This window comes from Amblyomma mixtum, chromosome 2, assembly GCF_055824585.1.
Source record: "Amblyomma mixtum isolate Tamu chromosome 2, ASM5582458v1, whole genome shotgun sequence".
NCBI classification, from domain to species: domain Eukaryota; kingdom Metazoa; phylum Arthropoda; class Arachnida; order Ixodida; family Ixodidae; genus Amblyomma; species Amblyomma mixtum.
The window spans coordinates 204482079-204626257 of NC_143013.1; the positions used below are offsets into that span (position 1 = coordinate 204482079).

The 144179-nt window shown below is 47.5% G+C and overlaps 2 protein-coding genes across 2 annotated transcripts; one reads left to right on the forward strand and one right to left on the reverse strand.

Moving 5' to 3' along the window:
• Nucleotides 1–40298: 40298 nt before the first annotated feature.
• LOC149362303 (uncharacterized) lies at nt 40299–112316 on the reverse strand. The gene is made up of 19 exons (XM_089569689.1): nt 112286–112316; nt 109973–109985; nt 107322–107458; nt 103188–103313; nt 100659–100772; nt 96037–96129; nt 93654–93752; nt 85944–85982; nt 73055–73153; nt 70284–70382; nt 68700–68756; nt 62371–62442; nt 59795–59827; nt 58451–58477; nt 57233–57283; nt 54430–54528; nt 48313–48351; nt 42930–43478; nt 40299–40447 (listed from the first exon to the last, which is right to left on the reverse strand). Exons 1-19 carry the CDS (start codon nt 112314–112316, stop codon nt 40299–40301), a joined length of 1926 nt encoding a protein of 641 aa, XP_089425815.1.
• LOC149362304 (uncharacterized) lies at nt 49616–50545 on the forward strand. Its single transcript, XM_089567479.1, has one exon. The coding sequence runs from the start codon at nt 49616–49618 to the stop codon at nt 50543–50545; it is 930 nt and encodes a 309-aa protein (XP_089423605.1).
• Nucleotides 112317–144179: the final 31863 nt, after the last annotated feature.

The window sequence follows — 144179 nt, forward strand, 5'->3', positions numbered from 1 at the left end:
GTGGTCAGTTGCCGCATGAAGTAGAGTGGCCGCGGTGGCGACGCTGCGTTTGTTCCTCGAACCTTGCTTTGGAAAATGCTGCAGGTGGCGATAAAAACGCGCTTGACCGCCGCTTTCGTTAATTTTGTCAGCAGAACATTTGAACGCATAGCGATGCACGCGATTTAATTAACGTCTTCAGACAGTATTTACATTTCTTGCCACCTCATTTTGCTGTTTCAGTATTCGCTGTATTCATCTAGACATTCGCTATAGACGTGTCACACACAGCGTTTGTTGCCTTTATTTTTTCTTTCATAGCCCTTGATCAAAACCGGCCATGCGATTGTTTTTTTCTTATTCACGTAAACACATACATGTATTCACGACGTGCTCGGCGGGTCACCAGCAGGAAAGGTGAGCGATTCGAGCGAGCTATGCCGTTTTTCTAAATGGAGATGTGACAAATGCTTGTGTTCAGTACAAAATGAGAAAAGGAGAAGCCAATCGGGGAGCTTTTGAATACGCCTAATTAGGGTTTAGGGGGTTTTAATTTCGTGACGAATAGTTTTATTTTGATTATTGATACACTAATTACTTTTTTATATAGGTTAATATAATCTTCTGCCAGGGCGTCTCCCGCACGACTCACTTTCGCTTTTTTCGTAGTACGAGTCTGAACAGGTTGACTGATTGGTAAACACTAGATGGCCTTTTTTATCCAAAACAACGGACAAAATGTGGGTGATATCCCGGCATAAATGGCATGTGGCTGTTACTGGAATACCATGTATACTCAACGACCAGTGAGCAACAAAACGTTGGAAATTATTCCACATTTCGACAGTTTTATAGCCTCGCTTTCTCATTCCGTGTAATAGAGAAAGCATTATCGCTAGTATCGCTCGAGACATCAGGAGTGAATACGTGCATCAAGCTAACATTGTGGATTCCTGAATATAACAATAAATCTTAGCACACTTGTTCCCTTACAACCTTGCACCGGGCAGAAATCGCTGCAAAGAAGGCTTGACGACGCAGCACGAAGGCAAATCCGATTGCCTTCTTTTTAACAATTTAAGGGACTGCCTCAAAGCGGAGAGCCGCGTAAAAGGCATATAATACAGTTCAGTACTTGAAAATTTGCCATTTGTCATTGTCCACCGATCAACAGGGACAGTACGGCTAAATGTACTGAACAGCACTTCTTCAGCTGCATCTCGTGAACAGCTTCTACGCAATGTCTTGGCTACTTTTTCTCTTCTAGAAAACGGAAAATCCGGGACGCTCTGCTTCGCACAGTTGTCGGAGCTCACGACACTCCTCAGGTGAACGCACTTGTCCCGCAAATACAGCATTCACGCAAAGAAACACCGTGTGGAGACGCAAACAGGGCTGCTTCTCGCGCGTGCGCCACGCACCGCGCTGACCCGGCCGTCGGCCGGAGTACCACAACTCCCAGAGTGCATCGCGGCGGCGGTGGCGTAGCGCAACTGCTTGTGAAATCGGTCTATTTTGTCTCGGACATCGGCGGGGCTTTGAAGTGAAAACTCTAATCCTATCGCATTAATACGACCCAGCTTACATGTATCTCGAAGCAAGAAACTGCAAGAGAATACGGTAGAGGTGAAGACAAGACTACGCCCCAAAGGTGTACGCTCTTTAAGCCTGCTAAGTACAGCTCAGCGGTACCACATCGCCTGGGAAATCGCCTGGGCAAAACTTAATATTTGTCCCATTCATTGCACACTCGTATCCTAAGCATTACAGAGTATGCGCGCGAAATTTTAATATCTGGCGGTACACATATTCCGAAAGCCTTTTCTGCATTCCTTCGGTAAGAGCTGAGTTGAATTATTGCGTAAGGAGAGGGCATGAGCTTGTCCTGGGATAGGGTAGGTCTTGATTCGTGCTCACCATGGAGCGCCGAGGTACGAGATAGCGCTTGGGCCGTTTACCCTCAGACTCGAAAATTGCGTCCCGACTGGTTTAACATATCGCAGAGCACCGCGGATGCTATTTTCAGGCGGCTGCCGGTGCCGGTTTCCTGGCGTCTCTTGTTTTTTCGGCAAGGTTTTCTGGCTGCTTAAATTTTGCCCTCTTCTTTCGGCGTCTAAAAACCAGACAGCGCTCGTGGGAAACGATAAGCGGTTCTTCAGCCATGCACGTTACACTTGTTTCCGTTTTGTTTCTCTTTTCGGGGCTCAACCTCTCCCCTCTCCTCCCGTCTCCTCACTCTCCTCCTCAGCGCTGCTTATCTGCTCGGCTACGGGTCAGCGACTTCGCAACGTCCAGCTTTTGGACGTGCCTGCCTCGCGTCGCCATAGAAGCCATGCCTGTTTGAGGCCGTTGCCCGTGGTTGTTGCGTGGAAATAAATATGCTGCAAGTACGGCAGCAAAGGCGTAAATGTAAATGCATCATTGCAGCACCGGGATAAATGTTGATGTCTCCGCCGATGCGTTCATATCGGTCCTGCCATTATCATTTATCGCAAAGCTGGATTTGACGCGCACGCTCGCACAAGTGATTTATTAATTCTATTTAATTTAAAAAGCGCCCGTAATTTTATTTCTATAAAGAGGTACAGCCGTGAACTTAAAGTATACATCAGAAAAACTACATTCTACAGCCTACTTCACAACAAGGTGAGCATGACGAGGCGACTAACGTTTTCAGACCACCGGAAAGTCCAGTATTCACGATTTTAGTTCAGCTGTTCTGGCTAATGCGCAGCGCCACTCCGCGAGCTTAAGCGGTGTAACAATACGTAATTCTCTGACAACAGCGTCAGTAAGCAAGGTTCTTTGTAATCTAACCGACGTTAAGCACGCAAGATTCTTCGATCTTAACCCTTGACCTTTTCCACAAGAAACAGGCGTTTGGACCAATATATCTTTAATGCCCTAATAACGGTGGTTACGGGCCTGTTGCAGCGATTGCCCTAGTCACCATAGTGTGTCACAATGTGTACTGTGTTAATTGTGGATACGAATCTTTTACCGTTTCCACGAGTTTCGCCTTTATTCCGTTTGTTGTACAAACGCTAGAATTGTATAGCACGAGCAGTAGGCTTTTGTTAGAACGGTTGAGCTGAAGTGAATCGAATATTTTTTAAATGTGTTGCCCCTTGAAGATGCACGCTTCCTGTCAGTACCTAAGCTATGACCTTCTGACATGGTGGGCGAGGGGGGACAAGTTTCAGTGCAGCTTATTGTCGGACAGCGCTCTATTCGGACAACCAAAAACAACTTCTACGAATTCAGTGCATATCAAGAAGGGGTCGCATTGTCACATTCCGTCGAAGTGCAGAATCATTATCTGTTGTGAATATCTTTCTGGTGAGTTCTGGCAGACCCTATCCCTGGCGCTGCGATTTAATTATTGTTCACACCTTGCCAGAAGCGGTCGTGGGCCCATACAGCACAGGTGTTACGGCTTCGTAAGCGTTGTGTCTAATATTCTTTTCGCGCAAGTCATGAGGACGTTTATAGACTGAATGGCTATAGAATCTTTCGAGGGCCATTAGACGCGCCGCTGCTACAAGGTGAACTTTGTAAGTAGTTAAGGAATGTGTATGCGATCACAAAGATGGCGCTAGACCTACCAAACAAGACAGTTGCATTCAGGGAAAACAGTTGGAGTAAAGCAGCAAGTAAACAAAGCGGCGCATATTGGCGAATGCAGGGACTCCGGAACCAGGGGGGAGGGCGGGCAGGGGGGGCGCCCTCCAGCCAATTTTTTTTCAGGGGGGGGGGGGGGGGGGGGGGGGGCAGTGCCTTCCCTGGATCTTTTCCGATAGCTGATGCGGTTCGCCCGATCGGTGGTGCTCGCCGCTTCGGTCTAAGCACATAGACGTACCAACCGTAGACTTATACCGGTTGTTACATGGGGCTCGTCTGCGACATCCCACTGCTGTCGCACGCTAGCCCCAAGGGTAGCGTTCACCTGGCGGTCCGGTGTCCCGCGGAGAGCATTGGCAGGTTCCGGCAAAGGACGATGGCATCGTCTAACAAGAACAAGGTTTAATACTGCATCTCGTACGAACGGCAAGAGAAGCTGGCCCCAGAGAGAAATCTGACGCCCACACAGCAGGTGTCTCGACGGCGACCTAGCGGCGGGAGCATCCTTCAGAGAGAAAAGAGGAAGGTTCCGAAGATGTCGGACCAGCGGTCATGTTCATGGCAAGCGTCGCTGACTCAGAACCGGCGGCGCCGTGATCCGGATCCATCTGGCCCGGGGCGAACACTCTCTCCCCGAGCGCCGTGTTCTCACAAGCGTTTGCACACACGCACGCACACGACGCACGTGGCAAGTGGATCTTTCTGGTCATGATTCCCGAGACGGCTCTGGGCGGCAGTCGGCCAAGCGAATTGTCCGTCGCTCGGAATGATACTCCTGTGTCCACTGCAGCCGCGTTGATCTCGTACGGCGGGGGCGAAACGTAACACGATCTACTTGCACGTCTCTGATCTCTTGAGTGTATTTTTTAATAACTGCAGATTTACAATGTCGTTGCCTCGGAAGATATCTGAGTCTCAAAAGAAGATCAACAACAGATCAAAGATCTACAACAGGGGAAGTCTGCAGACGTGCGTATTATGATGGACCAGGTTGTCCGGTATCTGCAACTCGTGCTTTCTGTGCCTGCGTCAGCTGCTTCAGGAGAGCGATCTTTCAGTGCTCTGATGAGAGTAAAAACATTTCTTCGCAATCGAATGACGCAGAGGAGGCTGACACACTTTCTCCTCCCCCACGTGCACAAGAAGAGAGTTGTGGACCTGCATTTGGATGCCGTTATGAAAGAGTTCGTATCTAGAACGGCGGAACGAACAGCAACCTTCGGCCTCCTTTTTAAACCTCTCTTGCCCAACGTCCTCTTGTCATGCTAGCCTTGACGCTCGCCAGTCTGCGATACTGTAGCTTTGTACCTAGTGCCTACTTTCATGTCCACTTGCATGATTATATTGTCATGTGTGTTATTTTCCACTTAACGTCATCTTCAACGAGCGGGGAGCCGATCGCCGGCAAAGAGGAAGAGGCTCGGGGGGAAAATCGCTCGTGAGCCCGGCCGCGACCGCTTGGACTGTACCTGGCGCCTGCTCTTCTGTGGTCTCCAGTGTCCCCACGACCCGCGTCGTTTGAACGACCCGTGACATTCTGGTGGAGGTGCGGGGCATTTGCTCGCATTTGCTTCAGTGCGAGCGCGAATTCAGAAATATTAAAAATGTTTTTTTTTTTCGCAGCTTTCGAATCCGTTTGCTTACTTGCGCGGTCTGCGCAGGTTTCAGTAATTATGCAATTTCCAACCATCTTTAAAGTGCATATACCAATGTAGAATGAGCGAGGATGCAATTATGCAAAATTGAAACGGCTAAAATGGAATAAAACATTAATAAATAATAAGAAAAAAGAAGTTTGCGAGAGTCAAGTGGATGCGCTAGCACAGGACCGGCTTAATTGGAGGAATATGGGAGCGGCATTTGCCCTGCAGTGGGTCTAGTCCGGCTGATGATGATGATGATGAAGCAAAGACAATACTTGCCCTCCCACTCCCAAAAACATTCCGAAGTCCATGGGCGAATGTGCTATTTTTAGTTTACTGTTGTTCAGTAGAAAGCCTATTACAATATACCACGGGTAATCTGAAAGATATGGAGACTCCTAACCAATTCTTATGATGTGCAAATGCGAGAGCACTGCTTGTCACTGAGTCATTGTCGGGGCATGAGGGGTGAACGCTGTTTCTCTGCAGCCGCTCGCTTCACACGTTTCGCTGCGTTGCGATGGTTGCGTACTTCATCGGCAGTGAGCTGCTGTCTCCGGCCACGCTTTGCTGTCTCGTCTGATGGTGTAGATAAGAGTGATTCAACTTTAACGATGAAGACTCCATAAAACCGTAACTTCGCTACTGAAGGCGGCAGCGAGGACTTTCCCTTTGTGTATTTTGTGTAATCCGTAGCCGCGTTTACATGACGACTATTACGGCGCATCGTGTTTCCTAGCTATCTCTCGGAGGCGTCGTACCACTGTTTACACGTACCACATCAAGTCAGGCGTGTAAGCGGCATCTCGATCAGTGTATGCGACGGAGGGGGCCAGCCGCTCCCACCTTGAGCCTAGTCTCCTTTGTAATCCGAGTGAGGGGGTATTGTATAGCGACCGCAGAGAAGAGGAGGATGGATTTGTGGAAGATAGCAGCGCCCCAAATTGTCCGCGTCATATGAAACACTAACGAAGGAGCCGAAGTAGAGGCAGGAAAAGGAGATTATTCTATCTAGTAAAGACAAGAAAGTAGCGCATTTTATTTACTTCTCAAAAAGTGGAAAGTACGCTGCGTGCAAGAGTTAAAGACCCCTCGTGTACTTCTTCAGCAGCTAGGATTTCGGCCTTTTTTTGTTTGGGCGGTTATTACCCTTACGTTCGAGTTGATGCTGATTGCAGACTCAGTAAAAGATACTTGCAGAAGAGAAAAAGCATGTCTTCATGTGCTCCATGCTTTTACAAAACGTGAACTTAGCCGCATATGCCTCAAAATTTACACGAATCCTGGCATTGGCATTTTGTGTTTGCGGCGCTAGGTGACCCTACGGGAATTTTTTTGCCCAATCGGAATACCCATACATTGCCCGACAGACCCTACAGAGCAGTACTGTTTCACAGCTGCAATCTGTGCGGGTACTTGCACTCAGCAAGTTCATGTCCATATGCGTGTCACAAACGCCTATTTTTTTTTTTTTAGGTAGCCCTCTCGCCTGCTTTTTGATTTTACATGAAAATAAAATGCATGGTACGACAGCAAAGTACGCTCAAAACCTGTTGTTTTCCGGACAGGGAATCATTCCTCAAGTTGACACTGGTAGAAGAGGCAGCGAATTAACGGAACGGGGCCATTTCCGTATTATCTTTCAGCTACCCTTTAACATGTGAGTGCAGATGAGAGGGAAGCGATGTGCTCTGTAGACTGCTCCCGCAGCAGAAAATAAGGCAATGCGAAAGGAATAAAAGTGTAACCGCTCTACCGACCGCTGAAGGTACACCTGTCGCAACCTTGCTCTACTTATCGAAGACATTAAAACTTCAAGTTGGTGTTCGGTAGCTTTAAGAGGCAGGTATTATCCTGCCTGATGAAACAAATAACCCATTCCGTTCCCTTAACTCATCAAAACCAACAATAGAACCATTAGAGGTTTTATTCTATTATTCTATTTAATGTATTCACGGTTACGGGTCCAGCTTGCCTTCGTTACAATCCGGACTAGCACTTTTGCACAGAGGTGACCGGAATAAAATAGATGCGAATAAACAGAGCTGTTACCTTATGTTCCGCACTATTGTCTGCGGACTATACATATCTAAAGGTGATATTTCGCGTGGTGCGGACTGCTTTTCGGGGCGGACTATAGGGCAATAAATTTTTTACATCGTTGGTCATATCCGAATATGGCTAGTCTGGCTGCCCAAGTTGAAACAGTGGGTACCTGACTGCGGCAAAGATTTGGCCTTGCTAAACCACCTAGCTAAATCAGCACCGAAATGCAAGCAAATGCTGCTAGCGGTGCTTAGAGTGGCCGGATTTCAGTGCTTGAATTTGTGACCGCATGCAAAACCGTGGAGGTTACCAGATTACCACGCCTCCGGCGTGGTAATCTGGTAACCTCCACGGTTCAAGATTACCACGCCTCCGGCGTGGTAACCTTGAAGAACGGTAGTGATGGCTATAAAGAAATCAAAAGCCTTGCCGGTAGCATTCGAGCTCATGGTGGTGGAACGTGCGCAAGCAGTTAATTCGAACACAGCGGGAAAGAAAGAGCCTGGCGTCGACGAAAAATGTCCACGGATGTGAGCAGCTTACTTTAAAGATATAAAGTAAACGTGGGCACCATTTTTAAAATATCCGTGAACAATTTAAAAACACATTTTCAGTGAAATTCGTCCCCACGGATTACACACCGCGTGCAGACTACCTAAGCCAAAACCGTTTAATTTAGACCAAAATTTTCCCCTGCCCAATATACATCTGATGAGAACGAGGTATATTATTCTCGGTCTTCCTAGTACACAATTGTGTATATAACCGTAGAAAACAAGCAGTGAATGTTTCTCTTTCCAGAACAAATCAGATAGCTTTCTTTCAACCTCCATCTGAAAATAACGCTTTCGTTTTTGTCACGGGAGTGATGAGCGGTCCTTGAAAGAGTTGAAACCTTTGATTTTCATGAGAAAAGAACATTACTTCAAATTATCCGCTCGTGCTAATTACGCAAATTTGCATTAGAAAGGCTCATCTTTATGTTCATTCTTCTTTGTCTTCTGGTCGCTGTCGCAGTAATCTCGAAGAGGATCACTCTGCATCGTGTCACGTGTCACGCGCCCTTGTGCGTTCTGCGCGAACATTCTGCTGCGTAATATACAAGCTTTGCGAAGGCTGCCCCGTGGCCACTGCCTACTTCGTCACTGGTGCCTGAAGTCGGCCAAGCTCAAGAGGTCCGCCGCCCTCGAGAACATTCTGTGTGCAGAGCGGATGAGAGGAGACATCGAGTGGGATTCAAGGAGCCAGAGATGTACGGCGGAGCAGCGAGCCCAAAGCAGCTTCTGGGTACAGCACACGCCGCCAGGCAAGGCGGCCAGCACGCTCAAGGATCGTCGCCAGACCGTCCAGCTGGCCCAACGCCTGGCAACGACGGGGACAGGTATGACGAGCATTTGGTCCCCGCGGCCCAGAGGTTCAAATCGAGACGACGCGCAGGCAGCGGCGACAGTCCGTGGAGCTCAATCATTCCGCCGTACAAGCGCCGGTCCCAGCGCAACTTCTGCACTTGCGTCACATTCATGTCGTGCGCTTTTTGCTTGGTGGGAGTCGCCACCCTTGCCCTGCACGTATTTCTCTTACTGTCTCCGTTTATCAACACAGTTACACCTGCCTCCACGGCGAAGCATGCCGCCTCGGCGTCTACCAGCACATCGCCCACAACGCCTCTCTCTTCTCCTCCGCAAACTACGTTGACAACTACAACATCATCGAAGCCTGTTACAAGTTACAAGCCTGTTACAACCACCGAGGAGGTGAAAACCACCCAGTCGGAATGTATGAAGCAAAGCCCTGATGTACCCGGCTCCAACAACTTGTCTGGCGTGCTTCATTGGCCACATCCAGACCGCCTGAACGCTCCGGCCGGAGGACCACAACCCGTGTACTGCCTCTACAACGTGACGCGATTCAGGCGTCCCGGGGGCTACGGCTTCCTGCCACTCGACATCCCGCTTTCCTTGTGCCCGGGCGTCGTGTACTGGTCATGGAAGCTATCCGGTGGCAGGCTGACCAGCAGGGCGAGGGAGTTCGATGAACGCTACGGGCTGGCTGAGATGCAGAATGTTGCACGGGACCAACGCGTCGATGTCGCCGTGATTTTAACCTTGGGCGGCTACCGCGAAGACAGCACGGACTTCCACCTACTCGAGAGGGACGGCACGCTGCGCCAGATGCTGATCCAGGACGTGTACACCGCTTACCAACGCTACAGCTTAGCCGGAATCAACCTACACTGGGTGCGCAATGACGAAGTATGTGAGGACGCGTTCGGTGGCTACGCTCCACGCTTGACCGAATTCGTCCGCAGGCTAAGGTGGCTCGTAGCGCTCAATGCACCCAGCAGCCCGTTCATTGTTTCTGCAATCGTGGATCCTGAGGACATCTTCCAGATGGAGTTTTTCCGATCGCTAAGGAACGACCTGAACCTCACCTTCTTCAGGACTCACCATTTGGGGCCGCTCTGGAGTTTCGAAGAGTATTGTAAAAACTCTGCGTTCGCTTTGCAGGCGCAGCTGGATATCATCAAGCCTTTCTTTCCACCACCACCGCTGCCTTCTAGAGTGCCTGCCACGAATACCGGCCAATACAAAGGGCTCTGCATTACCTTGTCGTTGGCCCTGCACTCCCGCCTTGGCTACCGCCTTGAGACGCCCGCTCCGCCTCGGCCCACATCGGCAACGCCCGGATATATCGCACTCTTCGAGGTGTGCGATACGAAGCTGGTCTTCGAAAACTGGAGGATTCCGATACCGGGCTGCGTGGTGAGGAGAAGTCGAGGCCTCCTCCTGAACGTCACGTACGCCGTCGAGGGTGCCAACATCCTGGCCGATAAGATGTCCATGCTGGGGAAGTCGGAAAACATGTGCGTCCTCTTGTACGATGTGGACTTCGACAATTACATGAGGCCATGCACTGGCAGCGGGCGGCGGTATTTGATGTTCCAACATTTCTACAGCGTCAGAACGCACGACTCCAAGTTTGCTCTCGAAGACCATCTACCTTAGATTGAAGTGCAGGACAGTTTTAATACCCATTTACTGACTCGCATCATATGAGCGGTTCGCGGTATATAGTTCCATCGGGGTTTCTTTACAGCTTCTTAATTTTTTTTTCGCGATTACCGCTTTTCGCCTTTTCTTTAAGACATCTTGCGCTTCGCTGCGTGCATGGTACTATATAAAATGTTTGGAACTGAAAATTTTGTTTCCGCTCCACCTGAGAGAAACGTCAACACATATCCTCACCCCTCTTAGACTTAAGTGGGCCGGCAGCCTGATAGCGATGCCAGAAAGTTCTCGAAAGACCGGCTACTACAATAGAGTATTGTAGTAGCCTGTCTTTCGAGAACTGGCAGGGGAAGCTGGCAGTGCGCTGAAAGCTCCGTATACAGAGTGTATACGGAGCTATCAGGGCACTGCCAGCTTTTCCTCCAAAGTCTTCAGCCTATTAACGTTTCACAAGCAGTTAACAAGGAACTCTATCCTAGGTGCCTGTCATAACGACTTTCGAAGGATAAAATCTTTGCACAAGCGCAATCCCTGCTTCTGGCTGAAAGTACGAAACTATGTCCGTATAATCTTTCCTCAGTTTCTATTCATTGAAACGTGCCACGCAGGTTACTCTATTTCATACAGCATCAGCATGACTTACAGCACTGCCTGCAGTAGCCGCAGGTGCGGCGAGATGACAGCACCCATCATGCATGTACATTCTCTCCATTTAATGCCAAGATACCATCTATGCTGTCTTTATTCTTGCCCACTGAATAAAATGCACGTTCTCGGCCGGTGGCCGCAGCGATCGTCTTCTCTGAACGCGTGCCTGGACCTGTACCTAAGGTCATCTAGCCTGCGTTGTGGACTGTGAACATCGCCGTTCAAAAGTTCTTACTTCCGTACTACACGCTCCTGGTTTTTAACTCACCTCTTTTCTTCTTCCCTTTCATGTCTACCAACCATTTTCCCCAAGTGCGGGTTAGCAAACGAATGCGTCACTTCCACGGCACGCACGGCGACACCATCCAAGCTCGCCAGACCCAAACCCAGCAAGTCACCCGTCTAATCCAGCACGCAGGTCTGCGAGAGCGGAACACTCTCCGCCTCACCCAAGCCTACATCACGAGCCGAACGGCGTACTCATTCCCCTACCTCCCCCTAAAACAGAAAGAGTGGGACGGCATCAACGCGCTCCTCAGGAGCTGCACGAAGGTCGCCCTCCGCCTACCCCCCGCACCTCTACTGTCCGGCAACTCAACCTCGGTACCCACGGCACGTTTGAGGAGCTGGCAGAAGGCACTCTAACACCACAGTTGACTCGCCTGTCGGGTACCGCGACAGTCCGCACTCTGCTCTGTCAGCTAGGCATCGCTCCGATCATCCATCCTACCAAGGAGGCCCCCCTCACTCCAGACCTACGCTCCCATCTCATCATCCATCCCATCCCTAAGAACACGCACCCGGAGCACGACGGAGAACGCAGGGCAGCCCGCGCCAAAGCCCTGCACAAGCTTTACAGCGAAAATTCTGAGGGAGCCTATGTGGACGTGGCAGCGTACTCGTCGGGCTCCTGCATGGTCCTCGCCGTCGCTAACAATCAGGCGTGATTACTTGCATCAGGCTCCATCACCACAGACTCATCAGAAATTGCAGAGGAAGCAGCCATTGCGCTCGCTCTGATCTCCACATCTGCCGCCAAAATTCTCTCCGACTCAAAATCCGCCCTGTCCAATTTCGCCAAAGGCCTGATATCAGGCACCGCGGCTCGGCTTCTACGCTTCTGGCACCCCACCCGCCCTGTGACCTTTATCTGGACCCCCACACACGCAGGCCTCCCCGGTAGCCAGGAGGTCCACTCCCTCGCCCGAGGTCTCACTTTCCGGGCTGGAGCTGGACCCCCTCAGCCATCCCGGGGCGTCTGCTTACCTTCAGAGATATCCTTACCCACTACCGAGATACCCGGCGCGTTTACGCACCATCGGCTCCGTCTACAACCCTAACCCAGGCCTCCCACTGGCGCCGACTCTATACTCGTACTGCTCCCTACCCCATTCTTTTTCATGCCCGCTACCCCCATCAGTTCCTTTCCTTCTGTAAGCTCTGCGGGAAACCGGGAGACTTTATTCATATCCTTCTCACATGCCCTACCTTCCCACACCCTCCATCCCTAACCACGGCGGAGTCATACTGGGAGACTCTCCTGGCCAGCTCCGCTGCTGCTGAATAGCGCCGGATAATTACCGACACCTTGAAGCGGATAGCCCTCCAAGGACTGTCCTTTGCCCTTTAAGGGCAACCCCCTTAGGGTTGCCTCGTGCCATGTAAGGAGAGGCAGGGTTTTCCCCCTCTGCATTGCTTGGCAATAAATGTTTCCACCACCATTCTCCTGGTTAACGTTCTTTCCTTTCCTCCCACCTTTGTGTCTCTGTCGCAAGGGTGAAGCAAACCATAAATCGATCTTTTTTTTTTCCTGGTGCAAAGACGAGTGGCATGTCGCATTTGCGAAAAACTGTAGATAGGGGTAAGTTCCTAAAAACTGAATGGAACACGAATAGGGTAGCTGGAAGCTGGATCGACTACAAATCGAACATTCCTACAAAAGAAATGTTTGTACCAAGGAACTTATAGCTGCCGAAAGATTCAATACTGATATTGTTGTATCCGGAGAGCGATGTCAACCTGTCTTATGGCCCTAAGTGCTTCGCCCAAGGCTGCAGTAAACAGCTCCCGTACAGCAGATTCACTCCAGCCTACGTTTCGTGGCTTAATGGCTTCTGCGCGATCCCGACCGGGAAGAGAGACTGAGCAGTGAGCGACGGCCGCACAAGAACCGTGAACAAGAACTGTTCGCGCCACGGCCGAGAAGTGACTCCGGGACCATCCTCGCAGCGGCGGAAAGGTCGCGACCCACGCCGCGGTCTGTTCTCAGAAGCTCGGATTCAACCTCCGACGAGCCGTGCCGCTTGCTTGGCTCATAAACATCAGGCTGCCTTTCGACCCCATGGGCGGTCATCCTGACCCTCACAAACGGCTACGTAATGTGACATGAAAACATAGGGACAATGTGTGGGGACCTGGAGAACTTTTACTCTACTTATAGAGAGCACTACCATGTATCAGCTTTCTCTTGTCAACAACCCGCAATATGTAACATTTTGTATCAAGCTCTTCGTATTCCCGCAACTTCGCATCTCTGTTGAATCAGACCCGACACCACGACGGAGGCGCCGATGTCGCTGACCAAGTCCCAACAATCTCAAGCTGGAGGAGTGCCAGAACGAAATCAGAAGCACCCCGTCACTGTCATCCCATACGCATAGGAATATTACTCTTTGCTACTGATGACGACAGCTAATAAACTAACGCCAACATCTCAGCCGATGAGAGGTGCGAGACCTATCAGCCACGGCCTCGGAGATTTGGCATCACGGAAAGCTTTACAAAAGCCTTTCGGCTTCGCCCGGTCTTGGAGGCCATGTGCAAACATCCTGATGCCGTGACAGAAATGAACGGCTTCGTGGCGCGAGTCATTCGTGTCAAGCAGTCTGATTGCGGAAGTATGCTGTGTTGCGTCGGAATTAGCCCTGTTATTTAAACAGCCGTCCAAAAAGTCTAGTCTGCCTTATTAGAAGATGTTGGAAAACATGTGACCACATCAGTGTAGTTAAAATCGTAGCTTTTTCTCTCTGCCTGCCACATCCGTTGTGATGGAAATTAAGCGCATTCTTGTTCTTCCTCTTCCTTTTCTTCTTACTCTTCTTGTTCTTCTTCTTATTATTATTGTTATTATTTTTATTATTATTACTTTTAGTGTGAAAGCATTAATCCGGAGGTTCAGAGCCTAGTAAATTCTCTAGCCTTTGTCCGAGAGCAACCTGGACGGCACAAACTCCACAAATGGCAGCTCCTGCCATCTCACGGCAGTGGCGCCATTGAGCCAGCAGTGGCATGAGGATTGCCAGGGATCTATGAATGTCAAGCAGAGGAAGACCAATTCTTCATATTTGGATACGCCGTGCTTTCGCACTGTACACGAATGTTGCAAAGTTTCATTTTCGTTTTGATTGTTATTATTATTATACTCCATTAGTGTCCAATGGTTTTGCACATTCACTACTTATTACGTTCAGCGAATGTAATGGGTATTCGAAGATTTCCAATAACCGTACGCCCCCAGCAGAAAGGCTCTGGGTGGAAAATGCACAGTAGTACAAATTCAAAAATTTTACGTAAGTGCATTGACGAAAACCACTTCACTTTCTTTTACGAGTAGTTTGACTGAGTCATTAAACAATGGACGACTTGGAACTGCCGCCGAGAAAGATGTGAGGCGGAAGGACCTACACGGCTGTAAAATTGTTTCTCATCAAGCAATGGCATACTCTCCGCTGTGTGAGCAGTGCGGTTGCGATGGAACGATCGGGCAGCTGCTCTGTGACTGCCCTCGCTTTGAGCGGGAGCGCGCCTTCCTGGCTGCTACTCTCCGCCGCTTGGACTCTCGTCCTCTACCAGAGTCCAAGACTCTATGACCTTGGACAAAACCTTCCTCACAAAGGAAAGCGGTGAAAACACTCCTGAGATTCTTAAGGGACTCGTGGTTGTGTTCCCGTCTCTAAAATGTAAGCTTTAAAGGTGCACTGAAGAGGAATCTGAACTTGTCTTTTTGTCGCGGGAGCTCGATCTACACGTTCCGAGCATTCTTAGAAACTTCGATTTATTGCCCTGTGTGGCCGATTTCCCTAATTAAATCGAATTAACGTCCGGCTCCCGCCTTTTTTTTAATTCTCCGTCGTACGGTGGGCGGAGTCGACCAACGTGTGGAGTGCCTTTCACCCAGTCCCGTGGCGGCTTGCCGCTCTGCCATCGGCGGAGTAATACGTAGTAGTCCGTAGTAGCAAATAGTCCGCGCGTATTTTTATTTCTGCGGGCTTATTTTGCGGCTATATTATCTGCGAATAAAACTATTTATTCATGGAAACCTAAAAAACAAAATAAAGCGAAAGCAAAGCCTCCACGGAGCTGGCTGAAAGGCACTTCACGCGTTGGTCGACTGCGCCCACCGTACGAGGAGAATTCAAAAAATAAAGGCGGGAGCCGGACGTTAATTCGATTTAATTAGGGAAATCGGCCACACAGGGCAATAAGTCGCAGTTTCTAAGAATGCTCAGAACGTGTAGATCGAGTTCCCACGGCAGAAAGACAAGTTCAGATTCCTCTTCAGGGCCCCTTTAAGTGTGCGCCCTGTGTCTCCTTGCCATAGTGGTCTATGGACACTTGAAAACTCATTTCATTGCCGCTCTGTATCCTTTTATTTTCCCTTTGTTGCCCTCCCCACATGTAGGGTAGCCTGTTCGGCACTACCTGGTTAACCTCCCTGCCTTTCCGTTTTTCTGTTTCTCTCTCTCCCATGAAGCACAACGCGCGTCGAGCCATTTTGCGCACTTTAGCAATGCTGAATAATGGTTTCGTGGGTTTCTAGTTATCACTGATGCTAAATTATTACCTAGACCAAGAGTTTTCTCGTAGACGTCTCGTCTAGCCGATCGGTTAACTTTCGTGTTTCAGCGAAGCTTGCAGCACGCATAGGCTGCTTGCGCTGTTCTCGTCACAAGAACAATGCAGTAACTATTGGAGTAAACAAGCGCACAAAATATTGTAAGAAACGCATTCTAATACAGCCGTGAGCTCATATCGGCATCGCCAAGCCCGTTCCGTTCGAAGTCCTGGGCACACCCTGAACCAGAGTGGCGCATTGCGTATCTTCTCGTATCAGTGGTTCGTTGGAGCACTACCAACGCTGCGATGAGTGCACATGCGACGGTAGGACGATGCACAATGTTATGCCAGTATAACATAGGCATTTGCGCGTACGGTATAGCTTGCTTTGAGTTTCGCATGTGCCAAACGCAATTTGAAATTAAGCCTTAAAGTGCACACTCGTTAAGTACCCTATTTCCCGAGCTTAGTGTGCGCGAATCTTTGGTACGCTGAAATAGGTTTTCCATCATGGCGGCGCACTTCGAAACAAGACCCCTAGCTTCGGTGTGAATTCGTCATTCCTGCGAGGCTATTCAGTGCGTTCCCCGGTCTTAAATGGCGTACCGGCCTTTCGTTTTGGCTCATCTCACCTACAGAAAGATACATTAGCGATAAATTTGCTTTATTCTTATTTTGATTGTCGATACTGGCGCTATTGAGCCTAAAGAAGAATGTCGGTTTGTTGAAAAACAATGTTTCCGTTATAAAAACCACATGGCGCCTGTAGGCCGAAGTTATCATTGGGTATCTTCTTGGACATGCGGCAAACAGCGCAACGTCCCGCAAAATACGTGCGTTCAGCCTACGTAAGCTTGATGAGCCATTCTATAACTGCCTAGCATTTTTTCAGTGTTCGGGACTCAGATAGCATCTATTAATACCCTTTTCCAACCATATCTGCATATGCCGCGTGCATAAGAAGGGGCGCAGAGGAACACTTTCAGCTCACTGTCGACATTGGCTTAGGAGGTCTCCAGCTTCCATAGCGCTGCAAGGACTTTTTAGAAGGAGTACAGCCGGCCAAAACTTTAGCTGGCGGGCGTGACGGCAGTTTTTTCTGTGCTCCTGTAGCTTATGGCGGAGCAAACTTGAGAAAATATCAAATTTAAGCACAGGCCCACTAAGCCCGTGCTTAATATTGAGCTTTCCGCAAGTTTGCTTCGTACCAAAGCGCAGGAGTACAGAAAAAGCGGCCGTAACGCACGCCAGCTAAAGATTTGGCCGGCTGTACGTGTAGCGTGCGCAAGTACTGAGTGCACCTTTGGAATTTATGCTTTTATAGCCGGGGTGCGATAAAACTTTATTATATTGGATTCCCTCTTTAGCAACTTATGACAGACAGTGCCTTCAGTTCTCTCAGTAGGTGCTTTCTTTGCTGTTTTTCTATGTATTTCACGGCTTTCCAACCTTATCCTTGCATTTCAACCCGCCATACTCCTCTCAGCGTTTGACTACCAGTGAACAGCGCTAAAAAAAGGTATTCACCATTGTAACTGAATTTATTTTTAGTTTCAACCGACTGAAAGGAATTGGCAATGTCTAGCAGCGGCTACGAGGAGCTGTTTTTTGCTAAAAATTAGGATGGCATAGTGGGAAACACTACTTTTAAGCCTTGCGCAATAACACTGCAGTATACCTAGAGAGAACATGCGACTTGGCCGTATAACACAAATGCTGAAATCGTCAACCACACAGGCATAAACGCATAAAAATGCGCCGCTGTGAGACCACACATATGCGACTTCCGGTCAACCGCTGTAGCTAAGTGTGCTAACGTAACACGACTACAATTGCACAGTCAGTTGTATGCATAAGTGGGATGTAGAAGAAACATTATAGCAAAAGGATATATTTGGGAGTTGAAAATTTCTTTAGCGGTAACAATATCACTTCAATAAATTCATTTACATGGGAACATGAAATCGCTTCTTCGAAGAATTTAACCAGTATGTAGCACCACACGTTGTCTTGTGGCCTTGCCCTGTGTTAGCATGATTTGTTGCCAGTGACGACCACGATATGTCTCGGTGATGATGATGAAAAGCATTTAATAATATTTTCCGAGAGGTTGACAGGGAAGCAGCCTCTAGTGGGCCTCCCCTTACAATACAAGCTGGAGTGCCTTATTCAGGGTTCCTTATTCAGGAGAGTCCCTTAACCAGGGCTTTGCGGGCTGCTAGGCCAAGGCAGCCGAGCAGGGCCGCCTCCCAGTCCTCTCGAGTAGGGGAATGGATTAGGGGTGGAACAGAAGGATTTTGCTGGCATGCCCAGACCATGTGGAAGGTGTCAGCCACCTCCCCACAAAAAGAGCAGAAGCAAGAGAACGAAAGAAGGATCGAAATATTTCAGTACTGCCGGGCTCAGTAGAGTGCGAGTATACAGTCTAAGAAGTATTCTTTCGCCCGCTTTTCCTAGCCTCTAGAGAGAAGCCGGGTACTTACGGTGCGAGTCCCTGTAATGGGCAGATACATCTTTGAATGTTGCAAGGGGACAGGTGTCCTGATTCAGATCGCGAGGGTCTACGTTAGGGGCCCGGTTAGTGAGTGCGCGGGCGGCCGAGTTGGCGGCATCTTTCACCGGTAAACCCTGGTAACCTGGAGTCAAAATGAGAAATCGGATCATGGGGTCCTGATCGCGAGCTGCTCTGCGAAGTATTATTTGCGCTGTAGGCGTTATCTAGCCCAACTCATAATTTCGACAGACCCCTTGCGAGTCGGATAGATGAATTTAGATTGAGGGTGGGAGGCAGCCAGCGCGATTGCTACCACCTCCTCATGGGTTGCGTTAGGGGCCTTAAAAGTGAGGCCGTCCACCTGTCTTTCCTCGTGAATGACTGTGGCCGTGCATGCTCCTCTGGAATGGTGTGGGCCCCGAACATCTACGTAGGAAACGCCGTGTTTAGAGCCGTAATGGCGGTGCAGGGCATTCGTCCGCGCCTGACGCCGTCCATTGTGGTCTTCTGTGTCCATGTTAGTAGGAAGGGGTTGAACACGGAGGCAGTCTCTCGAGTTCGGGGACGCGTACCTTTTCCTCAATGTGATGGTCGTGTTGTATGTATAGCCGGTCCAGAAGACGACGACTGGACACAGTCTGGGCAAGATGTGTGTATTGATTAGTGAGGTGCGCCTGGCGCAGCTCCTGATAGGTGTTCACCACCCCCCGTGCAAGTAGCCTCGCATTGGAGGTAGAGATCGGGAGGTTTCTTTAATAATAAAAAAAGAAGTGCGCTTCAAAACCTTCAAGGTTTCTTCATAAAGGTGTGACTGCGGGCGAGTTGCAGCTTGGCTTTTATTGCTGCCTACCGCGTGGTCACTGCACTTGAACCGTTATGACATAAAAGTGAAGGAAACACGTCGAATTGAAAACCTCCAACTGAACGATAACTCCACCGAAGCAACCATACAGTTTACCGTTGAACGTGATCAGCTGGGAAGCCGCCCTATTACCGGTGTTCTACTAAAAAGGCACGAAAAAGGCTTGCCGGTCCAATCAACATGGGACGGTATCTCCAATTCGATTCTAACCACACGACTACCAACGAGAAATATGTCATTACATCTTTTTGAAGAAAATGGACGCCATTGCTTCTCACAAGAAAGAAAAAAAAACAAAAAGGACAGAGTAATCGCTGAACACCAAATCAATTGATACCTGAGCTCCTGATTGAACACATTTTCCAAAACCACGAAGAAAAAACAAAAACAATTCTGCTGCTGGCCCAAGGTGGCCTACCGGCAGAAACCCGTATGAATTCCATACGTAAAAGGCGTCAGTGAAACCATGGCCCGTATTCTCGAAAATGAAGAGATGCGAGTAATACACAAGGCGACTACCACCATCGGACGCTTCCTCCCCCGCCCAAATAACCGCCATCGTGAAGAAAAGCCCCATGCGTTTAGCAAAACATCCCCCTGCTCTGAGCGCCCGGCGTCGTACGTTGGGGAAACAAAGAATTTTACGGAAAGGACGAAGCAGCACAATACTGAGGTCAGTAAAAACTACAGAGAATGTTTACTACATCCGACTCGGAGCGAAAGCACGGATTTGTGCTACGTAGAAGACGACGGTGAGCAGGCAGTGCCGCGGGACGGAGCAGATGGAAGTTGATGAAGACGACGCTCTCCAATGCACAGCGCGACAGTGTGGTGCAGTTTAATACGAGGCTTGCTGGCTGCAGCTGTAGCCTTTAGGGGTCTCGCTGAGCGGCCTTTAAAGGAGGTCTGCTCGCACAGCTGTGGATTCGACTACCACTCATGGATATTGATTCAGTTTCTTTTTCTCTTTTTCACGGTTTAACTTCTAACTCGGCTGAAGGTCACATTAGCACGGTACGCGATTGAAGCCCGAGGTACCGTAGTGAAGCTTTCGCTTCGAAAAGGAGCGATGAGTGAAGCGCGGTCGCTGAACTCTGCTGGGCGCGTGACCACAGGATTGACGATGACGTAACTATTGAGCTAGTGACCGAGCCAAACCTGCGCAGAAGGCTGGTGCTTGAGTCATTTCATATTCAGCAAAAACGGGGAAATTTTGAATGGTATATGCTTGGGCTTGTTGGTTCATATTTGCAAGGTAAAAAGATAGCGCAAAGAAACAAGGACACAGAAAGACAGACAACACAGGTCAGGTCAGGTTTGAAATTTTATTTGCTTCCTCCAAACCCTTCTCCCTCCTTACACCTGCGGTTGCAGTTCAGTGACCCAGCGCTCGCTGAGCTCGTCCTCGTCCGCTGTCACACCTTGGCGAAGAAACGTAGGAGGTTTCAAAACGTTGCGTCTTCTTAAAGGAACTTGGATGCCTCATTTTTATGGAAGGACAGCGCAAAAATGAGACGAAACACTTGAAGGCACTCAGGACGAGAGACTAGGAGGTGAGCGCTCGTCGTGTGTGCCTGCAAGGCGCCCTGAAATGATTTCGACGGGCATATTCTAGTGCAACATATCAGAGGTAGTCTTTGTGGGTATTCGCCTCAGGTTTGAAAAGTCTGCGTGGACCCTATAATTTAGATGTAATTTCTAAACATCCCGTCTCGCGGTAGCTCACAACCAGTTAAGGCTTTGTCTCGCACCTGTCTGGTCACCAACGTCATCGGCGTAGGGGACGGGCGGTTGGTGAGCTCCACCAAAAACGCTTCCCGCCGTAGCTCGCCTTAATCGGTGGCGAGCTACGGCGGGAAGCGTTTTTTAAAACTTATTTCTAAATTTTACGGTCCACGCAGAGCTTTCAAATTTGACTGCAATCTGCTGCTCTAGAATATACCCATCGAAATCATTTCAGGGTCCCTTTCTTGATCTTTCCTACCATCAAAATGAACCAATACCAACATGCCGAACTTTTCGCGGAACTTGGCTGGAAAATCAGCGCTCCTGACCAAACATACCTGTTTCAGTTTTTTTAGTGTATTGGAGACCGTAACCACGGATGTACACATGCAGGCTCATGCCCCAGACTTGCAGACGAGAGCCTGCATCGGCATCTCAATCCCGTAGCAATCAGTGAAGGTCGTTTCCTCTGCAAAAAGTCCCTCTCTCCTCAGCGCTCCCCTTGGCAACTTACCTATTGCCTCTAGCCCTGGGTTGTTGTGTGAGTACGTATGATGGGCGATCTAACATCATTAGAGCGTTATTCAGGCTGTGCTTTTATCGTGCGGCCTGTACGCTGCAAGAACCGAGCCAAGTATGGCTCCATGTGGCGGCCAGAACAAGGCCCGCTTATGTGCGCTGCCAATACCGGCTGGAACAAAACGCGAGCGCCAGCCAGAAAACGAAGCGCATTTATCCTGCGAGTCAGCTCGAACGCTGCCAGGCGCGGTGTCATACGCTAGGAAAGAGCGCGTCTGGAGGCCTTGCCTGGGTTCTCTTCTTACACGCTTGCGCCTGGGCCTGCGGTGTATGTCCGCGGAAGCAGCTGGAGGATCTGCGGCCCGTCAAGGGCATGTCGCCGTGTGCTCAGCCGTTCGTCGCGGCCGCAGCTGTCAGGGGCGGCGCGAAATATTGACACTCGCCCGTAAAGGGCGCAATATGCTGCCGTCTCCTTACTACCGCCGGTTGCAGGGTTACTGCCTGCGGCGCTCTACCGAGCGCGAGTCTGTTCAAGCTGCCTTGAGCGAGGAAATATTGCAGTTCATTCTGCAGTTCAGCATTCTTGAGTTCCGCATTCTGCATTTGCAATTCATTCTGTGGACAGGCTTCTACTCTGCCACTATTAGCCGTCGCGGTGGCTCGGTGGTTATGGTGCTCAGCTTCTGACCCGAAAGACGCAGGTTCGATGCCAGCCGCGAAGGTCGAATTTCGATAGAGGCGAAATGATAGAGGCCTGTGTACTGTGCGATGTCAATGCATGTTGAGGAACCCCAGATGGTCGAAATTACCCGAGCCCTTTACTACGGCGTCCCCGATAGCCTGAGTCGCTTTGCGACGTTAAACCCTATGAACCAAACCAAGCCAAACCAGTCCGCCACTGTCGGAAGTGGTACGTCGATTGGCGACCTCCAAATTGTATTCGAACTTTCTCAGCCTTTTAAATGAGAAGTGGCATACGAAGAGTTGGAATCAACATTCAAATGACTAGGCGGGGCCTTCTACGAGAGCGATTGTATGATCGCCGCAGGAGACGGGCGTTTTATATTCGTGACCTCACCATGTCCCTTCTCTTGTAAATACAGCACGAGAGAAGCGATGATGTCGACGTCGCTCAAAGTGCAAGAGCAACGCATGAACACGGGAGCGCCTTGAAGAAGAGTAGTTCGAGCAGCGCCAAGGCTGTGTTGTGCAATGAAGTGGCTGTACGCGTGAACCATGGCAAGGGCGGCAGCGCACGACTTCAAACATTTTTTTTCTTTTCTGCTTAGACAAAAAAGACCTTCTTAAAATTCCTGAGCAAAATTAAAATAAAACGGGTTTTTGGATAAACTGAATGTAGCATTGTTTGCAACGAGTATCTCAGTATAGAATTTTCGGCCGAAAACGCAGCGCAACGAACCTCTTTGAGCATTTGAATTTTTTTCCCTAACGTTATGCATTTAAAATTTGGTTTAAACATTTTTCTAAGTAGTGCATGTTCTAGAGAGCCGAATAAAATTTTATAATTTTAGTGGAGTGTTTTTTGAGTGGAGAATTTTGAGTGGAGTGTTTAAAAATGTTCAGAAACGATACATCTCGAGCTGAGAAATGAATAAAGAAACCCCAAAACCTCCGTACTACCAATTTCTTGATGCACGATACACGATTACTACTAGTATAAAATGTTCATAAAAGATTTTCAGCGCCGAGAAACGGTAAACCATTTCTGCAATTTTTGTACCGAGGGCTTCTCTTGCAGCAGGCTGCAAAATTCAAAGCGCTGTCAAATGACGGAAAAATTCTTTTCCAGACAAATATTAAGAAAAATTGCTTATGACAGTCTCAATCAAAAGCGAAAAAAAAATTTCAGACAAATCGCCAAGGGTCGAGGCAAACTTTGGTGTGTTCGGCATGGAATGAGCCGTTTGGGCCTCCATAATCTTGCGCAGAGTCAGAAGCCCAAACACATGTTGGAAACATCGGAGCTTTTGTTGTGTATGCGTAAGCTTGACTAAGTGCGATTCCCGCGTGTTTGAATCACGGCTCTCTGGAGGTCTCGGGACCATGCAGTCGGTTCCACAGCAAGCCACCTTGCTCCCCTCCCCCGAAATCAAGTGGGCCAGGGGCCGTACATAAAAATAAAACGTAGAGAGCAGGTGGGCTTCGTCGAGAGAACGTCTAGATTGCTCCTGAAAAGGAATAGTTTTGCCACCTCGCTGCGAGGTCATGTGCATTTTCGCTAAACGCAGTCGAGGACGACGCAGCATCCACCGTGTCAACATGGCAACCAGGAGGCCCTCAGCGGCAAGGAAAACACACACCAGGGAGTGCGCGTTCGCGAGAAGGTGCCATCACTGCATGGTCAAACGATGCAGTTGGATCCGAGAGTAGACGCTTTAGGGGAAGTGCCGGCGGGTATACGAACCCCGTAATGGCGATTGCGATGATGATTCGGTTTGAGTGGCTCAAAGCATTTTGGTCAAAACGCTCTCATAACATGCTACTTTAAAACTAGGAGGAAAAATGCATCTCGCGGTGAGTAGCATATTCGTCAGTTTGCTGTTCCCAGTAAGCGGTCCAATATACCTTTCCTATGAACGTGGGTCATTATACCACCCCCCCCCCCCTACAACACACACACTTTTTGTATAAGGCAGTTAAGAGTTCTCTAGTATCTAATAAATGATGAAATGAAATCAAAACCATTTTGTTTGCAATCTTATTGGAAACATATTTACGGCTGCAATAAAAGCGGCCCTGGGCAGCTTGTCTTCTACAGTCCTTTCGCTCAGCAGCAATACAGCACGCAGAACTGTCGGTTTTAGAACAAACAAACTAAGAGGAAATGATAGGAAACGCCAAAATACACCTGACAATTGACTCAACCATCTTCTTGAGGTACACCCTGCAAGGTTCGTGATGATAACAGAAAAAGCAAATCGAAATTCACTGCTCTATAGCTGCGCATAAGATACGGAAGGTTGTACCAAAGAGATTTTTTTCAAATATTAAATCGAGGTCTCACTACCGCCCACTCCACGACAAGTCATTCAAAATGTATCTTCGCTATTTTCGCATCAGGTCTGTTAAGTGGCCTAGGTTAATTATACTGTTCCTAATTCCTGATTTAAACACAGCACTGAAACGTAAAACGTGCAATGCTGTGCACAAACATCTACAGCAGACCTCTTCTCTTCTATGCCTAGCTCATCTAAACTCTCTGCTTCCGCCGACAATCATCAGATCGCCTTCCTTGAGATTAGCCTGCCTTAATTTCGGAACAGTGACTACATTCCCCCTGTTTTGTAAATTCCAAAGCGCCACAAATCTATATATCGGTCTCGTTTGCTCTGGGCAGGAGTGTGTCACGCTATGTATTAATATGATGAAGCGTCCTCCTCTCTTGAATGTAGCAGAAACTGCAGGTATGGCCTATAGCGTTAAATGTTTGCCATTGGCGACCTTAGCAGTATCCGCTTCGTATCGCAGCAGTGGAAGTTGCCACCTAGCTAATATCTCATAAGAAGCCTTCTTTTAGTCCATTATGCCGATTGAATTTTCTTCCTAGCTAAACTGCTCCCTCACTCATTTGCATCAATTCTATCATCTGGTATTACTTATTACTGCCTACTAAATATTCACAGCTCTCTGGCTCATCTAAAAGCCCAAAACATTTCGAGTACCTCTTGTCACTATGGGTACTGGGAACTTGAGAACGTGTTCTCTGCCCTCTGTTCTTTCCCTTGGCTTTCTTGCTGAGATCAGCAGCAACTATCGTTATGGCGTAAGAACTTACCCGCTGACATTTCCTGGTGAAAAATAGAATCATTTCGTGGAAATTTGTCAAAAATTGCTTTTTAACCGTTCTTCATAGTGTAACGTAGATTTAACTAACATTTCCTATCACCTATGCATGTTTGCTTAATTTGCTGCTCTATATCCAAAGTTGCCCTATAGTGTAACGTAGCTTTAGCTAACAATTCCTTTCACCTATGAATGCTTGCTGAATTTTCTCCCTGTACTCAAAGTTGTTCTATAGTGTAACGTAGCTTTAACTAACATTTCCTTTCACCTATGAAAGTTTCCTGAATTTGCTGCTCTATATTCCAAGTTGCCCTATAGTGTAACGTAGCTTTAACTAACATTTCCTTCCACCTACGAATGTTGCCTGAATTTGCTGCACTATGTTCAAAGTTGCCCTATAGTGTAACGTAGCTTTAAGTAACATTTCCTTTAACTTATGAATGTTTCCTGAATTTGCTGCTCTATATTCAAAGTTGCCCTATAGTGTAACGTAGCTTTAACTAACGTTTCCTTTCACCTATGCATGTTTCCTGAATTTTCTGCCCTGTATTCATAGTTACCCTATAGTGTAACGTAGCTTTAACTAACATTTCCTTTCACCTATGAATGTTTCCTGAATTTGCTGCCCTGTATTCAAAGTTGCCCTATAGTGTAACATAGCTTTAAGTAACATTTCCTTTCACCTATGAATGTTTCCTGAATTTGTTGCTTGATATTCAACGTTGCCCTATAATGTAACGTAGCTTTAACTAACATTTTCTTTCACCTAAGAATGTTTCCTGAATTTGCTGCTCTATATTCAAAGTTGCCCTATTGTGCAACATAGCTTTAACTAACATTTCCCCTCAGCTATGAATGTTTCCTGAATTTGCTGCTCTATATGCGAAGTTGCCCTATAGTGTAACATAGCTTTAACTAATATCTCCTTTCACCTATGAATGTTTGCTGAATTTGCTGCTCTATATTTCAAGTTGCCCTTTTATCTTTCCTTCCTTTGTCATTGTTATTAAGTAGCGAGCCATAAAGTTGCTCTCCTCGATGCAACATCGAAACTAAACCTTTGAGTGCTTGGGATTTTTCACAACCGTCATTTCTTCCCAATTTACATCTAGTAATTTTGATAGCAACCTTGCCTTTCAACTTACGTACCTCGCGCACTTCAGGTCGATCAAACTTGCTGATCCCTTGTTCTTTATTTCACAGGCCCTGTTATTTACTTTTTATGAATTAATGAAAATAAAATTTCTTTTTCATTCGAGGGTAGCAACACTGTTTGCAATTGTCAAGCCCACCACCCGCGCTGTTTTCTTCATTCCACGAACCAACACATATGTCGACTAAATATCCCACAACGCTAGGCTTGAGAGTCGCTTTATGTACGTTTTTTTCTGCAGTGTCACTGCGAGAGCCCTTATTGGAAGCCTCTCTGAACCGTCAATGAAGCCTAATCCGTACGGAGAGGTGCTACGGCTGTTTGCATTACCAAATTGCAGTTTTTAAAATCTAGAATTTAAATTTTTTTGCAGAAATATTTTTCTTTTCGCATTGGACGTTAAACCCTTTCCTTTAAAGATATTGGAGTGTAGGAAACAGCCGCTTCTCTTCTTGCGCTCACCCCGTTCATGGGCAGAGCAGGCAGCGCACACGAGTCAGTAGACGGGAGAGTTTTGCCGAAAAAAAATTATGGTTAAACTGACTGGTGAATTTTGCAAATTGTTATTTATGACCATGTAGTGCTCTCGTCCAATGTTTTAACTAAACCTTTGCCTCAGTTAATTCGTTTAGTCAGTTTTTCCTTTTACTTCCTCGCTGTACCTCTCAATTGTTTAGTCATTTTCTCCTTTTTTCGTCCTCTCTGTACCTCTCATAAGCCACTCGCGTGATTTATCCACTCGCCGCGGTACTACTTTGTATAGGCGCCCGAATTTCATATATACAGCTACAAATTTTGTACTGTAGCTGAGCGCGATTAATCGTAATAAAACATTCAGTGCAGTTACATATGCACTCTTCCCCTCCCCCAGTTTGTATGCATGTATCCGACAAATCTGCCAGGCCGTCGCGTTTCTTAGAAGACCGATAATCTCCGGTAGCTATGGGCCTTAGCCGGCGATCCGTGTCTACCTGCTGGACCTACTCGCCAACTCGAGAGGTTAAATCGCAGATCACTGTTATGAATTTCCTTTGCGTTGACGCGATGCTGACCATTAAGAGTAGAAACCACGGGCGTATTGCGTGAGTCCATTTCAACTTGTACAGTCCCTGTTGTGTGTAAGGCAAAATTTTACAGGATGGCGGTGCGTGAAGGAAAATAAATTTTGAAACCAGAGGATAGAGAGTTGGGCGAGGTGGCGTTTGCGAAACAAAACGGTTCAGGAATGATGGGACAACAGTCGCTACCCACACAGTTCCAGCTGGTGAAGCATACGCGCCTGCTCATGCTCCCAGCATTTTCAGCGAAGTGGTTTACATGACCAGGGTGTGTTGCTGGGCATGTTGGTTTGACATCCTGAACATGCAGCGCTGGCAGACGAGGGACAAAGGAGAAACGATACACACAGGGCGCTGAACTAACAACTTTTATTTCGAAGGAGGGCGATCCGCACGTTTTATATCGTACCCAAAAACCCGTGATTGTAAGGCACATTGTAAGGCACATTGTGATTGTAAGCGCAAGTCAAGGCAACTAACCATATAACCAAAGAAAACCAAGGAAACCAAAGAAAGAAACCAAAGAAAACCGAATATAACCATAGAAAACCGCGTGGATCATTAGTTGCGCAAGTCAAGGCAACTAACAATATAACCAAAGAAAACCAAACAAAGAAACCAAAGAAAACGAAATATAACCAAAGAAAACAGCGCGGATCATTACTTTCAGCAAGCGCGTCGGAATTGATCGCTGTGTCTTTCACACACTTGGGACGCATAGCGCCCTCCAGCGATAGGATTTCTAAGTTCTAGAACTGCAAGGAACGTTGCACAGATGGCGCTCCCCTCCACTAGGGCTTAAAGCCCCTCTAGAACATACAGGCATAGAGTTTCTTACTATTACCTAGAGGGAAAGCTGGCGGCGCTGCACTTCAGCCACCATGGACGCCCAAAGCATCATGGGGCGGTGAGCTACTTGTTGCGAGACAGTCGTAGTTTTTGTGGAGCATTGAGTGGCACTACTAAGACGTTTTATTCCGAAAACGCGGTTCGTTTGTGCGCACACGACTTTCGCGCGAACACAGTGTGCAAAACCCATAGTAGTGAAAACGCGACGACACACAACGCCAATAAAAGGTTTCACTTTTCCGGAATGCCATTAAAAAACCTCTTATAGTATTTAAGCAACAACATCTTTTTTGAAAACGTATTTACTTTTAAAAGTGCGCCCATTAATTACGAAATATTAGTTTTTATTGTGTTCATTACTTGGCCAATAGGAGAGCGAGTCGTCTCTTATTTTGGGCAAACTTTGCACTTAAAGGCTTTTCTGCTCGTTTGTTGCAATCATTAGACAAGATATTGAATGTTAGGACGTTTGTAGTTATCAAACAGCTTTATTTTTCTATTATTTTTTGGCCAAAAGTTGCAGTTCCGCAACAAGTAGCTCACCGCCCCATGATGCTTTGAGCGCCCATGTTGGCTGAAGTGTTCTCGAGGGGTCGCCATGCAAACTCCCATAGACGGGCTGCCAGCTTTCCCTCTAGGTAATAGTAAGAAACTCTATGCATACAGGGGCCTTACTACTAGTGCACCCGCAGCAGAGGTTTGTACAAACGGAGTGTATAGCGTTCCGTCCAGACGGAACATTTTCTGCTGCTGCAGTTCCGTCCAGACGGAATATTTACTGCAGCTAGAGTTCCGTCCATACAATAGACAGTTTTAGTTTCACGTACGTGGAAGCTTCACATAAGTAGAGCTCTTACGGGACACCAGTACGCATGCGCAGAACGTGAAGTGTCTGCGAGGGTCGCACGGACGTACGTGAGATTCGGATCTTTGCGTTGCGGTCTTCACGTTGCTTGCGTACGCGGCGTTGGCAAGATGGCGGCGCCCTGCCCACCCGCTTCACAACGATACCAGCTTCGTTGGTAATCCCTCGACGTGGTATCGTGCTGTAAACTGCTGTATTTGCCTTCAGTTGGTCTATTCTTGCTCTCGCATGAAGGTTTAGGTGAAAACTAGCTTTTGTTTTCAAGATAGAAATCCGTTTCAGCAGCTCCTAAGCCTGACGGAGAAGCGTTTGTGGTCGTCATAGCAACGAGTGGGCCGACGGTCTCGCGACACCACGCGAAGCTCAAAACCTCGCGGGATATCGCGAGACCCTCGGCACAGTCAGCGGGAAAAGCTAAACGGTGTACGTTTTGGCTCCATACGCACACGTCGTCAACATGAGTGGGACACCAGCGCGCCTTCGCTTCTCGGAAAGCGCTGATTTAAATACGCTGCCGGGCGTGAAGGAATGTAATCCCTTTGAAGATGACATGCAGCATGCAGTTCAGTGGAATGAAATGGCTCAACGCTTGTCAGAAGAAAGGGGGACGTATTTACCGGCCGCACTGTAGCTTGGCCTGGCTCCGCTCCAAGCAGCTCGACTAAACAAAATTAGTGTTCGTTATCTGTACTAGATGGCGCGGCACAACATGCTAGCGCATTTTTTAGGTTCTATGGCAGATCTACACAGTTTGCGTCCCGTACGTGTAGCTAAAACTGTACGAAGCGACACAAGCGTACGCTACGTAGACTGCTAACGTTTACGTGCGTGCAGGTTTTACGTACGTAAAACTGAAACTGTCTAATGTCCGTACTGTCCATACTATACAAAATGGGCGATTTCTACCCACGTAAAGCATTTCCTTGCCTCTGGAATAACCAGTTGACAAAGCTGTATCCAGGTGTTCTCTCTACGCACGTATGCGGCACCAAAATAGAGAGATTTAGTATAGCGTACGTAGACATACGCAAAGGCATAGCGTACGCTATAAAATAGCGTCAGTCGTACTGCGCATGCGCCAAACGCTATTTCTAACCGATGGCTTACGTACGTTCGCGTTACGTACGCTATTTTTCGAATTTAGCGTGCGTGCTCTTGCGTACGCCAAGAAAAATAGCGTTGTCAACATGGCGGCACCCACGTCGCCCGCTTCGGAGAAAGATGTCATGTTATTGGGTTTTTCGGCACATTCGTTGCCCTTAAATGGAACGTGTGATATTCGCTATGCCTCCTCTCGCCGACAGCAGAACGAATAAGGGATAAACTTGCCCTATTTTGGATTCTGTGTAACGATTCCGCCGTTCCTAACCCTATCAAAACACCGCCGACTGTGGATTGGCTTGATTTGGATTTTTATGCCAAAATAGTCATAGCCTTGCCAAAAGTAGCCGTTTCGGCTGTAGGGCAGTAGGGGTCCGAGAGAATAGTAGTACATACCATGACGTTCTTAAAAAAACCTTGCTCGGTTCGATTACCTAAAAAAATTTAAAAAAAAGCTAGGCCCTGCCTCGACTGCGCAGTGCGCGACTCATCGGGGACGCCATGCAACCGGCTATCTACGTGATACGACTTGGATCAGCTTGGCCAATGCGTTGGCTAACCGCGAAAAATACGACACAAAATGTTTTCACATTATCACACCAGATGGCGCCACTGTGGCCTTGGCTATCGTTGCGTTCGTGCGGTTCTACGGTAAACTAAAAGTGTTCTTGCGACTTCCACAGTAACCTCCCGCTAAATGCTTGCGTATAGCGTTCGTAAGCGCTCATACGCTATACTAAAACTCTCTAATATCTGTCCGCGTACTGCGTTTAGTTACATCCTCGAAGGTATAACTTCCGTGCATGCATGCAGGATCGGGGAAATGACACTGTTAGAAACAGAGTGCAGAAACTCTTCGAGAAGTGATGTGAAGCCCTGTCGCTGTTTGTGCTGCAAGATGACGTAGCGCGAAAAAGACTAAGACGTACACACACGGTCAACAGGCATTATGCAAACGCACCAACAAACCCAAGGCAAAACTCGTTCTTTTGCCATTTCTCACTGACTACTTGGAAAATAAAATGATGCAGCAGAATATCCTGTCGCACATTAGGCGGAGCAGGATTGCCACTTTTTTAAATGGACATGCCAAAGTCTGCAAGCAAACTGGTTTCCCAATCCCTAACGCCAGCTTTAATTCCGTCTTGACATAACTCTTGTGGCAGATAATTGCTGGACGGAACTGTATGGTGTCAGATACAGTTCCGTCTGGACGGAACCCCATCGCTACATGCAGTTCCGTCTGGACGGAACTCTAGCGAAAATTGTAGTAGTTCCGTCTGGACGGAACTCTAGCGCAAATTGTAGTTCCGTCTGGACGGAACTCTAGCCACAGCCTTGTACAAAAAGGTTACAAAATTTGTGGCAACTTTTCAGGCGACCGCTTTCCATTTCTCTTAAAAAAGTCATTTTTCTGACTAAATAGCTTATGCGGGCCTCTGCACAACGATGGGTTTTCAGCGGAAAACAGCAATCGCAATTGTTTTACGGCCACCTACAAAATTTCGTGGATAGGGAAACAGTAGTTTGCTTTTGCAGCATCTGAAACAACAGGGTTGTTGTAATGGAACCTCGAAAGGGGTCAGTGGATCCATATATTTTATTTCAAAGATGCTCATGAAGAACGAGATACAGAAAACAAATAATATTACTCGTGACATAAGCAGTCTGCGTGCAAATCGAGGAAGACGCGCCTGCCGCGCTCACCGTTTTGAGAACCGCGCTGACCGCGCTCAGTGTAATTGCCGCGCTCACCATAGCTGAACCCACTTAGAACGAACCCGACGGTCCGGCGACCCCATTCGCAGTAGCCGAGGTGCGTAGTAGGTGGACTCCTGCTATTACAGCGAGAGAAAAAAATCTTAAGCCAGGCTAAAGTGGCGTTTCTTTCATGAAAAGGTTCGTGATGTAGGTATGCTTCCTTAAGTTGGCCCTGTTACAGCGCTTTCCAACCACCCAGGCGTGTTCCTGTGCTTCTCGCCTAAATTATTTCTGCTACCGAGCTGCTTTAGGCACATAGTAATACTAATTGCGGTATGAGCGTTCGTGGCAACTAGTAGCAGGTCGGCCTGTGTGTCTCCGACCCTCGACAAACATATGCCAATAATGTGATGAAGCTGTGCTAGGGAACATACTAATTGCACTGCCTGTTGTATGCACGCGTTTTTTGCCCGGAAGCAGCGCAAAAAGTTGAGTGCCGGCTGGGCCAGAAAAATTTATGCTCAAATTTTGCTGCTATGTGCATTGTTGCGGACGTTTCTGTGAATGCCTATTTATGATTAATATTTTGTGATTTCTATTTTATTTTAGTGCAATATTTTTAACCTTATAACAATGCTTTGTACTTACTCCCCCCCCCCATGTAATACCCTCAAATGAGGGCCTTTGGGGGTATTTTGAATAAATAAATACCATTTGAGTGGCAGTCAAAGTTTTCGGAGAGCTGCTATTGCTTGTTTACAAGCCGTGTGCACTTTTTGGGCACTTTCAACGCTGCAACTGTTTTGCACTCACCACGCTTCAGCTTCCACTGCAGACCAACCGGCACATGTGCATGCACCGACTGACCCTGCAACGCTTGGTCAGTCGATGGTTTCAATGGTCAGGGTTTTCAATACAGGCCTGTTTTTTTTTCTTCTAGGTGGTCGGAGGTGTCATGGTAGCAGGGAAATGCTTTTCGGTCTGTTCGGTGGCGGGAAGCGAGTGTTTTTCCACACTGGGCCGGACTTACGGCGCCTCCTAGTTCGCTCTAATCGAGACGAGCTGTATTGATGGTTCGTTGTGTGTAAGATGAGTATCATTGCTGTAATACATATCTTGATGGTAGCACCACCCTTGTTTGCAATAAGACATCATTCGTTGTAACTACGGCCGTCTTAAGTGGGCTCGACTGATTATATTGTTGCGGGAAAGAATATATTTACAGATATTTACAAATAGACAAGAACAGCTGCGAGCGGCACCGAGAACACAGTCCGAACTTCGTTGTCGTCTTCTACTCTTCCCACTCGTGCCATCGCTCTTTGTCGTCGTCGTCTACCCGCATCAGGACCCCCGGCTGCTGAAACGCCGTCTCGGCGTTAGGGCGGCGACGTATGAGCGTCGTGATAAGGTTTAAGGCGACAGACGTGGACGATGTCGGTGGTGGCGCCAGAGGACGATGGCGAGGTTTCAAGGGGAGCAATTTCATAGTTCACGTCGGTAACACGGCGCACGACACGGTAAGGGCCACGGTAGTGCGAAAGGAGCTTCTCGGAGAGACCGACGCTGCGAGAGGGCGTCCAGAGAAGGACGAGTGATCCTGGGGTAAATTCGACGGCCTGGTGACGGCGGTCGTAGGCTGACTTCTGGGAATCTTGAGAGGCTTGGAGCCTACTACGTGCTATTTGGCGCGCCAGCGTGGCCTGGGAGATGGCGTCCCGAGCGTAAGCAGTGGTGGGGGCTGAAGAAGGCGGCAAGAGTGTTGTCCAAAGGCAAGGTGGGATGCCTACTAAACAAAAGGTAGAAAGGAGAATAGCCTGTTCTGTCATGAAGGGAAGAGTTATATGCAAATGTCACATAAGGCAAGGCTGCGTCCCAATCTGGGTGGTGTGGCGATACGTACATGGCTAACATGTCGGTGAGCGTGCGGTTGAACCTTTCCGTAAGCCCATTGGTTTGTGGGTGGTAAGCTGTCGCGAGCTGGTGCTGCGTGTCACACGAACGAAGAATGTCGTGAACTACTCTGGATAGAAAATAACGACCGCGGTCGGTGAGCAGTTGACGAGGGGCGCCGTGGTGAAGGATGACGTCTTGCAGAAGAAAATCGGCAACATCGGTAGCGCAGCTGGACGGCAAAGCACGCGTGATGGCGTACCGAGTCGTATAATCAGTTGCGACAGCGATCCACTTGTTGCCGGAGAGGGACGTCGGAAAAGGGCCAAGAAGGTCAAGGCCAACACGGTGAAAAGGTTCCGGAGGTATGTCGATGGGTTGCAGAAGACCGGCAGGCAAAGTGGAGGGCCTTTTCCGACGTTGACACAGGTCGCAAGCGGCCACGTAACGCTTGACGGAACGATAGAGACCAGGCCAAAAGAAGCGATGCCGCAGCCGAGCGTACGTGCGGGACACGCCAAGGTGACCGGCTGTCGGCAGATCGTGCAGTTCCTCAAAGACAGAAGAGCGTAGACGTTGGGGTATCACGAGCAGGAGCGGAGGGCCATCGGAGCGTAGGTTTCGGCGATACAAAATGCCGTTCTGGAGCACATAAAGGTTCCGAGACGGAGATCGGTTTGCAGAACGGATGCCATCAAAGATAGGACGTAAAGATGAGTCGTGGCGCTGTTCGTTGGCAATATCGGCAAGATCGGAGATAGCTAAGAGGCAGGGCAGGGTCTCAGCGTCCTCTAAGTTAGGTGGTTCCACAGGGTATCGGGATAAACAGTCAGCGTCCTGGTGATGGCGCCCTGACTTGTACACGACGGAGTATGAGTATTCTTGGAGGCGCAATGCCCAGCGACCAAGGCGACCGGTGGGATCTTTTAGTGAAGACAGCCAACAGAGAGCGTGGTGATCAGTGACAACAGCGAATGAACGGCCGAACATGTAGGGTCTGAATTTAGCTACTGCCCAGACAAGGGCAAGACACTCGCGCTCAGTAATGGTGTAATTTTGCTCTGCGGCTGAAAGTAGGCGGCTGGCATAAGCGATGACTCGATCTTGAACCTGTTGACGTTGGGCTAGGACGGCGCCGATGCCATATCCGGAGGCGTCCGTGCGAACCTCTGTGGGAGACGACGGGTCAAAATGGGCTAAGATGGGCGGAGTGGTCAGCAAATGGACGAGGGATGAAAATGAGTTCTCTTGAGCAGGGCCCCAGGTAAAGGGGGTGTCGTTCTTCAGAAGATCGGTGAGGGGACGAGCGATGCCGGCGAAATCTTTGATAAAATGGCGAAAATACGAGCACAAGCCGACAAAGCTGCGCACATCTTTCGACGACCTTGGAAGAGGAAAGTCCTTCACAGCTTGAATTTTGATGGGATCTGGGCGTACACCAGAAGCGTCAACGAGGTGTCCGAGAATAGTGAGTTGGCGACGACCGAACTTGCATTTCGATGAGTTCAGCTGAAGTCCGGCGTTACGAAACACTGTCAGAATATTGGAGAGGCGCTCGAGGTGCGTGGCAAAAGTAGGCGAGAAAACCACAACATCATCTAGGTAACAGAGGCAAGTGGACCATTTAAAGCCACGAAGAAGGGAGTCCATCATTCGTTCGAAGGTAGCCGGGGCGTTACAGAGGCCGAACGGCATGACTTTAAACTGGTATAAGCCATCAGGCGTCACGAAGGCGGTCTTCTCGCGGTCCTTTTCATCAACGGCAATTTGCCAGTACCCCGATCGAAGATCAATTGAAGAGAAATATTTGGCGCCGTTGAGGTAATCTAATGCATCATCGATCCTTGGGAGTGGATATACGTCTTTTATTGTGATGCGGTTGAGGTGCCTACAATCAACGCAGAAGCGCCAGCTGCCGTCCTTCTTTTTCACCAGGACGACTGGTGAAGCCCAAGGACTTGACGAGGGCTCGATGATGTCTTTTGCGAGCATCTTGTCCACCCCTTGATTTATGACGGTGCGTTCGGCGCTGGACACTCGGTACGGACGTCTGCGGAGAGGAGCGGAATCACCGGTGTTTATGTGATGCGTCACCACAGAGGTCAGAGCCAAAACACGGCTATCAAAGTCGAAGATGTCGCGGAAAGATGATAAGAGGCACCTAAGATCGCGAGCTTGCATCGGCGGTAGGTCAGAAGCGATCATGTCGGCGTAGTCGTCCGTTGGGTTCACTGTTGATGGGGCCGCAGGCAGCCGGCATTGCTGAGTGGAAGGTAAGCAGCTGTCCACCACTGATATCACACATTCGGCAGCAGGGCACAGCGTGGCGAGTGAGATGCCTTGCGGGAGCGGTTGGATGGATGAACCAAAGTTCAGGACCGGAAGGTACGCTCGGTTGGCCGACATTGTAAATACAATGTGTGGAAGCGCAATGCTGCGCGTCAGGGCGACGTCAAGTTCCGGAGTGACTACGTAGTGACAATCAGGTACAGGTAGAGATGTAAAATTTCAGGAAAATTTGAATGGAGTGAAAAAAACCGTTTTTTTTCAGGGTTTTTTTCATGAAAAATTGGAAATTTTGCAAAACATGACAAAAACAGATCTATTTGCAATAGCACAACAATCAATAATAATACTCCGAAGTTCAGTCGAATATGCAGTTATAGACGTCATATTGTGAAACGAACTTCTGGTTCTATTGCACCGAGAAGATAAATAATGATTTTCACTTCATGCGAATATGGAGGTATAAATATCATATTTGTGGAACGAACTTCTGGTTCTATTGCACCGAGTAAGGGAGCATGAAAACTGATCTATAAGTCACTCCATATGGGACTCAGAATCACTGTCGCTGGATGTGGCACTACGCGCAGCAGCATGGATTGAAGCTGCGTCCACAGCTAGGTTCGACTGCCCATACACAAGCTTTCGAACGCGTTCCCCTGAAATCCTGTTGCGAATCCTTGTATGAACATTCCCGAAACGTGACCAGTTTGTCCGCAGCTGGCGGATGATGGTGGTATCTGCAGCAGTCGGCAAGCCAGACGAGTTAGCGACTGGTTGGGGTAAAGGCCTTGCCACCAGGTAGATAGGGTCACGTGCTTCGCTGAAGACCCCTGTCCTATACCAAATTCCTGCGAATGTTCTGTACTCTGCTATGTTGGAAATCAAGAAGCTAGGCTTGTATTTGGCTAAAACCGCTTACATGCACAGCAGCCTATGTTATTTATGCCGTGTGTGTAGCGCTGTAGAATTTGCAGCCGTTTTGTTCTACTTCAGCCGTGAGTTCAAGTATTAGTGTGTTTTTAAGTCAAGCCTGGATCTTATATGTGACCTGGCCTTCAACCCGCGTACTCGTAGCACGAACGTTTTAAAAAGCACTACCTGGCACCGGCGATGACGACTGCCGTCGAATCGTTCAAAGATGCACGCTGTAATTGTTTTCAACGCAAAAACAAAACCCTAAACTAAAAGCAAGCAATCGTAAAACCTTGAAATTGCGTTGTGAAATTTTCAATGTTTTTTTCCATTTTCCCTCGTCTGAAAAAAACGAAAAAACCGTTTTTTTTTCCAAAATTGCAGTGTTTTTTTCAGGCCTTCACATCTTTAGGTACAGGGGGAACAGATGAGAAAGAAATGTAAGTTGCGGCCTGAGGCGGTAGACGGACAAAGTCGACAGCATAAAGACGGTGTATAACTGGGGACGGCGACTCAGCAGAAAGAGGACGGTCAAGCTGAACAACATTAGTGGCGCAGTCAATGAGGGCTGAATGCTCAGACAGGAAGTCGAGGCCAAGAACGACTTCATGAGGGCACTGGTCCAGAGCAGAGAACAGAACGGATGTAACGGATGTATGGCGGCCGGATATGGTCACACGGGCTGTGCATAGTCCAACAACATGAGGCGTTCCGCCGTCGGCAACGCGGAGAACGGCTTTGGGTGCAGGGGTCAGTACTTTTCGGAGGCGGCGTCGTAGGGCTGAACTCATGACGGATACGTGCGCGCCCGTATCGATCAGGGCTCGCACAGGCACTCCATCGACATGAATGGCGAGCAAATTATGGTGTGCGCGAAGGGCTAATCGAGGAGTTTGGGACTGGGGCTGTACTGCAGCATCACCTTCAGACACTGCAGCGTCTAGTTTTCCGCTTGCGAGCGTCCGTAGGGGCCAGGAGAGGAGCGACGGCGTTGGGGCGAACGAGACTGTCGACGCAGGGGGGACGGGGAGCGGCTGGAGCGGGGAATCTGGCCGTGGACTGTAGCACTGTGCTGGGCTGGAGGGGGCGTGTAGTGGCTGGGCTGTTCGTCTTCGCGGTGGGAGCTGAGAGGACCGTATGTGCTGCGACGGGACCAATAATTTCGACAGTGGCGGGAGATGTGGCCAATGCAGTGGCAATGGAAACAAATGGGCCTGTCGTCGGTTGTCCGCCAATCGTTAGGGTTTCGGCGACGTGGAGAGAAGTACGAAGGTCGTCCAGGAGCAATCGCAGTGATTTCGGGTGGTGGTGAAGGCCGTACAGGGCTGACGGGCTGAAAACCATGGTTTGCAAGCTCTTGGCGGACGACAGCTTGTACCAGAGAGATGATAGGCAAGCGGTTGTCGCCATCATGTAGATGCAGGGGGGCAGGGGACATAGCTTCGAGCTCGCGTCGGATGATGCGGGTCACATTTTCTGGGGGCACTGCAGTTTCCCGGTGTCGCAGGTCTTCACATGAAGAAGTCGCAGCCGTGTTGGGGAGGCGTGTGTACGGCTGGCTAATACGCCTGCTTTTGGCTTCCTCGAAGCGTCGACATTCCTTAATAATTCCGTCGACTGTAGTGCAGTTCTTGTATACTAGCAAGTTGAAGGCATCGTGGGCGATTCCCTTCAACACGTGGCCGACTTTGTCAGACTCGGGCATGTTGGCGTCAACTTTGTGACAGAGGGCCAGCACATCTTGAATGTACGACACATAGGACTCCGTAGAGGTTTGAGCTCGGGAGGCGAGGTCCTTCTTAGTGGCAAGCGTTCGGCCGAGCGGCCGTCCAAACAATTCGCGGAGCTTCTCTTTGCATACGTCCCAGCTGGTCAGATGGTCTTAGTGCGTCGCATACCAGACCCGGGCGGTGTCTTTTAGATAGAATATTACATTTGCGAGCATAAGGGTCGGATCCCAGCGGTTTTAGGTACTCACTCGCTCGTACATGTTGATCCAGTCGTCGACGTCAGTGTTGTCGGAACCAGAAAATGTCCCAGGGTCACGAGGGGGAGAAAGAACGAGTGATGTCATGGCCGGGGCTGAGGTTTGCTGGGCGGCGTCTTGGGTCATGATGAGTGAAGGCAACTGGCGGCCGCTGCGGAGCTCCGCCGTCGGTAGACGTAGGGGAAATCCGCACCTCCACCAAATATGTTGCGGGAAAGAATATATTTACAGATATTTACAAATAGACAAGAACAGCTGCGAGCGGCACCGAGAACACAGTCCGAACTTCGTTGTCGTCTTCCACTCTTCCCACTCGTGCCATCGCTCTTTGTCGTCGTCGTCTACCCGCATCAGTATTGTGCATTCGCTAGCAGAGATAAAACAGGAAACCATTTTGGGTATAGACGAAGCTAAATAATACCCCTGAAATAAGGAAATCACAGCTTAAAAGTGGCACACTCCCATAGAAAGCTGTAAATTCGCAACGTTCTCAAGCGCCACACAGGTTATGAAGAACGCTGAAATACAAGACTACGGGTTAATTTAGCCCACCTGTGGTACTTAAACGTGTGCCGACATCGCGCAGCACACGGGCGGCATTTGCGTTTTGCCTGCATCGAAAAGTGCCCGCCCCAGCCGGGTTTGAACGCGGGTCCTCCGGCTCTGTACCCGAACGTTCTAAGCACTAGCCAGTGCGACAGGTTTAAAATGAAATAGAGTAGGAGGAGGAGGAAAAACTTTATCTGTTCCAGAAAAAGAAAAAAAAACGGACCTTGAGGGCGACGCTGGGTGAAGACGCTACTTCGTGATGACCTCGGTGGATCTTGTTCAAGGGCCCAGCGTTGGACAGCCAGGTCCGAGCTGAGCAGCGCCGCCTCCCGTTGGTCAAGAGCACTGAGTCCCAGCTCCGGTTTAGGGGAAATTCAGGTGCCTGATGGCGGCCGCCAACTCACCATTTCAGGAGGGACGATCCATCCATGAACACGGGATGAACATTCTATGAATTCTCGTGAAGACGTACGGAGCAGTAATGACGCTTACAGAGTGCACGAGGCATTTCTTACCCGAGTGGCCGAACCAATGACGACGGGAATAAATTCGCACCTTGTTTCTCACCGAACGACACGATACACGTGGGACGACGTTTCCATGGTGCGTAGGACTATGCTACCTTTGTTGAGCAACAGGTGGGCACAGACACGTGGTGCGTTTCAAGGCTGGTGAAATAAGCTAGGCTTCCGGCAGTAGTAACTGGTTCTGTAACGATAGGTGTCACTCGCCCCGAAAAAAAAATCGTTTATTGCTCTAAATGGAGCGTTCCCCTGTCTCGTTTGTGCGAGGTGCGCTATCTCTCGTCACCAGCGCAACGAAGGTGGGAGGTGAACTTGGGTCTCCGCTGGGTACAATCAAGAGAGGAACCTCCTTGGTGGCGGCGCTGTCGTCACGGCTCTTATCTGAAAGATGGGGAAAAAAAGAATAAAGTCACCGATAGATGGGGCCCTTGAACGCCTCGCGGAGAATAACCAGGAGCGCGCAATTAAAGAAGCACATTCCGACTACATGCACCAACTCTCAAGTGCCCTGACCTGTAATGACTCCATTCATCGTTTTCCTTTCTTCTCAAAATTTTTCCGGCCGTTATCAGTGGGATCTGACTACAGGAGGTAAGATACGCGGTGCATACTCATCTTACAAGCTTCGATAATCGATCCCGTTGGACGTCGCTAGGACTAACTGCACCCAGAACGTATACTCGGATGCTCAGCTTGGTCATGCGCTGCAGGGGAAGTGCGGCGTGTTAGCAAACGTGCGCTTCCCAGCGCGCCCGCCGCCGGAACGCTCTCGCCCTCATACAGCGGAGATCCCACCGTCAGTGCCTACTTGTTTCGACGTATTTCCATTTCGTCGCCCAGCTTTGGCAAATGTATCGTGTGCATCGCTTGAGCTGGTCGGATGTTGCTGGTAAGCTGAGGCTGTACTATGCTCAGGAGCACGCCATCTTGTAATGGCGCGCTGCTCCTCTGTTCCATACACCAAGCATCGTAAGGGCCCACAAGTGGTGTACACGCGCTCGCATTCCGTCCCCTTGCCGCGTGTATTTTAGGCTGCAAACTCTGTACACAGGCCCCACGGTGTTGTTAAGGGACGGCTAACTCTCCTGAAAGCCACCTGTCCACTTCCAATTGTAGGGACATATCCCAAGCATTAGAGGCACATTTCCCTGTAAATGAAGCGCTTAAAACCTACGAGAAGGAAGCATGACTTCCCCTAGCCTCTGATTTTCGATATAAACAGGTTTTAATGAAAAAAATGAGGTGATTTTTGATTTAAACAGGTTTTAATGAAAAAGATGAGGTTATTTTCGATATAAACAGGTTTTAATGAAAAAATGAGGTACGAAAAATTCTCCAGTAGGGCACAAATTTTCTTTTCTTCGCGCATGACATTTCATTCTCAGTGCTCGCTGCGCCCGGAGCGCGAGACGCATCGCACCTTTCCTGCTACGCCAGTCTCAGATCACTATTTTAGCAAAAACAAAAGGAAAATTATATGGGTAAACTGACGGCTACTAAGGCTCAGTTAGGAGGAGTATATAAGGACCGACATTTGCTTCACTGTGACGTCCTGCCAAAACTTGGCAGTGCACACTGTACAGCTGAATTAGGGTTCGGGCGATTTAAAGGCAGGACGACGTTTCACAATGTAGAAAAGCAGTTTAATAGTAGAGATTACAAGTGGGGATAACAGTCCGTAGGCTGCGGAGTTCATGTTGCTTTTCCTAGACCGTATTCCTACCTGTATTTGTGGAACTAGCTATTTCTTTCCACTGTGCGCTCGTGGAAGCAGCTCGCCAAAAATTATCTGCCAAGAAAACTGCTTTTCTCCAGTTTGCAGTTTTCACATCCCAAGCCAGTACATACACATCCACTGTACTCCGTTACAATACCGGCCCGTTATTGTGATACCCAGTGAGGTTTCGCACTAAGTGAAGCAAAAAGCTTTTCTTGCATTGCGCCTGCATCGCACTGGAAGCGTGCGGACCATGCGTAAGTGCAGACGAAGCAAGTTCACTACATGTGTGCTCTGCATCATTTGGGAGCCCTCATCTACGGCGTACATGATAGCAGCCTCGCTGAGATTTTTGAGAGAAGTTGAGAGAAGTTGGCTCATCTTATGCAGCTCAGATGTAGCAGTCGCTTTTCTGCAAATAGGGAAAACGAACATTGGGGTTTTTTTTTTCGCAGTCCTCACCAAACACCTAAGTGCATACCTCTGCTAAGGCTTACTGCGCTACTTCAATTTCATAGCACATGGCTATTTGGCTCCTTGATATTAGCAAGTTTGAGCAGCGCGAAACTTACGTATTCATACCTATTATAATGCAGAAATAAGGCCCATAGTAAGGTACTTCACAGGGATCTCTTTCTGGCCAGGCTACTCCCATTTTTGGGAAACGCCACCTCTGTGATGCTCAACTTTTGTCGTTTAGGAATTGTGCCATGCGACACTTCTAATTTGAGAGAAGCTTCCCTTTGATAGCTATAACAGATCTCTTTTGGTATGGTAGTCGTAGAATCGTGCCATTAGCGGCCATGCTATCGGGTGGAGAAACGGTAATCGTATGTGCATAACAAGCTACCTGGTCATATTTCAACATTTGCCATTAACATGGATGGCTACAGGTCCCACAAATCTCACTTCACTTACAGTTTGTGAGGTAGTAGGTTTTTTTTAAGTACTATTATTTGATCATAATCTGGTGCTTCCCGTCTGCATTACTTACATCATAGTTCTACATTTAAGGATTACGGTTAAACTAGGCTGTTATCTGTGCTTGCCCCTGTACAATATCTGCCTTGTGGGAGGACCTGGGACAGGCGTCACAATGTACCCAGCCTGAAAAAAAAGGCGGACGGGATCGCTGAGCGTACTCACTCTTGGAAAGCGCCTCGGCCATCTTCCGGGCCATGTTGAAGGCGTCGAAGGCCCCATTCGCCTCCGCTTTCCCGACGGTGATCATCCGTCTTTCCCCGGGAACTTCGCCAGCAGCTTCGAAACTACGCCTCACCCGGGTTTCCCCATGGTCAGCCGCGGCTCCCTCTGCCGAAGACGCACCCGCTGCGGCCTCTGCACCGGCCGGCTCTTCGCCTGCTGCAGCACTCTCCGCCTCGACTTCCCCTTCAGCCTCGCCAACGGCGGACGCACTTTCGCCGGAAGCCGCCGTCTCGCCATCTTCCGGTAGCCCCTGTTCAGAGCTGGCCACTCCAGTCGCCTCTACTTTCGCGGATTCCTCCGAAGGACCCCCAGATTCATCCGGCCCCGGACTCTCTGTAACGTCGCCGTCTGATGGAAGACCCCGAGGCGCCACAGATGTCGCCTGCGGCGCACTTCCTTCTTCTAACGTCGCGCTGGTTTGGACTGGGTCCAGTTCAGTGGCTCCGCCTGTGTCCTTGGACTCCGTCGGACTGTCGTGGGAAGCAGTACCTAGAAACCACAAGGAGAAGGTTGACCTGTTTTGTGCTCAGACCTTTCATTCAGCGTGCACAGAGTTCTACACAATTATCGTAGCTCTCTAACGGCACACCCTGCGTGTTTGTGGCATTCCGCGCAGCGGATCGGGCTCTGTACAGTTTTTTTCAGGTATGAGAAGTAAACCACGATTCATACAAATGTGAGTTTTTCCCGGTGCCTCGTTCGAGCGCTGCGGACAGTGTGTTGACGTCTGTATTTGAAGCAAGAAAGGAACAACGCGTCGATCACCGACACGTGTGCGATGAAGCCAGAAAAATAAAAACAGCAGTAGAATGATCTGTGGTAGTGCAGCCAAAAGGTTGTTTTTGTTCTTGTTTACATTGGTTCGGATTTCGACTACGGAGCCCTACATTTAAGCGACTCGAGCTGTCCGGGTTTGTTTTTCAACACAGTATGTATTCTAATCAAACCCACAAAGACCACAGAAATCAAGGAGAGGGCTGAGTCGGGCTGGTTGGTTCATGTTGAATGGTAGGCCAAAACAGCGCTGACGGACGGGACGGAAGAAGATGAGACAGACACATGCGCTGATGTGTCTGTCTCATCTTCTTCCGTCCTGTCCGTCAGCGCTGTTTTGCCGTACCATTCAACCACATATATGTCTATGTGCCCGCGCGTAAGGAACCAGCACATCACGCCGTAAGCCTTCTCTATTCACCGCATACACCGCTGCCTCTACAGGCAGCTTAAAATCACTGGAACCTAGTAATCTCAGAAATCAGTGTATGGCGCATGGGCAACACTGCGCTGTTTGGGTAGAACATGATGTAGGCATAGTTTGTGCTTTGTTCCCGTGGCGGAAAGCTTGCGCGAACGGGAGAAACATATGACAGTCGAATGAATTTAGAGAAAACCCTCAATGTGGAGTAGCTTTCAAATAGGGGGTAATATTTTATTCGCGTCTATCTGAACGCAACCATACGGCCACGAAGGAGCGCTATGGACAAACACCGTGTTTAGAAACAGAGCGGGGGGTTCGCGGCAGGCGGATCTGAAGGGGGTGAAAAGTAGGCTGAGCGTCCATACTACTGCATGTAAGCAAAACTTTTCAAAGCTCTTTTCTGATTTCACACTCGAACTACGACGTCGTCCCCTCGAGAAGAAAAACCATGATCATTCTATTTTGAAGTATGAAGCGTCATTTCGGAGGCGATGCATTTTAAAAACACCTACGCGTGAGAGTGACTGCCGGCTGTACTTGCGGAGCAGGTGCGTGGCCCATGAAAACGCATATAAGGAAAAATTTTAAAAATATTTTCCTCATTTCACAAACTACCCATGAAGCAGCCGATTCTGCAAACCACACGGCGGATAGAGTGCCTTTTGGGGTGTGTGTCCTGCTTCACAACACGTATTAATGGTGCCGTTTTACAAAGGCAGATTCGAAATGACTTACCGTTCTTTGTCACTCTCTCCTTCAATGCACTCGCCAAATGTTAACAAACGACAGTCTTCATGGGCACCGTGTGAAATGAGAAAAATATTTCTGAAAGTTTTGCTTACCGTATTTTCCGGTGTATAAGACGCACGCACACGCCATATATGCAGGCCGTCATTGAAAAAGTTGGTATATAAGACGCACCCGTGTATAAGATGGACCCGTGTATAAGACGCACCCGTGTATAAGACGCACCCCAATTTACCCAGTTAGGCTAGCGAGGCATAATTAAACATGATTGCGCACCCATCGCGAAACGCACCGTACCTGTGCAAACTTAAGCAACGCTAATTGATCGAAAAAGGCAACACTCACGCCATACCCGCCCACGTTTTAGCAAAAAAGAGGAAAAAACGAATGAACTCTCCTTATGTCCATAACAACATTTTATTTTTACTTAAAACCTTCGAAGTCTTCATTTTGAGATGCTCTATCAAAAAGTTCGCCCATTTCTGGAGGCAGCACAGCTGAAACGTCTTCTTCGGGCTACATACACGGAGCAAACAAAGTTTCAAAGGGTGAATAAAAAGAAAACAACGGCTTGTCTTGGCTTGTCTTCACAATGGCGAGAAGCGCAACTGTCGGCGTCTTTTGGCAGTTGACATTACTTTTGCTTTTGGCCTCCGAAACGGCCGCACGTTTATGAACCCGGAAGTCGTCATTCCCGACGTTCTATGATAAAGTTCACCTAAAAGTGTTGCGCACGGCGGTCCCCGTATTGAATTATTAACCATGTTACAACCACGTCATTGGTAGTGATATTTTTTCTGTGAAAAAGCCTGAACATGAACCTGAGTAATTTCTGAACTCGCAAAAAAAAAACGAAAAATTAGCGTATAAGACGCACCCTTGTATAGGACGCACCAGCAAGATTTTTTTTAAAAAGCCGCGTCTTACACACCGGAAAATATGGTACATGCGTTTCTATGGGCTGCGCTCCCGTTCCGAATCTCCAGCCAGTAATCGCCACCAACGCGGACTTAACGCGGTGTTTGAAAAATGCGTTGCCTTTAAAATAACGCTTCATACTTTCAGAATCCGTTCTAGGATGAACTTCGTTGTTCGTCACAAAGGAACGACATTATACGTGCACTGTCAAATAATAAAAAAAAACTGCTTTGAGAACTCTTGCTTCCTAAAGACACTGTAAGCCTGCGTTTCACCCCAAAGTTTTACCCAAGATGCAATGGCACAGGCAGCGCCACCTCGTCTTGCTTACATCAGCGATTGGTGTTGTTCTAAGCAGATTTCTCAGGAGCTTGGCAATTTAAGAATGGTTCTTCCTAGCTCGAGGATAAAAACCGGCACCTTAATATGTCTGAACTGCAGTGTTGGTGTCAGGCTTGGTGACACTTGCTGAACACCTGTCAGCTAAGCGGGAACTCGACGCGCAGCAATGATGAATAGCCATTACTTGAGAAAATTAACTTAGTACATTACATCGTACATTGCATGGGTATACTGTAGAAATACACTGAGGTGTGGCAGTCATGAATCGCAAACTGAACTGAGAGAAGAGATCCGTTCACGCATCAGTGCCTGATATACGGCGATTTTTTTTTCTGAGTTTTATAACAATACCGGGTCTCGAGTTTTTAGGGGGAAAATTTAACACTGCTTTCAGCAACAACAAATAAAAAATTCTAGTTCAGAAGCTCTGCTATCATGCATACGCAAGCGTAAAAAAAAAGCCTGCCCGATAACTTGTGACCCGTTTTCACGGTGCGATAAAATGCTCGAGGTTTCGGCGCGGGTGGGCGTTTTACAGTTCTTTACTGCGACATTATCCATCGAGTGAAATAGAGAGCACTGACACTGCGGTAATTAATATAACCAGAAAGTGTAGCAAGACATACATCCATGCAACCATTTATTTAATATGTGAATTTTTAACGTTTCACATGGTGAGGTATAACCTTGCACCGAAGCACGAAAACTAATAGATTATATAACAATCTATGCAACGCTGAGAAATTTGCGTTTGCCAAAATAGTTTAGGGCTTTTATTTGTTTTACATCGAGGCCCTCAGCTACTCGAATTTGACGACATAATTTTGCACGGAGACTGGGAGTATGGGCAGCACGATATATATTCATATCTGATTTATACAGACGGGGAAAAAAGGGAAGACAAATGAGCGTTGATAAGTCATTAAAATTCATTGCACATTATAGGCTTTTTTTTACGTAATCAATGAAACGAGTGCAAAACAAATATGCAGGACACAAGAAAAACGTGAATGTGGGGCTAAAAGACATCACCTAAACCAAACAAAAAACGCAAGTTGCCTTCTCGACTTAATAAACTGGTCTCACATAAACTTCAAGGAATGCAAGTAGCGCAGTTGCATACTCTCAGAGTTTCAATATCCAAACTTCCCGGTTAAACTCCAGGCTCGTCTGAGAACTTTTCTAACGGGTATTTCGGCTCAGATGTGTCTGAAGATGCCGCCTAGAATGTAACACATACCCAGAGGAGACTGATTTGTGTGCTGTTAATTCTTGACGTAAAAAGAAACCGTAAGATGGTTGGTTGGTTTATGGGGTTTAACTTCCCAAAGCGACTAAGGCTATGAGAGACGCCGTAGTGGAGGGCTCCGGAAATTTCGACCACCTGGGGTTCTTTAACGTGCACTGACATCGCACAGTACACGGGCCTCTAGAATTTCTCCTCCAAAGAAATTCTAGCCGCCGCGGCCGGGATCGAACCCGCGTCTTTTGGGCCATCAGTCGAGCACCATAACCACTGAGCCACCGCGGCGGCTACGAAATCGTAAGATTTAATTCCATCATGGCGATTCCAACTGCTGACTTATTAATCATTAAAAACGCGATATTTATTTCTTTGCGTCATAAAACCCATCAAAATAAGTGGTTTTAATTCTGGTCTCATCTCTTCTCATCAAATTTCTCCATTAGCCACCAGATCGCGCTGCTTAACCGCAGAAGTTGTGCGACAGTCGTTGAGAGGATGGAATTAGGCGTGCAAGTGCCCTATCACACAAGGTGAAGGACGAATGACTTGTGCACCTCGTTCATACTCAACGGGCACGTATCCAAAGGGGGGCCAGCCCACCGCCCCCACCATAAGAAAAAGAAAGTTCAACCAACCCCTCATCCCACCGTGTTATTTTGGTAGCGCTCAGCCAACTGACAGCACGCCCCCCGCCGTCAGCCAGAAGTTACCTCAGGACCCTCCCGAAAAAAACTCTTGGCTACCTATCTGATTCCTAATCTGGGAAAACATTCCGCTGCGCCGAAGGCCTTCTCAAATGTGTACAGCAGCAGCCTAAGCGATGTGAAGAACTTTATGAATGAGCCGTGTTGTAAACTGACCAAGTGAAGCACCTTCACCACTTGCCCTCGGTTCTCCGGTGGACAGTCTCTCTGAGCCGGGGGTTCCTGCTTTGTTCGTGTCGGCCCCTTCTGAAACGTCTCCGGTCTTCTCGGGAGTGGAGTGCGGCGACGATTCTGTGTCAGAAAAGGAAAATTTATGGGACCAAAAACCGCCTAAGGCTAAAAAAAGATGCCCAGGCTTAGCTTGGTTAAGCCAAGAATGCGTTGCATATTGCGCGGTCTTTTTGCGCGAGGTATTGCTTGCCGGCACTCGATTTTCTCAGCAGCTTTTCCTCCGTGACGTATGGATGGATGGATGGATAGGAGCGCCCCCTTTGAAACGGGGCGGTGGGAACCGGCACCATGCTCAGCTCTGTTTTTTGTTTTTTTTTCTTTTCTTTTTTTCTTTGTTTTTTTATTTTTCATGACGTCAAGTCACTGCGTCATGGCGTAACGTCGTGCTGTCGTGACGTCACGTCACGTGGTTTGGTGGCTGCCCGGCCGCGCCCAAGGGCTGAACTGAGTGATTGCAATATGCTACGCATAAAACTGAACAGAAGGTAGCAAAGGTGATCAGCGTAAGTTGCTCTCTCGAACAGCTGTTTACTCCCTGTGTAAAAGACGTTTCATGCAGCTTGAACTGGCCCAGTGGTTTGAGCGCCCGTCTCGGCTGCGGGAGGTGGTTGGTTCGAAACCCACCGAAGACACCCCCCAGTAAAAATGGGTGCAAGCGTCCCCCGGCCTGGCGCTCGGCTTCCTTTAGGCGTGTACGCTTGGGAGAAGCCATTCCAGAAAAAAGAGTAGTTTGCAGCAGCTAGGTAAACGAAACTAAATTTCTTGGCTTCGTGCTGCGCGATAACCAACACTTTAAAATTCTGACTAATTTGTTAATTAGCCGGGATTCGTCATGCAATCATTCCGATATTCATATTACGCCCGAGTGCTTTAAGCAAAAGATAAATGGGAGTTCAGAACTGTTGTATAGTTAGTTCTTGTTTCCTTTTCAATTCGAACACCGCCAGGCGGCTACAGTTGTGTGTATATATATGTGTGTGCGTCACTGAATAAACTGCGACGCGCGTCTTTTCTTTCCTTTTTCTCTTTCCTCTGATCTTTTAACTCTCCTCTATCTGCACGTGGCAGCGGTGGTGGCTTGGCTAGAGCCAGTAGCAGGCCCGTGCAATTTCCTTTTCATCCTTCTCTCAGTCACAACAACAACAACAACAACAATAAACTGCGTTTCGTTCCATGTGTTTGCTGTTATGGCTCACGGTCTTCAAGGGCGGTTCACGCCTACACTACATTGGCGACGAGGATGAACGGAAGAGCGGGCGTAACAACCTTTTCGCTTCCAGTCATGAGCTTTTCCGGACTCGCAAAACCGCCCCCATTTCTGCCTGTTCCAAGTCGCCTGGCTGTTCCTTGGCCACAATGGCTGCGACTATTCGAGAACTACATGCTGGCTTTGGGAGCGTCTGATTTTTCGGCAGAGCGTCGCAAAGCCCTTCTTATCCACAGTCTGGGCGTCGAAGGCCAGCGAATATTCTTCACGCTTCCTGTGTCAGCCAAAGACGCCAAAGAAGGTGAGAGCGCTACCGCTAAGGATCTACCAGCAGATAGTGAGAGCGCAAGCACCGGACTGTTGCCAAAACAAACAGAGACGGCACCTTCGCCATATGACGATGCGGTTACAGCCTTGGGGAACCATTTTACCACCCAAACTAATATCGTCGTAGAACGTCACCGTTTTCGCAAACGCGTCCAGCAGCCAGGAGAATCTATCAGCGAGTATTTTGTTGCATTACGTGAGCATGTAGCTGCTTGTTCGTTCGCCGTGCTTGAGGATGCGCTCCGTGATCAGTTCGTGACAGGCATTTCTTCGCAACATGTCCGTGAGCGTCTGTTGCTCGATGGCTCGAGTCTTTCTTTTTCGCGTGCTGTGCTTGTGGCCACTCAGCTAGAACAGAGAACTCAAGACGTCCAAGCTTTTGCGTCTACAAGTGTACAGCATGTTGCTACCAAGAGCAACGCCCCCTTCCACTGCTTTCGTTGCGGTTCTAATCAGCACTCGGCTGCGTCGTTCCACTGCCCGGCTAAAGGGAAACGCTGCCATTGCTGCGGTCGGGTCGGTCATTTCAAGTCAGTGTGCAATAAGGATCAACGCGTTGCTTCTGTTCGGGAACTGAGCAGCGAAGAACGCAGTGACGTAGCAAACGCATGGAACGAAACGCAGTTTATTCAGTGACGCACACACATATATATACACACACAACTGTAGCCCCCTGGCGGTGTTCACATTCAAAAGGAAACAAGAACTAACTATACAACAAGAACCAGCTGACTAAGTTTGTTATGGTTGCGACAAACTCTTTTTTTAGAGCGCAGCTCTTTGGCGTCCGTTCCTGGGTTTCGCGTCGTCGTCGGCGTCGGCCTCGTAACCAGCTCCGCCCCCAATGTCACGCTTTTCAATTGGTCGAAATGCTCGTGACGTCACAGTGCGCGAATTTCAAATGGGGCCAATTGTACTTTGGCTAGTAACCATGCAACCAATCAAAGGGATCGTATAGTGATGCTGCAACTAAGTTGGACTGAGTTTAGTTAATTGCTTAATTAATCAATTAGCCTAATTAATATAGAGGAGAATGAAGAGGTCAGAAGAAAAGAAAAGAAAGACGCGCGCCGCAGCGACAACAGCGTCCGCGGAAGGAGACGCTGCTGAAAAAAAACAGATAAGTATGAAGCCGCGTTCCCTCCACCACCACGCACTTCCCCATTGAGTAAGACGTTGCTCGTTTCATATACGTTGTGTCGAACGTCCTAGACAGTTCCAACAATTGACAGGTTAATGACAGAACGCGATGGATAGAAATACAGGAATATAAATATGAAATAGCCTAATTAACCTTTCCAGTTAGACCGCATAAATCAATAAAACCGAGAACGAAATTGGTCGAGTTGGGGAATCGAACCAGGGTCTCCGGAGTGCGATACGAGCACGCTAGCCACTCCGTAATGCCAGCTGAATGGTTTGGAATGAACAAAGGCGCGTCTAGCTAATACGGCGTCTTCGTTCACTCCCATCTTCCCCCTTTCCCTTACGGCGAGGTGCAGGTGTCCACCCAGATATGCGAGAGAGATACATTTCCTTTCCTCAAAAAATAAATTTACCGTCCAGCAAGGCGTACAGCCTAATTGGCGATGGCGTTCTGTGGACTCCCTGGCAGCGTTGCAAGACGCTGTCGCGTTCCAATCTTACAGGCGAACCACACATCAGTAACACACGCAGACAGCCAATGGACGCGTCATTCGCTGGCAGCACTTGATTCATCATTCACAACCACATTCTTAACGAACGTTCCCTTGCCGCACATGCCAAGGACGTACACCACGATCACATTCTGCGCCACTCCTCTGTACTTTGCTTTGCTGAAACCTGGATGGATCCCGAAGAGCCTCTCGAAATCATAGATTTCCTATACTGCTGTGGTGCTCGCAGAGACCACAACAGAGCGGCGGGAGTCGCTATCTACTTGCGCACAGGTCTCTCTGCAATACCAGTCGAAATGTTTGGCACGTCACATGAAGTTGGCGAACTGTGCGCCGCAAAGTTGCCCAACGGCTTGCTGGTAGTAGCTGCCTACTTCGCCCCTACCGCACTCACGAAAGACGTCGTGCACTTCCTGCAACTCGCATTAACCGTCCATCGATCCACACCGATGTTAGTAGTGGGGGACTTTAATGTTGACATAAAGACAAACAGCAATTTCCTAACACTTATGCGGGAGAACATCCCGTTCCTCTCGCTCGTAACGCGTCCCACGGCTGTGACAACCTCGCGAGGCACTTGTATAGATCTCGTCTTTGAGAATCAAGCATTGGTGTACCAAGTCGAACATACATCAGTCTATTTCTCCGACCACAAAGCTTCCTTCATGACTGTCAAGAACTGTTAGTGGAGTCTTTGTTAAAGAAATACGTCTGAAAAATAAAAAAAAATTCTTTGATAGCGCATACATGTGTTGCTCGATTTCTTTGCCTCAATCTATCGAAAAGGTGAAACAGCTCATTTGCTGCGCTCAAATTTCGCATTAGGAAGTAACGTAATCGTCGGTAATTTTTGAACAGGCCACGGGACAGCGCTCTTGCACCAACGCGTGTTGTATTACCGTAACCCTTGTTTTCATCGAACAAAGCGAGCGCGCTGACTGCTTCGAAGTGAAGGGCCGCCATGCACTTGAGTGGTCTGAGGAGTGGTGCTCGAAAGTGAACTCAAGGGTGCACATAAGCTCCTGCTTAAGTGTATGACGCCACCGTGCTTTAATCGGTTAATACCCATAGGACATTCGGAAATGGTAATTCTGGACTCTAGATTCATTGATCGCTGGGAGAACTTATCCAACTCCTGGCCCAGTGCTTTGGCGGTTAAGAGATGCGCCACTGCTGTGCGACGGCAGGTGCTGCCGTCGGTGTCGCTTGTGAGTCCCAGAATGCTCTTCCCGAGCAACATCTCGGGACCAATCGCTAACTGCCACGCCTTGTTAGACAATTCGTGTTCTCCTTGGAAGAGAACAGATCCGTTAATGCATCAATGCGTGATATACGAGGATTTTATTTTTGAGTTTGAAAGAAATACTAAGCTTGAAGTTTTTAGGGGGTACATTTAACGCTGCTTTCAGCAACCACACAATAAAAACTTCTCGTTCAAAACCTCTGCTATCATGCATACGCATATGTTTGAACAAAAAACCTCCTTGATAATATGTGAGCTGTTTGGACGATGCGATCGAACGCTTGAGGCTTCTGCGTGAGTGCCTTTTTTTACAGTTCTTAAAGCGACATCATCCATCGAGTGAAGAAGAGAGCACCGACACTTCGGTATTTAATCTAACTAGAAGGGTGTAGCAATACATTCATCTATGTATATATTAATTTAGTATGTGAATTTTTAACATTTCACGTGCTGAGGTAATAACATTGAACTGAAGCGCGAAAGGCAATGGACTATATGACCATATATTTAACGATGGCTAACTTGCGTTTCCCGCAACACTCGTTTTTCTTTTACATCAAGGTGCTCCCCTACTAGTATTTGAGGACATAACTTGGCATGGGGTTTGTGAGCAAGGCAGCATGATATATATTCATATCTCATTTATACAGACTTTAAAATGAGACATGACAAATGAGCGCTGATTGCCGCATTAAAATTCATTATGTAATAAATAAAACGGGTGCAAAAACAACAAATACAGGGTGGAAGAAAAACATGAATGTATAGATAAAAGACATCATCTAAACAAACTAAAAAAAACGCAAGTGGCCTTGCTTCTGACTTCACGCATAAACATCAAGAAATGCAAGTGGCACAATTCCGCACTCTCAGCTGTTCAATACCCAAAGTTACCGGTTAGCCTTCTTGCTCGTTTGAGAACTTTTTAACCGGGTATTTCAGCTCAGATGCGTCTGAAAATGCCGCCTAAAATGTAACACATACCCAGGGAAGACTGATTTGCGTGCTGTTAGTCCTTGATGGAAAAAGAACAATGAGCTTTATTTCCATTACGCGGATTCTAACTGCTCTTTTATTACTCACTTAAAAAACCAGTACTAAATTTATTGCGTCATAAAAGCGATGCAAATAAGTGCTTTCAATTCTGGTCTATTCTGTTCTGATCAAATTTCTCCCATTAGACAGTGCTGCTTAACCGGAAGTTGTGGTACGGCCGTTGAACTATGCGTGCAAATGTCCTATCACCGAAGGTAAAGAAGGATTGATTTGTGCACATTGTACATACCTAACAGCAACGTATAAAATGAGGGGCCCGAGGGGGGCCCGCCTGCCTCACCCCACGAAAAAAAAAGTTCAACCCCCTCTCCCCCTGTCCGCCTGTTATTTTGGTAGCGCTCACCAAACTGCAAGTGTTACCCCCCCCCCTCTCCCCGACAGCCAGAAGGAGTTACTTTTGGCCCTTGTCGAAAAAAATTCCTGGCTATGTGCCTGATATCTAATCTGCTAAAACAATCCGCTGCGCTGAAGGCCCTGTCAAGTGTATACAGCCGCAGCTTAAGCGCTTTGAAGAAGTATATAAACGAGCCGTGTTGTGAACTGACCAAATGAAGCCCCTTCACCACTGGGCAGTTTCTCTGGCCCGGTTGTTCCTGCTCCTTTCGTGTCCTCGGCTTCTGGAACGACTCCGGCCTCCTCGGGACTCGAATGCGGCGATGATTCTGTAACGGAGAAGGAAAATGTGTGTGACCAAAAAACGCGTCAGGCTAAACACTGAAGAGAAGGTAGCAAAGCTGATCAGTCTAAGTTGCGCTCTCGAGCAGATGTTTACTCCCCGTGTAAAAGGGGCTGAACGCAGTTTTAGGTAAAGACCATAATAAAAAGTGGCACACAGCAGCTACGTGAAACGAAACTAAATTACTTGGTTTCGTGCCATGCACTACTCAGCGCTTTAAAATTCAGCGCACTTAGTTAATTAGCCGGCATTATTCACTCAAACATTCCGATATTCATGTTACGTCCCAGCGCTTTAAGCAAATGACGAATGGGAGTTAAGAAGCAGCTGGTTAAGTTTGTTACGACTCCTAAAAACTCCTTTCCATGTCATATTTAGAAATATGCCGCGAAATATGAACAGGCCACGGGACTGCGCTCTTTCACCAACGCGTATTGTAGCACCGTAAATCTCGTTTTCATCGAACGAAGCGAGCGCTCTGACTGCTTCGAAGTGACCTGCCGCCACACACTTCATTGATCTGAGGAGTGATGCTGAAAAAAAAAATTGGAGCGGACACTAAGGATATGACGCGACAGAGTAATGGGTTAATTTGCCATATATGGAGAAGGTCATTGTCTGCTTTACATTCACTGATTCCTGGGAGTTTTCATACCCCTCTTGGCGCAGTGGTGCAGCTCTTCGTGCCACTACCTTGGGATGGCAGGTGTTCCCAGCGGTGGGCGTTGTGCGGCTCAGGTTTATCTTCGCGACCAATCTTTATTTGTCACCTTCGATGGTGGGCATGCAGTTTGCTCACTATCCGGTGGGCAGGTTGGGAGGACGCAGCATGGTCACATGACCTAGGTGGGCCACCTGCATCCTAGGTTGCTCTCTGGGCGCCACCTGCCAGAGTCATGCTTGTGATTGCTCGCTTGCAACTCCGACAACGTCGACGGTGGCGCTGGCGCCAGATTTTCGTGGTAATGGGGCCTTAATTTAATGCTTCTGAAGGAACCAGCGCACAAAACACAACGGACAAGAAAAAGGTGGTACACGACGGACAGGAGCGCTGCTGTCCGTCGTGTACCACCTTTTTCTTGTCCGTTGTGTTTTGTGCGCTGGTTCCTTCAGAAGTATGTATTACCAACTAGCCCAACAACAAGTGTTGCCTTAATTTAATGCTTTCGAGTTGAAAAACTAAAGGGGACACCTAGGCTCCGCCCTTTAGGGCTATAACGCAATAGCGTTAGTGGCTTAATTACCCATATATGTGAAATTGAATTGGGTACATTACCCATATATGTGGAATTGCCAACTCTGGGCGTTACATTCATAGATCGCTGGGAGTCCTCATACCACTCCTAGCACTGACTTGCGATGGCCCGTGCTGCCACCAATGGGGCTTGTGACACTAAGGTTGCTCTTCCCGAGCTACCTCTCGCAACTAATCAATTTAACTGCCACGTGTTACGGTGGTCAGTTTGCCCGCATTTCGGTTTGCAGGTTGTGAAGACGCCACAAGGTCACATGACCGAGGTGGCCCACCTAGCTTGCCGAAGCTGTTCGCATCGGTAGCTCCGGCTGCAAGGCTTAAAACGTTCGCCAACGCCGACGCAGCAAAATGTTTTCGACATGGGGTTAATAACGCTCTCGCGTTAAAAGTACGCAGGCTACATGGAATAACCTGACTTCACCTCCTTTCCATCCTTTTGTTTTCACTCTGTGAAGACCTTGTCAGTCGATGAAGTTGCTGACTTTCAAGTAAAACACCTTTTATCCAGGCGGAGGGAACTTTAAAAGATGTGCTCAGTCAGGATAGATCTGTGAACGTAAGCTATGTCGGAGACCTAGGTCGTGACACTGCATGATTAGAATTGTCCAGTTCATTCTCGTGGCGCCTGCGCAAAGCGAGAAATAGCTGCAGCTGCTACATGGGCCAGTTCGTTGAAATTCATTATAGGGCACGCAACACAACAATAGCGGCGTACTTAAACATATAAGCAAAGGAGGGTAGAGGGACACTGAAGGTAATTCTGTGCAATTATTGTTCACAGTGAAAATTGGTTCATTAGCTATTTCTGGCAAAGCTGACACATGATCGGCAGAAAAAGACGCACTTCTTGTAGAGAAAATTTGATTTAAAAATCTTCCCGCTCGTCGTTTCAAACTCGGGGTATCTTTACCGAAGAGGACGGGTTCCCACCCCTTTAGCGATGAATGGTAGCCTCTGAGACCCACACCAAAAGTTGGTGTCAAGGTGCGCATTTGGAGGTATGGCTTACAAGGTGTAACATCCCAAAGCGACTCAGGTTATGAAGGACGTGGTAGTGAAGTGCTCCGGAAAATTTCGACCACCTGGGGTTCATTAACCTGCACTGGCATCACACAGTACAAAGGCATCTAACATTTCGCATCCATTGAAATTCGAGTGCCGTGCCAGGGATCGAAACCGCGTTTTTTGGGTGAGCAGCTGAGCACCATAATATCAAATGGAGTTGAATGATGGCATACGGTGGAGGTGAAAGTAGGAAAGGAGTCTTGAAGACGAAATATAGGACTTCATCACACACCTGCCTCACAAGCGCACTGCAGCATTGCACTGCACGCTTTCTTTCACTTTCTGCTTCTCTGGGGCAGTTAAGATGTCCTTCATTCAAAGCGCTATAAGTTAAACTTCTGCCTGATGCCAGCCGTGTTTCTTCGCTTACCATTATCGTTGTTCGGTAGCTGAGGGCTCCGCTTCAGGACGGGAACTCCATCTGGATATATCGGACACTTTAGGTTAGGGATTATAGTAAATGAAAGAAAAAATGGGCTTCATGTGTCTAGAGTTGGCATGCTTCCCTATTTATTGCTTACTTGGTGTAAGTTAAGCCATTTCCCTTAACTAACTCTGCGTCCATGCTTAGTGAGGCACAAATATCCCCATCTCCCCAAAGATCAACCCAACACTTCCTCCAGACACAAAAATAGAGCAGCGGAATATAAGCACGAGAAAGAAAGAAGACACACTAGCGCTCATATGGTTTTTTTTCTTTCTTGACGTTATGGGCTGTTGAGTTATTTTGTATGTAATGTGCCATCAACACGCCTAAACTGCCACTTCATTAGGCTTGCTCCAGCCTTCAGACATGCGCCAATGATCACTCAGCCGCGCATTCATACATGCGGGATTGCACATGTCTACCTGCTCTAAGTAGAGCAAACGCAAACAGCAGGTCATGCAAAAGTTTCAGTAGGTGGTAACTATCTGTCTTCCTGATCGGGCACTAGGTACCCTTGGTGGGTAAATTCTACCATTTACCATTTACCGAGTTTTCTCTTCTACCCACAAAGTGAACGGCGAACTATGCAGCAAGGACTGAGAAAGGTGAGCACGTGAAATGCAAACTAACCTGTTCTTCAATTAACGCTATAGCTCCCCGGTATCATACGCATCTCAAAGGAACAGTGCTTACGAACCAGGCCTTCTCACCTATCCACATTACGGCATCGTAGGCTATCTTTTGCTTAGTTCGCTGTCGATGAGTGTGCCTTCAGGTACTTTTAGGCACCCCTCAGTTTTCTTAGGGCTGTGAATTGCCAGTTAACATTCGTCGTAAAAGCCGAACTGCACCTAGAGGACATACTGGGTAGCAGAGCTCCTTTTACTATGTCTAATACCACAAAGCGAAGTGGCATAAACACCGGCTATGCTGATTGGGAACATAAACACTGCAATTATTTTTAGCCGGTTACAAACTCGCAACTCTTGCTAGCAAGCCTAGATCTTTAGGCTGTGTTAGCAAGCGTGTACCTCTCTTGGCTTGTAAGTCAAAAAGACGGCAAGTCACTTGATACCGCTGGGAAGACATGTAGACCCTACTCTATACACACGTTTAAGATGCCTGATATGCTACGTGCAGCACAAAGGAAGCATTACTCGCCTTCGCTGTGCGTGCCGTTGGTGTCCCCTGCACAGAGAAATAAAACGCGCAACTTTTCACACCTCTTGCGCCACGTATCTCTGACACCACAGCGCTATGTGCCTGTTGCTGCAACGAGGCTATTCAGGCAGAAGCACAAGGGCAGGAGCATGCAAGCCATCGTGAAAGCCGGTGAACCACCAGCCGCGAGCGGTTTAGTGCCGGACGAGTTACGGTTGCCGCAACTACAACACATAAGTTGGAAATCCGAGCACCTAGCTCGCAGCTTATCGTTCCCGCAATGAGCGAGCGACGGTAACTATTTCCATGCTCCCAGCCTCACTATTCTACAGGCACTGACCGCAGTATTAGTGGCATAATCAGTCATAAAGTCATCGGGTCATGGATGTAGTCAATGTTTGGCAGAGGGGGTCCAGAATGCGAAAAATTATGTAAAAAGTTGACTCATAGCAGCATTTGTAGCGCACAATGAACTCTACCACTGACAGCACCTTTCTCTCTTCAACCACGGAGTGTGCACCGATTGGTGCCAAGTTTTCTGCATGTGTGGAATCCAAATGTATATTAACTTGTACTGCATGCCGGACAAAAAATTCGTACGCCAGTGTAAAACGGCAGTGGAAATACAACTTAGAATAGGGGTGCCCTAATTACATTACAGAAGGGACGACACAAGACGACAAGGCGCTTGTCGTTTTGTGTGGTCCCTCTATTATATAGTTAGCGCACCACTATGATAAGATGCTGGACCAACTAGCCCCCTTTAAAGCTTTGGAAATACAACCGTCTTAAATCTAGAGAAAGCCCCGGTTTTATTATAGAGTACAACTGATTTTCAAGCCTCTCAGTCAAAGGCGCTGAAAAACCCCTGTTGAAGTCGTATGAAAGTGAGTGTGATCTAAGGTCCGCTGTTGCCCACGCTACATTTTATGTCTCCTTCCTCGCTACTTTCACCTCCTAATTATATTTGGCGCTTAAAGCAATAGAAGAAAACAAGAAGGGCGATATTACAGGGTCCAGAGGGAGAGCACAAAGCACTGCGAATTAGATAAACAATGAGGCTGTGTAATGGTCCCGTACGTGTGAGGGTCAGTTCGGAGCATAGAGAATGCTCCAAAACTATGTTTTTCAGAATCTGGAACATTTTCCACACAATTTTAAGATCTTACAACTGATTCCACGCTCACAAGTTTACTGTATTTTGTATCATGACCTCGAACAGAGCATTTCACTTTTATGTGTTCGCTTTTTCCAGGCTTCGTTGAGCTCAGCGAGGCAAGTGGCATACTAATAGTGACGAGAAGCACTACGTAGGGCTTCAGCGAAGTTGACAAAAGGATTTACCGTTGCTTCCGTCACCTGCAAGAGCTCGACCCCCTGAAGGCAAAAAAAGAAAAATAGGAACTTGAATAAAAAGCACACATATAGACAGCTGAAGATATTAACAAAGGTTCAGCCAGCAGGTGTGGCTACGTTTGCCGTGTAATAACCAGTGAATCATGGTAGCATGTGCAGTAAATTATTCAGTAAACATAGCATAGCAGTAGACATAGCATCTTTTGTTGCATGATTCAGCATATACCCCATGTGCTCAGACAAAGTGACGAGACATGACGGCCCGGCATCACCGTGGTTACATGTTAGCACTGCGGGCTCCACTGCCACGCGGAACTCACCCATTTACTGTGGCCATGCACTGCATTTAAACAGGACAAACGGCCACACAGTCCCTCTAGCACACAGAGTACACCGTACGGCGCTGCTCACGGATGCCGACACACAGCCCCTGTTTGCTGCATATGGGAGCCAAAGCGGCCTGAGCATGCAGGTTGGTGTAGGGATGCTGAATAAAGTTCGTGTGATCGGGTTCATCCCTAGCAAAATGGACAATACAATGACTCGGACCTACATGTGGCTCCCATTTACCCCAAATCGGTCTTGTGCCATTCTCCACAAACTAAAGGACTTAAATCATTCAATCTATCGCATCGAGTGCGCGCTTCTGTTTCTTTAATTCCTCTTTCCAACAGTGTAGTTCGTTATATTTCCAGCATATTTACCCATACATTTCGCACATCGCGCTATTTTCCGCAAGTTGCCTTTTGGTTATTGGGCAAGTGCCCATCCAGCAATATTTATCGCGAACTATTGCAGGACTTAGCATGCCACTATCCAAACAAGGCAGGGGGGGTTGACTATTCGCGGCAAACCTCTGAAAGGTACAATTAGAAAATGGTGGAAATGAAAGTCTAGCTGGGGCCGGAGTGTCTATATTTACGTTGGTGAGTAAATGGAGTAATATCAGAAAGCCTCATCGGTATAAAAGTGAAAATATTTTGCTCTTTCAGGAATAGCCAGGATCATGAAACAATGCGCCTAGATTAGCAGATTCCGAAGCGAAAACTGAAAACACAAAACGCCGGAAGCTCCCAGTAGTGAAGCAGAAAGTATGGAACATTGTGGGAAAATATAGAATTCATCAAGAATAAATGTGCCCCCCCCCCCCCCCCATTTAAAATAGCACAACTCAGTATTAGCGACAGCGACAGTTTTTTTTTTATTCAAAATTCTGAACTTATGCTTTACAAGCAGGTGAATTTATGGAAGGTTGTTCGATAAATTGGGTACAAGAGCAGTCTATCGGCCGAAAACGCCAATATGCACGTAAACAGGAGGTCAAAATGATAGCATCATTTGTATGTTTTCCGTAATCTGCCCCTTTAGTATTTTGTTAGCATATGTGTGCGCTTGTTTACATACATTTTTTGTGTATAAGGAACTGACCAGCATTAATCCTGTGTTTACTAAACCATCCATAGGGTGAGACGAGCAAAAACGAAGTCTACTGTTGTCAGCTTTGCGTGTAGAAAGGTTGAGCGAGGCACGTGCCAATTTTCGGTGCGCTAAAAATATATTTTCTCCACATTTAAAACTTCCTCTTCATTCCCGCGTACACTGAGCAGCAGTAATGCGCGACTCAAACGTAACGAAGGGCATCAGGGTGTCTTCGGGACTGTGTTCTATGGCGCGCTGTTTAACCACGGCAAGCTTGACGTCACTCGTAGGGCCGTTTTGGTGCCAAATGTAAATAACGTGATTTAAACGGTACCGGTGGTTAAACAACTAAACAAACCGAGTAAATATACATAAAGCGGATCGTTCACACCGAATGATGGCGACATTACTTACCAGCAGTCATCGATGGCGTCCCTCACTGAGCACGGGTGATAACAGCTATGGCCCGAAGAGTGAATGTGCACTAAGTTACCAGACTACCTAGTCTCATTTTCTGCGTATTTTTGTGGAGATAAATGGTGGTCAAGAGGAAGGGGCTTTCTTCCGCGCACATTTCAGATCTTCGAAACGTCGTAATGGAGGGTGCAGCATAGCCGAGATCTACTAGCGGAGACGTGTACAGGTTTACCGGACGTTGGCCGCGCATTCGAAGTGGCTCTACTTAGCCCTAAACATACCACGGCGCTTGCGCCGAAGGTGACCGCTAAACAGGTATACGTCTACGGTAGTACGTTTCCGCTGTTCTAATAGTCTCTAATGAATCAGCTTTAACGCGCACTGAAACCGCGTTTTAGAGCGGCGTCCATGGGGAATACATAGCGCTGACATTGACAAGATGATAAATCAGAAAACTATAAATAGCCGTCCAACATAAAGCACGAGCAGTGAAGTACCAGGGAGCAGACAGTAAGCAGTGGTGTGTGCTGCCTATTTTACTGTCCACCTTCTACGTTGAGCTGTTATTTCTAAATATAGAGGAGATAATTTTTTTTTTCTAGCTTATCGAAAACTAAATTCTTCGACACTGCGCGGAGCTGGTTTCCACTCATAACTGCTTAAGCCCGCCGCGGGTGTGTGTGCAGTCCACGTTTGAAACAATGCAATGGCCGCTCTTGTTTACTCACCGCTAACAGCTGTCTGCGAACTGTTGTTACTCGTCAATGCAGACTGAGGCACTGCAGGGGAAGTGCCGACTCCTGCGGACGAAAATTCAGTTTGTCACACTCCGTTAGCACTCCTCACGGGGGAGAGGGTAGTTAGACGCTTATCCAACAACACGCGAGTGGATTTCACGTAACGATATCTCCCGCACCAACCGTCACCTTAGAATCTGCTATGCAATGGAATACTTGCTATGCTATGCAATGCAGTTGCTATGCAATGGAATACCAAACACTTGCACAAGTGACCAGAGAAGACGAAGCAGTTGATACAAAGATCAAGACGTCGAGCACAAGGCTTTCCGCATTGTCGCCTTCCTCTGTATCTGCCCTTGCTGCGTTTCTGAATCCGACTAAGAACACCCGTCAGCTTGCCGAACTAGCTTTCTTTTTGAGCCTACACCGAATTGTAAAGATTTCTGCTGTGTATAAACTAGTATAGACTTAGACACAACAGGTGTCCTGAACCAATATGTTTGGTTTATTGCGGTTTAACGTCTCGAATCAATTAAGGCTATGAGGGACGCCGTAGTGAAGGGCTCCGGAAATTTCGACCACCTGGGGTTCTTTAACGTGCACTGACATCGCACAGCACACGGGCCTCTAGAATTTCACCTTCGTCGAAATTCGGCCGCCGCGGCCGGGATCGAACCCGCGTCTTTCGGGTCAGCAGCCGAGCGCCGTAACCACTGAGCCACCGCGGCGGGTGAACCACTATGTCTTAATTTGTGTGTCTTGATGTATACTTGCATGTGTATAGCGTGTGAGTGGTGCTTATTTATTGTTTCGCTGGGTAGAACCGCAGTTCGTATAGCCTTACTCGTATAGCCTTAGTTAAGACTGGTGTCCTGAACCGATTTTTCAGAAGGACATTAACAGCCCTTTTTTCAAATTGGTCATACTTCTTGCTCCACAGAGGCAGTACGCATCCGTACCGCACTTTTTCGGGCTGCGTCGTCAAGTACACGTTGCCAAAGTGGTAGCGTTTATGGTACTTGTACAAACTGCACAGCAATTTCTGTATACCCGGGAGCGCTGAAGAATGCCCTGATGGCCCTGAAATCTGGCACAATCTACGTAAAGCTTCACATTAAAAAAATGAAAAGCTCATTGATGGCGCAGGTCAGAGTACGCTGCGCCAAATGTTTTCTGCATTTCAAATGGGAAACAAACAGAACCACTGAAATCAAGAAAGGCTTAGCACAGAGTACACAAACGACCATGAGATGAAGCAAAAGCTGACACCACGAATAGGTTAATGAGCCACGTGGCGTAGGGCTCTCATCACTTTTGCAAAGATCTCAATGGTCCTACCCAGTGGAAGTTCATAAAAAGTACAGGATTTTATTCTCCGTTCTAAGGAATGAACGGCGTCCCAATCGTATCGTGAAACACAGGAAAAAAATAAAAACGTGGTGCGCTGCACCTAAGTGAGTCGACAATTAAGATGTCATCTTCTTGGCTCTCAGCGGCAAGACGTCATGTAGCTAGTCCGAGGAAAGCGATGCGCTCTAGGCAGGAAAAGCGGGATAGCGGAAGGGGGCAGAGTGAAAGCGACGGGACACAGAAGTTTGCTGTTTTCAGAAGTAGTGCGTTATTATGAATAATTAGGGCAGGAGAGTGATGAATATGGTAGCCTATGAAAATCGCATTCTGGTAAGACCGAAGCGGCGGATCGATAATGCGTGCCGTGGTTTGTTAGCTCATACAGGTCGTTCTGCCCTGTGTGCGTCTTGAGTTAAGCGCATAGAAGCTCATTTCTCGGCTGCACTTGTCAAGGAGCGTGCTACATAAACTAGAGGCCCAAATTTTGGCGTTCCATGTAAAGGGCCGCGTGTGGTCTAATCATAAATGTAGACCTGTCGCAAAGTGGATCCTTCACGGATGTTACGGTCAGTTCTTCAAATAAAGTTTTTCGAATAAAGTTAGTCGCGAGTCTGCGCTTGTTGTGTTACCTTCTTGTCCGTGTCTTTTTGTGCGCAGTAGCCCGTTTTATGTATCAGTTCTTCACCTTATGGGAACGGGTTAAACTCCTGAAAGTTGTCTGGCCTCTAGCCCTTTCCACTAAGGGTCTCTCGCCACGCACTTCACAAAGCCTACATCTCTCCTGGAATCATCTAAAAAAAGGAATGTACTCATATATCAAGAGACCACGCCTGAAGCTACATACCGGGCGCATCGCTGTTGTGCAGTGGTCGAACAGGGCTCGCGGCCGCATCGAGTGCCTCCGAAAGCCCAGCATCCGCCCGCGGAAGAAAGGCGGGCACAGACAGCTCGCGATTCGTGCAGAAAGTGTACAGAGGCCGGTCGTCGTAAGCGGCTTGGCGGCCCCGTCCGACCGCTGCAAATCACCGTTCACGACGTAATTAAGTAAGGGGATGAACAGAAAACGGAAAGGAAAATGCACGAGTCTGTGACTGGTGAGTTGTCACCACCACCACTGCCGGCGTGCCGATAGGGAGGAATAGAATAGGTATAGGAGAAGAAGAACAATGGGAAGAGAGACACGCGTAACCGCAGGCGGAGTCGTAGACATGAGCTACCTCGGTGTAGAAGTAGCTGTACAGTTCTATGTTCACCGGAAAGGTGAGGAGGGAGTGAAGGGCCTTGAGAGCATTGGGCCCGGTGGGGAAGAGGAGGAAACGTGCCGAATGGTCGTCAGTCCAGCAGCGCTCCCTTGTCCCACACCTTTAGCACGTCTTGCATACGTCATGCCAACACTTCTGACCAACTGCCCACGACTGAAGATGAGTCAAGGTCATTCGGCTCATGTGCAAGACGCTAGACGTCTTGACAGAAACTAAGGCGAGGTTAAGAAACTCAGAATGCCTTTGTTCGTGAGACCCGCAAGCGAAGATTGCATGATAGATGTGGTGTGTTGGTCGGTTACTAACAAGTTTTGCGTGCAGTTGCTCCCTGGCAGCAATGATAACTTAGAGTTCTATCGTACAGCGATCCACAGGGAAACCATTTCTGCCGTACGTCTGTGCAAACGTCGCGGAGTCGCTGTTACTGTAAACCTTAGACGTCAACCAAAATGTTGCTCACGCTTTGAACGTAACCCCTGCTTAGTATCTTCAAGCGATAAGTGACTTTTGTTTTAAGCCCCTCTTAAAAAATGGCATGAGGAAGACCGCTGGCTTTCAAACATGAATGCTCATTATGTAGCATCAGCTGTAAATGTGACTACCCCTGAGCATCGTGTCCACGGCGTTCGAATTCATGATCATGGTACCAGAAAAATTTGACCTTTTAAGCTACATTAGTCCGAATGGCTTGCACTCCATGACCGGATGACTGCTGAGGTCATATCATTATCCTCCTACATTCTTGAACTTTTGAACTTTATAGAACTTATGAACGAATTCTACCTTCACAGAAAGAGCCTTTGAACGTAGTGGTGTGGACCGCACTTGCGGTAGAAGTTTAGGCACAGTGCCTAATGTTTTTGTCTAAAGCTTTTTGCCCTGCCGAGAAGTGTTGCGTTTATTTCCTGTGTAAAGGAGAGGCCATGCTGCAGTGGTGATCCGGTTCTCGATAGTGAGAGAAGTTGACTTCGGGTGCATTAGAAAGGGTCGGACGGGGATATTAGCTGGCTTACGACATGAGATTATGTAGCTGTTACACCAAACACTCTTTTGGTGCTATACTAGTATCTCCCGGAACAAGAGCATTATTTGAACGTGCCAACTTGCCCGCATGTTCTTGTGGAGCTTTTCAGTGCCCCAGTGAAGTCGAACTACACTCGACTGCGACCATATAGAGCACGAACATTTCGGATAACCACTCACTTCAAACTTTCTTCATTTTAACATTCTAATGCCAAAAATGGAAGAACGGCTGCAAATTCTGGCGACCATGCAAAACTTGTCGTTTGTTTTACTATGATGACGCTGAATTAAGCTAGAGAACGATATTTCTATCCGACATGGATAGTGAAATCATCCTGAAATCATGCAACGCGAGAAAGTTTGGGCAAATTATATATAGTTACTAGCACGCAGTGGAGCGGGACGGCGGGTGCGCACTTATACCTCCGCGTTTATATCTTATTATAACCTTGCCGCCGCGGTGGCTCAGTGGTTATGGCGCTCGGCTGCTGACCCGAAAGACGCGGCTATGCTTCTGTCACGGTCTGTGAGCGCTGACTAAAGCTGTTTTGCAGCCACAATCATCGTAAGCGCACGTAAATGGTGCGCCTTGATTTGATAACATCTGTCCGGGCAGCTAGCTAGTTTATTAGACGGCTGTATGAAACTGTTTAGTCATTCCTAACCACAGACTGTATTTCCACTGTATCATATCCTTGTCCAGCGCTGTGTAAGGAACACCCTATAGGGGCCGCTTTTTGCGAAGCGCGCGAAACTATAGAGCTAAACAGACGAATGGAGAATGATAGCAGCTACATCGCCGCTAGTAGAGTGAATTGCTGAGTCATTTATTCATAGCTTACAGACAGAAGGGAAGAGCGGAAAGATGATGCTGAGCTAGAAAAGGCAGGATCACGCGCACATCGCTGCTGGAATTACAACGAATTTATTTTGACATCATTCCACCGTCTTTAAAACCAGTTTCTTTCGCAAGCGCACACGCCAAACATAGTTGCCACAAATTCAAAAAGATAATAATGAAGCAACAATAAGGCGCCATTAAAAATTCAAGGCGCCAATAAAAACGGCTCTCTTAACAACTGATGCGTCACCCATGCCACAAATTATCGGATTTTTTTTCGATCGTCATTAATTTTCTATACATTTCTTACACGCCATAATGACATTTGAGCCATGCTACGACACCGTAATCAGAACTTAACTGAAGTTTCAATCGTTTTAATTGCACAGCCCTACGAGTGACGTCACGACCTTTTCGACCAATCGGGATTTTATCGACACCCCTACGTGAAGGCCTAAATGTACGGCAGTTTCTCCGCTGAAAGGGAGCTTGCCACTGTTGCCTAAAAACGCGGATAATCTGTGCCATGTCAGCGCCGGTTAAAGAACCCTAACTACTCTAAGTTAATCCGGGGCTGTCCACTACGGCGTCCCTCGTAGCCCAAGTTCTACTTTAGGGGGTTAAATCTTACAATTACCTTTAACTTTTTTCATTTGTTTCAGAACAATATCAGTAACCGCTAACAGAACAGAGGGAGGAAGGCGGGGCGCTTTTAGCGGGTTCACCTTCTCAGCAAGGCTACCCCTGTACGAACCTACGCACGAGCGCGAGCAGCCTGAGGCGCTTGTAATCAGTTATGATAAGCAGTCGTGCATTGTTACCCATCATTGGTGATCACCGAGAATAGGTGCAGTTTTAATCTGCGCCTTGAACGACAACTTTATGAGTCACGTTTAAGTAATGTTGCTTTATTAATTCGAAAGCATTATATCGTTCATCGGCAATGAAACCCGCTGACGCTGACCAGCAAAAGTCGTCCGAAAACACCCCAGACACATCAACAACATCGCACATGGCGTCAGCAGTAAACCATTATATTGTGACGTCTACAACGAGGGAAAATGAAACTTCTGCCAAAGATGGGCGGAATTGAACCAAGTACCTTCAGATTTCTAGGCGAGCAAGGAACCTATAGGCCACAAAACCGCCCTGCTTCTTGGCAAACAAAGGGGAACATAGTGTATGCGTTTCCTTACGACTATACGCTGATGATTAGGAGCGTCATTGGTTTGGTTTATTGGGGTTTAACGTCCCAAAGTGACTGAGGCTATGAGAGACGCCGTAGTGGAGAGCTCCGGAAATTTCGACCACTTGGGGTTCTTTAACGTGCACTGACAACGCACAGCACACGGGCCTCTAGAATTTCGCCTTCATCGAAATTCAGCTGCCGCGGCCGGGATCGAACCCGCGTCTTTGGGGTCAGCAGCCGAGCGCCGTAACCACTAAGCCACCGCGGCGGGGCAGGGGCGTCATTAGAAAGGAAGGAATATTTAATGAACCTCGCAACAGAGATCATGACGAGACTATACTTTCGCATTCAAAGCATGTAAGCAGTCCCAAGTGCCCTCGTTAATTTCTATTATTACTTTTCCATTGCTATAACTAAGAACGGCGAGCGCACACGCGCAAGAAACACAAGTCCGTGGAATGAGGTCAGATTATATCAGCAAGTCCCGTAGGGGTATGTGTCTGCATGTGCGTGTGATCATTCGTTTTTCTTTCCCGGCATCGTATTTCCGTTACTTCCGGCTCTCTGTAAGATATTACCGCTGCTCAAGGATGCCGGAAGAGCAGCGCGTATTCGGTTGTATATATCGCAAAAAGCTGGAACTGCTCCTCACCTGATGCAACCGTTGCTGTTGTGTCAGTCGAGGGAGGCAATGGAGCTCCGTCAGGCACTGCATGTATTCAGGCAAGTCTGTCACCGTTTGAATAAAGTATCAGGACGTCATGACTACATAAGAGAGCAGACAACAGAAGTGAAACGAGGGGCTCGTTATGACATTTATTAGAAGGAAGACAACAGCCGCCAAAACCAAGGAGCATCGGGGAATGTTTATGTATTTTTTTAATTTGTGTTGATATTGAGCGGCAGCATAACAGTGAATGTTTTATCACTAAAATATAATTGATTTGGAAGCAGAAGAAAGAACACCCACATGCCACCGGTGGGAACTGAACCCACGGCCTCCGAATTTCGCGTCAAGTGCCTCGCGACCACCGGCGACCTAGTGAAAAAACTCGTGAAATCCCTAATATATCTTCCGCTGTTGCGCGCCGGAAAAGGACTCTCACGCATTAGCGTGCCTCGAAAAATCTATTATCCTGACAGTAATTTAAACGTTCTCGAAAACACTTTCATTTCCACTCGTCGCGATCATAATCAGAATGTTAGTATAGAGCACTCCGACTGCTATGTACGTCAAATTCTCCTATCCTAAAGATAGCAATGACTGGAAAAAAAAAGTTGTCCCCCTCTGTTGGAAGTACAATTAATCAAGTTGAGTAGCTTACTATAAGACGAGGATTCTGTGCTCTTGCCTTCTAAACAAGTGCCTAAAGCTTTCTACATTTATAATAATCGAAATTTGTACGCGACATTCTCAATGCATTTAGTTTCACTACCTCATATTTTCGCGGACTTCGATTTTCAGCTGTTTTCTTTGTGTGATGTATATTTCTACCGCCATCAGCATTAGGTACAGCAGCAGCTCTAATTAATCCACTACAGCCCCAAGGCCTCTTCCTTTCATCTCTCCAGGTGACGCCGACCTCCGCGGGATGCGGTCATTCCATCCCCGGAAACTTCAGTACCTCGTTACCATCATCATAACGCCAAGTGAAAAGATTGAACACTTTTTTATGTATTACCTTTCATAATAAGGGAGTCATTACTCATTGCCATCCACCCAAGCGCAGCCATACAGCTGCACAGGAAAGCTATACAGCTTTCTCAGAAACTTCGTAGTTAAAGAAAAATTCGTCCTGGTCCGGGGTATGGCTGTATGGCTGCGCTTGGGTGGATGACAATGAGTAATGACTCCCTTATTACAAATTTACTCCACCTTGGGGGATTCCCCTAAACATTTGACCTATTACCTTTCATTTTCCAGCTTCTTTAGCGGTGTTTTCAGCATACTTTATATTTTGTGTTTATTAGCTCCCTCCTCTCCCTGTTCATAGTACTTTGTATCTAGAGGAATAAATTAAATGGCGTGAAAGACCAGCTGACATTCCAGTGCATCCTGCGATTTTTGCGTTAAGAAATTAGCCCAGTTACATTGGTCAGACACCGATATTATGGAAACCACTCGGCTGAGAGCTAATGAGAGGCATTGGGGATTTTGGGGTCCTCCCAATGGTAATCTCACTTCGCGGGGCATAAACAAGCGGTTGAGCGCTGCGCAAAAAGTGACATCGCGCACCGCATTGGCAGCCGTTCTTGAAGCACCCCGCGGCGTCGAGCGGCGCGGTCAGGTCGCATATTTCCCCAGGAGGGCACTGATCAGGACACGAATCGGAAACTGCGTAAAGAGGTGAAAGCATTGGACAAGCTGCGACCATTAATCTTCACCGCCGGCAACCAATGGCAGAGACTGAATAAAATATATTTAGGAAGAATTTTTTGATCAGTTCAGATCGTTTTTTTTTTATTACAACCAGAAGCTCGAAACAATGATCGTTGAGGGCGCCGGCCTGGAAAGCTCGTCAGGAAATTTTCTTTTTGTGCTTCAAAGCAGTTGCAGCCTACATTCAAGCAGTTTTTCAATAAAAAAAAATCAAGTTCTAAGTACGCACTGAGTGCCATTCACTTGACTGCTTTCGCATGTGTCTTCTTGCATTTTCCCTTTCGAAGAAACCTGCATCGGAAAGCCTGACGAAATGTTGTCAAGGTACCGTATAAACACTCCTACGCGCACTGTACTGCCATCATAAAGGTGCAGAAGGTTCAGGCTCGTGCTATATTGTACGCACAGTGTGTACCAAGAACTTTTTAATGCAAAATCTGTCGCGTGACGTCAATAAAGGTAATAACAGAGTAGTTACGTGGGCTGGCAGCCCTGGGAGGACCCGGAGCGAAGAGACATGCAAGGGGATGGATGGAAAACTTAGTTCATTGCTCGCGACGAATTAAATAGGCCGGAAAACAAAAATGAAAAAGAACAGTAAAATGCGGAACAGTGATTAAAATGCATACAGAACAGTGATAACACATCACATGATAACACGTTTTTCTCTACTGACATAGCTACTTAAATTCAGCCGGGTGGGATAGAAGTGCGATACCTCTGCGAAATAGTGAAACGGACGGTGTACTCTGACGTAAGCACTTATCACTACCTTTTTGATGCAGCAGGCTTCAAAAAGTTCGCGTAAGGCCTAATGTCCAACTGCCTAACAATTATGCTTATTTCAAACGTTGGATAACCAACACACTTGCATCACTTGGCCGCCAAATTGCTGCCCGCGCACGTTATATCGGTAATAGATGCGTAGCTATGTAGGTACACACCATGCAGTAATCGCTAGGACACTGGCTTGTGCGTAAGCACGTCATCTGGTTCGGTATTTCATAAGGTAGTCACGGGATTTACTGACTTAAGGTAACCACCAATGGACAAATAGACATAAAATGCAACCAATTTTCCTTCTTAGGTTTTTTTTTCTCTTCCTCGCCCTTCAAGTACAGAGCCACGAGAAATAAACTTCGGTTGGTTAAGAGAACGCTATTTGGTCCTGCATTCTGAGTCGTACCGAAGCTCTTTTTCTTTGATCTTTAATAGAATAATACCGAATAAGACTTCGCCCCATGCTTATTACGATCTTTTTGCTGATATTTTTTTTCTTGATTGTCCCTTGACGTCAGTCAACCCTACCTTTCATGCTAGAGGGGTGGACCGGCAATGCTTGGTGATGCCAGAGGTGCTAGCTACAGATGGTTCGTGGGCATCCAATTAATCACGATAATATTTATTGCTCGCTCGTTAGACTTGGCAGAAATAAAACTGAAGCTGCCCTGTTTGTCATCGCAGGGAACAACCAGAAGCATATGCCCTACATTTCACGAATTTTCTTGGCAATATTTATTTCCTATATCTTTGCTTTCAGGGACTGCCAAAGAAGTTTCAGTTAACAATAGTAGACCAATAGAACGCACCTTAGGAAACAGAATTTTGGAATACGCAGCTTCACTCTACGCTGAAAACGAACCACTGACTGTCTATTTAGCTTGGTTAAGCAAAATGCAAATTAGTGTGTTAGAACTGCGGTTTGGGTTTCGGTTTGGCTTAGTTCGGTTTATTGGGGTTTAACGTCCCAAACCGACTAAGGCTATGAGGGACGCCGTAGTGAAGGGCTACAGCAATTTCGACCACCTGGGGTTCTTTAACGTGCACTCAAATCGCACAGTACACGGGCCTCTAGAATTTCGCCTGCATCGAAACTCAGCCGCCGCGGCCGGGATCGAATCCGCGTCTTTCGGGTCAGCAGCGGGGCGTCATAACCACTGAGCCACCACGGTTTGGGTTTCGGTTCGAGATTCGGCTAAGACGGCAATGCGCTAGCGGTACGCTCTGTATCGATTGCGCACGGACGGAAGTTGATGAAGACGACGACTCCAAGAGACTTACAGTTAAACACACGGAACGTTCGGCCGCGATAAAGGCGTAGTGGTCTAATGCAGTGGCCATCGAAGTATGTTCGCGCTGCCGCGGATGTTAGAAACCCATTCGCGGCCACACAGTGTTTTGCCGTAAATTGTTTTGCATTCCTAGCTTTTATAAAGCCTGATAGCAGGTAACCAAACGCCGGGAGGGCAGGCTGCCAACAGCGCCGAAATCGGTGAGTTAAGGGTCTTAGTGCTAAGGTACCAGAAAGCTATAAAACAACTGCAGCTAACACGGGAATTGATAAGGACTGCGGATGCGCCGGTGTAATGTTCAACACCGGAGCGCTGCTGACGGCAGTGTTGACGTCACCGGGTATCAGTGATGTCGAGGGCCGTTATTAAAATCCGGAAGATAAGCTTTCGCATTCGTTGACCTTCATCGAAACTCGACATCCACAGCTACTTTAGGTGCTTGACAAGTCTGACGGTTTACTAGTTATTTGAGGTGAGCGACATTGGGGGCAGTGTTAGTGAAGGTGGTCCCATGAGAACAATGGGCTCTGAAGAAAGAAACGCAGCGGCACTGACTGCAGGTGCAGGGGGCCAAGGGGCAGCCTGAGGCGTCGACTGGCTGCAGCTTGTGGCACTTTTTGCCTGGAGGGCAGACCACCGGGCACGGCTGGGAAACTGCAACAGGACACGGCACATGGTCGCAGTTCTATAGTGGCAGGAGAAAATAAAGAACAGAGAGGCCCACACACCAAAAAATGTGGATCGGTACCGGGAATGCGCAGTTTATTTTCTGCGTGCTTTTGGCTGCCAGTAGTCATGATAGGTATATTATGGGGTTACAGAAAATTTAACACTTGGATTCTGAGAAAGCATTGCGCAGCGACTGCTCCGATAATAAAATTGGATGGACTTTGGTCGCATGACGCTATAGGGAACCGTAAAAAAGCGCCGCACATTCCTATCGGCAGGTGAGCGATAGGAATAGGAGCGGGAAAGCCCAAAAGCTTTGCCCCTCCGGCTATCGTTACGTGAAAGGCCTCGTTGCAGCTCACATATAGCGGGTGTTTCAGCGAAACTTTAAAGAACCTCTTCAAAATTGGCTATTTGAGAAAAAAAAAATGAAAACATTTCAGAAGGGAACTGTTAGACTTGTAAATTAGTTACAGATTAATTAAAATTTACTAATCAACTTATCATTTAGCGAAGTTTGGCGGTTTTTGTCAATGGCGGATTTGTAGCCACGGAGACGACAATGCCATATTAGCTTTTAAAGCAAGGAAAAAGTCATTCTCTTAAACCCCGGAGCCCACAAAATCGTGTTCTTTTCCTAATTACACCGAAACTCGGTGCACAAGGGGCGCCGGAAACCTAGTGCAAGCGCAACGTCCGCTGATGACGTGTTGCAGTGACTGCGGCGGCCAACTCGAACCGCCTGTGCTTATTCGCCTTGCCAGAGAGCCTCAACGCTCAGCTTAGACCGTGGCCGGCGTAATCTTTTCCTTCATCGCCGGGCGCAAGAAAGAGGCGGCCGCCCATCTTGAGAGCTTCGATATGCGCTGCCGGCCATCTTGTTTGTTTTTATTGCGAAAGTAATACTACTTGCACTTTCACGTCTTTGCCGTGCCGCGGCCGGTGACCACCATCGTGCCGCGGCGGTGACCACCATTGACCTTCATTTGACCTTGATTGAATTAGATTTGATTAGATTGGATTAAATTACATTACATTAGATTAGATTAGATTACATTGGATTGGATTCGATAGGAGTGGAATGGATTGGATTGGATATGATTGGATTGGATTGGATTGTATAACCGATGCATCACCACAAGTCTAACCACAAGCACCACCACCAGCTACACTACCAGCTGTACTATGGCGTAGGTACGGATATTGCTTCCGCAATTACCGGGCTTAACCAAGCTAAGCCACAGCGAATTTTTGTTTATCTCCACCACTTCTGACTTGGCTACCAGACGAGCTGGATGTGAAGCGTCTCCGTCCATTCGTTTCCTCATTAGGTTCAGCTGCTGTTCGATTATAATCGCTGCGTGTTGGGAAGTGCATCAAGTAAAGGTTCGTCTGCGGAGCACGCAAGGCTTTCGCGGAAGTTCAGTTAGCTGTTCCTGCGACTAGTAGAGCCAATTTTACAAACGCGTTTACATTTGCCTTGGAGGTGCTTGTTTTGGGCGGGCGCGTGCGACATAGCTATTGCAGCACCACTGATGTCAGCTCGTGAATCTGAGAAGATTTCAACGCCGCAGGCGTGAACACTCTGCAAATGTCCGCGCCCGCGAACCTGTAGTACTCCGTTGCCGAGAGAGTAGACATTGTGCTCGCTTATGTGAGCGCGTAAAAGTTACACGAAGCGGTTATGGAGCCCGACATCTTGGCCGCCGTGTGCCGACTCGCCCCACATTTCTATCGACATTTACGCGATTTAGGAACACCGCATCAGTTCATGCTCAGAAACGGGAGCGACCAGCTAGTGCAACCAATGATTTTGACATCGATGTGCTGGCATATACGTCGCTGTAAGGCCGGAAGCAAGCGAAGTCACTTTCAAGACACATATTATGCGTGCCTGCTACTAATTACTAAGACTAATCCTAATACTAAGACTAAAACTAATGAGACAATTACTAAGACCAATCGGCCGTTAAAAGCGGCTGCATTTTTGCAACTGGTGTCTCATTCAGTGCGACGAGGGTCCTAATTTCTCTCTCCCCAAAATGCTTTGGACTGCCGAGGCCCAATTTTGCAGGGACTTGAATATCCATTTGCACAACGCACATTATTGGTGAGATAAGAACCCGCATTTCCTTCAAGAGCATAAGCATTGGTCAGGCAACGTTTGGTGTGGCGTTTGTAACGGCCGCACTGTTGGCCATTACTTCGTTGGTGGCAACCTTACTGGAAAGAAGTACACAGAGTGCGTTTGCGTAGTCTCCGAGTGCGCTTCAGTGTAGCCGCTGTCTGTGAAGGAAAAAAAAATGTGGTTCCAGCTTGACGGAGCCCCACCGCATTTTTCTTCAGAGGCTCGGCAATTCATCGACAAGTTCTTTCCAAATGAATGGATTGGGCGTTGTGGAACCACAGCCGAGCCTCCTAGGTCGCCAGATTTGTCACCCTTCGACTTATTCCTCTCGGGAAATGTTAAAAAAGAGGTCTTCAAGACGGAACCAGCCAACCACGAGGATACGAAGCAAAATGTAAGGACACCTCTCGAAAATATTCCAAGAGAGGTGCTTTTATCTGTTATGAATGCCATGAAAGAGCGCCTTCGTCTGTGCATCGTAATGAACGGAAAGCAATTTGCGCACATCATGTAGTGATCGTGTCTTGTCGTCAGAAATGCTATTGCTTTCGTGGAGTGCCCGAATAGGGCCGCAACCACCTGAACATTGAAATATACCATTTTTGTTCATTGGCGTTTGTTATATGACTCAAAATGCTAAAGATACCCGGTGTCCCAAAAATGACTATTGGATTTTGATAATCATTAAAAAAAAAGATGGAATGAGAATTGTATTATTTGCGGCCTTACGGTTAGGAAATCGTGGAATTTTATCGCTTCAAAATTCAAATTTAGTTTACATTTCCACCAGCAGGTGGCGCTGCAGGCGATCTGGACGCGCAGCTGCAAAAAGAAATTTAACGAAGAAGATGACACATGTGCAGTGTGTGGTAGATCTGGGGAAACAATTTAACACCTCATAATCAAATGTGATGGTATCCATCACATTTGATGGCGAATCTTAATAAGAATTGCTAACACAGCAAACAAAAAAATAGTAAAGAAAGAAAAGTTGACCATGGTGGCAATTGCCACCCCCCCCCCCCCGTTGCAAAGGGGGCGCTCCTATCCATCCATCCATCCATCCGTCCGTCCGTCCGTCCGTCCGTCCGTCCGTCCGTCCGTCCGTCCGTCCGTCCGTCCGTCCATCCATCCATCCATCCATCCATCCATCCATCCATCCATCCATCCATCCATCCTGCAGGTATAGCTAAAACGGATCATATTTGAGCTCGTCATTCCGTTGTTCGCCGTCAAGCTGATAGCGTGTGCTATTGAGATTGCAATTCCGCTATACCATCCGTTCAACAGCGGGTGTTTATTCTGTTAGAGTTCCACCGCCTGGAACACAGTTTTGTTGAAAGGAGGCCCAGATGGATGGATGGATGGATGGATGGATGGATGGATGGATGGATGGATGGATGGATGGATGGATGGATGGATGGATGGATGGATGGATGGATGGATGGATGGATGGATGGATGGATGGATGGATGGATGGATGGATGGATGGATGGATGGGTGGGTGGGTGGGTGGATGGATGAATGGATGGATGGATGGATGGATGGATGGATGGATGGATGGATGGATGGATGGATGGATGGATGGATGGATGGATGGATGGATGGATGGATGGATGGATGGATGGGTGGGTGGGTGGGTGGGTGGGTGGATGGATGGATGGATGGATGGATGGATGGATGGATGGATGGATGGATGGGCAGGTGGGCGGGCGGGTGGGAGGGCGGGTGGATGGATGGATGGATGGATGGATGGATGGATGGATGGATGGATGGATGGATGGATGGATGGATGGATGGATGGATGGATGGGTGGGCGGGTGGGTGGGTGGGTGGGTGGGTGGGTGGATGGATGGATGGATGGATGGATGGATGGATGGGCGGGTGGGTGGGTGGGTGGGTGGGTGGGTGGATAGGAGCGCCCCCTTTGAAACGGGATGGTGGCAATTGCCACCATGCTCAGCTTTTCTTTCTTTATTATTTTTTTTGTTTACTGTGTTGGCAATTCTCATTAAGATTCGCCATCATCTTTACCTACGGTTTCCCACAATTCCAACCTTATGCCACATCTCTGCTTTTCAGCCACCAATCCTCCAATCGCTTTTTGCTAACTTCCACTGCAGATTTATTTACCTCACCATTGTTATCATTAAACCCTAGAGCCTCAGAAAGAGTGACTGTCCCTGCATCGACATCCGGATGGATACCATCACATTTGATTTTGAGGTGTTCAATTGTTTCCACAGATCTACCACACACTGCACATGTGTCATCTTCTTCGTTAAATTTCTTTTTGTAGCTGCGCGTTCTAAAACACCCTGACCTAGCTTCAAAAAGTAGGGCACTGCCTCTTGAGTTACCATAGAAAAATTCTTTCCTGATCTGCCTTTTCCAGTATCGATATAGTTCTACACTATGTTTCTTTTCCATTGAATTCGTACAATTCTTAACTTCCGCGTTTTTAACCTGTCGTTTAATGTTCTTTCTCCGTCCTGATGACCGGCATACTTACTCGTTAGCTTTCCAGTTTTTTTCCGCCACCGTGAGTCAACGCTCTTTCTGTATATGTATTTAAATACCTTAGCTGCCCACCTGTTATCGTCCAATTTTCTCAGGCGTTCTTCATATATCATTTTACTCTTAGCTTCCCGTGCTTCGAAAGATGCCCAGCCCATATCCCCTTGTACTGCCTCGTTTGTGGTTTTGCCGCGGGCACCTAGTGCTAATCTTCCAACAGCTCTCTGATTTACGTCTAATCACGACTGAACGTCTGCCCTTAAGCACAGAACCACACTGCCGAAGGTTAGTCCCGGCACCATTATTCCTTTGCAAATACCTCTTAGTACTTCATATTTGTTGCACCCCCATAATGCCCTATGTTTCATTATCCCGGCGTCTCTTCGTCCTTTTGCCCTAAGAGCCTGTTCATGCTTTTCCGTGTATATCTGCCCTTCGTTTAGCCATATCCCGAAGTAGTTGTATTTGGCCACTTTGGGTATTGAGTGGCGTTGTATTGTAAGCACGTGATCAGTTGTATCGTTAAAAATCACCACACCTGATTTAATTGCGCTAAAACTGAATCCTAGAGCGTCTCCTTCGTCTCCACAGCATTTAACCAAAGTTTGTAAATCTTCCTGGCTATCTGCTAACAGTACAATATCGTCCGCATACATTAAACCCGGGAGTCGCTGCTCAACTACATTTCCGCCTAATCCGTACGACAGATTATAACCTAGATCCCTTTCTTCTAGCCTTCTTTCCATATTTATCACGTAGAGCATGAACAGCAGCGGTGATAGAGGACAACCTTGCCTTAATCCTTTGTGCACCCCCACAGTTGTGGTACTTTTTATCCCTTCCCATGTAATTTCAACTTCATTATCTCGGTAGATTTCCTGTAGAAAATCAATTACCTCATGACCGATACCTAAATCTTTCAATATGCTCCACAGGAGTTCCCTGTTCACGTTATCGTATGCACCGCTTATGTCCAGAAAGGCTAAAAACAGAGGTCTATTTTCCGCCTTAGCTATTTCTATGCATTGGGTAAGCACGAACAGGCTATCATCTAAGCGCCTACCCCTTCTGAACCCATTATGAAGTTCTCCGAGTATCCGATTACCTTCTACCCATGACTGCATTTTTAATTTCACCGCCTGCATTGCCAGCCTGTACATAACAGATGTTATCGTAATCGGACGGAAGCATTTTATGTTCATCTCATCTCCTTTCCCTTTATAAATCAAATTCATTTTACTCTGTCTCCAGCTGTGCGGAATTTGATGATTTGTTATGACTGTCTCCAATGCTTTTATCAGCGCTCCCTTGCTTCTTCGACCAAGTTCATTAATCAGCTTAATAGGAATTTCGTCTATCCCTGCGGATGTGGTTTTAGGAATATTCGCTTCAGCCTTTTCCCACTTAAGTCTAGTCAGTTGTAAGCTTTTCTCTATTGTGCTGTCCTGTGTTGCCGCCTCACTTGGGGAGATTAGCCCATTGTCGTTGCTAAAAGATGCAGCTATAAATGACGTAATGTAGTACACAGCATCGTCTCCCTCCAAACATTTTCCCTCAGCATGTATAATCTGTTCCTCCGTTCTTTGATTTGTTTTTCCCAACCAGCTTACATGGTTCCAGAATTTTCTTGGCTCCCCTTTACTTGCCTCGCGAACTTCAGCCACCCTTTATCAGAGGACTGCTTCATTTTAGCCTGGACTAGGACCTGAACTTGGTGTTTCTTTTTTCGATAAGATTCCCATTTTTCCCCTATTTCCTCTTCAGATAACTGCGCCCTCTTTGCTTCTCTGTGTTCCCTTGAAGCCACCCGTCGTTGTTCGATGGCCTCCTTAATTTTCATATTCCACCAGCTTCGTGGCTTCCTCTTTCCTCTCCAGGGGTTTACTCCTTTCACTTGTTTCATTTTTGTAGCGATGAGCAGTTCTAACTGATTATAATCCCACTTTTCTATGGGGCGTTCCTCGATTACTTCTGCTATATCGGCTGATATTAGCGCTATTTGTTCATCGTTTAATTTTGCGTTGTTTTTTTTACTTAGCTGCATTTCTCCTTTGGCTAGGGCTCCCACCTGCAGACTAATACGTTTATGATCACTTCCTAGGCTGTACTTCCCCTCTTCGTAAATTTCCATTATTGCGAGCTTGCTATAGATACCCTGGGACATTAGACAGTAGTCAATGGTTGATGCCAACGAAAATACCCGCCACCTGTTAGTGGAAATATAAACCAAGTTTGAATTTTGAAGGGAAAAAATTCCCTGATTTCCTAAGCGTAAGGCCGCAAACAATACAATTCTATCTAATTCCGTCTTTTTTTTATTGGTTTTCAAAATCTATCAGTCATTTCTGGGACACCCGTTATGAAGTTTAGTTTTCTTAATCATTGGGTGCCATGCACTGCTTAGAAGAAACCGTACGGCACGCTGAGCTACAGTGCCAAAAAGTTTTCAGTTACAAAGTCCTCGTTTATTTTAGCTGTGCAGCCGTTGCTACGTAAAAAAAAATCTCTTAAAGGTGCACTGAAGAGGAATCCGAACTCGTCTTTTTGCCGCGGGAACTCAATCTGCACGTTCCGAGAATTCTTAGAAACTTCGATTTATTGCCCTGTGTGGCTGATTGTCTTAATTAAATCGAATTAACGTCCGGCTCCCGCCTTTTTTTTTTAATTCTCCCTCGTACGGTGGGCGGAGTTGACCAACGCGCGGACTGCCTTTCGGCCAGTCCCGCGGCGGCTTGCAGCTCTGCCATCGGCGGAGTAATACGTAGTAGTCCGTAGAAACAAATAGTCCGTGCGTATTTTTATTGCTGCGGGCTTATTTTGCGGCTATATTATCTGCGAATGAAACTATTTATTCACGGAAACCTAAAAAACAAAATAAAGCGAAAGCAAAGCCTCCACGGAGCTGGCTGCAAGGCACTCCACGCGTTGGTCGACTCCGCCCTCCGTACGAGGGATAATTAAAAAAAAACGGGAGCCGGACGTTAATTCGATTTAATTAGGAAAATCAGCCACACATGGTAATAAATCGAAGTTTCTAAGAATGCTCAGAACGTGTAGATCGAGTTCCCGCGGCAAAAAGACGAGTTCAGATTCCTCTTCAGTGCACCTTTAAGAGTTGATACAAGCACCGCTAAACAAAATTTTGCACTGTCACAAAGAGAAAAACCAGCGTCGAAGGCGGCTCTCGAGGCTTGGCCTATCAACAGTCGCTGAGAGGGTAGATCTGTGCGGGCCAACCTCCTACATTTATACATTAGAGTATCGTTCGAGGTGTTCGGCGCTGTTACAAAAGCGACAAGAGCACACCGTGTGGAGAGGTCTTCGGTTTGCTACACTGTCGCAGAAGCGCGGCTTTATTCTTTCAACGAAGCTAGCGTACGTGATTAAAATGAAAAAATAAAAAGGCTGCTTCTGGAGCTAGAACCGCCAGGCCAGTGCCTATCAGCGTTCTTAAAATCAACGGCCGCGTAGCCATGGACTCTTCCTTGCGCCCAGCGACGAAAGAAAAGATAACGCCGGCCGCTGCCCAAGTTGAGCGTCTAAGCTTCCTAGCCAGGGGAAATAGCGCGTACATTTCTAATTGCCACCTGCCGTCATTGCAACACGTCACCAGCGCACGTTAAGTTCGCACTAGGCTTCCAGCTCTGCTCATGCGCTGAGTTTCGGTTTGGTGCGGAAAAAAAGCACCAGACTTTCTCGCGCAGCAAATGTTCAGAAAACGACTTTTTCTTTGCTTTTTAAAGTAATACGGCATCGTCGTCTACGCGGCTCCAAACTCACCATTGACAGTTTCCTTCTGAAGAGTTTTGCTGTTTTTCTGGAAACGTTTTCGCTGAAACACACGGTATAAACGGCACTCTTATCCTACGCGTGTAAGCAAAGTAGACGTGTTCACTTTCTTCCCCGTAGATAAATTGGAGGCCCGTACATGGAGGTGAACGGGTCGTGAGAACAACTGACGAGTCTTTACAACCAGTGTATTGCGGCTGGAGGTGTACTTGCCATCGCATCAATAATTGCTAATGCGGAAGTTGAAAATTGTAGGAATTGTGCTATATATATTTGCCAATGATGTTAAGAGCTCGAAAGCAGAAAATAGCGGTTGTGGATGATTCAAGACTACAGGATCTCATTGCACAAGCAGCGCTACCCGACACGACTGCGAGGACGGCGTGCGGCGTGTGTTCTAGTCAGAGAGGGCGACCAGTTCAAGCCACGTCCACTTCGACTCGATACAGTACCGGAGTACGCTGACTGCTTCTGATAATTTCTACATGATATGCCGTGAAAGATAAGTCGGCTCGGACTACGCATGTTAACTGCACGACAGGGCAGACACTGTGTGCGTAAAAGAGTGCAATTATAAAAAAGGATAGATAACTAAACCTGAATCCTTAAGTTTTCAAGCATGAAATGCTCCTAGTTTCCAATCCGGGAACAGCCTGGCGCACACGGTCCAGAAACTGCGAAGAATATGACGCAGAAGCAGCAGAAGCTGCGCGACTATATCGTTGCTAGTCTTCCAGCTGCGACGCTGCCCCTCCCCGGACGCCTGCGTGTGGACCCGGAGGGGCACGGGTCTTCTTCTGGCGGAAATAAAGTTTCTTCATCATCATCAGCACCCTCCGAAACATGCCGCCCAGCATATTTCTCGGTGCCTGAGTTTAGTGCCTAATGCGACGTCGCCGCAGCTGTTATTGGTGTATGACATTGGCTACCGCCAGCGGGCGCGCACTGCAACGGACAAGATGCCACTATGGATTTAGTGTGACGGTAGAGGAAAGCAGATAACGCGAAAGCGGTGCTTGCTACCATGCTTGCTGCTCTGCTACGTCGCCGAACCGCAGCCGCCCTCGTAGCTACAGGTTGTCACAACGGAACACCGCTTGGCAACAACCCACTCGTTCCTCAAACAGCACTCGGGACAATAGTGTCCGTTCCAAGACCCGCTCCAAGGACGGACGTCCCAATTAAGCACAGCGAGTCATCGGGATGCAAACCAACTTCAAACTGTGAGACGCGCCACCGCCTCGGGTAAGCTGTTGTATGGCCGCTTGCTCTTACACCAATGTCCTCACCTCTCTTTAACCTGGACTTGCAATGGTCTAAATTTTAGGTACTGAACGTGAAACAATAAAAGTAAAACGGGCCCATACTGAACTAAACGTGCTCCTAAGGAAGGCTTCTCGGGCTTTTAAATACTGGTGTTTAAAGTCCCCATGTGACACATATGGGCTAGGACGGACGCCGTAGTGGAGGGCTCCATATTAATTTATACCGCCGGGGATTCTTTAACGTGCATTGGCATAGCACAGCACACGGGCGTCTTTTGCGTTTCGCCTCCACTGAAAGGCGACCGCCGCATCCGGGACTGAATCAGGGTCTTTTGGTAGCCAAGCGCTCTGACCACTGAGTCACCGCGGCAGGTGCTTCTCGGGCTTCAGTTTGGTGCCTAGCTGTAAGTTGGTATATATTGGCTACGCCGGTGCCCAGAGACAAGACTCCGATCGGACACCCGAACAAAGATGCTTTGTGCTGCGGCCTTTCATCCGATTCCCTAGTCGTGAAGGAAGGCTTGCTCTTCAGGTACAGGTGTGGCTTTTGGTTTTGTAATCGGCTTGTTTTGCGCGCTTAATTCAACGCTCGATATCTCGAAGTAAGATCTCAATTTAGAATTTTTAATATCCAGGACCACCTTCGACGCTTACGGTTTGTCATTTTACTTTGCTCCGCAAACCCAAAATTAAATATTTAATTATTGTTTCCTAACGATTCGCCTTTTATCACCTTCATTACCCTAACCGCCTGTGTCCACAGCAGCACAAAGGCCTCTCTCATATCACTCCAATTAACTCTGTCTTTTTCCAATCGTGGCCAAATAATCCCCGCAGTCTTCCTAGTCCCATATCCACTCCACTTACCCTCTGACGCCCACTGGTACGCTTTCTCTCTTGGAATCCACTCCGTTACCTTAGGGGACCATCGTTTATCCTTTCTTCGCCTTACATACCCTGCTGATGCCCATTTCTTCTTGGTTTCGATTAGGACATTATTAACTGGCGTTTGTTCCCTGAGCCGTTCTGCTCTGTTCCTGTCTCTAAATGTTACGGCTATCATTTTCCATTCTATAGCTTGCTACGCTGTCCCCACTTTAACTCAAACCCTTTCGTTAGCATCTACCTTTCTGACGCGCTGGTTAGTACAGGTAAGATTCCTCTTGATTGGTATTCTAACTATTCGTCTTTAACTCCGCTCTGTTATGGACATAATGCCCAAATAGCAGTGCGCTCCTCCTACTGAAACCACATCAACATACTTACATTTCGCTGGCATGTAAACATCATATATAATATGATGTATAATATACTGAATGTAATTTAATAATATTATATAATGTAATATGTAACAGTCGGAATATCAAAATGAGCAGCCTACGCTAGGGCCCTCTGTGAGCGACTATTATGTAGCGGATAGGCACAAAAAGAATTATAAAAAAGAACATTTATCGGCGCAAGAAACGAAGGCAGATCTCTCTGAAAGCACCCCATCAGCAGGAATTCGAAAGCGGACGAAGGCGCCGCCTATCGAAGTAACCTTTAATGGGGTCGGCTGACTGCGTAGTTTCGGGATAGATGGCGCCCTAATCGAACAAAAAAGTCGGATGCGCAACTTGCTGCTCTTCCGTTTGGAATAATGTTAAGCCCACTGGCTATGGTGCAATTATTTGTGGTTAAGCCATCGTGTGCCTTTTCACGACTGCTTGTTTGGCACTACGTCTTCTTCGGGAGTCATTGTAGTACTCGAGTGGCCTCATAACAACGCACAAACGTGCATTACTGGCCATTTCAAAAATTCAGAAGGGATCTAAAACGCGGTGTCGTAAGCAAAGGGTTGCCCTTTTTCCGTTATTGTTTTGTGAGCATTAAGATGGAGTTGAGCATGAGCTGACTCTGTTCTGTATGAGATGACTCTATTGTTACCCGCTAAAATCTGTGTGCACGTTCACGCGGGTTCGAGAAACCACTGCTCCTACGCAAGCATTGTGGTGTTTTTTATTGTTGTTCCTTTCGTGGTGGAGTGGGTGGTGTATGTAATTGTGTGGTACGATGGCTGGGAGCGCAGACATTGCATGCATAATGACCGTTCAGCTTCAGATCCTATCAGCTTTTTCATGTGGCGCAGTTGCGCCCCATATGCAGGCATGCCAATGAAGACGGTTGGGTTATTCAAGAGAATCTAGAACGGGTTCTCAACAATAGTGAAAACAATGCAAGAAGTCCTTGAAGACCCTGACTCTGCCAGAACAGACAGTTATATGAGCCGTGAAATTCCCCCGTGGTATTGTGACCAACAAGGTTTGTTACATTCAATAAGCGTATACAAAACTGTTTTGGAGGCCCAAGACAGCGAATCACTTTTTTCGTTCAGCAGACATGCACTTTGCATAAGGGCTGACTTCATGTTGAATATTTCATGGCATTTTTTTTAATGCGAGGGCATTGGGAGGACTATGACGTGAAAACTGTCCGGCGTATACCTCTATAACATCTAGAACGAAGAACCGGTTGTAATGACACATCGGCTATAATGAAACACCAGCGATGGTAAGCTGGCAAGGACACCTCAGTGACTGGTGAGTGTGATTATAAATGAAGTTACAAGTAGCGGTAATGGTCGTATACATTTAGAGTTCATGCTCCAGGCTGCGAAACGATACCACAGAGGAAGAGAAGTCAGACAAGAATGCTCGCTTGCCTCCGCATCAATCCTATTGATCGCCCCTCAGTTTTTAAATTTTTCATCACAAGGTGGCACCCGATACAGAAGCAGAACGTTCGTCGTGATATAACTGCCCCTTTTTGTTGACCGCAAAAATATCAGAAACGAAGCGAACCGCGCAGTCTTTCATTTGTCACTTGGCAGGGCAGGTTTCTCTATTTGCTCCCGTATGATACTTTTGAAGAACCGCATTTTTAATACTGGTGATTGCCATGCTCTTCTCCTCGGCTTTTGCCTGGGTTCTCTTAAAATTTTAAGGATTTGCTGCGCTGGCCCACATAAAAAATAGAAGATATTTCATATTATGGTTCTTAACGCAAAAGAAAGGTCACTTGCAGCTCGGCTAGTTACCTGTAGTCCACGTAGGTGCGGGCGCCATGGTTACAGGCACTGTGGGAGGAAGGAAGAAGCGGAAGCATTGATTAGCTAATACATTTGGGTTCTCAGGTGTTTAAAGCGCCCAGTACGCAGTAAGCAGTACACACAAGAGTGCACCGTAATGCTAGACTATGGTGTGCACATTCGCTGTAACGACATTGGCAAGCGTCTAAACACGGTTCCCACTGTGCGCGCATGGAGCCGCAAAAGTTTCCGAAGCTTCGCCTAACCTACGCAGAGTGTCTCTCTCTCCTAACTTCTTTTCTGAAGCAGATTTAATTGTGTGCAGCACTTATTCACGCAGACTTCTCGGTGAGTAAAAACATTTTTGCTGCCTCTAAGCCTCGAGTTCGTCGTATTATCGGAGGAATGAATCTAACCACTAATTAAAATGCTCAGTAACATTCAAATAGGCTCTCAAGTACTGCCGCTAGGGTGTCGAGTGAAAGCGCAACGCTGCGCCATATTCCGCCACACCCGGCTTCAAGGTACGTGCAGAAAATGTGCCCTGCACCGAGAGGACTTGAATACAGCAGCGGCCAGGACATTATAGAGCCCGTTGCAATGCCTTAACTACTCAAATAGTTACGTACACGAAGAGAGAAGTATTTTTCCTAGGCAGGACGTGAGAGGAGTTTACTCGTCGCAGCGTGCTCGATCCGTATTATTACAACCACGACTGTACATGATAGTTAATCTGAAACAAGTGTCACGTCAGGCTTTGCTGCACTTTGTTGGGGATTTAGTCCGGTCTGTCATGCGAATAATATTCTGTCCCTGTTGAAAGATATATATATGCTCCCGCTTCCGTGGCTGAGACAAAAGAAGTGCACGAGACACTGCCCTTCCCCCTCCCCCACACACACACTCACACACACGCACATATATATAGCATACAAGGGAAGAGGAATGAGGGGCTCGTTATAAATATGAGAGGAGCCAACAGCCACCGAAACCAAGGGGCAGAGGGGATTTTAATTTATTTTGTGCTGTTGTTCGATTTAGAATATTACTGAATATGTTATCGCTTAAAGCTAATTGATTAGAAAAGCAGAAGAAAAAACAACCACATGCCGCCGGTGGGATCCGAACCCACGACCTCCGAATAACGCGTCCGGTGCTCTATCGCTGAGCTGCGGCGACGGCTGTCAAATCTTCTGCTTTCGGGGGTATTTATGTTTACTAATAACCTAACCTTGAGAGTGTTCATCAGCGCCACCCACGTTCTTAAGCGGCGGACGTAGCACGTCCTGAGTTGAGTTACCGCAGATGTGACGTAGAACGTCATCGAACGGCGAAGGTGGAAGCTTTGTGAGAACCCTCTTATGCTTCCTATGGCGTCAAGGCTGCCAGAACCGAGGCCCTCGCTAAGCAGTTAAGCAAACAAGGGAAGGGGATTGAAGGCCTCGTTATAAATATGAGAGAAGCCAACAGCCACAGAAACCAAGGGGCAGAGGGGATTTTAATTAATTTATTTATTTTGTGCTGTTGTTCGATTTACAATGTTACTGAATATGTTATCGCTTAAAGCTAATTGATTAGAAAAGCAGAACAAAAAACAAACACATGCCGCCGGTAGGATCCCCTCTGCCTCTTGGTTTCTGAGGCTGTTGATCACTCCTGAAGATCGGTCTTCCGATCGAAACGTCGAGTTGAATAAATTTCTTTCCTTGAACGAAGCGTATACTTCGCTATATATTCTTATAAGCAGTCTAGTACTTCACGCTTTCGCAACCTATATATATATATATATATATATATATATATTGTAAGAAAGAGAGTTGGAGTTCGATGCCCCAGCAGCTAGCGCCGACGAAGGCGAGGAAAAAAATAGGCGAAGCCGACGAAGTTCGGGTTTTGCGCTTGCGAACGCTGGCCTGCTGAGCGGCACCGCTGGGACAAGGACTGTGCCCGTCCACGCTAACTGTGCGAGTTTCCACATTACACTTGGTGGAGGTGCGGCTTGTTCTCCCCGTGGACCTACGCCACGATGCCCAGGCTACAAGGCTCTACCACGACGTCCGACACCTCGGTCCAACCTGCCCAGCCTGTCCTCTGTTCTGGTGCCGTCCGTCAGCGCGACCCGGCGATCTTCAGCGGCACTGACGACACTGACGTAGAAGATTGGTTCGCCTCCTACGAACGCGTGAGCGCATACAACAAATGGGATGACGTCGTTAAGCTCACGAACGTCATCTTCTACTTGACCGACGTCGCCGACCCGTCCTCCCCGGACATGTTTTCCCATTCTGTCGATGCCGCTCTACCACGTCACCAACGCGCCCCGCTCATCGCTTTGCTGCAGCGCTTCCGCGCATCTTTCGACTCTCCTCAAGCACCGTTGGGTCGTGCAACCGCGGTTCGCCACCATATCGACACTGGCACCCATGGACCCTTGCGCCAACGCCCCTATCGCGTCTCCTCCGCCGAGCGCCGCATCATTGATGAACAGGTGACCGACATGCTGAACCGCGGCGTGATCCAGCCCTCTCACAGCCCGTGGGCTTCTCCAGTCGTACTCGTCAAGAAAAAGGACGGCTCCATTCGATTCTGCGTAGACTACCGCCGCCTAAACAAAATTACTCGGAAGGACGTCTACCCCCTGCCTCGTATAGATGACGCGCTGGATTGCCTGCAGGGAGCGGAGTACTTTTCTTCGTTGGATCTGCGCTCTGGGTACTGGCAGGTGCCGATGGCCGACGTCGATCGCCCGAAAATAGCTTTCATCACGCCTGATGGGCTGTATGAATTTAATGTGATGCCCTTCGGTCTGTGCAACGCGCCTGCCATTTTTGAGCGTATGATGGACAACATCCTTCGTGGGCTTAAATGTCAGACGTGCCTCTGCTACTTGGACGATGTTGTCATCTTCTCCCAGAATTTTCCGTCTCATCTTCTTCGCCTGGAGAGTGTTCTTCGCTGCCTCACTGACGCTGGCCTACAGCTGAACTTGAAAAAGTGTCGCTTCGGCGCTCGACAGCTGACTATCCTAGGCCACGTCGTGTCCAAGGATGGTGTACTCCCGGACCCTGCCAAGCTCCGTGCAGTTGCTGATTTCCCGAAGCCCACATCCCTGAAAGAACTCAGAAGCTTTCTTGGCCTTTGTTCTTACTTTCGCCGGTTCGTCAAGAATTTTGCTGCCGTTATCGCCCCGCTGACCCAACTTCTCGCTGGTAGCCACGACCTGTCGGCTTGGTCCCCTGCATGTGACGAAGCTTTTGCAACGCTGCGCCAGCTCCTCACCTCTCCTCCGATCTTGCGCCATTTCGACCCTTCCGCGCCTACAGAACTGCACACAGACGCCAGCGGCATTGGTCTCGGTGCCGTTCTAGCTCAGCGGAAACCTGGTTTCAATGAGTACGTCGTTGCCTACGCCAGCCGTGCGCTCACAAAAGCGGAGACTAACTATTCCGTCACAGAAAAAGAATGTTTGGCGATTATTTGGGCGATCGCAAAATTTCGTCCTTACTTATATGGGCGCCCGTTCGATGTCAATACAGATCACCATGCCCTTTGTTGGCTGTCGTCACTCAAAGATCCATCTGGCCGCCTCGCTCGTTGGGCTCTGCGTTTACAAGATTACGACATTCGGGTCATTTATCGTTCCGGTCGTAAACACTCCGACGCCGACGCTCTCTCGCGCTCCCCTGTGACCTCTGAGCCTGACCCGCCCTCTATTTCCGGCCTCACACCTTCTCTTGACACTATTGATATGGCTTCTGAGCAGCGCAAGGATACATGGATTACTTCTCTTCTGGATTTCTTAGACAACCGATCAGCCCGCCTCCCTTCTCGAGCGCTCCGTCGTCAAGCTCATCACTTTGTCGTGCGTGACCAGCTGCTGTACCGTCGGAATTACCTCCACGACGGTCGCAAATGGCTGCTCGTGATCCCCAGGCATCTCCGCTCCGCCATTTGTGCCAGTTATCACGACAACCCGCAATGTGCTCATGCCGGTGTGCTGAAAACTTTTACCCGCCTGCGTCTTCGGTATTATTGGCGGGGTATGTACCGTTTTGTCCGCCAGTACATACGCTCTTGTCTGGAATGTCAGCGCCGCAAAAACCCACCACCGCACTCACCTGCTCCTCTGCAACCGTTACCGTGTCCGGCCCGACCATTCGACCGTGTTGGAATCGACCTTTATGGCCCTCTTCCCAGCACTGCCGCCGGGAACCGCTGGATCATCGTCGTCATTGATCATCTCACGCGCTATGCGGAAACTGCCCCGTTGCCAGCTGCGACGGCCTCTGACGTAGCCGGTTTCATACTACAGAATATCATTCTTCGTCACGGTGCGCCTCGGGAATTGCTCAGCGATCGGGGTCGCGTCTTCTTGTCAGGCGTAGTGGAAGCCCTTCTTCGGGAGTGTCATATCGTTCATCGCACGACGTCTTCGTACCATCCGCAGACGAACGGCATGACCGAACGCTTTAACCGGACCCTCGGCGACATGATGGCCAAGTACGTTTCTGCCGATCACTCCGACTGGGACCGCGTTCTACCTTTCGTTACCTACGCTTACAATTCTGCAACGCAAGCCACTACTGGTTTTTCCCCGTATTTTCTTCTCTACGCACGCGAGCCTTCCTCCATCATGGACACCACACTCCCTTACCGCCCCGATTCGTCCGACTTTACAACCGTCTCTCAAGCCGCTGCGCATGCCGAAGAATGCCGTCAACTCGCCCGTTCCTTTACTTCTCAAGATCAGCACCGTCAGAAAAGCGCCCGCGCCGCTTCTTCCGGTCTGCCGCCGTCATATCTGCCTGAATCCTTCGTTTGGCTGTGGGTGCCCTCCTCCAGCCCCGGACAGTCTACAAAACTACTGAGCAAATACCAGGGCCCCTATCGCGTTATTCAGCAGGTCTCCCCAGTTAATTATCTGGTCGAGCCCATCACGCCTTCGTCTGACCACCGCCGCAGCGGTCGTGAAATTGTGCACTTAGACCGCCTGAAGCCCTACTACGACCCAGCCATCGTCTCTTGCCCTTAGGCCGCCAGGATGGCGCCTCTTCACCCCGGGGGTATTGTAAGAAAGAGAGTTGGAGTTCGATGCCCCAGCAGCTAGCGCCGACGAAGGCGAGGAAAAAGATAGGCGAAGCCGACGAAGTTCGGGTTTTGCGCTTGCGAACGCTGGCCTGCTGAGCGGCACCGCTGGGACAAGGACTGTGCCCGTCCACGCTAACTGTGCGAGTTTCCACATTACAATATATATATATATATATATATATAGCAAACAAGGGAAGGGGATTGAGGGGCTCGTTATAAATATGAAAGAAGCCAACAGCCACAGAAACCAAGGGGCACAGGGGATTTTTTTAATTCATTTATTTACTTTGTGGTGTTGATCAATTTAGAATATTACTGAATATGTTATCGCTTAAAGCTAATTGATTAGAAAAGCAGAAGAAAAAACAACCACTGCCGCTGGTGGGATCCGAACCCACGACCTCCGAATTACGCTTCCGGTGCTCTACCTCTGAGCTACGGCGACGGCTGTCAAATCTTCTGCTTTCGGGGGTATTTATGTTTACAAGTAACCTAACTTTGAGAGAGTTCATCAGCGCCACCCACGTTCATAAGCGGCGGACGTAGAACGTCCTGAGTTACCGCAGGTGTAACGTAGAACGTCATCGAACGGAGAGGGTGGAAGCTGCGTGAGAACCCTCTTATGCTTCCTATGGCGTCAAGGCTGCCAGAACCGAGGCCCTCGCTAAGCAATTAAGCAAACAAGGGAAGGGGATGAGGGGCTCGTTATAAATATGAAAGAAGCCACCAGCCACAGAAACCAAGGGGCACAGGGGATTTTTTTAATTCATTTATTTACTTTGTGGTGTTGATCAATTTAGAATATTACTGAATATGTTATCGCTTAAAGCTAATTGATTAGAAAAGCAGAAGAAAAAACAACCACTGCCGCCGGTGGGATCCGAAGCCACGACCTCCGAATTTTCAGTAATATTCTAAATTGATCAACACCACAAAGTAAATAAATGAATTAAAAAAATCCCCTGTGCCCCTTGGTTTCTGTGGCTGTTGGCTTCTTTCATATATATATATATATATACTTCGCTATATATTCTTATAAGCAGTCTAGTACTTCACGCTTTCGCAACCTTGGTATATATATATATATATATATATATATATATATATATATATATATATGTGTGTGTGTGTGTATTGAATTTAGACGACATTACAGTAAGCGGCCACATGACTGTGCAGCTACACTTCAGGCTCGGGTCTTTTGAGTGATAGCGATTATGTGGATTTCATGGCGCAACGTAAGCTTTGGCTAAAGAAAACTGTTGCTAATGTGTTATTATGGATCAGTGGACGGCGTCAACGAGCCATTTCCACAAACAATGTACTCCAGAGACACCGCGGAACAGACCAGGTGAAAGCTTGTACACGTTCACAAACCCGGAGATCTCCCTGCGGCATAAGGGATCGAACCCCGAACCTCCTGCGTTCAGGGCAGATGCTGAAATGATTAGGGCTTCACCTAGTGGCTATTTGGGCTTTTAGAGTGCTTCAGAATGTTTTTACACATCCTGTCGAGGTTTTCATGCATTGAGCACCCGAAGAAAACACAAAAGATTTCAAGTTCATTGCCAACAACGCAATGCATGACAAACATCAATGCTGAGCGTCCCCGCGTAAGTATGAAAAACATTTGGCGGGTAGGTTACCATGATCGCGAAAACCATGGAGCGTTGAAATAAAGAGATAAAAAAGTATTCTACGCTTCGCACATTTTTACACTCCAGAGATAAGAGAGGCTTCCAGCTGCATACGACAGCGGTAACCTACATATATGTTCTAAGAGGATTCTGGTGTGGGCTAGTTGGTTCATTCTTAATAAACAGATTCACAACAGCGCTACGGAACGAGGACAGAAGGAACACGAAAAATACAGGACAGAAGGAACACGAAAAACAGCGCCCGTCCTGTGTTTTTCGTGTTCCTTCTGTCCTCGTTCCGTAGCGCTGTTGTGAATCTGTCTACATATATGAAAATGCTGTTCATCCTCCACGAGCTCACGCACTAGCTCTGCTTCGTACCGGTGGTAAATGTAAGATGGTGCCGCAACAGTCTGAGGCTATCAGAAAGAAGTATCACCGCATTTTACGTCTCAGCGTTTCCACTGGTTACTGAGAAAACTTTGCACAAAAGCGGCCCCAGGTTTTATGCCTTACGCCTTATTTGTTCTACTAGTTTTTTTTTGTACCGTTGGAAGAAAAGGAGATTCCTAAGATGTTGAAGTTTTCTCCCATTCAGCCGCGAATAGGAAAAGGCGCACTGTTGCTTCCACATCCCGACACACGACCTTAGCTGGGCGCAGTTTCCAGGAATCGCCTTCCGGTGCGACACGCTGAGGCCGGAGCCTTCTTCCGTGCTCAACTAACTAACTAACTAACTAACTAACTAACTAACTAACTAACTGACTAACTAACTAACTAACTAACTAACTAACTAACTAACTAACTAACTAACTAACTAACTAACTAACTAACTAACTAACTAACTAACTAACTAACTAACTAACTAACTAACTAAATAACTAACTAACTGACTAATTAACTAACTAACTAACTAACTAACCAACTAATTAACTCACTCACTCACTAACTAACTAACTAACTAACTCACTCACTAACTAACTAACTCACTCACCGCACATGCAGTCGTGTTCGAAGCAGCCGTTCGCATCCGTCGGGGCGTGAGGAGCGCATTGTCTTCCCACGGGACACCGGGCGGGGCAATTCATCGGCACTGCGGGCATCGAAACCATGCAACATATATCAGTGTGGGCAGAGAAAAAGAAGCAAAAATAATGTTGCCCAGCCCGCACCAAACCATGCAAAAGAGCATACCGTGCACGCTTCATCGGACCCGCCATAATTCTTCTGTTACTAGACAACATCACAAATAGTTATGAATTGTGTTTTGTGCTTACTTATTCTACTCCAGGAAATTGATAAAAATTACCATTACAGAACTTTTGCTCTCTTGCATGGGTTACTGGTGCGGTAGAGGGAAGAAGACGAAGAAACAAAGCGTTTGCTTCAGATCGCCGCACATGCTATGCATTTTTCACTGAACGTGCTATTCTCCCTACAAGATATTGCCACATTTCCACAAGCAGCCGCCGGGCGGCTGCTCTTCGCAAGTCGCGTGCACCGGCGAGTGAACGAAGAAGAAGATCGGTCCCGGCCTCCTCTGGGTGCTCTTGGCTTGCTTTCCGGTGCCGTCCAGGTCAACCCCCATTAAAGCCTTTCGGTTACGAGCCGCAACGGCTACGTAACACTGGTGGAGGTGCTGGGTACTGCAGCCTGTCCAAGTGCCCACACTTCCATTCGAGCAGGTTGGCATGGACATGTTGGGCCCTTTTTCAACTTCCTCCTCGGGCAACCGGTGGATAATAGTCGCCACCGATTACCTCACGCGCTATGCTGAAACAAAAGCCATCGAACGAGGCACGGCAGCCGAAGCAGCGAAATTTTTCGTCGAGCGCATCGTCCTCAGGCACGGCGCCCCGTGTATTGTCATAACGGACCGAGGCACAGCTTTCACGGCCAAGCTGCTGGAATCCGTCATGCAGCTGAGTGGCACTACCCAACGTAAATCCACCGCCTACTATCCACAGACGAATGGCCTGACCGAACGTCCCAACAAAACTCTCGCCGACATGCTGTCTATGTACGTGGATGTTGAACATCGGTCTTGGGATGACATCCTACCGTACGTCACATTCGCGTACAATACGGCGCAACGAGAGACCACACGCATGACGCCCTTCTCTCTCTTGTATGGCCGTGAAGTGTCCACCACGCTAGAAGCCATGTTGCCCCATCACGGCCACGCTCCCGAAGTTGGTACCGAGGAATTTACTCAGCGCGCAGAAGAAGCACGGCAGCTTGCATGACTGCGCATCCGGAACCAGCAAGGACGAGATGCTCGGCGTTACTATCACCGCCACCGAGTAGTGACCTTCGAACCGGACGACAGGGTGTGGGTGTGGACTCCGATTCGACGCCAAGGGCTTTCCGAGAAACTGCTAAAGCAGTACTTCGGTCCCTACATAGTGGTCCGTCAGCTGAGTGACGTCACATACGAACTTCTTCCCGACGGCTCTGTTACTACTCATCGCCGCCAGCAGAAGCCCGAAGTCGTCCACGTCGTGCGAATGAAGCCGTACTTTTCGCGCGAGCTCCGCTAGCAGCCTACCGCCACGCCATCACCGCATGCTTCTTGTGACTGTTCATTTTCTCGCCATCATTTCTTACGAACGGCTCATTTTCTTCCATGTTCTTGTGAACTGCTTTTCTTACCTTCTTTTCTTACGCATGCATCGGGTCGATGTTTTTTAGGGAGGGGGGTAATGCCACGTTTCCACAAGGAGCCGCCGGGCGGCTGCTCTTCGCAAGTCGCGTGCACCGGCGAGTGAAAGAAGAAGATCGGTCCCGGCCTCCTCTGGGTGCTCTTTGCTTGCTTTCCGGTGCCGTCCAGGTCAACCACCCATTAAAGCGTTTCGGTTACGAGCCCCAACGGCTACGTAACAATATTTTCCTAACCTCTGCTCATTAGGTTGCTCGCACTGTGACTCTGTCATTTTATTTTCCTTGTGCGGCATTTTTTCATTGTTCTCTTTTTTTCGTAACCCGAACACTACATCGGAGCCCATTGAAAGCAGACGCGGCAGACGGTACTGGAGGATCGCGGAAACAAATAAGCTAAACCCTGCATTGTGGAACAGCTGGCAGTGACTGCGCCACGTGCTAACAAAGGTAGAGCGAAGGCAGCACCCCGCTGCTGCTGACACACTTCAGTCACCCCTGAAGAAGGGACCGAGTTGGTCCCGAAACGTTGGGCGAAATTAAAATATTGGTTGGTGTAAGTTTTCTCTCAACTAGCTGGCAGCAAACTTCCGCAGTCGAGCGAAAAGTGCAATACAGCAAACTAGTCCTAATTTCTGCCCAAGCCGAGTTCATGACCGTACTGGGGTTGAGTTTATGCAGCTCCCCGAGCAGAGGCATGCCTTTGTTCGCCAACTAACCGCACGTGCATCCCGACATGGGGCAGCCGTCTGGTCCAGCCGGGCTGTTGGGGTCACACTTCTTGTCCACCGGGCATTCCTGAGGGCACGTCACTGCATGTACCAAATAGCGAGGTGCCACTTACGGAAATGTAGAATAAAACAGACACGATAGTGCCTTATGGCTATTGGTGTTACCTCTCAGTCGCGTGGTAACAAATCACCAGGCACTACTACACTTGTGTTTGTTCTGCCCGCAAATGTTGTAGGGCTGGAAACCGACACGGCAACCTTGTCAATTCAGCACAAGATTTACAGAAGCACAACACAGGGTGTCCGGTTTTGTGAGGCACTGTGCATGAGTTCCAACTGAAAACTTTTTCAGGGCGGAAACCTAGGTCAGTTAGAGAGTTTACGATTACAACGCTCGTGAACGAGGCATCACAATAGGTGGGTTAAGCAAGCAATGTGCGCGAACACTTATGCGCTAATGCACAAAGTCGTAAAATTGAGCAAAGCATCAAAACACTGAGAGAGAAAGCCACCTCATATTCGAGCGGATTAAGCGAAATCCAGCGCATGCAAGCAATGCCAAGTTCTCATCAGTTGCTGTCATCTGTTATGATAAGCTTCGACAAATGTGGAAAACGTTTGGCCTTTTTCCCCGCGCTGTACTTAACAATCCGTAAAAGGCCGTGTGCGGCCTCACTCATGGCAGTGCAAGCAAAGATTCGAACAAGCAGTGTACTGTCGTACTGTCTTTTTTCACCGTACTACTGTCCTCAGAAAAGTGGGAAGGACTGCACAGTTCCTCTGGATCGCAATACGATTCTGTTCGCATTCTACACCGCATAGTCATCGGCAAACGTTTGACGGATAGAAATCCGCCGAACAAAAAAATTCCTGCGTTTCCTCACTGGCCAGTGAGCAGGTATTTGTTCCAGTGAACACAGCAAGTGTGTTTCCTCAGACATTTATGCCCTTCATTCACCTACTTTGTCTGAACACAAAAATTCTTTACCGTGAATCCGCATACTGCAAATTTTGTTAAAGACTGCGCTTCCCTCTCGGCAAGAAATGCCGCACCACCGCCCCCCTATCTCACTGACTGCATGCGCTACAGGATGGCGCAAATATTCACATTCCCTTCTACCGAAATCTGAATCTTTTATAACGTGATCTTACTTTCTTTAAACGGTGTGAAATTGAATGCACGTTGGGAAGATAGAGCGGGGTCGCTATTCTGGAATTCCCCATTAAGTGGATATGTCCAAACATGGGGCTGTACCTGGGCCCACTTTGCTGCTGAAAAGGAAACAGCGCAAACAAAGGACTGAGGAACGTACAACACAGGCGCTGGCTTAGAACTGAAGTTTATTCGAACGGTGCACAGACATTAAGTAGTCTCGATGCAAGCTGTCAGCTTTGTTAACGTCAGGGGCGGTGTTAAGGGCCGAATAACAGCGATAAAATCTTAAAAGCTCTAGAGTTTTAACAAAAAACGACGCCTGTGAGAAGAGTGGCATGAGAAAATTAAAACAACACGATGCAGGTGAAGGATGGATAAGGGGCGTGTGGTTAGGTAAAATGGCCAGGAAACACGGACTACGCATAGCTTTTCCGGCGCCCAAGAAATTAGGTGGCCTCTGTAAAAGAGTCGATCGACAAGATCAGCCGAAAAACGCGTGCAAGATTAAGCACAAGGCACCATATCTAAAACCCTGTGTGACCTCGGCTGTATATGAGACACCGCTATCTTGTGGTGCGTCCTACATTGGACAAACAGGAAGGTGCATCAACGAGCGTCTGATTGAACACTAGAAGTCACTCAAGAGAGGCCAGGCAGCAACCTGCCCATTCACTGTAAAAAATTGCTCTAGCGTGCCAGCGCTCGACAAGACAAAGATTTTTAAAAGATATTAGGAAAGCGCACTCGTGAGATACTTGAAGCTCACCTAATTGAAAATCGTCGTGACACGTGTGTCAGCAGTCCGTCCATCAACCTACTATCGAAAGAGACTGCCTATTTGAAAAAGTGATCTGATCTCTCCTAGAACACTTTTAGAACCCATTATCCATCCTTCACCTGCATCTCGTTTTTTTTTTCTGATGCCACTCTTCCTACAGGCATCGTTCCTTGTTAAAACTTTTAGAGGTTTTAAGATTTTATCGCTTTTATTCGGCCCTTTACTCCGCCCCTGACGTTGAAAAAGCTGACAGCTTGCCTCGAGACTACCAAATGTGTGTGCACTATTCGAATAAACTTCAGTTGTAAGTCGGCGCCTGTGTTGTGCGTTCCTCTGTCCTGTGTCTGCTCTGATCCCTTTCAAGCAATGTTTAACCAACTTGCCCGTAACAGCACCCTGCTTTCTTGCCTAAAAAAAATTTACCCGCGATTTACATCGCTAAAACTAAATGCAACGTAGGTGGTCCACTATAATATGTAAGGGCCCTTTGCATGGAATACCTAAGACGGTATTACAAACAATGCAAGAGGCAGCGTACGCGACGCTGTTTCTGCCTTTCCACTTGGCTGCAGCTGCCGCGAAACCGGTTTGCCTCCTTTCAATTAGGCTGCAGCTCGCGTGCAGGTGTGTCGTCCTTTCACCGTCGCTGCAGCTTCTACGACACTGGCTTTCGTCCTTCACCAGGACACCACCAGGCTTCACCAGGGCACACAATGGCTTTCTCGCTAGTGACCCACCCAGGGATAGCACGCGAAAAGGAAAGAGGGCTTTCCCTCCCTCCGCTTCCACCCCCAACTTATCACATGTCACGGTCTCCCATTTGCATCCCCTTTTCCCCTAAAAGTGGAGAGGGGGCATTCCCACTCTTTACTTTGCCACCAGCCAATCGTGACGGGTGCCGGCTGATTGGTGGGTACTTCACCACTACACATAACGGCTTTCTCGCTGGTTACCCACCTGGTGCTAGAGCCCGAAATTTCATAACCACGGCAAGTGGTAGCTGGAGGCTTCATCCGCAGACCGAACGGCTTTTACGCAAGCGAGGCCTCTATTGCTTGCGCACTAAAACAGCAAGCACCACCTGTACCTTATCCAATCGCGTTAGTAGCGTACATTCTCCAAGCGCCTTTAAATCAAAGGGAGTCTCTTGTCTCTGATTTCCTTACTTTAATTCACGAGTATATATGACACAGTTCTTGACATAGACAGGCTGCTTTTCTGTAGCATGCAACACGATTCGCCACGAACAATTCTTGTAACATTCCGACAAACTTCGTCATCTGTGTACGGCTAAGGTACCCGCACGTACTAATCTTAGTGTTCCATACGGTGGTGCCACCTAAAAGACAATCGAAGGCCTTCGAAAGAACAAATATGGCCCTTGGTTGTTCTAAACGGAATGAGCGTTCTCCGAGAATAATTCTTTCGATGCACTTCGCTTCCTCAAGGGAATAGGACCGTATATATAGGCCCTTCGTTTCAAGAAAGTGCCGCGCGCTTCGTGAGCTTTTGTTACTGCCTACTTTTTTCCCGCAAGAGACTGTCTTCAAATACGTGCGAATGCTGGATACTTTTGATTAGGATGTTATCGGAGGCCCACCTCAGCGCTATCGCTTCGCGGTCCTCGGTTTGCATTGAGATGCCTTTAGAGAGACTTAAGGAGAGTACGAAGTGAAGCTAGATTGATTAGTTAACCTAACATGATAGCCAATGTGTCGTGCTGAAATGAGAGCTTTGATAGCGAGAAAGCTAGAAAATTGCGTAAAAGTGAAATACACGTGGCGCCAGCTGTCGCGCATCCCTGCAATTGAATTTCGTGACGTGTATATTTCGCGGGCCATGATCTGTTCGCGGCTTTCTTGTGCAACTTTTTTGCCTTCAATGGCCACCGTTGTAATACGAGGGAAGCAGCGCGGTAAGCGATGCCAAGAATGCGAAGAATCTTATAATTAAAACAGCTGGAAACAGAAGACGGAGAGAAAGACGAGATACCAACATGAGCGCTGGTCGCGTGTAGCCGTTATACGCCGTATGTTCGGAACCCGAAGCTCTCAACGGCATTCACGCTGTGATTCCTGGGAATGTCTAGGCGTAACCTACCGCAGGTTGGTGGCCCGCCAATTTTGTAAGATATCAGAAGTTTATTTTTTGAGTTTCTCAGTAACGCAGCCACCTTTCCGAAAAAAAAAACAACGACGGTAGCGTCTATTCAATTGAGTTTCAGAATTTATTCCCTATACACGTTATTGTTGCTGCGCCAGACTGACTGTGGCTACTAAAGCGTATAATGTAAAGCGATTTGGAGGTTACTACGTAGTACATTCGTTTCAGCTGAACAAGAGCAATAATACTTTTCTGGTGCGATGGTCGTTTAAGTTTGCGTGGCATTGTAGGACAGGGTGAATAAGCGGATAGCTAAGCGCACATTCTTCACTCTCGCTTCTCGCAATAATAAACTGCCATAAACACCTTCATCTCATTAGGCTAAGAATAACCTTCGAATCGAGTCTGACTGTGGCGCGCAGTGCGTCGCGCTGCTGGTTGCCGCTGGCGTGGTAACCATGCCCTAAAGCGCCATTTTGTTTCCTTCGGGATACGGACTTGCTGTGTAGAGCGAACAGCACACCTCGACCGAGAAACGAGCCGTGTCGGCCGCGCCGCTGCTCCCGCACTGACCGCATTGACAGGACGACAGATAGCACCCGTGCTCGTCGAGGGGCGAGTCGAAGTGGCACACCTGGCCGGTAGCGTTGCACGGATTGCTGCACGCATACTGGCTGTCTGGAACGTCTGCCAAGGAAGAAGAAACCGGAAAGGGGATTAACGGGGTAGCTGGATCAGTGTACGAGATGATGGAAATATTTTTCTGCCCATGTCTTCACCTTGCATGTAGACGTTCGTAGAGAATAGTCTGAAGGAGTCGGTCACTCAAAACTGTTTTATTAACGCGAAAGCCTTAGATGACTCATCGGCAGGAAAACCCGGCATGGCCCCAAAAAAGTAGCGGCCTTTACAAAAATCGTGATTGGACGAATTCGTGCGACGTCATCAAATGCGGGAAGATACGAAATGTTAACAAGTAATAGCACTATGGTACTTACATGTGCACCAAGTATAAAGGAATAGAATTGAATTGGAATAGAACCGGAATAGAATTGGAATGCTTTCGCAGTACTATCACGTAATTTTCTTAAGTGCACCTGCACACAAAACGTAAACAATGGAGGGGAAAGCCTCAATGCTCCCGGTAACTAAGTGCTCATCGCATGTGCATTTCATGGTGACTTCACGATGAAAGTGTTCCAAACTGGAGCAACCTCTGTTGAACATCATAGGGTATAATTTTCAGAAATAACAAAATAGACAAATTTGGTCCCCCTGACGTCAAGCGCACTCGATTCGCAGGGGAAGTATTCCGAATGAGGTCCCGTAAGTTAGTGGCGCTTTAGTCGTGCAGAAGCCCATGCAGCGTACATGCGGTAAGCAGTCAGTAACGAAGTTTTCAATGACCGACTACTGGACACAAACACCCTCAGAACAAGGGCACAGGACAGCGGCAAAATAAACGCTGATGCTGCTGAAGTCTGCATGAACCAGGTAACCAAGAAACGGACGTATCTGGTTTTGAGACAATGTGTACGATGCGCATGCGTGATCTTGTTTCCCAGTTCATGCCCTCTTCAACGGAATTTTAGTCGCCAGTTCTACGCTGTCCTGTGTTCTGCTACTTGAGCTCTTATTTCTTGGCTCGCTCTGCCGTGTCTGACTTACGCAAACTAGCTCGCCTTATTATCCTTTGTGTACGGCTTCGAGTCGTAGGCTTTCATTCCTCGTCGCAGCTCAAACACTGGCAAATCACTGAATGGCTGGGCGTATGTGGTTACCCACAAGCACGTATAATGTGGATTACTAGGGTGTGGCGTGATAGTGTATGGGAATTAAAGTCCGATGCTGCACGTTGACTCCAAGCCACGCCGCACTAAAGGGCTGTGTATTTATTTATTTATTTACTCACTTAATTATTTCAAATACTTCAAGAGCCATCGGGGAGGACTCCTTAAAGTACGGGTCCTTACAATTTCAAAGGCAACACATTTCGAGCATTCGGTTAGTTATCACTGCACAATTCTGATTTATCTTGTGTGTTCTTTTGGGCTTATATTATAAAAGTCATTCACAGCTTTAGTGGAGAAATAACCAAAACCTGTGTTGTTTTATGAAAACTGGTTGTTTCATTTTATATTGGAAGGACAGGAACACTCACATCTCAGAGCCCTCGTACGTTCTGAACTTCCAAGCGATACAACGTCACGCTTTGATGTTCCTGCAGCAGTACAACTTCTGTTTTTACTTCCAGTCAGCTTAAACCATTTGTTGAGACGATGCGCAACTAGGCGGCGCCACCAATTCGCGACAATTATACATGATGTTGTCATCTAAGATTTTACACAATTTTATACAATTTTACACAATGTTAGAAGAGCGCTTTTTTCGTCATAGCATTGTGAGCAGTGCAGTACATCAGAATACGGCTAAGACATGCAAACTAGCAGGCTGGTTAGCTAATACTGAATAGTCAACTTTTTAACTATTACCGTCCGGGTCCTTAATTATTACAGGCGTGTAGGCTGCCTTGAACAATATCCATATCAGTTTCTAGAGTTTCGAAAATACGGTTAAACTCGGCGCTATTGGGTCCAACAAATTCTGACCACATCGCGGCAAAATGCATGCGCTTTCGAGAAGCTTGCAGGCAAAAAAACTCCTCCAGTCCACGTAACACGTCGAAATAGCCGAAATTTCTTGGGCCACAACGTCAAGGGTAACCGCATTTTCGAAATTCTAAAAACTCATATGACTTACGTTGGGCTACACGGCTGTGAATAATTAAGGAACCTAAAAGTAATAGTCAAAAAGTTGATTATTCAATATCAGTTAACGAGCCAGCTAGTTAGCTCTTCTTACCCGCATTCCTATGTACTGCACCGCAGACAATGCTATGTCGAAAAGGGTGCGCTTTTAACTCAAGAAGCCTAATTTTAAAAACTATGTAGAAGTGAAACACGCTGTACTCTAGGTTACGTGCTCGGCAAGGTCTCATTCTTGGGCGTGACACCGCTTATCGGGTCTGTGTTAACGCTGCAATTCACACAGAACCAAATGGTCGATATGAGCGTACGGACGTTAATGCGGGGCGATACGTACAGCAGTGGCAGTCCTGGACGAAGCAGCCATCGGCGTCTCTCTTGGAGTCGGGCTGGCAGAATCGCCCACTGTCACCGCAAGGGTTGGTGCATTTGCCTCCCGGGAGCGATGTGTCCGTCGGCGGTTCTGAGGGATGCAGATAAATCACTCGGGGGTCTCTGGTTACGTATCAGCACAATATGCAATGTATATCATCGTAATTATGGTCGAGGTTACGTCTACTGCGCTTAAAAGCCGTCGCCACTAGTTAGCCCAAATTAGCCCCATTGCCGACGCCGCTCTAGTGATATAGCCCGCCTAAACTCTCTGCCGCCCCGGGGCCGCGTTTTCCTTTCACGGAAGAAAATGTGCTATTCTGTTAGTTATCCGTTATCTGGTCCACTTTCGGCTATCGTAAAGGCCTCTGGCGGTCATCGCTTTCAGGTGCTCGCTAATCGCGGCCTTTCTGTCAGCCAGTTGCACCCCTTTATTGAAGACGAATAACCCGTGACCGCAAGTGCTTCTATTGATCTTCATCGCCATGAAGTACACCAGCTAAGGGGGGACAAACACATTTTCAATAAATCTTTCCATTTGTTTTGCAATTTGCCAGGGGGTCTGTCTCTCAGCCTTCCTATCTGATACGTGCAATAGAACAGGAGCAGCTCTGGAGGCGACGTTTTGCAAAAAATTTAACCGCGAGAGGGATATACATCGTGGAATGAGAGAGATATGCACTATGGACACATGCAGAATACTTGCTCATTGAACTCCGCAGTCGCCGAAGAGCAGTTCTTGCCAAGGCTACTGGCGTTAATGCCACTTTCAACGCCATCAATAAAGGGAAACGAGGAAAGAATTGACAGTGCAAGCCATCGGTAACCTCTCTGAGTCTGTCAGCATTGCTAAGATATGAGCATTTTCGGCGCCCGGTACGTGGCAGCTGCATTCTGCTAGAGCTTTTTCAAGGAGCACGTAGATTACGAAAACTGTGCGAAGGGTTATATTACACTTTAATTCGTCAGTCGTCGAAAGTGAAGACAATTTTGCTAGTGCTTTCTAAGAAGTTATATCAGAAATTCTCCTTGCACGTCCCGTCGTCTAGAGTCAATAATTGAATTTTAAGCTTTAAAAAACAAGCGTCTTAGATTTTTGAAACAAGAAAAAATTACATGATGATCATGAATCCTGATGCGACAAACATGCGATAGATGTTAGCGCCGTGGCTTGTTCGTTCCGCTGCTGCATGGGCTTTCAGTGGGTGGGGTTAGGGAGGAAAGGCGGGTGAGGCTTCAGGACGGTGCAGGCCTCACCCGCCAGGGCTTCTCACAGACAACACCGGCATTTTCGCCAAGTGCCACTGCTACTGCTCTCGCAATAAACTTCGAAAACCATGTTCAGCGTTTCATATAAAACTGCGGAGGAGCCGCCACGGTGGCTCAGTAGTTCGGCTGGCCACCCGGCTGCTGGCCCGAAAGACGTGGGTTCGATCCCGGCCGCGACGGTCGCATTTCAGTGGAGGCGAAATCCGTGTACTGTGCGCTGTCAGTGCACGTTGAAGAACCCCAGGTGGTCGAAATTTCCGGAGCGCTCCACTACGGCGTCCATCATTGCGTGAGTCGGTTTGGGGCGTGAAACCGCGTAAACAGAAACAAATTTATCAGAGTTGTAGGATTGAACGTCCCGAAGCGACCCATGGGTTATGAAGGACGTCGTATAGTGGAGGGCTTCGGATTAATTTAGTCCACCTATAGTTATTTAAAGCCGGATGACGACTGACATGCAGACGGGCTATTTCGAATTTTACTGCATTAAAATACCGCCGCCACGGCCGGTGCCGAACCCGTCAACTTGGGAACAACAGCCGATCGCCAACACCGCTGAGCTATGACACAGAGTTAGTTCGCCGCTTATTGTCGATCATTTAAACCTTCCGTAACTAGGTGTTATATTTATAGCGGCCCTGTACGAGGAGAGTTCAGGATCAAACCAGAACCAAAAAATTGGGTGCAAAGTGCACCAAAGCAGCCGGTACTTCTGCAGCGTACTCTGTGGCGGGTCTGACTTGCGACAGTTAGCTCTAATATATCGTGTAGCCTTTACCAAGCTAGCTAAGCGACGTGCTGTGCTCTGATGCATTCGGAACGTTTTCACACGCATGTCTTCGACGCAGGTTTTCTGTGAGCACAAATTGATACAATGCTAAAAGTACCGCGCCAGCAGTTAAAAGTAATTCATGCAACATGAAAAGGCAGTACTTGTTAATGGGGTACAAAACGAAAGTGTTTACATCTCAGTACAGCGCCGTATAAGTTGAATGGGCTGTGCCGTGTTACCAGGGACCGTCATGAGCGGAGGACAACATTTGGCCCCTTTAAATGCGAGGCATCGCACAGGACAAGGATGGAGGAATGCGCGTGTGACATAGTATACGAAATTCCGCTCTCATGCGACAAAGTATACATACGGCAACCCTGAAGATGCATAAACATTCGTCTGCGAGAACATCTGAAATTCTTCTGCGATAAAAACTATTATTTGAAAGTGCACTGCCGCGAATGTGCAAAAGATGAAAAAAAAAGAACAGGAAGACCTGTCGCCTTGGGTTGCTAACATCAAGATTTTATTTAGACACAAAGATCAGACAACAACCGAACTGGTCGAGGCCTACTCCATCCGAAAAAGACAATCCCAGTGTGTAAGCCAGCCTTCTATTGTGCTAGTTGACAAAGAGGGCTCGTTTCTTGATAATTCCTAATCCTCTCTTAAGTTCAAGGGAGGCGATGGAATACTGTTCGGTAAGATTTGATCCGGTGATAGTGTTTTTTTTTATTTCTCGTTGTAATGAGTCTGCGCAAGTGCTTTGGACTTGCTATCACATGAAAGAGTGGTGTAAAATGTGTGTTTTTTCTTAAGAGAAAATTAGTTGCAAGTCAGCCCTTGTCTCTGTCGTCTATCTGTACATCTTTAGTCTTTTTTGCGCTGTACCTTCCGATATGAAGCGCTTAACGGAATGAATTATTGAATTTAGGGTTGTTATTGGGTTGTCGTGGCGTTGTCTTGTTTTATAACCTGTAGAGGAAGTGAAAATACCAGATGTGCCAAATATTGTAATGTCCGGTTATCAACTGAAAAAGGAACTCCAACCTCCATATGCGATGCCTATCACTTATCAACGCGAAGCCACATTGTTGAAGCAGTTCAGTGATTGAAATAATACAGTATTTGTTTAAAATAAATCTTTCTGCTTTTCGTTGGATACGTTCCAGTTTGTTGACATTCGATGCGGTGAACGGGTCCCATGTTATGGCGGCATACCCCATCGTTGGACGGATTATGGTACTGTATGCAAGGGATAGTACAGCTAGTGTTTTTGATTCTAAAACTTCAGAGCTTCAGCGAAAATTATACGTGGTCAGGGTACCGAAAACAGGACCAACGCCTGTCCGGGGCAGCCGCTCTACCAACAGGACGGCTGGCAGATGGTATGGCGAGGCCAAAGTAGACAACTCGAAGTGCGAGCGGTGTTAAGCTAATGGATTCAAGGAAAGCCCCCAAGATAGGGAAGTTTTAAACTAGGGAGTAATTACTCACTGTAGCCTCTGTATGCATGGTTGCGCTCGGGTGGATGATTATCTTAGGTGGAATGCGTCCTAAGTTGAATCTATGCACCTTGGTGGTCTCCTTTCAATGCATCGAACAGTCCTTCATTCACCATTGAAATCTTATGTCTCAACCCTACACTGGAAACCCGGATTGCCATATATGGCCATATTCCTCATATTCCTCCTTCAAAGCATATCAGCTTGTTCCAGTTAGCAATGGAAGGAGGCTTATCAACGCGGTTCCAGAGATCTGGAGGTTGGCAAATGCGAGAGATTGAAACCGCAGTTAAAATATCCGTAACTGCAAGAAATTAGTATGTTTTAAGCAGGGAATCTGTGTCTGTTCCCAACCGTAAGTATTTTGCCTTTTCAGTCACAAAAATCTGCTCCAGGCCTTGAGAATAATAGCACACCCTCCCCCTAATAGGAAGCACACCAAAATACCGTTCACTCCGTATTTGCTCCCTTATAGGGCATTCGTGAATTCGTGCTTAGAGTGTATCCAAGCACGTTCCCGGCATCAAGGGTAAGCGTAAAGTGGCGTACCTACCAGAAGTATGCGCGGAGGGCCTGTTCATGAGGAACACGACCAGCAGGACAATCACAACGATGACCACGATTGAGATCACGCCGAAGATGAGGTACACCACACCGTCTCCTTTTTCCCCGCTGTACTCAACACTCTCCCTGTAGCAGACGCGCAGTCGGGGACAGTGCAGGACGTTAGCAAAACTGAGATATTACGCTCGAAAGCGTAATATCTCAGTTCTTGTCAATGACAGGAATCGCCTTATATCGTACTCTGCTCGCACCTCCTGTCCCGATGTTGAGTCTGCTAACAAACACCTAATTTCAAACGCAGATTCAGTTCATTTCCTTTTCATTTGGTCACGATGATGACGTCAGTCATGACGACAGCAGAGAAAGATGGCGAAGTCAATGAGAGCCACGGCGGGGCTGGGCGTGGCGTCTGACGGCGATGCCGTGACCAGTCCGGCCGTGGCTCACACGACTGTCACTGCATCGCCCTTAGACGGCACATCCAGTCCGGCCTAGTCACCAGCGCTATGCTTCGCCACCTTATTGCGCAATCCCCACATCTGCTCTTTCGAGAGAGGATTAGCGACGGTAAACCTCGACGTCATGTAATGAGATTGAAACACGGGCCCGAGTCTTCCACAGACTAGTGATTGGCATGCAGGGAACCTCTCGGAAACAAGCTAGCTTAAAAGTATTCCAGTTCCAGAAATGTTTTCTTTCAGCAGACAATGCCAGCTTGTGACCTGAAGACTTAAGTTCTCATTCTTCAGCCATCAGTTCTTGTAAGCCTGAAAAATTGTTTTTGATGTTCATGTTTTGCTGTAGTCAGTCAAGAGACACTGGGATTACAAAAACGTTTAACTATTTTTGTAAGCCACTTTGAAACTGCAGCTGCAGCCCTCTCTTATAAGGAACTCCATGTAACGAAACAAGAGAAATATTGTGTAGCGCAGAGTCGCTGGATCATAACGGTATTATCGAGACTGACGCGGAGTCTTATGCTGCGGCTTAATTAAACTTATTGAATATAGCTCGGAAAGCGAAGCACTGAAGTGAACAGCAGAGAAAAATGTGTGTCCGCTTGCATAGGTAATGACAGCAGATTCAGCACGGGAAGTTTCGAGTTTAGGAAACGAAAAAAAAAGTAACATAGTGCTACCACTCTATTACACGAGATTCAGCGACAGCTGTTAAGTATTTATTTTCTACCATATGTTGAAGCCGATAATAGAGACTTTTAGTATAGCGTTAGCGTGATAGCGGACCTAAGGGAAATTACGTCAGCGTGCCGTAAGCAACTTATCCCCGCAGACAGTTTTAGTATAGCGTTTTTTAAAACGTTAATTGCCATCTGCTGGACATGGATGCGAACGGTCCTTCTAAAATGGTCGACACTGCCGCTAACTTGCCAAAGTATAATATTTCCGAGTTTTTTAAGCGAATTATTACTGCAGCGCTAATTTTCGTCTGCAAAATGACCCTGAAATTAAAATCAAATGAAATAAAATAACGGAAAACAGTGGTGCCATCTAGTGAAGCCAATGTTAACTACAAGCCGTTCGAGCAAGAATATTTGCCATCACATGACGTCTAATGTACAAAAAACTTTTGTAAATTTAATATAAACTCGCTTTACATCATTTAAGTCTATAAAACACCGCGAAAAAGCTCCAAATCCATTTTTGTTTCCTTCCGAACGTTTGTGCTAGGTGTCTGCTGCGTTTCGGGCGGTGGCAGACGGTAGCAGTGCAGCTTGAGGTCTCATTTGGCTTGCGCGCTCCAGAATTGAGAGCGTATCTCAAAAATGTGGTGAGTTGCAGTTTAAACTTTATCGTCGAAGCAAGGTAAGAAATAGCGAAAAGCAAAAACACTAGTAGTTGCCGGTAAGCATGCCGACCGGAATCGCAAGGACTGCTGAATCGGCTGAAGGGGACGGCTCTCGCTTTCAAGGACGTCGCCATATTTTTACGCTAAGGGCGCAAAAGCCGCAACTGCCGCAGCGCCAACTCCTCAAAATTATGTGCATACGCTAACGCTATTTCCCCGTTAGCGTTCTGCGCATGCGCACTCATGACCCGCTATTCCCCTATGCACGCAATTACGCAGAGCCCGCAATACTAAAACTCTCATGAGAGAAACTTCGCATCTGCATAGCTATAGACCGCACATTTTAGTTTTCCACACACCATTTTTCTAACAAGCTTTTCTCTACAGCCCGGTGCTCTAGGCCGGCGGCGTCACCCATGACCCTCTCCTCGGGTGGCGTGCTTAGGCAGCATCAGCCGCAAATGAACCGCTCTCGCCCTTTCCTTCCATGACAGCCATCGTCCTGATAACCACCCATTGGTTGCACCTTTTTTCCTCTCGCCATACTCTCCTCCTCTGAGAGTAACCATCCTCTGCTTGGAAATTTGTTTGCACTCTCGATACCCTCCTCCTGCAGATGGTTGCTGTGGGAACCACCTACCGGTTGCGCACTCTTCCGCTCACTTCATACCCTTTCCCTTCACGGTAACTTCCCTCCGAGTGGTTCCCATGGCAACGCACCCACCGGTTACGGCGACTAGTACTGCTATCACGCGAAAGCCAGGAACGGGCGCCTAACAACTGTCGCCGCAAAAATGTAAACCGAATATGAGGCAAAAAGAATGAACAGCTTACCCCTGTTGTTCACCTGGAAGGAAGCAAAAAGAAATTAAAAAAAAATGTCTGTGAACATATCATTACAAAACAACATTTCACTCTCAGTAGTTTGAGTCCTTAAACTGGTTGCTTTATTCATTTATATACTGAGCAATTTGATAGAAGATATTTATTACTAAGGATGCTCTCAGACCAGCTAAATCCAAGGCTGATCAAGCACCGTCTCCAACAGCTATGCGACATTCGCGGCGAAATGAATGCCGTTTACTAATACTGGTGGCAAGAGAAAGAGTAAAATATTTTGTGAAGAAATTTGATCTCAGCTGCAACGCAGAAACACCAATCGCAGCAATGAGCCCACTTCACTGAGGTTCATATAAAATTCATCAAAATGACCGTAATTATCGAGTCCTGATTTTGGAAGGGGTCATTGTGCGCTCAGAGGGGGCTAGAATGTTTCCCTAACTGACTACCCACGCTAAGAGTCAATCTGAGCACGCATAATGGGTTGGTTTATAGGGTTTTACGTCCCAAAGCAACTCAAGCTAAGAGGGACTCCGTAAAGGGCATGGAAATTTCGACCACCTGTGCTTCTTTATCGTGGACTGACTTCGCACAGTGCACGCACCTCTAGAACTTCGCCTCCATCGAAATTCAACCACCGCAGCCGGGATCTAACCCGCGTCTTTCGGGTTAGCAGCCGAGTGCCATAACTACTGAGCCACCGGGGCGGCCCGGGCACGCATAATGGATTTCCGCAACATTTCCGTCAGCCGGCAGTGCTGGTTGGGTGGAGGCGAGGTTGTATGGCAGAAATATCGAAGGCCACGACGTTGCCATCGTTGCGAACATCATTTTTTCGAGGCTTTCGGCATAACAAGGTCGGATTGTGTGCAGCAATCGAGTTTTTATTTATTTAGTTATTTATTGAACCTCACAGGCCCCAACGGGCATTGTGTGAGGGGGGTTACAATATCAAAAAGGATTTCAGCAACAAGAGGCAAACACTGGCATATAAGTATCAAAACAGAACATAATTCACAAGAACTAACAGAAAACTAAATCGCACCTACACAGCGCAATACTTACAGGTTCATACATACACAGAAAAATAAGGCTAACATGGTAACACATGTACGTTGTACAAAACACATGTACTTAGCGCTAGCAGTATAAGTTTAACACATGTTCACGGAATGACGCAGGGTTAGGTAACGATGCAATTGCATCAGGAAGATCATTCCAGAGTGAAATGGCACGAGGAAGTGCAGATGAATTGAACGCTTTTGTACGGCCGAAAATGCGAGAAAAACTAAGATGATTATGCAAGCGTCGAGACGTGCGCAGTGGATTGCTGAGTGGCAGAGGTGATGGTCTATCTGTGTGCACGTACTTGTGTATCAAGCATAGAAGCGCGACTTGGCGGCGTTTTTCTAAGGGCGGGAGATCGTGTTCTTTTTTCATTTCAGACACACTTGATTGGCGGGTATAATTGTTAGAAATAAATCTGGCAGCTCTGTTTTGTATCAGTTCTAATTTTAAGTTTTATTTCTACAAAATGTTACTGCATGGCTACAATCAGCCGTGATATAGCACGCCAAAACACCACATTTTTCTTAAATTTGTCTCTTTTCAACCAATATGACGCCTGCAGGTCCACGTACTCTTTTTATCTGCAAAGCGAGAGGCTGTCAATGAGTTTGTAGCATTCGTTATTGAGGATACACAATGACAGAGTTCTTGTGTACGATCCACCCGTGATTCGTTTTGTCTGCAACTGGTTCTTTTCGTCTTGTCGCTTTAGGGCTGCAGGTAGCGTGTCTCTTTAAGTTGCGAAAAGAACTCTCATGAACACCGCCGCCAGCGTTGAATCTCAATATGCTCAACAGCAGCCGCACTAAATGATCCATAGTTTGTTCTAGTATTGTACGTAGGGATGTGTGCACACACACCGAGCGTGCACGCAGTGCGCAAGAGTTTATTCATACCAGTGCTTCAGGATGCTTACTGGCTAGCACGACTGAGCTAAAAGAAGAAATCTTCTCATAAGCATCTAAGATTCCCCCTCGGCAACGCGCGGAACGGAGAGGCGGATAACCGATACCTAAAGGAGAATCGTCGTGATAGGCAAACACAGAATAACTTACTTCAAAAAAGTGAGGCTGTTGTTTCAGAACCAAGGTTGTCGCGTGTCTACAGGAAGCCTCTGCCATCGCAAGTGTGGACACAGCACTTCAGAACCCAATGTATTTTTTGCCACGTGGAGTAGCAGGCAGAGCCTGACACGCTAAAGAACGGGACTCCCGAGGAGTAAGAGTTCCATGTGCTCACCGCTGCTGCCGCCGCCTTCGGAGGAGGACATGTTGCTCGTGGGTGAGCCCCTTGGGGCCCAGGGTCCACCAAACTTCTTCCTCCTTCTCGGCGGTCAACTGAAACTTGGGAAGTCACGGCAGTGGAAGCCGGGGGCGGCCCCTGCGTCTCGCAACCAGCTTCGGCGAGGCGAGCTGGCCCGACTCCTTCGACCTCTTCTTTGCCGTCGTCTCTCATCTGGCCTCGATGAGGGCACGGCTGATGCGGCATAGTGCAGCGGAGAGTGTCGTGTCGCCTGGTGCAATAGAGCTGCGTGAATGCTTAATGAAAAAAAGGAATGAAATTGTATTAATGCAATCACAATGCGTTTTCTGTGGCTCTCTCTCCCTGTGCCTGCAGCATGACGTAAAGGAGAAGTTATTAAGTCACGAAGGCCGCTATTGGTATTTACTCAAGGGCTCTTGATTGGAGCTACTCATTTCGGGCCACTGACTATACCCCTATTTTTGTAGCTGAGTTTCTGGCCATTGAGTTGGCCTTAATAAGGATTCCCTGCAGTATCACTCGGGTTATTATACTCTCAGACAACCTTTCTGTTTTGGCAGCGCTCGAAACCTCGAGTGATACTCCTATGAGCCGTTCCCTTCAATTTTTTATTCCTCCACATGTTTCAGAAGTTCGCTTTCACTGGGTCCCTGGGCACTGTGGCATTGTTTCTAATGAGAGGGCTGATTTTTTAGCAAAGTCTGCCCTTGATGGTCCTATTGTCCCTTTCGTCCCAAATACTATTTACTTGACTCTAGCACGCTTTCAGCGATTCCAGCGTTTCCACACCTTGAGCCATGAGCCTCTCCTCGCTGCAGCGGATATTCAACACCTGGCATTTCCTTGGAGTGTGCGGATGTGCAGTTCGAGGCAATGTGAGGTGTCCATGACCCTTTTGCGCTGCAGGATACCGCGGCTAAATCTTTATTTATGCCGATCGGGGCTTTCGATATCCAACCTTTGTGAGTCTTGTGGCGAAATTGAGTCGATAGAACATTTTTTCCTCTCCTGCCGGCGGCTCGCTGCTCTCCGTAGAATTTGCTTGGAGATCCCCCTCGCTCGGCTTGGGCTTCCTCTATCTATTCCGATTCTCTTATCCTTCGGGGCAAGCGCCAAGGGATATGCCCTGAAATCAGTGTTCGATTCTATTCACAATTATATAATTTCATCTAGTAGATTCCTCTGCTAAAATGTGAATTCACTTTTCTTTCTCCGTATTTTTTGTATTGTACAAATTCTAGCTCTGTGTCCCAAATTTTAGATTTAATTATACTCCATTCCCTGTACATGAGTGCGTTTGTATCCGCTATGCACCCTGGCCAATCCCCCGCCGTGGGTATGTGCCATTCAGCCCGAGGACATCATCATCATCATCATCGGTGTGGCGTGCACGACATTGTTCTAAACCTTACGCTTGTGGCGGTGCTTGCTTTTCAGTTACATTCTGTGAGTTGGCACACTGTCACACTGAGGTGGATTCCTGGTCACGCAGGAATCCCTGGTAATCAGGTGGTGCATCGCCTCACCCGCAAACATCAGCACCGGGTGCCTTAGATTCCCTGGCCTTATCCATCCACATAGGACACTGCTCTCCACTACAAACAAAAAAAAAATAAAACTTCACTGTGACAACATTACAGAAACTCTTCGTACACTTCCTGTTCTGGACAAACCTCTGATCACCACTGAACTACGCATTCTTCGACGCATACACCTAAATACACTCCTGCGCTACCGTATCCGACACTCCGCCGCTTGCCCGAATGGTCCTGAACCCTGTGCTAATCTGGGACGCTGCCTTTTCTGCTGCCCCGCTGTCATTCAGTTCCCTCTTTTTCCCATACCTTTCTTTCTCAACGAGCCAGGCTTGGATAGCGTCGGGTCGGCTGACGGACCAGTTGGCCTTGGTTATAACATGACCCAAGAGATGCTTGACGCTTAATTCTTAGTTAGAATAAGCTTTATCTCTCTCTTTCCGTCATTGTTGTTGAACTCAGTATTTCTCATACCCATCATTTCTGAACAAAAGCATTTTTTTAGTGGGAAACCATTTATGAACGCAATTTTTTCATGTAGTGTAAGATTTAACTATAACAATCAATATATCCGCCGATCACCCGACGGCATTCTTGCATTTTTTTTATGAACTTTTTGCTATCGTAAAAAGTGTTCCTGATCGGTTTTCTATCGCAGTCTTAACTCTTGGATGCGACCGATGTAAACATTTTAAAAAGAGATTTTGATACATATCAGTCAATCGTTACCTTCACATTTCTTTGACAGTATCTCACAATTATTCAATTTTCAAAATTTCTGTCCCGCCGCCGCGGTGGCTCAGTGGTTATGGTGCTCCGCTGCTGACCCGAAAGACGTGGGTTCGATCCCGGCTGCGGCGGTTGAATTTCTTTGGAGGAGAAATTCTAGAGGCCCGTGTACTGTGCGATGTCAGTGCACGTTAAAGAACACCAGGTGGTCGAAATTTCCGGAGCCCTCCACTACGGCGTCTCTCATAGCCTTAGTCGCTTTGGGACGTTAAAAAAAAATTTCTGTCCGAGACTGTTGACATGGTCCGCCTCTGTAACGTTTCCTCTATCAAAACCAATGAGAAAACCGGCGATAACAGACAGTGTTGCTCCACAGGCTCTACGACATGCTCGAAATCGGTTAGTAGGGTGGCGAGCTCCTCAAGACTGCGGATTTCGCGCAGCACGGCATCAAGACCGCGCGGTGCGTGCCGACGAAGCTGAAGAAAGTTGGCTCCAGCGGCCAATCCCCCGCCATGGGTATGTGCCATTCAGCCTGAGGACATCATCATCATCGTCAAGGCCCCGCAGAGAGCGTGCCGCATGAATTCAAGCATGGATGCACCAGTGGCAAGCGAGGGCCGAATGAACCTCGAAGACGGGACGAACCGTTTCGTTGCAGCTTCTTTGTGTGTGATTGCCTGGAGTTCCACAATGACCTCCTAGCATTAGGACTACCTTCTTGCTATGCATTGCAGGAGGCACTTCCGAGGGCCGATCTCACTACATTACGAATATGGATGAGCTGTCGTGTCATTTTGCCTTTTCTTGCTTTAACCGTGCATTCAAAATCAGGTCCCCATAGTTCGTACTTTTTGATCTTCGGTTGGATATAAACGGGTGCCGTCTAACCTACTCTATCTCACATCAGGAAGATGGATGGAGGAAAAATGAGGTGAGAGGATTGAAAGCAGTTTTCTTTGCCAGAAGATTGTGCTACTCTGCTGCAGCGTACATCTCTTCTAATATTTTCTGGCAGCTCCTTTGTAAACAAGTTTACTTGCCTAGGTTTATTTGCAAGGCTAGAAAGGTAATGCGGTGTGAAAAATTGGACAGTAAGGTTACGGAGTCGTAACTATAGCCTACTCACCACCAGGAGTTGGAAAAGAAAAGAATGCGGATAAAAAAAAGGCCGTAAATTAAGCGCCTTGAAGGAGACCGCGCACTTCCAGACACAAGACAGAAGGAGTGCACCTTTACTGTGTTGAGCCAATACAACTTTTACCGGCAGCGAGAATGCGCAGTGTTCACGCTAACAAACGCGCATTAAGAGGGTAGCTGATTCATAAAGTTTGCGTAAAAAGCTTGTTAGATCTGTTTGGTTGCGCGAGGAAACAGATCATGAGGGTGTTTTCCCTCATCCTTACCGGGTGTTTTGGTTAGATTTGGTTTACAGAATTTGGTGTCCCAAAGCGACTCAGGCTATGAGGGATGCCGTAGTGAAGTGCTCCGGAAATTTCAACCACCTGGGGTTGTTTACCGTGCATTGTCACCGCAGGGTACGCGGGCCTCTAGAATTTCACCGTCATCGAAATTCGAACGCCGCGGCCGGGATCGAACCCGCGTCCGCGTCTTTCAGGTCAGCAGCCCAGTGCCGTAACCACTGAGCCACAGCGGCGTTCCGTCGCAACATATCTTCCAGAGGATTTGGTGTTGCCGCATTGATAAAACAAAGTATATCGACGCTTGTTTGCTACATCAAATCGAAAACCATGAAAGCCTTGCAATAAGTATTTCTTCCCGAGGACGATAGTTTTTACTAATTTCAGTTTACAGAGCGCTGATTCATCGCCACAGTTTGCGAGTGAACTATCCGATTTGACGAATGGTTTTCGTCATTACAGAATCTTCTAATTTGGTGACTTCCACATGTAGCTACAGACAATAAACTGGGACAATCATTTTCCTAATTCCGTTTGTGCTGTCCATGAAGACCACGGGTTTAAATTGTGGTCAGGCTTGATTTGCAAGCCAGAAACAAGGCAGCCAAACGTGTACATGGTACTGTCTCTTCTATGCTAGACCTTGTCTTTGCTAGCCAGTCTGTTACAGACTCTCCTGTTTCAGTTGGGCAGGCAATTTCTGATCATTTCCTACTCATAGTGCTTGGCCTGGCCAAAGCCTATCGTGCAAAGGACTTCTTACGTGAAAAGGATGATAGCGGGTTGTATTATTTAGATTGTATTCTTTGTATTACTGTATATTTAGACCCAAATGCGAGAAGTTTACGTGACAAGTTTGATGAAGTTCATATAATTCAGTCTACCATGAATCATTCTTTTGATTAAATATGTTTTACTGAAACATGGTTCTCATTCGAAGAGATGAGAGAACCACTGCCACTTGATGTATACGACTGCGTCTTAGCACTTCAGTCAGGAAAACGGGGCGGAGGTGTGTGTATCTATGTCCGCTCGGGTTTGCAGTATAAACTAATCCCAGAATTTAAGGTAATAGATTACTAATGAATGAATAGTGATAGAATGCTCAGATATATTGTTTTCTGTTGTATACAGACCTCCTTTCCTTGCTTCAGAGATGTCTTATCTTTTACAGAAAGATTACTAGAAAAAGGTTCTCAGTTAAATCTTCAAACGGTTATGGTAGGTGATCTCAACATCAATGTAACCTCTGACAACCAAATGTAGAAAGATTTCACAGAAATTTTAGACGCATATATTTGCTACAATGCAATCAGTGTACCAACAAGAGTAACACTCACCACGGAAACGACACTTGAGCTCTGTATCACGAGTTTTGATTTGGAGGATGTCAAAGCGGGTGTTTTACAATCAAACGTAAGTGACCATTTCCCAATATTTTGTTTTTTGCCTGGGCATCCACCAACTCGGTCAAATGAAGAACTCTTGCACAGAATATACTGTGAGCGGAATGTGGAAAACTTGTTGACCTTGTGTTAAATATTGATTAGAATGACGTATTAGATGAAACTTATTCCAATAAGCCCTATAATGTCTACATGTTGTCACCAGGTGGCCACAGGTAGCATCAGAAGACAAAGAGGTGAAGGTTGGCTCACGCGCCCTGAGTGCTGGTTCTGGAAACGCTTCCTCTGCTAGAATGTGAATTCACAACTTTTCTTTCTCCGTATTTTTTGTTTTGTAGAAATTCTAGCTGTGTTGTCCGTTTCTTTCTCTGCTCTCTTCTTTGGCTTTCGGCCTTGCACTGCTTCAAATCAAACAATGAATAACCAACTCGCCCATCAGCTTGTGCTTTCAAATTCTAGCTCTACGTCCCAAAATTATCAAAATACTCCATTCCCTGTACATGAGTGCGTTTGAATCCGCTATGCACCGTGGCCAATCCCCCGCCGTGGGTATGTGCCATTAAGCCTGAGGACATCATCATCATCATCATCAAACGCTGCTGGCGAACTGTGTCTCCTTCTTTGGTTCCGTGACACATTTTTGGTTGAGTGCGCTGGGTACTTTTCTGGCCTATGTCTCACACACCTCCTTGAACTGCTGACCTCGCGCCTCTGCCGGTAGACACAACAGTTCACTGAGTCAGTCGCTGCAACCTAGGGCTACCCCCAGAGCACAGACCATTGGATTCTACTTCGGCGCCAGTCCCACGACCAGCCATGCAAGGTACTCATAACTACACTCTTCAGAACCCACGAGTACCGAAGCCCTTCCACGGCGGTCAGCTTGAGGACGTGGAAGACTGGCTCGTGCAGTTTTAACGCGTCGCATCTTTCAATCAGTGGGGCGGCGCCGCGAAGCTAAGGAATGTCCTATGGAAGACAGCGCTCGTACGTGGTACGAGAATCGTGAAGAAGTTCTGACATCATGGTATGAGCTCCGCCGTCGTCTGCTCGAGACATACACCAGCGCGGACCGTCGGGAACAAGCTGAGCGGGCTCTGTTCGAACAGCTGAGTGGACAGATGCCCAATGATACTGTCAGCATGCATGTTGAAGGCATGACGCGGCTGTTCTTGCGAGCTGACCCTGCTATGTCAGAAGCAAAAAAGCTACGCCACTTAATGCGCGGAGTCAAAGAACAACTTTTCGCTGGCCTCGTGCGCAACGCCCCCCCCCTCCCCCCCCCCCCCCCCCCCCCCGATACTGTCGCCGAGTTTTTGACGGAGGTGGTTACAATTGAGCAGGTCCTACAGAGGCGTTCCACCGCATACGACAGGCCAGTACTTCCTGCTTCCGTGACAGAGTCCTTCCCGGCATTCGGACACAACCCTCACCTCCTACGGGACATTCTACGTGAAGAGCTCCAGAGGATTTGCGGTACGTCGCAGCCAGCGGTCGGCTCTCTTGCTAGCGTCATCCGCGAGGAGGTGCAGCAAGTGAACAGACCTCCGTTGTTGGATGACAAACCTCAGTCAGACCGGAATGACTTCCACCGCCCGACATACGCTGATGTCCCCTGCGACACCCTGCCCCAGCATCTGCGTCATTTGTTCCTCACCATCACTTCCCGCTACCTTCCGTACAGCCGGCGCAGTACTTGCCGAATGATCAACCACCTCTACGTAAGGCGGACGTCCGGCGTGGCCCTGACCAAAAGCGTCTGTGCTTCCACTGTGGAGAGCCCGGCCATCTCTTCCGCCAGTGTCCATATCATGAGCTCGGCCTGCAGGGCTTCCCGGCCGACTCGCCCATACCTCCATTTGGTCAACGACCCCGCGATATTGAAGGGTACTTGTGTCTGCAGCGTCTGCCACCGTCCGAACGACGGCAGTCAAGATCGCTGTAACCTCGCCGACCCTCACCATCATCGGCAAGCCATCACTTGCCGGTCGCCGAGCCCTCGCCGGGAAAACTAACGACAGCGACCTCCGGGGGCGGGGTCGCTGGAACTCGACGCTCTACAGTCCCCCCCACAACGGGGACGTTGGATGGCAGGGACGTAACGACATCGACAACCACAGCTTCTGAACATGAGGACCTGTTTTGAGTCGGCATACCTGTGCTCATTGAAGGTCACAACGTTAGCGCGCTGCTGGACACCGGAGCCGATTTTTTCATTTTAAGCGGCAAATTGGCACCTCTTCTAAAAAACGTTACACCATGGTCTGGCACGCAGATCCGCACGGCTGGTAGCCACATCGTCACTCTACTTGGCCAGTGTACAGCTCGGGTCCAGATCCGCAACTCCACGTTCGTTGTCAGCTGCCTGGTTCTCCGTGACTGTTCTCGTGATCTAATCATGGGTGTTCACTTCCTCCGTGAGCATGGGGCCATCACCAATCTCCGCCAGCGCACAGTTACTTTTTCTACAGACAACGCCGATGACACTTCTCACGCTCGCCCATGTCGCTCCGCCCTTCGAGTTTTCCTTCGAGAGTGTTTTGATCCCGCAACGCTCTAGTGTTTTTGTCACTGTCGACTGCGATGGGCTCCGTGACGGGACAGCAGTCGCCGATGGCAATGTTTGAATGTTGCTGACGCACGGAATTTGTACGGCCCAAAGCCCCGTCCACATACGGAATGATAGGACCTGACTAGTCGTTACCAATTTCACACACGAACTTCGGAACCTCTTCCGTGCCACAGCGATCGCGTTCGCCGACCAATTAGCTGATGCTTCTGATTGTTTTACGTGCGCAACCGTGGAATCTCCGAACATGTCTCTAGATCACAGGTTCAACACCGCGCTGTCCGTACCTTACTACATCAATACACAGCCTGCTTTGCGTCTTCTTCGAAAGTACAACAGACAGCCACTACGAAACACCGCATCATCACGAGCGAAGATGCCCGCCCCATACGCCAACAGCCGTACCGTATTTCACCTAAAGAACGCGAGGCCATCCGAACACAAGTGAAGGAGATGCTCAATGACGGTATTATTCAACCATCACAGAGCCCGTGGTCGGCACCTGTTGTTTTGCTTAAAAAGGAGGATGGAACGCTGCGCATTTGCGTAACACCATAACTAAAAAGGACGTATACCCAATGCCCCGCATAGACGGCTCGCTGCACCGCTTTCGCCGCGCCAAATATTTTTCTTCAATTTAAAGAGCTAGTACTAGTAGATTGAGGTCGATGAACGGACCGGGAAAAAACGGTCTTCATTACTTCCCATGGTCTACATGAATTTAAGGTGTTGCCTTTCGGCCTCTGTTCAGCGCCGGCGACGTTTCAGCGAATGATGAACACAGTTCTCGCTGGCCTCAAATGGCAAACTTGTTTAGTTTACCTGGATGACGTGGTCGTATTCTGTGAATCCTTTGACGAACATCTTGAACGCCTGTGGACTGTATTAGATGCCCTTCGGTCGGCCAATTTAACGCTCAAGCCCGAAAAATGTCACTTCGGCTACGAACAACTGTAGTTTCTCGGCCACGTTGTGAGCGCCGCCCGTGTGCAACCCGATCCCAACAAAACTGCCACCGTGGAAGAATTTCCGGTTCCTACCAAAAAGAAAGCGCTGAAGCGCTTCCTTGGTCTCTGCGCCTACTACCGTCGCTTTATCGCCGCCTTCTCCCAAACTGCCGAACCCTTGACCCTTTTGACGCGTGACGATGCCTCGTTCGTGTGGACTACCGAACAACAGGAGGCTTTCACAGCGTTACGCCGATCCTGCACACCAGCCCTGTTCTTGCTCACTTTGATGAGGAGGCTGCCACCGAGATCTACACAGACGCCAGCAACATCGGCCTGGGTGCTGTCTTAGTCCAACACCAAGATGGCGTGGAACGCGTGATTTCATATGCGAGTCGCGTTCTGTCTCGCGCCGAAATTAACTACTCTTCCTCGGAGAAGTAGTGCATCGCGGTTTTGTGGGCCACGATGAAGTTTGGACCCTACCTCTACGGCCGCCATTTCAAAGTCGTCACAGGCCACCATTCCTTGTGCTGGCTGGCCAATCTACGGGACCCATGAAGCCGCCTAGCAAGGTGGAGCCTCTGCCTTCAGGAATTTCACTACACCATTGCCTATAAATCTGGACGCAAGCACGAAGATGCCGACACGCTCTCCCAGCTAACTGATGACAGCACAGAGGACGACAGTCGTTTCCTTGGAGTGGTTAGCGATTCCGACGTAATGGCGAAGCAGCGAGCTGATATCAGCTTACGACCCCTCATTCACCATTTGGAGGGCGGCACTGCTACCATACCCCGGGAGTTTTCCGGGAACCTTTCCTCTTTTTGCATGCGCAATGGCATCGTGTTCAATAAAAACTCGAGCCACGGTGACCGCGCCAATTTCCTCGTAGTGCCGGCAGACCTCCATGCCGACATCCTTTTTGCCTCTCACGACGAGCCCACCTCTGGTCACTTGAGGTTTACACGCCCTCTCGCTCGAGTACGCAAGGTGTATTATTAGCCAAAACTTGCTGCCACCATCCGCCGCTACGTCCGAGGTTGCCGTGAGTGCCAGCGCCGCAAGTCACCTCCCCTCAAGCTTCCCCTCCAACCAGTTGCATCACCTCGAACGCCCTTTGACCAAGTCGGCATGGATCTTCTCAGCCCATTCCCTGCATCGTCGGCCGGCAGTAAGTGGATAATTGTCGCCACAGACTACCGACACACTATGCCGAAACCAAAGCGGTGCCGCGTGGCACATCGTATGAAATCGCGCAGTTCATCATGCATCGCATTGTTTTGCGACACGGCGCCCCGTCCAGCGTAATCACCGATCGGGGAACGGCTTTCGCAGCGCAGCTCATGCGCGAGGTATGCAAGTTGAGTCATACCAGCCATCGCAAGACTACTGCCTACCACCCGCTGTCAAATGGGCTCACCGAGCGCCTCAACAAAACTATAGCAGACATGCTCTCAATGTATGTAGACGTCCAGCATAAGACTTGGGACGAGATCCTTCCAAACGTGACTTTCGCATACAATACGGCCGTACAAGAAACCACTCACTTTACGCTATTTCGCCTTGTTTATGGGCGTGATTGCACACAATGCTGGATGCCATGTTTCCATGCACTGCCGAAGACCGGGCGCTCACGGCACACGCCGAAGAATTTGTCCAAAACGCGGAGGAAGCCCGCCAACTCGCCCGCATGCACATCAGGAGGCAACAGGACATAAATGCACGCCGCTACAACCAGCGACACAGCCACGTCGTGTACCAACTGGACGACCAAGTGTGGGTATGGACCCCTGTTCGTCGCCCAGGCTTGTCGGAAAAACTCCTATGCCGCTACTTTGGCCCCTACACAGTGTTGCGTCGCATCACGGATGTGACTATGAAGATCTGCCCGACAGTTCTGTGCAGAGTGCGCGACGTCAGCCCAGCCTGAAGTAGTCCGCATATTCCGTATGAGCCCTTTTTCACGCACTGACAGCGATTCCACAGTTGTTTTTGTTTTCTTTTTTCGCACAGGACCGTTTTCCTCCTGTCAATTAGCCCCTTCGATTGTTGGTCCCCTACTCCCTTCAGTTAGCTCGTCGCACCGCAATGGTTTTCCGTTTTTCTTTTTTTTTTTCGGGAGGAGGAATAATGTTACCAGGTGTCCCAAGGTAGCATTAGAAGACAAAGAGGTGAAGGTTGGCTCACACGCCCTGAGTGCTGGTTCTGGAAATGCTGCTGGCGAACGGTGCCTCCATCCTTGGCTCCATGACAATATCATCATTTATGTCCCTTTACGAGCAGTGTTTCCTCCTCAAGCTTAAACAAAAAAAACGCAGGAAATTTCGGAAACCCTGGATAACCATGGAACTATACAGAGGATGACATTTCGCGAAACCTCTTCCAAAGATTTTTAAACACAAAAGATTGAAGTGACTTCCGTGATTAAAAAAAACACGCAGTAACTGAATAAGGACATCAGAAAAGCTAAATCTGAATACTATATAAATAAATGTCTTAGTAATACCAGCAATTCCAGACTTTTGTGGGAAACATTTAGGGAATTAGTAAACCAAAAACCAAACACCAAAAAAGGTTAACTTTCATATACTTGGTGCCTCTGAAATAGAGATCTCAAACTTTTTCAACAAACATTTTCTCACAGTAGGTTCCTCTTGTGATGTCCCTCTTGCCATGCCCTGTGAACATTACATTGCTAACAACTGTTCCTCGACTGTTTTCTTGGCCCCTACTGACCAATATGAAGTTCAGGGAGAAATTATGCCTAGGAAAGATAATTCCGCTTCTGGCCCCGACGATATACAGCCAAAACCATTAAAAGCAGTGAGTGGTGTTGTAGCAGTTCCACTAGCCCACATCTGTAAAGGTAGCATGACAACAGGCGAGTTTCCAAACAAAATGGAGTTATCAAGAGTTACAGCCATTCATAAAGGAGGATCTCTTGATGGTTTAAATAACTATAGGTTGATATCAATCCTCTGTGTTCTCTTAGATAGCAGAAACATCATTAACAACACGATAACCAGTTTTCCATGGAGGCGAAACTCAAGAGGCCCGTGCACTGTGCAATGGAGGCGAAATTCTAGGTGCTCGTGTACTGTACGATGTCAGTGCACGTTAAAGAACCCCAGGTGGCTGAAATTTCCGGAGCCTTTCACTAGGGCGTCTCTCATAGCCTGAGTCGCTTTGGGAAGTTATACGCCATAAACTAAACCAAACCAGTTTTCGACATATACGTAGCATAATAACGAAGGAGCAGTACGCGTTCTGCAAAAGTAGGTAGGTGGAAACAGCCCTTCTTGGAATTAAAGAAGAAATTCTTGGTAACATAGAAAGGAAACTGTTTACACTAGGTATCTTTTTAGGCTTCCGAAAGACGTTTGATTGTGTACAGCATGAAGTTCTTTTGGGTAAACTCCCCTATTAAGGTATACGTCGTGTATCACTTGCTCTAACAAAGAGCTTTTTAACTTCCAGATCAGAATTCACAATAATCGAGTAAGTCGAATCTGAGAAGGCAACTGTTCAATTTGGAATACCCCCGGAGTCTATTGTTGCACCTGCATTATTTCTACTGTACATTAATGATATTGCTAATTTCCAAGGGCACAAAGAATGATTTCGTACGCAGACGATACAACCGTATTTTATTAAATGCGCGCGGAAGTTAACAGTTGGCTTAGAAATTTAAATGCATGGTTAAACTCAAATACAATGCAACTGAATACTGAAAAAAACAAAATAATTATTGTTTAGGTCGAAAGGACCAAAACTTTTCCACCCTTACCACTAGAATTTCAGTTAGTATCATTTCAATACACATCCACGATCCAATTCTTTGGAATCGTGTTCCATGAACACCTGACATGGTTTCCTCATGTCGACGCCTTAAGAGCAGGTGTATCTTGAGCAATTGGCTTACTGAATAAAATAAGATCATTTCTCCTGTCTGGGGCTAAACGTAAAAAATACTATGCACTTGTGCACTCGCGTCTCATTTATTGTTCTCTGGTGTGGTCAACGACAACCTAGACAAATGTAAAATACGTATTATCATTACAAAAACAAGCTATGCGGGTGATTGGAAACATGCCCTACACGGAAAGCACTGCCCCATATTTTACCAGATATACCATACTTCAGGTAAAACAACGGTTGAAACAAAAGCTATCTCTGGAAGAACTTAGCCAATACCGTGCAGATATAACGACATTTCAAGAAAACTATCAAGCTAAGCAGTCCCTGTATGATTTAATAGAAAGCGAAATAGTTAAGGCCAGATGACGTGACAATTATGGCTTTCAGCGGTTATCATCGCATACACCAGAACTCTTCAACAAGTACCCTGGCATACTAAACTTACGAAGTTCTATAGTCTCTCCGGTTGAATTCCAAAAGCAAGTTAAAGCAATATTTTTATCTGAGCAGAGGGTGTATGCATTAAACTACTGAGCCAACTCTGGACCTTATTGACCTATATTCTGTTGTACTACCATCATGCACTATGTAGATCATATTTCATTACTTATGTACACTGGATTACATTCCATTATCAATTTTTCTGTGATGAAACGTTTTTGTTTACTGATAAACTTAATTCAGTATGTAAGACATTGCTTTTGTATTATTACAATTCAAAAAAGTTATTTTTTTTACTTCTAAGAGAGTTGAGGTGTAACCAAAGGCGGTGCGTATCTTACTGTATTTGTATTTATGCGTTATACTTCGGTCTGCGTATGATGTATAATGATATGTACACATGTGCTGCCTATGCTGTCAGGGGGGCATAGCCTAGTCAGGCCCCATCCGAGCCTTTTGCTATTGACTCCTGAGCCAATTTGTATTAAATTGTCTCAAATAAGAGACGAAAGAAAGGAAGGAAGGAAGGAAGGAAGGAAGGAAGGAAGGAAGGAAGGAAGAAAGGAAGGAAGGAAGGAAGGAAGGAAGGAAGGAAGGAAGGAAGGAAGGAAGGAAGGAAGATGAAAAGAAAGAAAGGAAGAAAGAAAGATTTCTACCTCATCAGCATCCGAAGCATGATGAGCTGTAGAATAAGTTCAAAACAATGTGCCTTTACTGCCTTGATAACTATGTTCTAACACAATAAAAGAGTCATGCAAACCTCTCCATGGATCACTCGTGAAGTCTTGCAGTTGACAAGAAAAGCAAAACGCTCGAAGCTAGGAGGAGCCTGTTGTTCCATTATTCTGAAGTTTTCAGTGATCTCTTAATGTAGCGGTGAGCTCCGCTATGATTTTTCTCGCATCTCTTTCATCGGCTGCCATTTCTTCGGAATGGAAAATTGAAAGTGTTGTTCCTGTTCTTAAGGAAGGAAATGCTTCACTGGTACCGAATTATCGTCCCATATCTCTCACTGTGCCTGTTGCAATTGACGGAACACATAATCGCCAAGTCTGGAAGGGCTATTCTAAAATAACACACCAAACACAGGCTGTTCATGATTTCATATAAGTCCTTGATAAGTCCGATCAGGTTGACACCATTCTTTAAGGATTTCTGTAAAGCATTTCACTCCGTCTCCTGTTCTAAATTAATTCACAAGCTTTAACAAGTTGATCTTTCTATCTTTAGGGCTAATTGTATTTCAGCTTACGAGTCTAAGCGAATGCAATTTCTCAGTATTGATGGCCATTATTCAAAATAAACTTCCTGTCTCTCCCAGTACCTGTGAAGCAAGCGTCCTTGTGCCCTTATCAAGTTTATATATATGAACAACATTGTTAAAGTAGTCACTCACCGCGTTGAAATCAGGCTGTTTTTTAGATCACCATGTTTTGTTTAATGTTGTGAAGACGAAGTCTTACTCAATTCTTAACCGAAAGAGAGCTCTCCGTTGATGTAATCAGTGGAACATGAAACTTAACACTCAAAAACCAGTATTTATTAAATTAACGAACAAAAAGAGTCTAAAGTACACTGGCGATGTTCCATCATTTCCGCTTTTTAAGGTAGCTCTACTTAAGTACGATGGTATGACGACAAGTAACAATCTTAGCTGGAATAACCAGATAAGTTACGTATGCAGATGAGTTTTCTGTCCTTTAGCGCAAAATGAAGATTGCTCCTGCAGACATGAAATTTTTAGCGACTCAGCGCCAATGCAGCCCAAAGTCAGAATACCCGTGCGCTGTCGGGGCATTGAATGAAAATAAAATAGAAGCGCTTAAAATCATTCGGCTTAAGACCATTCGATTCATCTTTTGGAAAAACTGTTCAATAGAGGCAGCAACTGCCATGACGCGGGAACTCACAATTTAAGCATCACAAGAAAAAATACTCTCAGAATAAAATTTGTATTTTTTCTCATTCATGACAGTTCAATGCGCCCAGATCCTTATTTTATGCTATTTTCTGTGACATGGTCAACGAGACATCGCCACTCTGGTTCATTAAAACTATTCACCGCCAGAACTAACGTGTTCGAATATTCATTCTTCCCAAGCACAGTGACTGACTGAAATGCTTTACCACTAGCAGCAATACGTGACACAGACTCCACTGAAAGAAAAAAAAATTATTTACGCCATCAAACTTACCACGTTTTATATTTTTTTCACGTTTTTTTTACTTGTATTTCATTGTACCTCACCTTCCGCAAGGGTCCAACAAAATCTGCAGTATTTTCTAAACAAATAATAAATTAAAACTAATAACTCTATAGGTTATAGCCTAGCCTAGGTTTTATATGCATGCATTGTTCATCGTTGCGTACTAAACAAAGCCGGGTGCAGCGTCTCTGCTTAAATGTATGCCCTTCTTTCACTGCATTCGGCAGTCACTTTTATTTCAGTGCAGTTAGTGAGAAGTTGGTGGTTTGAGAAGGTGGTTTGAGTGGTTTGAGAAGTTTCCTTTCAAGTTAAAGGTGCGTTAGTTGCATTCTTGGCTAGCTGCATTCTTCTGCAAGTTCAGCTTATCAACCTTATTTCTTTTGTCACTATGTGCCGGGCATTCAATATCAAGACGTAGAAGGAAACGCATGCAGCTAGGGGAATCAGTGAGTAAAGAAAGGATTGGACGATGATCAAAGGTAAAACTAATACGTTCTTGAGCAAGGCTCCCGTTCTTATTTGTGGTTGTTGTTGCTGACCGCATCTGAAATATGCTGGAGGTGAAACGATGATTTCCTTGTCGTCGTTCTCTTTAACTGCGGTCCATATGTGTCCGTTCATTTCATCCTATATTTTCCTGGCTTGGCGCCTAAGCAAAGAAGGCAACACATTTGAACCATTCTTTATGACAACGTAGGACTTGGGTAAAGAAGAATTATGACAACGGTAAGGACGCCGGCAGTGTGAAATCAAAATAGCACTCTTAGTTGAATTGCATGTCGCTAAATCCGCCAGGCATCCTCACCACGAAATACGAAACGCTGTGCGTGAAGCTGTCTCTATGTCCTCTCACACGCTTCCTTCTTCTAGAGGGTCTATCTGGGGGCAGAAAACTGGGCCACTGGGTGCGTGCTCGTAGTGTTAGGCAACAGGGGAGAGAGTGAAAAAAAAAGAAATCGCAGATAAAATCGTGCTCCGGACAATTTGAAAGAACCCACTCTGTAATCGCGCGCTTCCGAACGTTACTGCAGCGAAGCTTTGGATTCCTGGAGTAATTACGCCCAGGGAGGGTCAATTATGTGATGTAATTACAGAGCAGCCCGTACTCCGCCTCAAGCAACACTAACCCCCCACCAGCCGCCTTTCGTACCAGCTCGTCTTGCTTAACGACAAAAAAAAATGCTAAGAACAGCTTTCAGAGGTGAAAGTTGACATGCACATGTAATAAATGGTTCTCTTTCGCTCCTACAAATGGTGTGCGTAGTAGCCCTAAAAGCCTGCAAAGCAACGGCAGGTGCCCCCGGACGTCTTGCAAATGATGTGAAGAGGATGCGTCAAAAGGCGGGAGCGGTTCCTTTGTAATGCTTTGTAAGGCCCGCTATGAGAGTGTCAGCATGTGAAAGGAAATTGCGCCGAGTAATTTTTGCAGAAATGGCGTATATGCTTGGCTGCATTTTGAGAAGGCGCCGAGCATTCGCAAGGATCGCTGTTCACAAGGTCTTGTTGCGCAATTCCTTGCCTGTTTTATGCTGTTTCCAGTGCCGGCTGCTTCTCTTGCCGACCGTTCCGATTGCATTTGAACAGGTCATTCACATTTCTGCTGCCTTGCTACGATACATTAGCACCATTAGATGCCCGGGCGCAGAAAGGTCAATTAATACTAAAATAACAGCGGTAATACAATTTACATGCGCACGGCTCAGTATCAGCGGCGGGCGTAAGCGTTGCCCTTATCGGTTCACTGCTAAATAGCGGAGAAACGGTAATAATTATCTATAAGCATTTAGCTATAATTGGTTCTTAACCACTGCGCGACCCTATTTCTCCCAAGGATAGATGCAAATTGCTCTCGCGTGATTAGGCTTTTTTTCTACTATCGAATTTATCGAGCTGCGCTAATTGCGCACCCGTTTCGTTTTCTGCAAACACATTGCGATGCGGACTCTCGTACACGCGTAACGTATTTACCGAGAGATTATTCTCGACTGGTACCCAAACCGCCGCCGAAATCATTTTCAGCTTTGCTTGAGTCGAAGAAACCCAGGAATCGATCCGGTTTAAAAAAGAAGGAAGGTGCAACGAACTCAAACTAATCGCTGAGGTCCACCTATGCGTGCCATCGCATCGCCAGAGGCTAAGGAAGAACTGCTTGATTTCTCTGTACATATCATGCACCCCACTGAGTCGAACAGGTTGCCGTCACTCCATCAGAAGTGTTACATAGAGCTCGTCAGGGGTTCAAACAGTGAGCAGTTTTCATGAGCGAAGCCAGCCTTCTCTGAAGTGAAGGTTCAGCCCAGCAGATAAGCCTCGTTCCTTCACCTCTCAAGAATAAGTCTCCCGGCAACTATGTCAAGCGTATATCAGATTCCTCATCGCAGCGCGTTGGCCGAACACGATTGAAAAGCCCCAGAATGCAGGCCTAATTAGCACAGTATGATAAACTCGAAAGGAGTTGCGGAAAACTAAGATAAAGCTGCAGAATGTGTGCCCAATAACCACAGATCGATAAAATCGAAGGTTGAAACCAACCTGAATGCGTGTCACGCTCGCTGACGCTTTTTTTTTCGTCTTTGGAGTTTAAGCGTAGCCACTGGTGCAGCAATGCAAAACATTGTGGGATCTTGACAATTGGTTTCAGGTTCAGTGCACTTTTCTTTAGGCAGGAGCCATGCATAGGTTCCTGCGACTAGAGTAAAGCAGGAAATGGTTTTGCGAGGGACGGAGTGCCACAAGTCGTTGAATGGGTTTGGGATATCGTCTTAGCTCCAGCTAGGTTAAAACGAAAAGCAAATTGCATAACTCGAAGATACAGCCGGCGAGTACTTCGTGGCGCAGTCGAGCAAGCCTGCCTTGTGAACTAAGTAATGACAGTGTCATGGCTAAACAGAAAGTTCGATAACCTTGAATGAAGCGGATATGCGCGTTTTTTTTCCTTGACAACGCAGTCCAGCGCACTTTCAATATTGATAGGGAAAATGGTAGACTGTAGCTTTTTTATGGTCTGCTAGACTGTGCTCATTTTATTTTATTTTATTTCATTTCATCTATGTTTTCCTTAAGGGCCCGAAGGCATTACATAAGGGGAACATATTGGTTTGCAACGGCAAAGATGATTGGAACATGCGAACATGCGAACATGTGAATTTCTCCCTGATTCCGCAGGTGCAGCATCTTCGTGGAGGGGTTCGCTTGTGCTCGAGAGAACAAAGGAGGGGCGTCAGTTCGTGTGCACTTAGAAGTTTTTTATCGCTCTGCAAATAATACACGTATTGGGCCGGCTAGCTACAAAACATCAACGAGCTTTTACCAACTGGGGCAGGAATGCGACCTCGTCGAGCGGTGTCAGCATCGAGCATTTGCACGACGGGTATTCCCGTGAGCACGACATTTTTGCAGCGAAGCCATCCCCAATCATTTGACACAGGTGGTGGTGAGAGCGCTTGTTTACTCCGATCGCTTCGCTGCCTGGAACCGGAAGTTCGGCGGCAGTGCGCGACGGATTTTTCCGTGCGCCTGCTGCGGAAGGGTCGACAGCGCGTAACCCCATCCACCCACGACGCCGGCCGGATACAGAAGAGGTTCTTACCTTCTAAGCGGAATTCCACGCAGCCTTCTAGATGGCACTGCCGTCGCTACTTCTGCTTCCCTGGAGAGAGAGCTTACCCTCTCGCCCAGCCGGCATTGTTTCGAAGTGTGATGTTTGGCCGCGTCGAGACGGAGTAACAGGGTTTTCTTTGTTCAGAAGTATATAACGCTATCTGTCGATTGGTACGGTCGACAACCACCACTTGTCGGTGATAGAAACATGAATGCGTAGAGAGTGAGGCTGAGGCATGATGATGAATACGCTAAGTGTGAATGCATCGTTTGAGAAACAAGCTGGCAAAATGAGGTCTCCAGAAAGATATATTAAACTTTTCCTATATTCAGTGTCAAGAGAGATGATTGCACATTAGCGCTTTCTTAACTGCAGATGAGCTCACCGCACGACAGGTATCACAGAGGGCTTTCAAAAGAAGTAAAAGGCGATTGTTTGCCGGAGGAAATAATTCGAATTATTAGGGACCCCAGCGTGTTCTGACGCTTAAGCTTGCGAGCATGTGCCTAAGGTGGTAGCGCCACATGAATAGCTCTCACTTTCTGATGCAGAGTGTGCAATGTGGCTCAGAAAATATAGAATCTGGGAATACGAGGAGGTGCTAAGGGAGCTTTCGGATGGTGGCGTGTTCACAAAAGATTCCGTAGTGTTCAAAGTCTAAGCATTCTTTATTAAAGCCAAAGCCTCTATGGGCTCAGGACTCGCCAGTGTATCCATCCGCGCAAACTTGTAAATCAATTATGTGACGTCAGAAGTCGACGTCATGTCAAGTCAAACCTAGTCACACACCGTGGCACCCCGCATACAGTAGTACACCTGCGTTTCCTTGTATATAGTCCAGTGCGTCAGGAGTTGAAGTCAGGTGAGTGGGTGGTACCATTGGTATACAGATTGTGCGCCACGTAATTGGTGAAGAATGTTATGCGTGGTACCAAACTGTTCAGCGCATTACGGGGCTCAAGATTAGTAGTCGAATCAAAGCGTAGCGTATCACAGGTAGTCGCAGTCCGGACCTTTCGTTCCCCAAACAGTGACTTCTTGAAACTTCAAACGTCCATTACGGTCAAACTAAGTGGCGTAAGACATTCGATCGGGCGTCAAACGATTTTCTTCTTCCTCTGTGTACGTTTGCAACGAAGCTGTAGTATGTCGTAACTAGAAATGGGTTATAATGAACAAACTGGATATAATGAATATTTAGTATGGCGTAACTCGAAATCGGTTATAACGAACACATCACTCGTTTAGTCCTCGTCTCCTTGCGCTGCCATTTATTTGTTCAAGACATGTACCAACACGCCCAATTTTCCACGTTAGTCAAGATATAACAAATGTGTAGTATGTCGTAACTCAAAATTGGTTATAAGAATACATCGACTATAACGAAGGCGTAGTATGTCGCACCTAGAAATCGGTTATAACAAGCACAACACCAAACTAATGCACACAGTGAAGAATCACAAGCGTTCCAGATAGTTGAGCAGGATGGCAGAAAGGCTTTCGCCTTGCTGCACATGAGGTGACTTAAGTGCTCCCTTTGATATTTGTTTAGAAGGTACGAGGTAGTGCATAAAAAAATATAGGGACTGCTAGCCGTGTGGCTAGTCAGATGGTTCAGTTTGACCAAGCAGCTGAAAACTAGGGCATCTTTACAGTGTATAAGAAAACAAAAGACTCGGAGACCCGAAAGACGCGGGTTCGATACCGGCCGCGGCGGTTGAATTTCTTTGGAGGAGAAATTCTAGAGGCCCGTGTACTGTGCGATGTCAGTGCACGTTAAAGAACCCCAGGTGGTCGAAATTTCCGGAGCCCTTCACTACGGCGTCTCTCATAGCCTGAGTTGCTTTGGGACGTTAAACCCCATAAACCAAACCAAACCAAACCTTTTCAATTACATTCTGAAGAAAAACCTTGCGACGGCATTTTCAAGTTGGCCCATCTCCAAAAATTTCGAAGAACCCCCCAATTTTGGAATAGCCACAGAAAATAAATTAAAGTGGATTAGTTGCGATTATTGGGCGAATAAAGTGCATTAGTGAAGATTACTGCGTGGTTTAAAATGAATTATGGGGTTTAGTGGATCGCTTAAGGTAGATTTATTACTCGGTTATGGCTGATTAGGGGTGAATTAAGGTGAAATAATGGAGTGTATTTGGTGGATTAGTTAATCCGGTTTTATAATTCAATAAGACAATCCGATGGAAGGTACTCGAATGTTCTAGACCTCATATTTTCACATTTGGCGGTACTAATAATGTCACAACACTCTTGATCAATCGGAGAGTTTCATTACGGTGAAACCCGGCGGTTTCTTCCGATGTGTAGCGAATTCTTTCTTTTATTGCGTTTCCATCAATCGCATCGAACAGTTATGACTGTCATAGAAAACGAATGGGGAACGCTTTTTGACGATAGCAAAAACGTTAATAGAAAAAAAAATACAACACTGTCGTCGGGTGATCCGCGCATATATTGATTTTTATAGTGAAATCTGGTGCTATGAGAAAAGATTGAGTTCATAAACGGTCTCCCGCTCAAAGATGCTTTTTTCCAGAATTACTCGTACAGAATCACCGGCTGTGGTTGATACAGCGGCTCATAGATACGCTCTTTACGACCTGCTAATCTGACTGTAATCAATTTCTGTGATGCCGACACAAATACCGTGGACACTGAAATTAAATACATTAGGACATAGGGAGCAATGCACAATTTTCAAGAGAAAAAAACGCTATGCCGGATACTTTCTCGACTGAATGATGTCTGGAATTTGGCGCTGCAGACGCTTCTGAGGCAATAACAATTGGCAGTCTATAAGCATTCAGCCCACAGCCTCCTGTCTCAAACGTAGCGTAATGGTTATAAAGAAACCAGCTTGCGGAGGTTAGCAACCTGGTCATGATGACGCTCAGATAAGCCCTTCAGGAAAACCGCTTCACAAGCGTCCGCTGGACTTTACACGACTTTAAGATAAGTAAAAGCAGGACAGAGGAGCGTTCGTCATACAGCGCAAGGTGTTCTGTCTAAAACGAAAAAAGTAATGCCTGAAAATTAAAAAACGTTGAAGCAGAACGGGCACCCTTATCCTTGAAGTGAGACCGCAATGCAGCGTATATTTTCTTTTCTAAGACACGCGCTGCTTCTGTTAAGCGATATTGAAATTTTAACAACTCCTGCTTTCATCGTTCCAACCTAGCTGACGTTACGATGCAGACGCGTGCGCCTAGGCAAACAGCTTATAGACCTTGTCTTAATAAGATGAGGCTAAATCAGTTTGCATATCTTGGTATCACGATGTGGCCCGCGGTTACCGCCATATCTGAGAACATGGCCTGCACGCTCTTATCTTGATAACGTTTCAGCTTTAAAGACGTTTTTGCACTCAAATCACTGGGACTCTGCTCTGAAGCGTGATGCATTAGTACTTACCTGCATTGTAAGAAATAAAATAGGGCAGTGAGAGAGAAATCGAAATCATGCAGGAAGAAAAGCAGGCGGCCTTGCCTGGTTAGTTCTAGGCAGTGAGAATAAAATTACAAAAAAGAATGAATTAATCGTCTGCGGTTTCAGCTTTTAATGTAGGCCATATGACCCCGTATATCCGGCATAATCTTTGCCTGAGGGGCCTCAGAAACGTGCAGGTGGTTTAAACCTCTGTCGCCAACGAATGCCCGCCTTCAGTGCAGGTAGCGTTCGCTCACTGCCTCTGTGTAGTATAGATGCCTGTCAATTTTTCTCGGCCGCCGCGGTGGCTCAGTGGTTATGGTGCTCGGCTGCTGACCCGAAAGACGCGGGTTCGATCCCGGCCGCGGCTGCTAGAATTTCTTTGGAAGAGAAATTCTAGAGGCCCGTGTACTGTGCAATGTCAGTGCACGTTATAGAACCCCAGGTGATCGAAATTTCCGGAGCCCTCCACTACTGCGTCTCTCATAGCCTTAGTCGCTTTGGGACATTAAACCCCATAAACCAAACCAAACCAATTTTTCTCGGCCGCAGTGTTACGCCACAAAGGCAAAGGCGCAAGACGCGCCGATCTACGGGACAGTGTCGTTCGCTCGCATTTTTGAATCACAATAATATCACCAGTCACTAATTCACAAGATAACAGCTGATATGCATATCTAGAAAATATGTATAGATATATAACAGCTTGCTGCTTAATAGGGGTGATGGCAGTGGTCACTTAGCTTTTACTGACAACTCCTGAAATATATTCCCCGAACACAGATCCTTCATGGCTGCCGAGCGGTGCGGACGTGTGTCGCATCGGCTCCGCAGTTTTTGACCATTCCGAACCGTACCAATCCCCAGCGCCACCTAATCTTATTTAGAGCTGATCTACGCCTCACTGCAAGACTGCACGGTAGCTGAGGCTGAAGAAGCGGCCGCCGCTCTAGCGGCAGCGGAGGGCTATCGGACTGGGTGGTCACTGACAATTCTTACTGACTCACAAGCAGCCTGCCGCAACTATCTTTGCGGCAGAGTCGGTCACAGAGCGCTCCGCATACTCCGCTCTGTAGACTGCAAGACGCAACAAACACATGCAGAACCACCCAAGCCGATCAAACATAAGATGATCTGGGTACCGGGGAACACGGGGGTGGCAGGAAACTAAGAGGCGGACAGGATAGCTCGAGGATATACCAACTACCGAGCATCCAACGTAAACGACCTTGAGGAATCCCTGCCAGTACCTCAGGAATACTCGGCCATACTCAACAACTACAAAGACAGCAGGATGCGGTACCCACTACCGCACAAATCCTTAAACAAAGAAAAGGCAGTCACATGGAGACAACTTCAAACAGGGTCATATCCAAATCTAAACACACTAAGTAAAATTCACCCCACACTTTACGCACACAATTTTCCGTGGTGCCATGCAAAACCTACACTGCAGTTGTCCCCGTAGCATCGTCCTTGTACATCGTCCTTAATATTTCAAGAGTTTTAATTCAAGTTTTTGCGAGCAAAAATCAGAATTTCACCGGCGCATCTGCCTAAACTAGTCTGACCTCCTTCAACGACGGCACTCGGCTTACTGACTCTGGAATGTTCGCTCTATGCGCTCCTAGTGGCAAAACGCGGTACCACAGAAGCTTTGCCGACCAAAAAATTTAGTCCGGTTTCTTTTGGGTACCCCCTCGTATATAATGGCTCTGAAATGCGACTAGTAATTGGCTGATTTTGAATCCCAGAGCGCCGGATACCTTTGTTGGGGCGTCATTCAAGAGGGTTTGGATGGTTCAATTATATGTGTCGGGATAGCGCCTGTCATATCTTTTTCTTGCGTCCAGCAACAAGCAATATCGCATAAGGTGTAAACTTTCGCCTGTACCATATTGTCTTTTGGAGTCGTTTGTCCTATGGAGTCCGCACCACGTAGTCAGCCGTATCAAGCGCTAATATTGTGTTGTGTCTCATTTCTTTCGGATTTGAATATTTTTTGAATGTCAGACTTCCTCTTTAAAGAATAGTTGAATATCCTGTCATCCTTATTAAGACCAATACTTACGTTCCAGCGGCACAATTCGCATCGGCTCGCTTTAGACAAGTCCGCGAAAATGCAAAAATGTTTGTAATTCATTGCTCCTACGCCGTTGGCCTCACCTATTTTCCACCTCGCAATATTGAATCCGATACTTCAAAGGAAAGCTTAATCCAGATGCGAATCCAGACGACTCCTACATCTCGCCCAAGCTCATCAGAATTTTTCAACCCACAACCACACCTGAACATAGCCAGTGTCGCCACCTGGAAGCGAATCTCTATCCCTACGTATGGGTGGGGCCAGCACCCAGGGCAGGCCTCACCCCTTCCCTCCCCTGCACCGTCATCTTGGGAGGAAGCCCTACGACCCGCAGACCCTACAGCCAGATCCCCATGGTTTTAAGGCGAAAGCATTAATGCCTCATCGTTTGCGACAGAAGGCTGTCAGCAGAGAGAGAGAAAGAAAAAACTTTATTTGAAGAGGAATTCGGGGCACGCTCCAGGGTCCCCGCACGACCCCACTGCACTCAAGTGTTTATGTTCCTAAGGTCCATAACACTGGCAGCCCGGCCGGTGGCGATGGTCTGCACGGCCGGGTCCTCCGAGCGCAGCAGGGTCTCCCAGTCCTCCCAGGTCTTGAGGGTCTCTACGTCCCGCGGGGGAGGGTCCGCCGGGCAGAGGGAAAGGATGTGCAGTTACTGTCTCACATATCTCGGTAGACATCCGTCATCCGTTTGTAGAGGAAGGGAGGAAGTAGGGGTGAAAGTAGAAAGGGAAAGAGTAGCCGTAATGAAGAAAATTAAAATTTTATTTGGGGAAAGGAAATTACTCAGTAACTGTCTCACATATCTCGGTGGACACCCGTCAAAAGCGAGACACCTCTGCCGGCTCTCGTCAGCAGAGGTGTCACGCTTCAATGCTACACCATCATCCATACTGAATGAAAAAACCTGCGCCGCCACTATGTAACTGACCGCCAAACCTTGCACATCTTTCAGTTTTTCTGCTTTACAACTCCACCATTGACATATATCAGGAAGCGTGAACCAGGACGAACAGAGGGAAAGACGTCCACCCAAGCGCTATATGACAGTAAGCGCTATATGAGTATTTTACTGAAAAACACGAACTTTTAAATCATATGCTAAGAAAAAACCAGCAAAAGAAAAACAAGGAAAAACCCGATTAAAGCGTAGACATAATCGATCCAAAACCAGAAACCCCCACAAAAACTTACAGAAGTGAGGAAGAAAGGTAGTTGGTTGGTTTATGGGGTTTAACGTCCCAAAGCGACTAAGGCTATGAGAGACGCCGTAGTGGAAGGCTCCGGAAATTTCGACCACCTGGGGTTCTTTAACGTGCACTGACATCGCACAGTACACGGGCCTCGAATTTCTCCTCCAAAGAAATTCAACCGCCGCGGCCGGGATCGAACCCGCGTCTTTCGGGACAGCAGCCGAGCACCATAGCCACTGAGCCACCGCGGCGGCATGAAGAAAGGTAGTTATCAAGTCATAAAACGATACAATTAGCTTCTTGCGGTGGTTTCTGGTTGATGGCCTGATTAGGTCTATGCACTTATCGGGTTTTTCCTTGCGGCTCTCGATTTCAACTTCGTTGGTTGTTGCTTCGCTTGGTTCAAAAGCTCGACCTTTTCAATAAAGTGCTCTAGTTGTCAAATAGCGCTCGTGCCGTCGTCTTTCTATTTGTGGTCGCCCCGGTTCGCGCTTCCTTCTCAAGGTAAATATAGTGCAGAACAAACGACATAAGACAAGAAAAATCCAGTCCACTTATGGCTTTTACACCTTTTTTTTGCGCTTGCAAATGACCAGAAATCAATGTTTCCGGATATATCCAAAAAACTTCAATATAAATTCACTGGCAAATTTCTTGCGAATTGAGACGAATTCGAAAAATTTTAATTTGCGAAGCGCTTTGCCTACAAATACCCTTGGCTGCGCTCTAATTTCGGGTGAATTTTGTCCCGAACACATAAGGGTTTGATATCTTGTGACAGGCTGTACGGGGAAGGGCACAAGAACGGGGCTAAAAATATAACGTGCTCTTCGAGCATCCTACTACAGTTCAATATCGATTACCTTTATGGCCATCAAATGCAGGCCTTAAGCCAAAAGGGCGTAGCATATCTTTTCCTGAAGTTATCCAGAAAATCAGCCTCTTTCCAGCATGCACCTGCGCATGCGGAGGTTTTATAAATCCAAATGTGAAACGGGGGCATGCGCCAAAGAGTTGAAAATTGCTATGTACCGATAGCAATACCAAACATCGTTGCTGATAGGTGGACCCTATCGATGCGGCATTGCAGTACCAGCTGTAAATCAAAAAGCCAAATACTAAGACGGAACTATATCGATCGTTCTAGATATACGAGTTGTTAAACTCGTTCTTGTTCGGCAAGGAAAAAAACACGCTCATCATCTCGCACCCGAGTTCCTGCAATATCAGCACTATCTAAGATGTCAGGGAAGTAGCTGGACCTATACCGTTCCGAACTTAGGCAGCTCCATCCTTTCATGTGGCGCACTGAACACGCTTGATTTGATATCCTCTAGTAGGAGCGTCTAATGGGCATTTCAGAGCCTGCGTGCCCTGAACGGTACAGAGAGTGTTGCGGTTGCGAGCACCACCTTTGGAAATAGGCTTGTACGCATTGCAACCACTGGTAAGCTGTAAGGAGCCGAGAAATCCTTTATGCAGTAGATGTATAGTGAATATCTTCAGCGGCAGTGCATATTCGTAAAAGACATTTTTCTGAAGCTACGAACGGCGAAAAGAAAATTCTCAAATCATCGAATACTGTGTATCCCCGTATGTAAACTCTGGTAATCTCTAAGTACTAAAAAAAGCATCCAAAGTCACCTTATAGATTTGCTCGAAAATAAAGGCTGACAACGCAGAACCCTAGATATCGGGCATGTCGTAGAGGACTCCTGATCAATATCGACAAACTGGTGTCCTTTCACGTGCACATAACGCAGAGCAAACGAGAATTTCTTCTTTCCTTTTTTTTCATTTTTTCCCGCGTCAACATGCGCACGCCGCGGCAAGAATTCGAACAAGCGAATTCACATGGTGCAGCTCGACTCAATAAGAAAGAAACACGCAGAAAATGTTAGGAATACTTGGCGCGATAGAGGACTGAGCCCCGGGTGGTTCGTTTGTTTCAATTTGGTGAAGCTTGACCCAGCCGCAATCTGCCTGCTCTGGCCGGACGTTACCAACGAGCCACTTGGGAGTGCAAAAGCGATGGTTATAAACTCCTAGGCTGCACCGGAAGCGTCTCTCAGACTTTCTTGTACTGCACGTGCACTGAAACCTCAATATAATTCCTTTGGCGAGCGTCTGCGTCTTGAAGGCTGTCGTTTGAAGCGCTGTACATAGCTCTTGATGCAAAACAGCGATTGAGGCTAGCGCCAATCGCCCCTATGAACAACTCTATATCAAAGGAGCTTGCCAGGAAATTCGAGCGTGAATAACACCTGACCGTTACTCGGCTGGTATCTCTGCTGCCGGAGAAAGGTACAAGAGTGAAACATCCGTAAACATGCCTTGCGAAACATGCCTTGCGAATGAGACAGCTGTTGGCAGATTAGCACTACGTCCACTTGGCGAAACTACAAAACAGGCAGTACAGGGCGCCATAGGTAGGCATCACTCTAAGCACGGCAAGCTGAGAGTAAAATATTCTATGAAGACCACCTGAGCAAGATAGAGATAGATAGATACAGAGAGAGGGAAAAGGCAGGGATGTTAACCAGAAAGGATTCCGGTTGGCTACCCTGCACAGGGGAAGAGAATGAGGGGAGTAAAGAGGGAAGAGAGAAGGAACGGGAAACAGTCACAATCACCTGAGCAAAGTGGACAATAACATCTGGGCAGCTAAGGATTGAATAAAGCCTTTCAAGGGAGGGATGGCTCTCGGCCCCTATTCGGGAATAAGGAGGGGTTGTGGCGTTGGTGCCAAAGCAACTTCTAGTCGATTATTTTCGTGGTCTTCACAGCCGCGCGCGCGCGCGCACGCACGCACGCACGCACGCACGCACGCACGCACACACACACACACACACACACACACACGCGCGCGCGCATGCACACACACACACACACACACACACACACACACACACACACACACACTGCTGACCCGAAAGACGCGGGTTTGATTCGAGCCGCGGCGGCCGAATTTCGATGGAGTCGAAATTCTAGAGGCCCGTGTACTGTGGAATGTCAGCGCACGTTAAAGAACCCCAGGTGGTCGAAAATTCCGAAGCCCTTCACTACGGCGTTCCTCAGCCTGAGTCGCTTTGGGACGTTAAACCCCTATAAACCAAACCAAACCAAGCACACACACACACACACACACACACACGCCCGCACATACATACATACATACATACATACATACATACATACATACATACATACATACATACATACATACATACATACATACATACATACATACATACATACATACATACATACATACATACATACATACATACATACATACATACATACATACATACATACATACATACACACATACATACATACATACATACATACATACATACATACATACATACATACATACATACATACATACATACATGCATACATACATACATGCACGCAAACGTATGTACTATCCGGGACAAAAGTGGTATACTCCACGCAGACATTATCAGCAGGCATGTCGCTTGGCTCATTTCAATGCTTCGTGCTTTAGCTCGCCAAAATGCAGCAGTTTTCCGTTGCTCCGGCTCCCGCCGCGGGGAGTATACCACTTTTGTCCCCGATAGTACATACATACAGCCAGCCAGGAGGCTGGGGGTAAAAGCTGTGCTTAATGCCCTTGGGAATGTATGTAAACTAAATATTTTCTGAGTAGATTTCTCATTTCACAGTGTACCTACGGCGTCCCTTCGCGAATAAAAAGCGAGTACATCCTTGAATGTAGAGTAAAAGTACTCGCATGTAACGCCATTTCAGAGGTGAAATAAATACTCGCATGTAACGTCATTTCAGAGGTGAAGTATCTTTAAAATAACGCCGCACGTGCGCGTTGGCCCCTACTAAGTGTACAGGGTGGGAGCGCGACCCATAGGAACACATATTGTGACGGAGAACACGAAGCTGGCAGTGGCACGGGACGAAGCTCTCGCGCTAGGCCAGCGGCCATTAAATCATCTCATTCTCATCAGTCATCTCATCTCATTCTCTGGCTGGCCGTAACGTAACATTTGGTGAAGGTGCTGGGTCGTCATCGCCATGCTGGTCCCGGATCTTTGGCGTCCTGCGCCTGCTGTGGTCATCGGCCATGTGTACCCGGTCCGCACCGCCCGAATGTACCCCAGCCCGCCAGACCTGAACAGACCTCGCCGCTTACCCCAGCCCGTCCCCTGCCCCGACCAGAAGACACGATGAAATGACGAAGCTGCCGCGAACAGAACCTATGATCCAACATACCCGAGACGCTTGCCCATACGTGAAGACACCGTTCCCTGCCCCTGCCGTTCGGCGAGTCCTGGGGCCTCGGCCGTCGGCTCCCGGCAACCTGCGCTCCGGAAGCTTTGTTCACCGGGACTCCTTCTCTCATCTTTCTCATCGTGGCGGCCAGCACTTCACCACCTTGTCATTGCTGTTGTGCTGTTGCTGAAGCCCATCAACGTTTCCCGCGTCCCTTCGTCAGTGTCTTCTTCTATTTACGATCGGGACGATCGCTCGGTGGTCTCGGGTAATGGGACGAAGAAGACAAAGTTGGCAGTGGCGTGGGACGGAGTGCTCGCGCTAGGGCAGCGGCCAATAAATCACCTCAGTGCCATCAGTCAAATCATCTCATTCTTGGGCTGGCCGTCACGTAACAAGATAAACAAAACACTCCAAAATAATTTTCTTCTTTCATAGAGTACCTAGAGGCGGCTGTTCTTTAATCGTTGACGAGTACTTTGAAGAATAGTGTGATAGAGCATGCAATGTCATTTCTAACCTATTGTTTTTGAAAGCAGGTCAAGAAATGTGTGTTTCGAAGTTGTACACACTACCAAAAGGCGCTTCATCCTCTCTGTGTTTCTCCGAATTGCACAAGTTTCTCGTAGGGCCCGACATGCTGCCGTGTGAGGTACATTTGCTTAATAATACAGTACTTAAAACTTTACACCCAAGGCATCATCATTACCATTGCCTGACTACTCCCACTGCAGGGCAAAGGCCCCTTCTATGTCCGTCCAGTTAAGCCTGCCCTGGACCAGCTGCGGCCACCGTATCCTCGCAAATTTTAAATCTTGCTACGCCTCGCTTCCCTTGGAATCGCCACCGTTACCCCTAAGGACAAGCGGTTATCTGTCTTTGCATTACATCAAAACAAGTTCTGAAATGCCATGACAAGCCAATGAACGAGAAGTACGCATTGTAAAAGACGACAGTGCAGGCGATATTTCTGCCTGCCTCCGGCCCCGGCGTACGAGAGCGACACGACAATTAAAAAAAAAACGGTGTTGGTCTAGTGGCACCGTCGTCTGCTACTGTGCTCGGTCTGTTTGTAATGTTGCTTGAGGACTGCTTTCAATGTAAACCAATTTAGGGTGTCTAGCCTGAACGGCAGTATTTTCAAATATAGCGCGCACGGCAGCATGTCAGACTACACGAGAGCCTTGCGTGATTGGGAGGAATACTCAGTTGTTTTTGCGGCTTTCGGACTACGTCGGACTTCAGGACAAACATTTATCGCGACGTTTTAAAACGATAGCGTCAGAATGACGTCCTATACTTTTCCGCACTCTTCTTCAACGTACTCAACAACTTAACAAAAAGCTGCCGCTATGAGTACCATGTGAAATGACAAAGACAGTTCGAAAAATTTTGCTCTCATATGGTTCTATGGGTTGCGCTGCGCCTTTTAACCCCCAGCGGAGGGGTGAATCCCACGAGCGCGTATCACCGCCTTCGAAATGAGGTTTCATACTTTGATTTTATGGTATAGAACATTTTTGCCTTTGTTCGACAATTGACGGCCTCATAGGCTAACTGTGAAATCGGAAAACTCTTCCCAAAACATCTCTTTACATATGCCTATATGGGGTGTAATCTCAATTTTTACCCAAACACGGCGCCCCCCGAAGACAGGTGCGCCACTGCATCTTGCTTGTCAAAAGTTCGCTGTTGGTCTACAAGAAACATTTCGACGCCTTCGCAACTACTAGGCCCCGTAGCTTTTAAAAATACTAATAGCAAGGACATAAGCTCTTGCCTAAATACTAAGAGCGACATCATGTATATTCTGCTGCAGTAAAACAGTCCCATCATCATCGTCACCACCAGTGCAACAATGTCCACCGCAAGGCTAAGCCTCCCGCATACCTCTCTAATTCCTGCTTCAGCTCCGGCCACCTTATCCCTGGAAAGTTCCTAACCGTTCCACTCACCAAATTTTTCCGCCCCTACTTGCCTTTCCTAAGAATCCAGTCCGTTACCGTTAATGAGAATCGGTTATCCTGCCTTCACATTACATACCGTGGTCATGCGCATTTGTTCATCTTCATTTCGGCTAGAATATTATGAAGTCGCGTTTCTTCCCAGA

Bases quoted from the DNA above. Each gene is read 5' to 3' on its own strand.
- LOC149362303 (XM_089569689.1), bottom strand. From the start codon at position 112,316: ATGTCCTCCTCCGAAGGCGGCGGCAGCAGCG. The intron at 85,983-93,653 runs GTGAGTGAGTTA...TTCCTCCCACAG, and splicing joins CGAACACGACTGCATGTGCG to TGCCTGTAACCATGGCGCCC. The intron at 40,448-42,929 runs GTGAGTACGCTC...CCCATCTTTCAG, and splicing joins GGCCGAGGCGCTTTCCAAGA to ATAAGAGCCGTGACGACAGC.
- LOC149362304 (XM_089567479.1), top strand. From the start codon at position 49,616: ATGAACGGAAGAGCGGGCGTAACAACCTTTTCGCTTCCAGTCATGAGC.